Here is a 122,254-nt window from a genome sequence, read left to right as displayed (position 1 = left end):
GTGGTTACCCCTTCCATGACGAGGGAAACCAGCGTTTCCTCACCAGTGCCTGGCTCTTCCGACACCACTTGGTCTGGGACAGAGCCAGGGCTCCTCCATGAGCCCCTCTCAGCCCAAGAGCTCAGCTGCGGAGACAATGAGCCCATCTCTTCCCAAGGACCCACTGACGCTGGTACCGAGGTCTCCAGGACACAAGGCGTGTCCTCCAGCGGGACATTCTACTCTGGATCGCCTCCCTCCACCGGGATACCAGACACTTCCACAGGAATGCCCGGGCTCTCCAAATCCCCTGGCGTGACAGAGGCTGCAGAAGGCATTCTCAGCCCGCCAACAGCTCAGCCCGGGGGCTATGTCGCAGGGCACAGTTCCTTTGGACACATGACCACACCTCCTCGAGCTCAGGGACTCACCTGGCTGCAACTCCTGGATTCACACCATCACAGGTGATGACTCTCAGCAGCAGAGGACCCGAGGACGAGTCAAGATCAAGTGCTCCCTTTGTGGAGACAAGCGGCTCTTTGTCCCAGGACTTGGCATCTAGGAAGTCCTCCCCTTCCACAGTTTCTCCTCCAACGATACCTGAGAGCAGTTCCTCCCCGGCACCTTTGGCCACCTCCTCTTGGACCACTGGCCAGCTCTCGTCCACTGAGGCCTTGGGCATAAGCAGAAGCGTGGATCCCGGAGCCCATTCGACTCCACGTTTGAGCCAGGGCACAGCACAGAGCCTGGACTCCGGGGCCCCCTCCGCAGGTACAGAGGCAGCTCACCTGTCCTCGGGACACACAAGTGAGACCAGCGTGCGGTCCAGCAGTTCTGGGCAGGATCCACATTCCTCTGCTCCAGCTGAGTCAGGGCCACCGGAAGTGACTTCTCCAGTGTTTAGCCCTTCCATGACGAGGGGAACCAGAGTTTCCTCACCAGTGCCTGTCTCTTCCGACACCACTTGGTCTGGGACAGAGCCAGCATCTTCCAAGAGCCCCGGCCTGAGGGAGACCAGCCCCTCCCAGCCCATGAGCTCAGCCTCGGAGACAATGGCCATCTCTTCCCAAGTGCCCACTGACGCTGGTACCGAGGTCTCCAGGACACAAGGCATGTCCTCCAGCGGGACATTCTTCTCTGGCCCGCCTTTTTCCACCAGGACACCAGACATCTCCACAGGAATGCCCGGGCTCCCCATGTCCCCAGGCGTGACAGAGGCTGCAGAAGGGACCCTCAGCACGCCAACAGCTCATTCTGGGGCTATTTCGCAGCGCACAGCTCACTTGCACACGGGGACCACCTCCTCCAGCCCAGGGACTCACAGGGCCGCGACTGAAGGTTTCACACACTCACAGGTGACGACTGTCAGGAGCAGGGGACCCATGGATGAGTCTAAGACAAGTCCTCTCTTTGTGGAGTCAAGCAGCTCTCAGTCCCTTGATTCCGCCCCTAGTACAGCCTCCCCTTCCACAGTTACTCCTCCAAGGATATCTGAGAGGGGTTACCCCCCAGCTCCTGTGTCCACCTCTGGTTCGACCTCTGGCCAGCTGCGGTCCACTGAGGCCTTGGGCATAAACACAAGCGTGGATCCCGGAGCCCATTCCACTCCACATATGAGCCAGAGCACAACACAGAGCCTGGACTCCTGGACCCCCTCCACAGGTACAGAGGCAACTCACCTGTCGTCGGAACACACAACTGAGACCAGTGTGGGGGCCAGCAGTTCTGGACAGGAGCCATATTCCTCTGCGCCAGCTGAGTCAGGGCCACCGGAAGTGACTTCTCCAGTGGTTACCCCTTCCATGACGAGGGAACCAGCGTTTCCTCACCAGTGCCTGGCTCTTCCGACACCACTTGGTCTCGGACAGAGCCAGGCTCCTCCATGAGCCACTCTCAGCCCAAGAGCTCAGCTGCGGAGACAATAGCCATCTCTTCCCAAGGACCCACTGACGCTGGTACCGAGGTCTCCAGGACACAAGGCGTGTCCTCCAGCGGGACATTCTACTCTGGATCGCCTCCCTCCACCGGGATACCAGACACTTCCACAGGAATGCCCGGGCTCTCCAAATCCCCTGGCGTGACAGAGGCTGCAGAAGGGATTCTCAGCCCGCCAACAGCTCAGCCCGGGGCTATGTCGCAGGGCACAGTTCCTTTGGACACATGGACCACCTCCTCCAGCTCAGGGACTCACCGGGCTGCAACTCCTGGATTCACACCATCACAGGTGATGACTCTCAGCAGCAGAGGACCCGAGGACGAGTCAAGATCAAGTGCTCCCTTTGTGGAGACAAGCGGCTCTTTGTCCCAGGACTTGGCATCTAGGAAGTCCTCCCCTTCCACAGTTTCTCCTCCAACGATACCTGAGAGCAGTTCCTCCCCGGCACCTTTGGCCACCTCCTCTTGGACCACTGGCCAGCTCTCGTCCACTGAGGCCTTGGGCATAAGCAGAAGCGTGGATCCCGGAGCCCATTCGACTCCACGTTTGAGCCAGGGCACAGCACAGAGCCTGGACTCCGGGGCCCCCTCCACAGGTACAGAGGCAGCTCACCTGTCCTCGGGACACACAACTGAGACCAGCGTGCGGTCCAGCAGTTCTGGGCAGGATCCACATTCCTCTGCTCCAGCTGAGTCAGGGCCACCGGAAGTGACTTCTCCAGTGTTTAGCCCTTCCATGACGAGGGGAACCAGAGTTTCCTCACCAGTGCCTGTCTCTTCCGACACCACTTGGTCTGGGACAGAGCCAGCATCTTCCAAGAGCCCCGGCCTGAGGGAGACCAGCCCCTCCCAGCCCATGAGCTCAGCCTCGGAGACAATGGCCATCTCTTCCCAAGTGCCCACTGACGCTGGTACCGAGGTCTCCAGGACACAAGGCATGTCCTCCAGCGGGACATTCTTCTCTGGCCCGCCTTTTTCCACCAGGACACCAGACATCTCCACAGGAATGCCCGGGCTCCCCATGTCCCCAGGCGTGACAGAGGCTGCAGAAGGGACCCTCAGCACGCCAACAGCTCATTCTGGGGCTATTTCGCAGCGCACAGCTCACTTGCACACGGGGACCACCTCCTCCAGCCCAGGGACTCACAGGGCCGCGACTGAAGGTTTCACACACTCACAGGTGACGACTGTCAGGAGCAGGGGACCCATGGATGAGTCTAAGACAAGTCCTCTCTTTGTGGAGTCAAGCAGCTCTCAGCCCCTTGATTCCGCCCCTAGTATAGCCTCCCCTTCCACAGTTACTCCTCCAAGGATATCTGAGAGGGGTTACCCCCCAGCTCCTGTGTCCACCTCTGGTTCGACCTCTGGCCAGCTGCGGTCCACTGAGGCCTTGGGCATAAACACAAGCGTGGATCCCGGAGCCCATTCCACTCCACATATGAGCCAGAGCACAACACAGAGCCTGGACTCCTGGACCCCCTCCACAGGTACAGAGGCAACTCACCTGTCGTCGGGACACACAACTGAGACCAGTGTGGGGGCCAGCAGTTCTGGACAGGAGCCATATTCCTCTGCGCCAGCTGAGTCAGGGCCACCGGAAGTGACTTCTCCAGTGGTTACCCCTTCCATGACGAGGGAAACCAGCGTTTCCTCACCAGTGCCTGGCTCTTCCGACACCACTTGGTCTGGGACAGAGCCAGGCTCCTCCATGAGCCACTCTCAGCCCAAGAGCTCAGCTGCGGAGACAATAGCCATCTCTTCCCAAGGACCCACTGACGCTGGTACCGAGGTCTCCAGGACACAAGGCGTGTCCTCCAGCGGGACATTCTACTCTGGATCGCCTCCCTCCACCGGGATACCAGACACTTCCACAGGAATGCCCGGGCTCTCCAAATCCCCTGGCGTGACAGAGGCTGCAGAAGGCATTCTCAGCCCGCCAACAGCTCAGCCCGGGGCTATGTCGCAGGGCACAGTTCCTTTGGACACATGGACCACCTCCTCCAGCTCAGGGACTCACCTGGCTGCAACTCCTGGATTCACACCATCACAGGTGATGACTCTCAGCAGCAGAGGACCCGAGGACGAGTCAAGATCAAGTGCTCCCTTTGTGGAGACAAGCGGCTCTTTGTCCCAGGACTTGGCATCTAGGAAGTCCTCCCCTTCCACAGTTTCTCCTCCAACGATACCTGAGAGCAGTTCCTCCCCGGCACCTTTGGCCACCTCCTCTTGGACCACTGGCCAGCTCTCGTCCACTGAGGCCTTGGGCATAAGCAGAAGCGTGGATCCCGGAGCCCATTCGACTCCACGTTTGAGCCAGGGCACAGCACAGAGCCTGGACTCCGGGGCCCCCTCCGCAGGTACAGAGGCAGCTCACCTGTCCTCGGGACACACAAGTGAGACCAGCGTGCGGTCCAGCAGTTCTGGGCAGGATCCACATTCCTCTGCTCCAGCTGAGTCAGGGCCACCGGAAGTGACTTCTCCAGTGTTTAGCCCTTCCATGACGAGGGGAACCAGAGTTTCCTCACCAGTGCCTGTCTCTTCCGACACCACTTGGTCTGGGACAGAGCCAGCATCTTCCAAGAGCCCCGGCCTGAGGGAGACCAGCCCCTCCCAGCCCATGAGCTCAGCCTCGGAGACAATGGCCATCTCTTCCCAAGTGCCCACTGACGCTGGTACCGAGGTCTCCAGGACACAAGGCATGTCCTCCAGCGGGACATTCTTCTCTGGCCCGCCTTTTTCCACCAGGACACCAGACATCTCCACAGGAATGCCCGGGCTCCCCATGTCCCCAGGCGTGACAGAGGCTGCAGAAGGGACCCTCAGCACGCCAACAGCTCATTCTGGGGCTATTTCGCAGCGCACAGCTCACTTGCACACGGGGACCACCTCCTCCAGCCCAGGGACTCACAGGGCCGCGACTGAAGGTTTCACACACTCACAGGTGACGACTGTCAGGAGCAGGGGACCCATGGATGAGTCTAAGACAAGTCCTCTCTTTGTGGAGTCAAGCAGCTCTCAGTCCCTTGATTCCGCCCCTAGTACAGCCTCCCCTTCCACAGTTACTCCTCCAAGGATATCTGAGAGGGGTTACCCCCCAGCTCCTGTGTCCACCTCTGGTTCGACCTCTGGCCAGCTGCGGTCCACTGAGGCCTTGGGCATAAACACAAGCGTGGATCCCGGAGCCCATTCCACTCCACATATGAGCCAGAGCACAACACAGAGCCTGGACTCCTGGACCCCCTCCACAGGTACAGAGGCAACTCACCTGTCGTCGGGACACACAACTGAGACCAGTGTGGGGGCCAGCAGTTCTGGACAGGAGCCATATTCCTCTGCGCCAGCTGAGTCAGGGCCACCGGAAGTGACTTCTCCAGTGGTTACCCCTTCCATGACGAGGGAAACCAGCGTTTCCTCACCAGTGCCTGGCTCTTCCGACACCACTTGGTCTGGGACAGAGCCAGGCTCCTCCATGAGCCCCTCTCAGCCCAAGAGCTCAGCTGCGGAGACAATGGCCATCTCTTCCCAAGGACCCACTGACGCTGGTACCGAGGTCTCCAGGACACACGGCGTGTCCTCCAGCGGGACATTCTACTCTGGATCGCCTCCCTCCACCGGGATACCAGACACTTCCACAGGAATGCCCGGGCTCTCCAAATCCCCTGGCGTGACAGAGGCTGCAGAAGGGATTCTCAGCCCGCCAACAGCTCAGCCCGGGGCTATGTCGCAGGGCACAGTTCCTTTGGACACATGGACCACCTCCTCCAGCTCAGGGACTCACCCGGCTGCAACTCCTGGATTCACACCATCACAGGTGATGACTCTCAGCAGCAGAGGACCCGAGGACGAGTCAAGATCAAGTGCTCCCTTTGTGGAGACAAGCGGCTCTTTGTCCCAGGACTTGGCATCTAGGAAGTCCTCCCCTTCCACAGTTTCTCCTCCAACGATACCTGAGAGCAGTTCCTCCCCGGCACCTTTGGCCACCTCCTCTTGGACCACTGGCCAGCTCTCGTCCACTGAGGCCTTGGGCATAAGCAGAAGCGTGGATCCCGGAGCCCATTCGACTCCACGTTTGAGCCAGGGCACAGCACAGAGCCTGGACTCCGGGGCCCCCTCCGCAGGTACAGAGGCAGCTCACCTGTCCTCGGGACACACAAGTGAGACCAGCGTGCGGTCCAGCAGTTCTGGGCAGGATCCACATTCCTCTGCTCCAGCTGAGTCAGGGCCACCGGAAGTGACTTCTCCAGTGTTTAGCCCTTCCATGACGAGGGGAACCAGAGTTTCCTCACCAGTGCCTGTCTCTTCCGACACCACTTGGTCTGGGACAGAGCCAGCATCTTCCAAGAGCCCCGGCCTGAGGGAGACCAGCCCCTCCCAGCCCATGAGCTCAGCCTCGGAGACAATGGCCATCTCTTCCCAAGTGCCCACTGACGCTGGTACCGAGGTCTCCAGGACACAAGGCATGTCCTCCAGCGGGACATTCTTCTCTGGCCCGCCTTTTTCCACCAGGACACCAGACATCTCCACAGGAATGCCCTGGCTCCCCATGTCGCCAGGCGTGACAGAGGCTGCAGAAGGGACCCTCAGCACGCCAACAGCTCATTCTGGGGCTATTTCGCAGCGCACAGCTCACTTGCACACGGGGACCACCTCCTCCAGCCCAGGGACTCACAGGGCCGCGACTGAAGGTTTCACACACTCACAGGTGACGACTGTCAGGAGCAGGGGACCCGTGGATGAGTCTAAGACAAGTCCTCTCTTTGTGGAGTCAAGCAGCTCTCAGTCCCTTGATTCCGCCCCTAGTACAGCCTCCCCTTCCACAGTTACTCCTCCAAGGATATCTGAGAGGGGTTACCCCCCAGCTCCTGTGTCCACCTCTGGTTCGACCTCTGGCCAGCTGCGGTCCACTGAGGCCTTGGGCATAAACACAAGCGTGGATCCCGGAGCCCATTCCACTCCACATATGAGCCAGAGCACAACACAGAGCCTGGACTCCTGGACCCCCTCCACAGGTACAGAGGCAACTCACCTGTCGTCGGGACACACAACTGAGACCAGTGTGGGGGCCAGCAGTTCTGGACAGGAGCCATATTCCTCTGCGCCAGCTGAGTCAGGGCCACCGGAAGTGACTTCTCCAGTGGTTACCCCTTCCATGACGAGGGAAACCAGCGTTTCCTCACCAGTGCCTGTCTCTTCCGACACCACTTGGTCTGGGACAGAGCCAGGGTCCTCCATGAGCCCCTCTCAGCCCAAGAGCTCAGCTGCGGAGACAATGGCCATCTCTTCCCAAGGTCCCACTGACGCTGGTACCGAGGTCTCCAGGACACAAGGCGTGTCCTCCAGCGGGACATTCTACTCTGGATCGCCTCCCTCCACCGGGATACCAGACACTTCCACAGGAATGCCCGGGCTCTCCAAATCCCCTGGCGTGACAGAGGCTGCAGAAGGGATTCTCAGCCCGCCAACAGCTCAGCCCGGGGCTATGTCGAAGGGCACAGTTTCTTTCGACACATGGACCACCTCCTCCAGCTCAGGGACTCACCCGGCTGCAACTCCTGGATTCACACCATCACAGGTGATGACTCTCAGCAGCAGAGGACCCGAGGACGAGTCAAGATCAAGTGCTCCCTTTGTGGAGACAAGCGGCTCTTTGTCCCAGGACTTGGCATCTAGGAAGTCCTCCCCTTCCACAGTTTCTCCTCCAACGATACCTGAGAGCAGTTCCTCCCCGGCACCTTTGGCCACCTCCTCTTGGACCACTGGCCAGCTCTCGTCCACTGAGGCCTTGGGCATAAGCAGAAGCGTGGATCCCGGAGCCCATTCGACTCCACGTTTGACCCAGGGCACAGCACAGAGCCTGGACTCCGGGGCCCCCTCCACAGGTACAGAGGCAGCTCACCTGTCCTCGGGACACACAAGTGAGACCAGCGTGCGGTCCAGCAGTTCTGGGCAGGATCCACATTCCTCTGCTCCAGCTGAGTCAGGGCCACCGGAAGTGACTTCTCCAGTGTTTAGCCCTTCCATGACGAGGGGAACCAGAGTTTCCTCACCAGTGCCTGTCTCTTCCGACACCACTTGGTCTGGGACAGAGCCAGCATCTTCCAAGAGCCCCGGCCTGAGGGAGACCAGCCCCTCCCAGCCCATGAGCTCAGCCTCGGAGACAATGGCCATCTCTTCCCAAGTGCCCACTGACGCTGGTACCGAGGTCTCCAGGACACAAGGCATGTCCTCCAGCGGGACATTCTTCTCTGGCCCGCCTTTTTCCACCAGGACACCAGACATCTCCACAGGAATGCCCTGGCTCCCCATGTCCCCAGGCGTGACAGAGGCTGCAGAAGGGACCCTCAGCACGCCAACAGCTCATTCTGGGGCTATTTCGCAGCGCACAGCTCACTTGCACACGGGGACCACCTCCTCCAGCCCAGGGACTCACAGGGCCGCGACTGAAGGTTTCACACACTCACAGGTGACGACTGTCAGGAGCAGGGGACCCGTGGATGAGTCTAAGACAAGTCCTCTCTTTGTGGAGTCAAGCAGCTCTCAGTCCCTTGATTCCGCCCCTAGTACAGCCTCCCCTTCCACAGTTACTCCTCCAAGGATATCTGAGAGGGGTTACCCCCCAGCTCCTGTGTCCACCTCTGGTTCGACCTCTGGCCAGCTGCGGTCCACTGAGGCCTTGGGCATAAACACAAGCGTGGATCCCGGAGCCCATTCCACTCCACATATGAGCCAGAGCACAACACAGAGCCTGGACTCCTGGACCCCCTCCACAGGTACAGAGGCAACTCACCTGTCGTCGGGACACACAACTGAGACCAGTGTGGGGGCCAGCAGTTCTGGACAGGAGCCATATTCCTCTGCGCCAGCTGAGTCAGGGCCACCGGAAGTGACTTCTCCAGTGGTTACCCCTTCCATGACGAGGGAAACCAGCGTTTCCTCACCAGTGCCTGGCTCTGTCCGAGACCAAGTGGTGTCGGAAGAGCCAGGCTCCTCCATGAGCCACTCTCAGCCCAAGAGCTCAGCTGCGGAGACAATAGCCATCTCTTCCCAAGGACCCACTGACGCTGGTACCGAGGTCTCCAGGACACAAGGCGTGTCCTCCAGCGGGACATTCTACTCTGGATCGCCTCCCTCCACCGGGATACCAGACACTTCCACAGGAATGCCCGGGCTCTCCAAATCCCCTGGCGTGACAGAGGCTGCAGAAGGCATTCTCAGCCCGCCAACAGCTCAGCCCGGGGCTATGTCGCAGGGCACAGTTCCTTTGGACACATGGACCACCTCCTCCAGCTCAGGGACTCACCTGGCTGCAACTCCTGGATTCACACCATCACAGGTGATGACTCTCAGCAGCAGAGGACCCGAGGACGAGTCAAGATCAAGTGCTCCCTTTGTGGAGACAAGCGGCTCTTTGTCCCAGGACTTGGCATCTAGGAAGTCCTCCCCTTCCACAGTTTCTCCTCCAACGATACCTGAGAGCAGTTCCTCCCCGGCACCTTTGGCCACCTCCTCTTGGACCACTGGCCAGCTCTCGTCCACTGAGGCCTTGGGCATAAGCAGAAGCGTGGATCCCGGAGCCCATTCGACTCCACGTTTGAGCCAGGGCACAGCACAGAGCCTGGACTCCGGGGCCCCCTCCGCAGGTACAGAGGCAGCTCACCTGTCCTCGGGACACACAACTGAGACCAGCGTGCGGTCCAGCAGTTCTGGGCAGGATCCACATTCCTCTGCTCCAGCTGAGTCAGGGCCACCGGAAGTGACTTCTCCAGTGTTTAGCCCTTCCATGACGAGGGAAACCAGAGTTTCCTCACCAGTGCCTGTCTCTTCCGACACCACTTGGTCTGGGACAGAGCCAGCATCTTCCAAGAGCCCCGGCCTGAGGGAGACCAGCCCCTCCCAGCCCATGAGCTCAGCCTCGGAGACAATGGCCATCTCTTCCCAAGTGCCCACTGACGCTGGTACCGAGGTCTCCAGGACACAAGGCATGTCCTCCAGCGGGACATTCTTCTCTGGCCCGCCTTTTTCCACCAGGACACCAGACATCTCCACAGGAATGCCCGGGCTCCCCATGTCCCCAGGCGTGACAGAGGCTGCAGAAGGGACCCTCAGCACGCCAACAGCTCATTCTGGGGCTATTTCGCAGCGCACAGCTCACTTGCACACGGGGACCACCTCCTCCAGCCCAGGGACTCACAGGGCCGCGACTGAAGGTTTCACACACTCACAGGTGACGACTGTCAGGAGCAGGGGACCCATGGATGAGTCTAAGACAAGTCCTCTCTTTGTGGAGTCAAGCAGCTCTCAGTCCCTTGATTCCGCCCCTAGTACAGCCTCCCCTTCCACAGTTACTCCTCCAAGGATATCTGAGAGGGGTTACCCCCCAGCTCCTGTGTCCACCTCTGGTTCGACCTCTGGCCAGCTGCGGTCCACTGAGGCCTTGGGCATAAACACAAGCGTGGATCCCGGAGCCCATTCCACTCCACATATGAGCCAGAGCACAACACGGAGCCTGGACTCCTGGACCCCCTCCACAGGTACAGAGGCAACTCACCTGTCGTCGGGACACACAACTGAGACCAGTGTGGGGGCCAGCAGTTCTGGACAGGAGCCATATTCCTCTGCGCCAGCTGAGTCAGGGCCACCGGAAGTGACTTCTCCAGTGGTTACCCCTTCCATGACGAGGGAAACCAGCGTTTCCTCACCAGTGCCTGGCTCTTCCGACACCACTTGGTCTGGGACAGAGCCAGGCTCCTCCATGAGCCCCTCTCAGCCCAAGAGCTCAGCTGCGGAGACAATGGCCATCTCTTCCCAAGGACCCACTGACGCTGGTACCGAGGTCTCCAGGACACAAGGCGTATCCTCCAGCGGGACATTCTACTCTGGATTGCCTCCCTCCACCGGGACACCAGACACCTCCCCAGGAATGCCCGGGCTCTCCAAATCCCCTGGTGTGACAGAGGCTGCAGAAGGGATTCTCAGCCCGCCAACAGCTCAGCCTGGGGCTATGTCGCAGGGCACAGTTCCTTTGGACACATGGACCACCTCCTCCAGCTCAGGGACTCACCTGGCTGCAACTCCTGGATTCACACCATCACAGGTGGTGACTCTCAGCAGCAGATTACCCGAGGACGAGTCAAGGACAAGTGCCCCCTTTGTGGAGACAAGCGGCTCTTCGTCTCAGTATTTGGCCTCTAGCACAGCCTTCCCTTCTACAGTTTCTTCTCCAATAATACCTGAGAGTGGTTCTTCCCCTGCTTCTTTGGTCACCTCTGCTTGGACTTCTGGCGTGCTGCTGGGCACTGATGTCTTGGGCACAATTGTGGATCCTGGAGCCCAATCCACTCCACATTGCAGCCAGAATCCGTCGCAGAGCCTGGATTCCAGTGCCTCCTCTAAAGGTATGAGCCAGCTCTCCTATGGGGACCGACAGCTAAGACCAGTGTTAGGATCACCAGTTCTGGACTCAAAACACATTCGTCTCTCCCCATCAACTCTCCATCTTCCAAGATCAAATATTTTCTTCAAAATGAATCTTTCTTGTTTATCCTACTATTTTCACTTTCGTACCTTTGTTGTTTTTGTTCTCAGTAATTTATCCCTTTGATTTTTGATATTAGTTCGTCCACTATCGCTCTGGGCTTGAACTCAGTTACTTACACTCATATGCATATCTCGCCATTGAACTCATTTTTTCTTCAGTCCCATTTCTGATTTCACGATAGTTTGTCCTCAGCTGAGATCTCTCTGGCTCTTACTTCACCTCCTGTTTGCAGAAGGCATTTTTTCCCCCCATATCAGTTTTTTTTTTTTTCAACCAGTTCATTTGTATCCCCTTGGTATTCTTTTGAGTCCACCATTTCAAGTAGCCTAACTCCGTTAGTTTTAACATCATTTCCCTCTTCAGACTTCATTGCCACCTGTCTCTTCAACCAGCCCTTCCACAAATGCTCTTACTTTCTCACATACTACCCCTCATACAGTAGACACCAACTTTTGGACAGAGATTTGCAGTGCTTCTGAAATCTTGTTTATGTTTAATATTGTCAAACCTTGGACTCAGCCAGTGAGGACATCTTTATTGCCCATTTTGAATACCATAGTAGTAGAGCATTTGGATTTAGGAATGTTTCTCCACTCTCAGCATAATTGACAAGTAAGAACCCAGATAATTATTTGTTGTGGTGAGTTGTTCAAGTGTTGTGGGTTGTTTAAAAGTATCCATGACTTGTACTCATAAATGCCTGTAGCACTCTCCATATACACACAGTTGTGACTTCCTCTTTGGTAATATTTTCCCAGTCTGAGATCTACTGAATTATAAAATTCTTTCTATGACTCTCATGTCCTTTTCATTTTAGACCTCACGGGATCCTGAAATTCAGTTATAAAATTAATATAAATTGTGGTTATAAACAAGGGTTTAGGATACAGAGAAAACTCTCAGTTCACATTTCCATGCTATCTTATCAGTAGCTGTGTGACCTTGACATATTATGATTTCTGAGATTTTATTTTTCTCTTCTATAAAATATAATAATAGGGTGTAATTGCAGTGTTCTTGTGATAAAGAGAAAAAGGATGTCAGGTGCTTTATAATTGCTCATCATTTCCAATATCACCACCACCATCATCAAACATATAGGGATCACTTTAGGATGTCTATTCTCAGAAATAAGTTTTTCAGCTATTCTCGGCAACATAGGGTATGGCTTAATCATTAGAGTCAAAATCCTCTTAATTTTGTCTCTTCCTGCACTAAGCTTCAATAGGCTTTGTGATCTCTATTGAGAAGCCTCCAGGTAGATCCTCCTCTTTCCTGGGAACCGTTTTCTGAAGCCCTGGTCAATAGCCATTGTCTCAACCAATGACACTCTACTCTTTCTCAGAAGCTGACTTCTAGTCACATTGGCCAGCTAGTGTGGTTCCTAGCAAATTTAAAACAGTGAACATTTATTTTGTAATAAAAGTACAAGAAGTAAAAATAGTAGTAACAGTGGCAATAATCGTAGTAATAATGGTAGTTATAATTCTAGTAATAATAACAGTAGTAATAACTAATAGTCATAGTAACAGTAGTAATAACAGTAGTAATAGGTGGTAATAATGGTAGTGACAGCAGTAATGATAGTAGCAGTGTTAGTATTAATAGTAGTAGTCACAGTAGTAATGGTAAGTAGTAATAGTTGTAGTAGTAACTATTAACAAGAGTAGTAGTAGCAGCAGTAATGGAAGGTAGTGTCTGGTGTTATTAACAGTAATGGTAGGAAGAAGTAGGGAGAGTAATAATAGTAGCAGTGACACTACTAGTAGTAGATAGTAGCAGTGAGAGTAATAACAGTAGTAATAGTAGATAGCAGTAGTATAGTAGTAGTAACATCTTATTGTGAGCCAGGAGGCACTGTTCTTGTTACACTTTTATTAGCACTGTGACATGGCCACTATAAATTATAGATGAGAAAATGAATATCTAGCAAGATTTAGTGGAGAAGCCAAAATCTTAGTGTGGGACTATCTTATTCTAGAACCCAAGGACTTAAGCACAATGATATATGATTTCTGTCAAGTAAGAAGACACCCGCCTGTTTATATATCCATCCATGTGTTCATTCATTAAGTCACTAATTCAACAAATATTTATTGAGCACCTATTTTATGTCAAGAAGGCAGACATGAATAGCTATTACCAAGGAGACTGTAGAATGTGGTGCAGTGCAGGTTCAGATAATATGATGAGATAATGAGAAGGGCGAGATAAACTCTGATGTGAATTTGTAAAGGTAGATTTGAGCTGAGGTTTAAAATAGAACAGAAAGTAAGGAATCTGATGAGGGATGGTTATGTCAAGCAGAGAAAACTGCTTGAACAAAAATACAGAGGATGGAGAGTACAGAAAACACTTGGGAGCAGGGAGTGGTCAACTGGGAATTACAACCCAAGATAATACAGGGAAGGTAGGGGAATGCCAATCATAGTTCCTTTTCCCATTCCAGAAACATTGTAGGTACATTTTGGGCAGAGACATTGCTCTCCCTTTCCTCATATGAAGAAATAAATAACCTCTTGCCAGTCTAGTAAGTGGTAATCATTCTGTGCAAACTCTCTGTCCATCCCACAACTTACAGAGCTGCCAACAGGAGGGACAGAGAAGGCACAGACCACCACCACAGCGTCCTTGACCACCAGACTATCGACTTCTTCTTTGGGAATGCTGACTTTCCTTAGGACATCAAGTAAAATGGTCAGCACAAGCACAACAGGAGTGATCATCACAACCCCAGGTGTTTCCCAGGATATGTTAGAGATGACATCCTTCTTGGCCACAAGACCTGGAGTAGAGACCAGCACCGCAGTTTCCAGGACAACGCCACCCATGTTCAGTAGAAGACCAGCAACCATAACTGCACCAGTCTTTAGTTCTTGGACAAAGACCAGCACCACTGTTCCAACTCTGATAATTTCCCCTGATGAACCAGATACAAGAATCCCTTTGATCACACATCCTGCAAATACCAGCCCAATTTTGCCCCAAACAACTCCCAGTGTTTTCCATACTGAATCAGATAGCACACCACCCTTGATGGCCACCAGTCCTGGAACAGAAACGAGTTCAACTGTTCTAGCTACAACTGTCTACCCTATTATATCAGAGGTGGTGACTTCACAGGCTTCCAGTTCTGAGGCAGAGACCAGTACAACTTTTCCAGATCAACTGGAGACCACAGCCTCATGGAACACCTATTATGGGACAGAAGTCAGGTCAGCTCTTCCAACTCATACTGTTTTCTCTGGTGAACCACGTACAACAGTCTTACTTATCACCCATACTGCAGAGACCAACTCAACAGTGTCCAAGACAACCCCCAGTGTTTCCCCTAGTGAATCAGAACCAACACTCTCAATGGCCACCGACTTTGGGACAGAAACCAGTTCAGTTCTTCCAACTCTGACTGTCCCTCCTAGTGTACCAGATATGATGACCTCACAGGTCACTAGCTCTGAAAAAGATGCCAGAACAGCTGTTCCAAGTCTGACTTTTTCTCCAAGTGGACCATCAACCACAGCCTCATTGGCCACTTATCCTGGAGTACAGACCAGTTCAGCCATTCCATCTCCAACTGTCTCTTTTACTGTGTCAGGGCTGGTGACTTCACTCATCACCATTTCTGGGGCAGAGATCAATACAACTTTTCCAACTCTGACTAATTCTTCACATGAACTAGAGATCACAGACTCATGGGTTACCTCTTCTAGGACAGAAGCCAGTTCCATTGTTCCAACTTCAACTACCTCCTCTGGTGAGACAGATACAACAGCCTTATGGATCCATTCTGCAGGGACCAACACACCTGTTTCCAGAACAATTCCAAATTTTTCCCCTAGTAAATCAAATAGCACACCTTTAACTGCTATTAGTCCTAGAGCAGAAGATAGTTCAGCCATTTCAACTACAACTATCTTCCCTGGTTTATCAGGGAATGATACCTCATTGGTTACTGGTTATGGAGCAGAAACAAGTACAACTTTTCCAACTATGACTGATTTGTCACATGAACCAGAGACCACAGCCTCATGGTTCAACCATTTTGAGACAGAAGCCAAGTCAGCTATTCCAACTCTGACTATTTCCCCTGATGAACCAGATACAAGAATCCCTTTGATTACACATCCTGCAAATACCAGCCCAATTTTTCCTATAACAACTCCCATTGTTTCCCATAATGAATCAGACAGCACATCCTTGATGGCCACCAGTCCTGGGACAGAAACCAGTTCAACTATTCCAGCTACCACTGTTCAAACTGTTGTACCAGAGGTGGTGACCTCACAGGCTACTAGTTCTGGAACAGAGACCAGCAAAATTTTTTCAATTTTGACTAATTCCCAAGTTGATTTGGATACTACAGCCTCATGGGTCACCCAATTTGAAACAGAAGTCAGATCATCAGTTCCAACTCTGATTGTGTCTCCTGGTGAGCCAGATGCAACAGTTTCCATGGTCACCCATCCTTTAGAGATCAGCCCAATTGTTTCCCAAACGACTTTCAATTTTCCCCATAGTGAATTACACAGCACAATCTCAATGGTCACCATTCCTGGGCCAAAATCCAGTTCATCTGTTCCAGCTACAACTGTCCAACCTGTTGTGCCAGAGGTGGTAACCTCACAGGCTACTAGTTCTGGGGCAGAGACCAGTACAACTTTTCCAACTTTGACAATTTCCCCAGGTCAACTGAAGGCCACACCCTCATGGACCACCCATTATGAGGCAGAAGTCAGGTCAGCTGTTCCAACTCAGACTGAGTCCTCTGGTGAGCCACATACAACAGATTTATTGGTAACCCATCCTGCAGAGACCAGCCCAACAGTGTCCAAGACAACCCCCAGTGTTTCCCCTAGTGACTCAGAATCCATACCCTCAGTGGCCACCGACTTTGGGACAGAAACCAGTTCAGCTCTCCCAACTCTGACTGTCTCTCCTGGTGTACCAGGTAAAGTGACCTCACGGGACACTATTTCTGAAACAGATTACAGCACTGTTATTCCAACTCTGACTCTTACTGTTGGTGAACCAGAGACTACAGCCTTATTGGTCACCCACCCCAGTACAGAGACAAGCACAAATTTTCTTGCTTCAACTATTTTTCCTCGTTTACCAGATACCACAGACTCACTATCCATCCAACCTGGGATGGACCTCAGCACAACTATTTCAACTTCAGCTCTTTTCCATGGTTCATCAGACACCACAAGCTTACTGGCCACCAGCCCTGTATCAGAGGCCAGTACTGGTCTTCCATCTCTGCCTGTTTCCCCTGCTGTTTTTGAGCCTGCCAGTACCCCTGCAACCACGGGTGAGCCTTATACTGTGGCTTCCTGGAGCACATTAACCTCACCATCTACAACCTCATTTGGTCTCCCAGAATTTTCCAACACTGTGACTGGGGGCACTGTGACCTTGACTGCAGCCAAAAGTAGCCGGGAAGGACTAAGTTCAACCACTATCTTAAAAACTACAACTCTTGCAGACACTAAATTAAGTGCCACAGGTTCAGACCACACTGTGGCCAAGACTACAGCCACTTTCAGTACACTGTCTGAAAGTTCCTTTGTCCCTGTGACCACACCGAAGATGTCCACCATGGGCTATGTGAGTGTGACTTCAAGAACAAGTAAGAATCACATTTTTATTCTATCTATCTATGATAGTTTTTAACTGTTTTAATGTACAATTCAATGGTATTAATTACTTCCACATCACCACTGTTTCTAAACTATTTTTATCACCTCAAACAGGATCTGCGTACCCATTAGACAGTAACTCCCCTTTTCCTACTCACCAACCCCCCCGCACTCCCCCCCCACTCCCCCCTCCCCCGGCCCTGGTAACCTCTAATTTTCCTGTTATAGATATCTCATATAAGATAAATTGTACAATATAACTATCCTTTTGTGTCTTGCTTATTTTAGTTAACATAATGCTTTCAAGGGGCCTCCATGCCATAGTATATATCAGAACTTTATTCCTGTTTATGAATGAATATCCTGTTGTGTGGATAGATAGATCACATTTTATTTGTTCATTTATCTGTTGATGGAAAATTGGGCTTTTTCCACCTTTGACTATTGTGAATCATGCTGCTATGAACATGGATGTACAAACATCCATTGGAGTCCTAGTTTCCAATTATTCTGGGGATATACCATGGGTCCTCAAATAACATTGATTTGTTCAACATCATTTCATTATAATATTTATGAGATATTTTATGAACTCAACTCTTTTTTTATATCACTTAGCTTATGTAAGATTGGTTTCTTACATAAGTATTTCACTTGAAGTCACAGAACCTATTGACAATGTTACACGAGGACTTGTACTAAAAAAGGAATTGTTGGGTCATTTGGTTTATTGGTTTCCCAGAGCTGCCATGACCAAGTACCACAAACTGGGAGGCTTCAACCACAGAAACTTGTTCTGAAGGCTGGAAGGGAGAATGCATACAACATACACTTAGTCATCCCACATGGGGTGCTTATCATCCAACTCCCACCTGTCATTGCTAGAGGGATGCTCTCTGGGCCTGATGATCTTCCCAAGACAAAGAGGTGTAGGTTCTGGCCTGTGTTGAGATAGTAAAAGTCAAGGGGAAGGAGGAACAGGGTGCCCAGCTCCTCTCCATTTGCTCTGTTTGCACTCTGCAGTCTGCATCCTAGAAACCCACGTGGTCCTGGGGAAAAAATGGTTGGTCACCCTGTGTGAGGGGGCCTTGGACAGTGACTGCTATATGAGGTATCTCAAGGAAGACAACCTAGGCCAGGCCCCAACTCAGCACTGAAATTAAGACCTGTTCTTAGAGCCCTCCCTCCCCTCAGCCCCAGGCCTGACCCAGGATCGGCCTCACTTTACTGTACCCCTCCCTGCAGCTGCAGTTCCTTTCTTGGTGCCTTTTATTGTCAACTTCACCATCACTAACCTGCGCTACACAGAGGACATGGGAAACCTAGGCTCTGCGATATTTAATGCCACTGAGAGGCAACTGGTGAGAGCTCCCCAACAATTCTCACTTCCTGCCAACCCTGCCACAAACTGCTGTCTTGGCCACTCTGCTCATCTGCCTCTCCTGCCTTCACAGCTGGGGCTCTTGTTCAAGAACAGTATCGGTTTCCTCTCTGCTGGCTGCAGATTGACCTTGCTCAGGTAAGACCTTCTCTTCAGTACCTACAGAAAATCTACTTCTTTCCTTTCTTGGTCCTCTACACTGGTCAACCATAGTCCCTTGGGCCTTTGTGAAGAGACGGGGTAACACGGTGTATCCAGATGCCTGAGTTGGAACTCTGGTTCTTCCATTTGCTAGCTATGTGACTTTGGGCAAGTCACATAACTTCTCTGTTCTTCAATAACACTATCTATAAAATGGTGATAATAACAGTGCCTTACTCTTGGAGTTGTTAATCCTTCATCCCAATGCCTGCGTCATTTTGAGCACTCAATTAATGGGATCCTGTAGTACCAGCCAGTGTAGCATTTTTACCAACTGCCTTCCCAGAGTCTGACACTCTCTCTGTCCCAGTTCATATCTACCCTGTTGGAGAAAAATTCTGGACACTGAAGCTCTGCAGTTTATTCCATGAAAAGAGATAGAAATTTCCCAAAAGAAGTCTTACTGAACAAAGGGAAAAACAAATCAAATGTTCAGTACCAGCAGGATATATTGTGATCTAAAAATCTCAAATGGACCTGAACTCTGCAGAAATGGACTGTCTTCTTTTCTTTGTCTATATCCATACCTGTGTCATCTGAGGTCAATGGACTCAGGAGCCTATCCTTATACTTAATGACCTTATGGCCTCTTTGAGCTACTCCATCCAGCCAACTCAAGTCATCCTTCCAGAGAGGTGGGGTTCTCTACCCACATCACTCAATGAAGAGAGATTGCTGATAAGTTATAGACCAGTGTCCAATAGCTGAGCCTGCCATACCTGCCCCCATATCTCCTTAATATGGGGAAACCAATAACAATAATAATATTGCTCATGGTATATGCCATCCAATAAATGTGATTTACACTTTTTCTATTCATTCATCTTCACTACAATATGATTATTGTCTGGCCTTGTAGAGTAGCTGAGTTGTGTGCTTAGGGGAAGCTAGAATTAGACCTGGAGTTCTGGTTCTAGAGTTCCTGCTTTTAACCACAATACCAGCAGGCCTCGACCTCCCTGGCTCAACCATTTTCATTTTTAAAAAGAGCCTTTGGCCGAAACTGGTTTGGCTCAGTGGATAGAGCGTCGGTCTGCAGACTGAAAGGTCCCGAGTTCAATTCTGGTCAAGGGCATGTACCTTGTTGCGGGCACATCCCCGGTGGGGGGTGTGCAAGTGGCAGCTGATCGATGATTCTCTCTCATCGATGTTTCTAACTCTCTATCCCTCTCTCTTTCTCTCTGTAAAAAAATCAATAAAATATATTTAAAAAAAATAAAAAATAAAAAGAGCCTTTGGACTTGGGTTATATCTGCCCATATTAATTGTGCTAGAAATTAAAACAAAATTTATTAATTAAAATAATAAACCTATTATATGTTAATATAAATGACATATTTTTATAAACAATAACCATATCATCCCATGCCCCCCTCCCAAAGAAGCACAATGAGAAGAGGGCCATCATTTACATTTTTGTAAATCCTTTTAATGTGTGACTTAGTAGAAGATACCAGGATATCTGCTTCTGCATTATATTTTTTATAATATTTCACCTCATAGCCACTGGAAAAAATGTAACTGAAGACTCCTGAGAAAATGAATGTAAAAATAATGTCTTAGGATTATTATGAAAATATTATTTATTTGATGGACTCCCTGTAATAGTTTTGAGAACAACAGAGGTCCCTGGGCTGCACTTTGAGAACTGCTAGGTGCCACTATGTAGGTATAAAATGGGAAGGTTTTGAATAGCGTGGATCATAGCAAGCAGAATTGACAGGCAAGTGAGGAAGGCATTCTTTCTTCCTACCTATACATCCTCCTCTTTGAGTGAAACATTTTAGGGTCAGCTTAAATTCAGGACAAAGTTATTTTTTTTACTAATTGTCCCTGGTTTCTTCTTAACTTGTTTTCCTTCAAATTGGTTGCTTGCCTAAAATGTTTTCCTCGGCCTTGGGATTTGCCAACTTGAAATAAAATACCCCCTTAGGCTCAGTGTCACAACCAACCACAGGGATGATCACTTACCTGCCCAAATGTCTTCAGTGCTCTTGTTTTTCCCTTCCACGTGTTGGCTGGCCCCAGGATCATCAGAATTTTTTTCCCCCTGGAGTCCCACATCCCTAACCCCATGGCCCAAGCAGGACTAACATATTACAGGAGTGACACCATCTACAATATATTTACCTTCATGAATGGACAGGGAGTGTCCTGGGGCTTGTAGTTGAGACAGTGAGCTTTAACCAATTAATAAAAAGATAATAGGGACAAGGAGAAGAATATTGTCTAGGGAGAAGCTGTAGGAACCTGCAGAACACTGCATTTAAGAAGGTGGCGGGTCTGGATTCCCCCATGAAACAGAGATGTGTTTTAGAAAGCAGGGAAGGGTGATGTTATAAAAACTAAGGGAGGAGTGATCAAGAGTATTTACCTTTCATGTCTCAGTTCCCATGTCCCTCCTTCCCCAGGGCTGAAAAAGAGGGAGCAAGCACCACAGTGAGTGTGATCTGCACCCACCACGCAGATCCCACAGGCTTCCAGCTGGACAGAGAACAGCTGTACTGGGAGCTAAGCTTGCAGACCCATGGTGTCACTCGGCTGGGCCCCTACACCCTGGACAGGAATAGTCTCTTCGTCAATGGTGAGTAGCTCTGCTGCAATGGGATCTTCTTATGCTCCCCAGATGGGGTCTCCTTGGAGTGCATTTCTCTGTACCTGTGTTTCTCTCTACCCTTAGAATTTCCATGGGGCTCAGCTCTCTCCCTTCATAACACCTAAAAAGCACCTTTTAAGGTTAAAAAAAAAGTTTCCTTTAATCTTCTTCATCCCAATGACCATTCATAGAAGCTCAAATGGAGCATGCAGATTTCAAGGAAGGAAGAGGGTAAAGTAAGCCCATGGCAGTCAATACAAGAACCAGTGAGTTCCCAGTGCAGTGTCTAATCTGCTTCTTTCACTTCCTTGTGGAAGCTGTGGCTTTTACCCATTCTCCAAGGGCCAGCTGGAATTATACCCACCTGAGAAACAAGCAACAAAGCTGTTAGTAATGACTTAGCAATAAATTCCTTTGCATCCATGCTCTTAGCAACAACACCCACAATAATACCTACAATAAAGGGTGATATTTTTTTAGGGATTCCTGTGATGCAGAATGTTATATGTATTATGTATTACTAACCCTGACAACTTCTCTAAGATATCAGGTTTATCTTGCAGAAGAGAAAACAGGCCTGGTGGGGAAATTAACTTTCCCAAGATCAGATAATTAATGAAGGTGGTGGTGTCAGAAATCAAACCCTAAATTAACTCTAAAATCTAGGCCCTTAACTACTAGACTACACTGCAGACTAACCCAGCAAAAACAAGCCTCAAACCTCAGGACAGGAAGGCATACCAAGGGGCCTCACTATAACTGTTTAAACTAAAGCTTGATAATTGTAGCCCCATTACATCACTGTGGATGCTTTCTTATTGGCTGTATTAAAACCCAATATTGGATTTCATTAGTTCTTGGAGATTACTTAAAAGGAGTAGTTACCAGTGCAGGCTTTGGTGAATTACAGATCTTGCTTTTATCAAGCCCTGGCCCTTCCTTTGACTTACTATGTGACCCTGGGCAAGCCATGACCTCTCTAAGCTTCAGTGTCCATTTTCAGAATAGAAAAGTCACCTAAGTTGATTGCAATAAAACCTGAATAACCTAACTAAATCACAAGGCTCCACTTGGCCTCATCTCAAAGATAAGTTTCATTAAAAAAAACCCAAGCAGTTCATCAAATATAAAAGAAATCAGTTTTACTTGCATTACTTTCAGAGCATAAAAGAGGATCTGTTCCATGATCCAGAACCTTACTTATTCAAATCCTCTTTTTCCCATTTCCTCTTTTTAAACTTTGTAGTTTCTGATTGACACCCAGTCTTTGCTCTCTCTACAAGCCCATCTCTCTCCATCTCCATCTCTCTCCTGTATTATCTCAATTCAATATTACAGAAGTCAGAACTATATCGTCACAGATTGAGCTGTCTTTGGAGAGTAGGATAGTGGGAGAAACTGAAAAAGTAAGGACAAAATTATAATTAATATGGAGACACTCATAAAAAACTGTTGTCCCTATTATTCATTTGATAAGGTTGCTAATATTCTAGGCACTTAGTAAACCCCCATTAGATTGGGGATGCTTTGATCATTGCTGTCTTTCTGGTTAATGACTATGAGAATGAAATTATCATTAATATCAGGATATTATGTAGTTAACTCATAAAGAATACTGTTATTATTTATTGATGTGTTTCAGAGAAAGCACTCAGGGAGGTTTGTGTATTTATATTTATATTTCTATCCCTTACCCTATTCTTAACTCCTCCCACCATCATATTCTCTCTCTCTTTGCTTCTCTGTAGGTTATAACCATCGATACTGGATCTCCACCACCAGCAGTGAGTAATGAGAGCCTGGATGTCCTATGTCTCTGGGACCCTTCCTCCCTAAACCTAGGTCCCAGGAAGAAAGTATCGCCCATCCCTCAGGTTGTCAACCCAGAGTAACTGCAGCCCAGCAGAAGCCTCAGATTAAGCCAGGTTCCCATGAACAGCCCTACCCTTTCATTGCTTCATGATGGAGCTCAACAATTTTTATTCATAGTGTATTTTCTTTCAGCTCTGGTGACCTCCACATTCTCTCCAGGACCCGCAGCATCTCTGAGCCCTACCCCCAGCTCTACAGGTAGCAATGTAACTTCTGAGTCCCATTAAACCTCAGCTCTCATTCGTGGCTGATGAATTCCGGCATGCTCTGGACCATGATGCCCACCCAGTGCAACCTGTTCCCCTTTCTCTCTCAGGCTCTAATCTCTGGCCACAGCAGCCTCATTTTTTCCTTCAATAACTCAGCTGTGCTTGATTCCTCCTTGTCCTCTAAATCTCAGCCCAGCATGCTCTTGCTCAGACCACCATTTCCTTTGTGGCAATTCCTGTGATTTGGATATCTAACTGCTCAAGTATTTTGGGCTGAGTGAAAAACGTCTCAGCACAGATATCCCACCGAAATATCCACAGCCTTTTAGCCTTTGAACACACTGGGACGAAAAGATTGAGGTTCCCTTTTGAACTGATGTCATACATCTAGCATGGAGGTCCCTTCTCTCTCTTTGGCTGGCTGAGGAGGGAGGGCATCCCAGATAGGATATCTCAGGCCTCAACAACTGGACACGATGATCCAAGGGATAATACTTGTCCCTTCCTCCCATATACAGCTCAGCCTAAGCCTGTGATGGGTTTCCTCTCTTTCCCTCCCTCCATTGCAGATGTGGGTCCAGCCCCAGTGCCTTTTACCCTCAATTTCACCATCACCAACGTGCTCTACACCCCAGACATGAGGCACCCAGGCTCTGCGAAGTTCAACTCCACTGAGAGGGCTTTGAATCACCTGGTAAGAGCTCATCAATGCCTACCTTAGCCTTCCATGTTCTTGTCCCATCAGTCTCTTCAACTTACCTCCATTTGCCTCCTTCCCAGCTTGGTCTTTTGTTCAAGAACACCAGCATTGGCCCACTGTACTCTGGCTGCCGACTGGCCCTGCTCAGGTATGACTTCCCTTCCTAACACATATGCAGGGCATTGTCACAGGCAAACTCACCTGAAGGTGAATACCTGAATGTGACAACTACAAAGCAAGAGTCATATGTGATTGGAAGGTATCCCTTCTGGCTGAGTGCAACTGAGTGAGCTTCCTGAAAGATCTGTCTGTCAAAAGTCTTCAATTATTTGGATAAGCAGATCTACAGGGCATTCATGCTCATTGGTCAGAAAAATGCAGCATTGACTCATTAAGCAAACATCAAATGAGACCCCTCAGGTAACATCCTCTAACAGAAGCTAATGGCACTGAGACTCAGTCATGGGCCTTTTCCTCAAATCTCAAGTGCAATATAGACTTAAAGTCATCATATGAATGGGATTAATACAATGATAAAGCACTACACAGGGGCCATAGGAGCCTGGAGAATGAATTTTTAGCTCAGCCTGGGGGAGTTGGGTGGAGGCTGGCTGAAGAAGGTGATTCCTGGGGTATGTTTTGACAGTCAAGTGTGCATTAACTAGAAGAAATAGTGGCAAAGGTATTCTAAGGGGTGGTGTAACAAGTCATGGGGCAGATGTGAAAAATATCCTAGTGCATGAGAGAAGTTTTGTGAAATTGGAGGGTAGAGTATGAGGAAATAGCAATTGAATATAAGAAAAAAAGGGGAAGGAAGGAAGAAAGGAAGGAGAGAGAAAGGAAGGGAAAGGAAGAGAAGAGGGCGAAGAGAGGGAGGAGAGAAGAAAAAAGAAGGAAGGAAGTTGGTTGACTGGGTGGCTGGCTGAGCAGATGGATGGGTGCACAGGAGTGTAGTTGTGTGAGTGGTGGGTAAAATGTGGCATGAGTTTCGGGAAGTGGATAACATCAAGAGTTCAGGTTGGAGATGGGGTTTTAAAGGCATACTAAGGAGTTTTTATAGTATTTGGCAGTGGAAAAGGCTAAGCATTAATGGTTTTGTATTTAAATGCATGAAGTCACATCCTGTTTCTGTCACTACCCCTGTGAGGTTTTAGAAGTTTTTTAACATGGAAACATGGTAGGAGGAGCAGGTTGAGATATCTGGAATCTAAAAGGTCTGAAGGATTACATGGCATAGAGCTCAGGAGAGAAGTCTTAGACAGTTAGAAGTAGATTAAATGACAATAAAACTGGTAGCTGAAACAATGACCCCAAATGAGGGGGAAAATAGTACAAGTTGACTGAGGATGAAGCCCTGAAAATCAGTCATTTTATGGAGTGGGAAGTTACCTACATGAATAGCACCCATAAAAGAACATGTTTGGGAAACCAGTCAAGGCCCAGTAAAGAGGAATACCATAAAACATGGGGGAGCAGGTCAATTTGAAGGAAAGAGTTGAACAAGATATGTAACTCTACCATGTCTCTGAATGTCCTATTTCCCTAACCCTACCACCCTAGGACTGAGAAAGATGGGGCATCAACTGGAGTGGACACCATCTGCACTTACAATCCTAACCCCATAGGCCCTGGTCTGAACATAGAAGAGTTGTACCAGGAGCTGAGTCAGCTGACCCATGGTGTTACCCTGCTGGGCACCTACACCCTGGACAGAGACAGTCTCTATGTCAATGGTGAGTGTCTGTGTTGCAGCGGGAGTCGCCTGCAGTCCCCTGTCTGTCTCCCTATATCAGTAATTCTCAACTGAAGGCAGTTCTTGGGGGACACCTGGCAATGTCCAGAAACATTTTCATGTCATGACTGGAGTGTGCTAATGACATCTAGTAGGTAGAGGCCAGGGGTGCTGCTAAAGATCCCACTATACACAAGGCAGCCTCCCACCATGAAACATTATCTAGACCAAAATGTCAACAATGTTGAGGTTTAGAAATTGCTGTACACAAATTCACAGTTCTGGTACAAGCCCAGCTTAACATACACCACAGGAAGTCAATTTTCTTTCCGTTTTCAACGCCTGGAAGGATATGTTTCCTTCTCCTATTGGAGCCCAGAAAGAACATGCAGATTCTCAAGAGAGAAGTGGGTGATGTGGGGCCCTGCAGTTAAGCCTTCCTCAGCTCTCACTCTACCTTATTCTCTCCATCATGACAACTTATGGCAATTTTCTAAGTTTCCATGGGCCAGACAGAACGACACTCATGAAACTATTTATGCAAAAACACCAGTACACCATGAATCATAACTGTTTATACAACACTGTTGACAACAAGGCCCTTAACAATAGTGCTAACACCGAGAACAACTCTAATAGTGGCTAAATCTCACCAAAAGGTTCTTATGTACCAAGAATTGTCTTTATTTCTATACTAGAGGCCTGGTACACAAAATTTGTGCTTTCGGTAGGGTGTGTCCCTCAACCTGGCCTTGCCCTCTCACAGTCCAGGAGCCCTGCGATTGATTGCCCCAAAGAGGTAGGCCCTGCCCACCTGGCTGGACTCCATGATGGATCACTACCACACAAGGAGGCCCAGGCTACCCACTGCAGCACCACCATGGGGTAGCCTGGGACTCCCTCTTTGGGATGATTATGGAGGCCCCCCCCCCCCAATTGATCTATCACCCCACCCGCCAGTGGCATGGGCCTCCCTCTGCAGAGTGATCATGTATGGGTATGGGAATTGGTGACAGATCTCTGTTTTGTGTGATGCTGAACAAGTCATGTAACCTCTCTAAACACTAATGTTCCCTTAATAGAATAATCATACATACCAGGCAGGATTGTTCTGAAAATTAAATTAAAGCACAGCAATAACCCAAGAAAATCCCAGGGCTCCTCCGGGTCCAGTCTTTACTCAGTCTCTCACAGAGTATCAAAGGAGATGCAATTCATGACCCAGAGAAATAATTATGAAAAATTCTTTTCCCCCAATTTCTTTCATGCTCCCAAGTTTTACACCATCCACCTGACCTCTAAGTCTCCTCATTTTTACTATCCTACTTCATCTCCAAATTTTCTCTAATATTTCCTTCCCTCTATCTTGCTACACTTTTACCTTCACATACCACTCTCTTAAGCTGCTGCAGTTTTCTCTATTATACATAACAAAAAGCAGAAATTAAGCGAGAAGAATAAAATGATACTATCATAAAATATTGTGTCGAGAGAGAATGTGACAGAAGAAGGATAAAATTATCTTAATGGATTGAGAGAACCACAGATAAAGCTTGGAGCACAAACTTGGTCATTAATTTGCCCCCTTACCCTTGTAATGTGTTCAGCATTATTTCTGGTGCATAGTACATTCCCAATAAGTAGGAAGAGCTATTATATCAATAATATTTTTATTTTGGTGATAATAATGGTACTGATGTTCATCATTATTTTTAAAGGACATAAAGGCACCAAAGGAAATGTAATCATTATTATTCATTTACGAGTTTCAAAAAGTTGTTAATGAATTTCATTTCTAGGTCCACCATCTACCTTTTCTTAAATTTTTACTCTTTTCTCCCTATCTGCAGGTTATAATCGTCGCAACTGGACCCCTGCCACAAGCAGTGAGTATTTGAAACTGAAACTTGAGTGCCCAGCAGACCCTTCTGCCCCAGAGAGCATTTCTCAGGAGAAAGTTACTACTGTCTCCTACAAAGTTTCCAGGTTCAGCCTCATAGCAGCCCTTAGCCCACCCAAAGTCTTGCTCTGAGTCAAGATAGAAGCCCAAATTCCAGTGAACAGCTTCTGCATCACATGCCTTCAGGATGGGACTCAATTATTTTCCCCATGTTTTATTTTCATTTTTCTCAACTTCAGTGACTTCTGCATTCTGTCAAGAATCTTTAATGTCTATCTTGCCCATTCTCAGCTCTACAGGTTGGAATTTTCTCTCTGAGTTCTACAAAATGTTACCTCTGATGGTCTGGTCCCTATTTACCACCCCACTTGTCTCCTCGCTCTCTCCATCACTCTGTAGGCTTTGGCCACATCAGACATTTGTCTACTCTTCTAATGTCCTAACCTTTGTCTGGCTTTTATACTAGCCTTTCCTGATGATCAGCTATTCCTGCCTTCTTATTGCTTTGCAGTTCCACCATCACCTTCTCTGAAAGACTTTCTCGGACCACTTTACATGGAGTAGCACTTCTTCTGAATACATGCCTCTGTCATCTCACCATGAGGATTTCTTTCATGAATTTACTACCATTTGGTTTACTTTGTCTTTATTTGTTACCCTGGAGCTAAATAACTAATAGGCGCTCACTTTATATTTATAGATTGAATGGATGAAAGTAGCAAACTCTATACATCCACATCTGTGGATTTTCTTTGAACATACAGAAAATCATTCAGGATTTTAGTCATGAATTGAATCCTGCCCTATCTCCTTGTCTTGCCCATATGTGGATCTGAGAGCATCTGAGTTTCTAGGAACCTAATAGGGAGGTATGATTTTTGCCATGAAACCTGTCTTACCTTAAGATTTATTTTAAAAATTAAGTCCCGGTGTCTGTTAATACTTATGGCATGACCGAGGCTGGGTATCCCTAATCCTTAATCCTGCTGTGTGAGTCTGAAGGTATGGGATAAAAACTGGTGTCCTATAATTTGAATTTTGCCTTCAGACCTATATTTTGTAAGTCATGAGACTGCAAATGTTGTACATATTTTAAACAGATGCTCACTGTTCCACCCTTATCAACTCAACCATTTATGTAACATGCCTCGCTCCTACAGGCTTTAAAATATGTGACATCTTTAAAATATATAGATCAAGTCATTCTATGACGGATGATATCATTTTTTTCTTAATCATTCAAGATATATTCTTAATTATTGTTTTTCAAAAGTTTGGTTCTGATTTGTCTGGCACAGTTTTCTTTAATTTATACTGTTTGGAATTTTCTAATTTTCCAAAGAAAGTTGGGGAAATTTCAGCCACTATTTCTTCAATTACTTTCTACACTAATCTCTTTCATTCTCGTCCTCCAGTGAAATGATAGTGTCCCACAAGTCCCTGAGGCTCTGTTCATTTTTCAATCAGTTGTTTTATTTTTTCTTCAGACTTGATAATTTATAATAATATATTGTAATTTTGATTACCAACCCTTTTCTCTGTCATCTCCATCCTGCCCACCAAGTGATTTTCCTAAAATCTCAGGTACTGCCCTGACTGGTTTGGCTCAGTGGATAGAGTGTCGGTCTGCGGACTGAAGGGTCCCAGGTTCGATTCCGGTTAAGGTCATGTACCTTGGTTGCCGGCATATCCCCAGTGGGGGGTGTGCAGGAAGGCAGCTGATCGATGTTTCTCTCTCATTAATGTTTCCGGCTCTTTGTCCCTCTCTTTTAAAAATAAATAAATGAATAAAATCTTAGGCACTGTATATTTCAGTTCTACAACATCCATTTGACTTTTATTTTTTATTTTTATAGTTTCCCTTTCTCTACTGAGAACTTCTATCTTTGTATTTATTTCAAGTGTTTACCTTTATCTCATGGATCATAATTCTAATAAGTGCATTAAAGTCTGTACCTGCTATTTCCAACATCTGGGTCCTTGGAGTTTGCATCTGTTAATTGTCTTTTCCTCAAGGATTAGGTAGATATTTTTCTGTGTGTGTTTTTTTAAGTCAAATAATTTTGAGTAATATCTTAGATATTGTGAATTATGCTCGTGTATACTCTGGGTCCTGTGATCCTCTTGGGATTGTTATTATTATTATTGTTTGTTTTAGCAAGTAACAAGCTGTCTCCTCTCTGGCCCACAGGAGCCCTATTTCCTAGTTCTATTTGGTTAGAAATATGGGATCTCTATCTTAAATTTACCTACCTATGCCCTCACTCCTTCACCCACAGCTCCATGATTGGGACCTGCCTTTAAAAATTTATTAGAAAAAGGAGTTTTAAAAAGAATAAAACTCTCCACTTTGGGAGTATATTATTGGTTTAAATTTTTTTATTGTGATAAAATAGTCATAACATAAAATTTACCATTAAAGTATACAGTTCAATAGTGTTAAGTATATTCACATTGTTGTGTAATTAATCTCCAAAATTTTTTAACCTTGCAAAACAAACTCTGTAGCCATTAAAAAAATAATCTCCATTTCCCTTTCCTCTCCTCTCCTAGCAACTACCATTTACTTTCCATCTCTATGAATTTGACTCTTCTAGGGACCTCATATGATACCAAATGTTGAATTATACAGTAGTTGTACTTTTGCTTATCCATGTTTTTGCATGTGTCAAATTTTCTTCTTTCTAAGGGCTAAATAATATACCATCATATGAATATATCACATTTTATTTATTCACTCATTTGTCAATGGATACTTGCTTTGCTTCTACCTATTGGCTATTATAAACAATGCTGCTATGAACATATGAATATAAATGGAAAGGTCTCTATTTTTAGGCCAAAAGGCATCATAGCTGTGCCTTTCTTTGTCTATGGGACTTGGATAAAATTTATTTTCTCTGAGCCTCCATGTCCTCCATATGTAAAATGGGACCTGTAACACCAATCTATCAGATCTGTGATGTGGGTGAGCTGAGATGTTGCAGATAAAGTGCTCAATACAAAGGCTGGAACACAATTATTGCTCCATAGATTCTATTTGTAGAGGGTACAGTCACCCAGATCAGACCTCTGGCCTTTTGATTCTTCATACTCGAGCCCCTATGTGACTATATAGGGTTTTTTGTTAGTTTGTTTTGTACTAGGGCACTTTTGAGAAAGAAATAGGGGTTGAATTAATGTTTACACAAGAACAATATGATTACCCATGGAAAACTAGATGTGGACTCTCCATCTAAAATCCACTCTGCAAAGATGGTCAGTGAAGTTCAGGCAGGGTCATTCTCATGGGAGAAACAGCCTTGACCACTCAGTAGTTGCACATCCCATCATGAAGTCAGAAGACTATGGGAGATTTTGCCCCAGGGGGCAGCAGACTGACTGCTTCTCTTCTTTCACCATAATATGTATCAATTGCTTCTCTTTTGGCACATTAGTCTGAAAAGAGTTGAGGTTCTTTTTCCAACTAAAATTATCCATCAAGTATAGAGGTGCCTCCCTATTTCTAAGTTTGGCAGGATGCAAGAGTGACACAGTTGCCGAAACCAGTTTGGCTCAGCGGTAGAGCATTGGCCTGTGGACTGAAAGGTCCCAGGTTCGATTCTGGTCAAGGGCATGTACATTGGTTGCGGGCACATCCCCGGTGGGGGGGTGTGCAAGAGGCAGCTGGTCGATGTTTCTCTCTCATCGACGTTTCTAGCTCTCTATCTCTCTCCTTTCCTCTCTGTAAAAAATCAATAAAATATATTAAAAAAGAAAAAAGAAAAAAAAAAAGAGTGACACAGTTGGAGCATCTTAGGCCTGATTGGCTGGACACTGAGGCCAAAGTGACAACCCTGCCAGAGATCATAATGAATCTCCCTTCTTACTTTCCCACTGCAGGTGTGAGCCCTTCTCTGATGTCCTTCACCCTCAACTTCACCATCACCAGCCTGCGCTACACAGAGAGCATGGGGAAACAGGGATCTGAGATATTCAACAACATGGAGAGAATCTTGAATCACCTGGTGAGAGCCCCTCCAAGACCCTCTCTCCAATGCTTATTTTTATCCTTCCCATCTCCTCAGCCCATCTGCTCATCTCTCTCTCTTTCATCCCCAGCTCAAACCATTGTTCCAGAACAGCAGTATTGGGCCCTTCTATTTTGGCTGCAGATTGACCTTGCTCAGGTGAGAAGTTCAGAGTAGGCAATGTGGGGGGCTGACCCTGAGCTGGACCCTGACGGTCTGTACCCACTATCCTAAGGAGAGCTGACCACCAGTTTCTACTCTGGCTCACATTGTTTCCCTGATCATAAAATGGAAAATCCCCATAGTCTTTCCTTCCCAGAAAGTAAGGTTGAACTTTTCAGAAAGATCTTTCTTCTGAAACTCATGAGAAATCAACTTATCAATCATGTCAGCTTCGTCATGATAAAGCAGTGATTTCCAACCAGGAGTGATTTCACTCCCAGAGGATATTTGACAATGTTGGGAGAAAAATTTTGTTACCAGAACTCAAGGGTGGGTTTGCTACTGGTCTATAGTGAGGGAGGCCAGAGAAACTGCTAAATATCCCATAAGACACAGGACAGTCTCCCCGGGCCAAGATTTATCTGACCCAAATGGTACCAACGTTGAGAAACCTTGTTCGAGCGTATGCATTTGTCACATTTAGTCTAATAACTGACCTATCTGAAATACCTACCGAACACTCCCTTTTCCTACCATCCCCCAGCAGTGACCAAATCCTGACCAATCAAAGGTGCAGTTGGGATGTTTGCTACCCCCAGAGGGATTATTTAGCAATAAAGCATAGTTGTTATACAGTTTTATTTAACGTCTGCAATATCTATGTCAAATCCTAGCTTCCCTGTTTCAAGGTTGTGTGACTCCGACAAGTTACCTGATATCTCTGTCTTAACTGTCTCATCTATCAATTGTAGTGTCTCAATCTGCTTTTCTGCATAAAACATTTAGCTCATAATTCTGCTGAATGGCCTTTTCTGAGGATGGAATCCACAGCTCCAAAGATACTCACCATTGTCCCTCAACTATGATGCTATCTATTATTTTACTTTCCTACTGGTCTGATATTTTCTGGCTCTGGGATACCACACAGCCTCATCCTCATCCCCAGCCTAGGCTGGTTGCTTGGTCTCAGTGTTGCCTTTAAAATGCTCAATCATTACAAAATGCATTCATACCAAGAACTCTGGCCCTTTTAATACTTAATAAAATTTTCTGCTTTTTATTACCTCATTTGATAGATGAAATATGAGCCACAGAGAGATTGAGATATTTATCCAGTGTCACCCAGAAATTAAGTAGCAGAGCTGGGATTTAAGCTTTCCGACATTGCCTTTTTCCACTTTATCCAATACCCTCTCTGTCATGCTTGTCTTATTAAGATGTATGTTGCCTTGTTATGATTGTGATTTTAAAGTTTGGCACAAACATCAACATTTTGAGATGCTATATCCTCTCTGTTCAGAGATCTTTGCTGTCCAGTTTATTTCTAGCCCTCCCCCAGGACAACACATTTCAGGGTGCCCACCCTCCTGCTTCTCTGGGCCCTGACTTATAGTCCCCACCTCCCCGTCACTGTGTATCCTCCCTGACCAGGCCTGAAAAAAATGAAACAACCACTGGAATTGATGCTGTCTGCACATACTATTCTGACGATGTGGATCCTAAGCTGGACAGAGAGCAGCTGTACTGGGAGATGAGCGATGGGACCCATGGAGTGACCCAGCTGGGCTCCTTCACACTGGACAAGGACAGCCTCTACATCAATGGTGAGCATCCTTTTTGTAACCATTAGTTGAAGCTGAGAATCTGCACCCACTCATTCTATGTATGGTCTTCTGCCTGGGCAATCTCCTTTGATGTATGAAGGACCCCCACAGACCCTCCAGTTTGCAAATCTTTCTCTTTCCATGGCATCCATGCATTCCACAGAAATGATTTGTATATTTGTCTGAGACACAAAAACCTTTCTCCAGACAGATGAATGACAATATCCCTGTGGTTGAAGCAAATGAAGATAAGAGGCTGGCTATCTGTTTCCCTGCCAATATCTCAGAAATACCTCTAGACCCTGAGAAGCACAGTTGGCAAACAAATGCTCTAGAAATGTTGGTATAGGTATCATCCCAAATAAATTGCAAGCCCATGAAGGCAGGGACTGGGTCTTTGCCCCTGAATCATTACTGTTGAACTGTGTAGACTTGAATTCTGAGTCTGGGATAGTGGCAAGTGGTCCTCAGCCTGTATCCCTCCCTTGCTTGTATCCTAGTACTGTCTCCTTTTCTCATTTCAGGTTATACCCATCAGACCTCAGCTTCCACCCCCAGTGGTGAGTACTCAGGGCCCTGATTGCTAGGTGCTCCAGGCCACCTATAGACAGCAACTGATTCCCCATCCCAGGGCTTTGGCAGGAGAGGAAGCCAGAGGACCCAGTTATCTCACATACTCTACATCAATGGCTTGGGCTGGACAGGAAAGCTGCACAGAGTCATCCATGCTACACTCAGGGTCCCCATTCTTTCTCCAGACCATTTCTCTTCAGCTTCCGTGGCCTCCACTCTCTTCCCAAGGACCTCGCTGGTACCAACCCACTTCTCCAGCTCCACAGGTAGGTGGCTTCTCTTCTAGCTCCTTCTAGGAAGCCTCAAAACTGGGACCCAGGAAGTGCAGGAAAAGGCTGCTGTTTGGGGAACCTAGAACTGCCATGGGCACCCTTTGCTCTGAACTCCTCAAGAGCAGAGAACGTGAACTCATCTCTCCAGCTGTTGACCTTTGACAATTTACTTACCCTCTTGGTGCCATAGTGTCCTTACCTAACAAGTGGGAATAATAATACTTCATAAGCTCATTATGAAGTTAAATGAAAATGTATGTAACAACACCTAGCACTGGAATTATCAGAATATTTAGTTCAACAAATACTATTGGGCATGTGGTCTGTGCTGGGCAGGGGCTATAAGATGTTAAGTCAGGTGTGATCCCTCCCCTCTCCCAGTTTACAGTATATTGAGAGAGATTGAAATTAAATATACAGTAACAATTGATAATAACTATGGAAGATAACCATGTTGTTCAGCACTCACTACATGCCAGGCCCTATCCTATTCTTTTTATTTATAACTTTTCATTTTGATATAAATGTAGTTTCACAGGAAATTGCAAAAAAAAAAAGTGCAGAGATTTCTGTACTCTACACAGTTTCTCCTCCATGATTAACATCATATATAAACTAGAGTCCACTGTCAAAACCAGTAAGTAAATTGACATTATTAGATCTGCAGAACTCCAGATTTAGGTTTTACTATTTACATGTACTTGTATGTATATGTGTAGTTCTCTGCCATTTTATCACATATGGAAACCACCACCACAATCAAGATACAGAATAAGTCACACGACCCAGCCCAAGCCCTGGACACTACTAATCTATAAACCATGTCTACAGTTTTGTTATTCTGAGAATGTTATATCAATGGAATCATACAACATGCAACTTTTGGCAAATTCCTTTTTTTTAACTCAGCCATAATGCACTTGAAATGTGCTAACTCCCTTATTAATCATGTAACCTCCAAAATTTTCTTACAGTAAGGAGTATGATTCTCCTCATTTTACAGTTAAAGAAATGGAGATACAGACAGGTTGAGTAACAAAACCCTGGTCTCATGCTGATGAGGGTCTATGTTGAAACCAACATAGAATTTACCATATCAGTTATGTCTAAGTGCACATTCACCATGTTGTGCAACCATTACCACTATCCCACTTCCAGGACTTTTCAACATTTGGAATGGAGACTTGGTCCCCATTAAACACTAACTTCCCATTCCCCACCCCCAGCTCATGGTAACCTCTGTTCTATTCTCTGTCTCTATGAATTTGACTGTTCTAAATACTGTATATAAGGGGAATTATGAGTCCTTTATATCTGGCTTATTTCACTTAGCATAACATTTTCAAGGTTTATCTATAGTGTATCATATATCAGAAGTTCATTCCTTTTTATAGCTGAATACTATTCCATTCATCTTTTGATAGACACAGGTTGTTTCAACCTTTTGACTGTTGTTTTCAATAGCTATGAACATTTGTATTCAAATGACTGAGTCCTTGTTTTCAATTCTTTTGTGTATATACCTAAAGTGAAATTTCTGGGTAATATGGTAATCCTGGGTTTAACTTTCTGAGGAACTGATTTTCACACAGCTCTCCCAGCATTCCCACCAACAATGCATGAGGGTTCTAACATTGTCAGCAATACTTGTTATTTTCCTTAAAAAAAAAAAAAGCCATTCTAATGGATATGCATGTTACTGTGTCTAATAGCATCTTGCTTTGCTCTTTATATACCATTCTGTCTTTGTGTCCTAAGGTAGTTTACCTGCCTACTTTAGACCCCTGCTTCCTCAAATCTGGCCCTTTCATCTCAGTCCCCAGAAATTGCCTGAGAGCCCAGCCCATGTCTGATTCAGACATGGCCTCCTTTTTCCTTCCCTCTGCCATAGCAGCTGTTTCTTTCCTGGTGCCATTCACCCTCAACTTCACCATCACCAACCTGCACTACGAGGAGGACATGCAGCATCTGGGCTCCAGGAAATTCAACGCCACAGAGAGGATCCTGCAGGGTCTGGTGAGACCCTGCCCTCTGATGCCAACTCCCACCCATTTTACCTCTGTCCTACCCAGTAATGTCAGCCCAATCCACCCCACTTATGCCCCCACCTCACCATCTCTACCCTGTTTACCTCACCAATGTCTCAGCTCCTCCTGGCCTCCCTCAGTGGTTCCTTCTCACCTCCCCTCTCTTCTTTTATAGCTCAAATCTGTGTTCAAGAATAGCAGTCTGAGATTACTCTATGCAGGCTGCAGACTAGCCTCGCTCAGGTGAGATGACACCTTCCAATAACACAGCCCACTTGGGGTATAAGACCCTAATTTATGAACTCCAAGGCTTTGTCCAAATTTAGTACAACTACTGCCCATGGATACTAAGCATCAAAAATACCTACCCGTGTTTCCCCGAAAATAAGACATCCTCTGAAAATAAGATCTAGTGCATGGAAAGATAAGACATCCCCTGAAAATAAGACAACTTTGGGAGAAAAAATCAATATAAGACACTGTCTTATTTTTGGGGAAACAGGGTACAACAGCAATAACAGCATCTAAAAATTACTAAAACCCAGGCACTGTGGTGTTACTTTATATTTAATCTCATCAGTCCTTGCAACAACCTCATGAAGCAGGAGCAGAAGGTGTAACTGAGGCTTAGAGGGATTAAGGAACTTGTGCAGGTTTCACAGAGAAATCCCAGCATTTTGGGTTGTAGTTCCAAATACCTAGCTCTTAAGCAGCCCTGTCTCCTCTGCCCACATTATGACCTTGTAGGTTGTGAAAAATACCAATCTGACAACTTTTCCAAAGGAACTGGACCAGAGGATCTAAGAGGGGAAGAAAAGCTAGTATTATAGAGAGAATGTATGCTCCTAAATAGGTCAGACTCAGCTGAAGGGAGCCTTCCCAGCACAGTACAGCTGGGGGTTGAGGTGGGCACAGTCCCCTAAAAAAGCCTAAAAAGGGAATCTGGACATTCCAGACTGTGATGGAAATGGGTCAACACTGGTATAATATCCAATATACATTATCAAAATTATAATCTGTATTACCAAGTGTGTGTGTGTGTGTGTGTGTGTGTGTGTGTATATATATATATTACTAGGTATATGTATAACAGGCATAATATATAATTTACAATAATAAAATATAAGTAAACATATATCATATATATTAGACATATGTTTATGTATATTTATTTATGTTACATGTAATATATACTATGTATATATACTATAATAGGTGTAATAGGTGGGGCTCTGTCACACATCTGTTGCTTTCCGAGGCTTCTCTCCCAGGCCTGTAAGAGGCTTGGAGCCCCATGGTTTTCTAGTTATTCCTTTATGGAGGTTATATTCCTGAATGCAGCAGATTCCTTGTTAACTAGAGTTTCCCAAGTTCCTGTCTTAGAGGCTGGCAAAAAGAGGGAGGGAAGGATGAATGGTGGAGAGAAAGTTGGAACAACAATGTGGAGGTTCTCACCCAGCTCTGAGAAGGACGGGACAGCCACCAGAGTGGATGTCATCTGCACTCATCGCCCTGAACCTGGAGGTCCTGGACCAGACAGAGAGCAGCTATACTGGGAGGTGGGACGGCTGACCCATGGAATCACCAGGCTGGGGCCTTACACGCTGGATAGGGACAGCCTCTATGTCAATGGTGAGCAGCTGCAGTGTGATCTCTTCCTCTATTGGTAGCCTCTGCCCTCTGACTTGAGATCACACTTCCTGAATGGCCTTTAGGCCCTTAGCCAAGTGCACTGAATGATTTGGACTCATGCTTTCTTCTTCATCTTAGACTGACTTCACTCTTAGGGTCTTATTTCCTGATGTGAGGGTGCTGTTGGAGAACCCCCAACAGCCTCTAGCCCATGAAACCCCCTCTATTGTACTGATCCCTACTTGGTTCCCCACCTCTCCCTGAACTCTTACCCACTAACATCCCTTGCTCTTGCTATAGGTTTCACCCATCAGAGCTCCACACTCATCACCAGCAGTGAGTATACAGCTGGTGTCCCTGGGCCCCCAACACCAGGCAGGGACAGAGCTGAGCCCTCTTCATGCACACATATGTCCTTTCCAGGAGGGAGGAGTTCCTGGGAGGACACACATTATCTACTGTCCCCTCTTCCCCAGCTCTAGAGGGGGTCCCAGCTCAAGCCCCATATGCAGTAAGCCAAATAAATAGTATCTCCTGCTGATGTTTCTGCCATGTGAGTGCCTTTCTGCTTTCACTGATGATGGCTTTTCTGCAGCTCCTGGGACATCCACAGTTGACCATGAGAACTTTGGGACTCCAGCTTCATTCTCCAGCCCCACAGGTAAGGACCAGTTATTGACACATCTGTTAGAGAGTGTTTGATGAGTATAAACATCTCTGACATTATTCACTCAAATAAAGATGGAAAGTCATAGTAAATCTAGTAATAATTAGTCAACAAACTTGGTGGATCCTTCTGGTGCAGAAATCAGAGCCCATGTGTGTGAGGGCTCAAAGGCTGCAGGCTGGACTGAACAGAGAGTCCTACCAGGCTCAGAGTAGGTTTCTCATCTGCCTTGTCGTTGCAGCAACAAGCCCTACCTTTGTGTTGTTTACCCTCAACTTTACCATCACAAACCTGCCGTATGTGCCAGACATGGGGCACCCAGGATCTGCAAAGCTAAACATGACAGAAGTGGTCCTGCAGTCCATTGTAAGAGCCCCAAGATGCCTGCTGCCCACTCCTCCTCACCTCTGCCATGCCTCCTTCACTTCTCCTGCTAACCTCCCTCTTATTTCTCCCCAGCTTGGTTCTTTGTTCAAGAACACCAGCATCGGCCCACTGTATTCCAACTGCAGACTGACCTCACTCAGGTGAGATGCTCGGGGGTGGATGTTCACATCCCATGCCTCACAGGCTTAGTTTCTGTTCTCCTCCTGTGCATGTTCCCCACCTGCCCAGTGTAGCAGCTCTAGGTATCTGTGACACTGCATCTATTGAGCTTCCTCCCAGTTCCTCTTCCTCTGGCTTCTATTTTGTCTTCTGAGAGGTCCTAACCAAGGTGTAGAACATTCCAAAATTATACTGTGCTGAGGAATATTAAAAAGCAAAAATGAACAGCCCTTGTGGCATGCACATTTCTTTTTTTTAAAATATTTTTTATTGATTTTTTACAGAGAGGAAGGGAGAGAGATAGAGAGCCAGAAACGTCGATGAGAGAGAAACATCGACCAGCTGCCTCTTGCACACCCCCTACCGGGGATGTGCCCGCAACCAATGTACATGCCCTTGACCGGAATCAAACCCGGGACCTTTTAGTCCGCAGACTGAGCCAAACCGGCTTCGGTGGCATGCACATTTCTTAACCCACATTTTAGGTGCCCAAAGGTGATACAAGATCTTGGCACTGCCCACACCTGAATATTTTTCCTCTAATCTGAGAGTGGGGTGGTAGGGAACTGGAACATGAAAGGTGAACATTGCGATAACTTAGTTTTAATCCACCTTCTTCATCCATTGATTATTAATGCTAGATATTTTGTCGCATTTTATTTTATTGTTTGCCTTCTAAGGAAGATAATCAGCTATGTGGCTTTTCTAGATGTTTCATTCTTGCAGTCTCCCTTATCATCAGTCCTGCATATGTCCTTTTACCTATGTTCTCCCCACCCTCAGGCCCGAGAAGGATGGATCAGCCACCAGAATAGATGCCATCTGCACCTACCACTCTGAGTCCCCAAGCACTAGGCTGGACAGAGAGCAGCTGTACAGAGAGCTGAGCCATGAAACCCACGGTATCACCTGGCTGGGCTCCTTCACGCTGGACAGAAACAGTCTTTATGTCAATGGTGAGTGGAAGCGCTGCCATCAGTTTCATTGCACACATTCTGAGTCTTCCGTCCTGTGGTGTGGGGAGGATTTGACCTTGTTTCAAGCTGGCATACTCCTTTGGTTGTTTTCCTTAAGAAGAGGCATCCATTCACAGCTTTTCCAGAGATAGATTGAGAAGTCAGACATTCAGAAGAGGGATGAAGGTAACCTGATATAGAATTTCTTCCTCTGCTCTAGTGGTATTCTTTGGGGTTTGTCTTTAGAGTTTTCATTTTGAGGGTACTTCAGAAATACTGTTTAAATAGATTCATGGATACTCGGCGGGCCCAGATTCTTGACACTTCCTCCCAACCCCCACTTTTATAACTCTTCACCTTATCCCTCTTTTCTGCAGGTTATACCCATCAGGCCCTGACCTCTACCTCCAGCAGTGAGTACTAATTTGGGTCCCACTATTGCTCTGCCTTGGGGCCCTCTCTTCTCTGTGCTATCCTCACCATACTTCTCCAGAAAGTGGAAAAGTCAGAAAACTTCCATTTTTCCACCCCTTCACTCTCCCACTCAGGAAAGAGAAGGCTGGCATAGGTTTGAGGACAAACTATCGATAGAAAAAAGTCCGAAGTTCCCATGGCGGGCCTTCTTTGACTAGGGAGGCCCTCATCAACCATATCTGACTCATTGTGTTTTCTTTTCAGTTGCTATGGCCTCCACCACGTCTCCAGCAACTTCAGCGACCCCAGTACCAGTCTCTATAGGTAGGAGCTTGCTCTATGTAATTTCCCAATAGAGAGCCATGACCATTTCTTTATTCATTTAGTTAGTATTCCTTTATCACTTTCTGTATAAAAGGCCCTGATAATGCAGAAGCAATCAGAATAGAAAGGGGCCTATTCTTTGATGGGCTTCCAGCAAGAAAGGTAGACAATAAAGACTTGAGGGTACAAAAGGTATTGAATTAGATCAGAATGGCCTTGGGTGAATTCTGTAGGTGTGTGGGGGAGGGTGGTTCTTTCTCTAGGCCACGTGTGTCAAACACAAGGCCCTCGGGCCAAATCCGTCCCGCCAAGCCTTGCAATGTGGCCCGCAAGGCGCTGTCATCACTGCACTCCGCTGCGTTTCCATCACAATGACAGTTTATGACTGTTCAGTAAACCATTCGGCCCGTGATTTAGGCTGGATTTTAGATTTTGGCCCCTTCTCTGATTGAGTTTGACACCCCTACTCTAGGCTTTTAGTTTTCATTTCCAGGAAACAAGGGAACCACATGAGCTCTGTGCATACCTAGAAATGCTCCCGATAGGTCGTGGTCAGGGATTTGGGCATTTTCTGGTTGAAATAGGGCCAGCTTTTTCACTCCTGGGCTCCCACTGGCTCATGATAGATTTCGATAACACCTAAGGTCCCAGATGAGGTCCTAGATGAGCTGTCATTGCCTCTATATTACTTAAGTCTATTGGCACTCATCAGTGAGGGCCTCCTGAAGGCATTAGGACCCTTGTCCCCTCACAGCTTTTCCAGAACTAGTTGTCACTGTAAGTGGGATCTGCCTATGGTCCTAGGTAGAGGGATTAGTAGCACAAACTCGGTCACCTGGATTCAAACCATGCTCTATCATTTAGAGATTGAGTGACTTGGGGTAAATTATTTAACCTCCCTTAGGCTTAGTTTTTACTTCTGTAAAATGGAGATAAGAATACTATATTTCTTCAAAGGGTTTTCCTCAAGGCTTAAATGAGTTAAAATGTAAGTAAAGCACTTAAAACAGGTCCTTATCCATAAAAACAAAGTATAAGCATTTCTTCAAACAATTTAAAAAGTCAATAAATAAGTGGATCTCATAGAAATAATGTAGATGAAATTAAAAAAAAAAACTCAGGAAAAGAGGGTATCTGTCTAGAATTTTAGCAAACTGCAGGGTCACACATGTTTGCTTTCTGCTTTATGATGAACTTACCTCCATAGTGCAGTTTATTATACTTGTCCTCAGTGCCCCTCAGTTCATGATGATATATGGGAACTCATCCCTTTGAAGCTGCCTGTTTTGAAAGAGGATACCTCTCAATGCTTGATGACTTGATGACACATGTGAGCTGCCTCCTGCTCAGGCACACTGAGCAGAGGGTGGGCTCAGAAGGCATCTCTCTCCTACCTCCACTGCAGGCACTGTTCCTACCCTGGTGCCATTCACTCTCAACTTCACTATCACTAACTTGCACTATGAGGAGGACATGGGTCGTCTTGGTTCCTGGAAGTTCAACACCACTGAAAGAGTTCTGCAAGGCCTGGTGAGAACCTTGCCCACCTCACTTCTGCCCCAGCTACTGAAGCTGGCCCACCTAATCCCTACCACACCCATAGAACTGACCCTCACTCTAGCCCCAACTCACTCTTGCCCCAACCACCATGCAAGACCCACCTACCTAAGTGTCACACCTGTGGAAGTAGACTCCACCCATCTTATCTTTATCTCCATGGATACAAGCCCAGCCCATTGATACCAGCCCCATCCATATCACTTCTGCCCTGCCCACCCACTTACTTCCCTTTCCTTCTTCTACAGCTGAGAATCTTGTTCAAGAATAGCAGTGTGGGTCCCCTCTACTTGGGTTGCAGACTGACCATGCTAAGGTAAGACCTTGGAATAACCAGCTAGGACAGCCTCAGATGTTCCTAGATCTAAAGAGTTTGGTTTGACTCCTTGTTGCCCTTCCTGTTGGAAGTGGGGTTGAGGAGGCGCTTGTTCTAGGACCAATGCTTCTTTTGATTTTATGTCCCCCATCAACTGTCTCCAGATTCTGCAGATGCCATCAGCAGGATTGAACTCATAGCCTATCGTCCTTCTTAATTGAACTCATAGCCTGTCATCCCTCCTCCCTTCATTTTGATCAGTGAGGGCAGTTCCTTTAGGTTTTAAATTTCATGCCCAGGATTTTCTGAAGCCAAATATGTCTCTTTCACTGGCTTTAATCTCAAATTTCAGCTGCACACGTGTCTCAAGTATGAGCTTTCCTGTCCTCAAGACTTTAGGATGCTGGTTTCTACTTTGCAATTTAATGGTGACTCTCTTACCCACTGACTCTGCTCAAAGACTTAGACTGGCCAGAAGTTGGTGAGCTTAGAGAATCTGAGTCTGACTTCTTACCTCTCTACCAGCCTCCTCATTTCCTATGGATCATTCCTTCCTGCCCCCATAAATGTCAGGACCCTTCCTAAAAAACTGTATTTATTGTTTTCCCCGTCATCAACTCTTGCCAGGCCCAAGATGGACAAGACAGCCACTGGAGTGGATGCCATCTGCACACATCACCCTGACACTGTGGGCCCTGGGCTGGACAGGGAGCGGCTGTACTGGGAGTTGAGCCAACTGACCTATGGTGTCACTAGGTTGGGTCCCTACACCCTGGACAAGGAAAGTCTCTACATCAATGGTGAGAGGCTGCCATTTTTTTTACATTTCAGCAGGTTGCACATTCTCCTTCATTTTTCTTTTTCCTTCATCCCTCCCTCTACTCATCTTATCTTTCTCTACTTGTGCAGGTTACACACACCAGACTCAGGCAACCACCCCTAGCAGTGAGTATTCTGTGGTTTATAAATCTCTATAACCCTACAAGTCTCAGTCTTTAAGAATGGAAGAGACCAGGCGTCTATTGCCTCCATGCCCCACCCCTACTCCACCCCAACCTCCAATGAAGAAGGACCATTACCATGACCACCTCCCTCTCTGGTATCTCCAAGGTAATTTGATGGTCCTAAGCCATTCTCTGTAACCTTTTTATGAAAACTATAGGTAGATCCTGAATTCCAAATTATCTCTCAGACCTTGGAAGAATGAAAAGCAGGACCTCTCACTAAGAAAAATTTTCCAAGTGGCCAACTTGCCAAATCAGTAAAGGATCTATTCTCCAGCTTACCTACTTAAACAATGGCTTGTTTTAAGAAATGTTCTTTTTGAATATATTAAATAGATATGACTTTATTCTTATAATAACTTGATAACCAGTTGAAAGGTTATTACTTTGGCCTTTCAGATAACAAACAGTCCATGTGCAAAGAGGCTAAGATACAGCAACCATCTCTGGATCATTAATATTGCACCCTCATACCATCATCTTCACTTTCTGCAGGTGGCCAAAGTTGGGAACCACGTAAAATAAAATATTCCATTGCCTCCACTCTCTACCCCCACTCCATCTCCAGCCTCATATAAACAAGAAATGATCCCCATAAATAGCCCCAGTCATGGGCACCCCATCCCTTTTATGTCCAAGCTGATGGGGTCCCCAAATTAGGCAGGGGTTGTGTTCCAGTAACCCTTTTCCCCACATCTGATCCAACACTGACTCAGAACATGGCTTTTCCATCCCCTCTCCAAAGCAGATGCTGGCCCTGCCCTCATGTCCTTCACCCTCAACTTTACCATCACCAACCTGCACTACACGGAGGACATGCAGCCAGGCTCCGCAAAGTTCAACTCCACAGAGTCAATTCTACAGTATCTGGTGAGAGCTCCTGCTGTCCACTTTGCTTTCTAATTTCCACTCCACTCCTCCTTGCTACAAGTTTGGAGGATTTAGAGGGCTAGAGAGGCAGGCAGTTCCAGCTTCAAAACTTGGAACGGCCACAGACAAGTGATGTGACTTTGGAATAGTGATTAGTCTTTGTGGTATTGTTTCCTCATCTGTGAAACTGAGACAGTAAGTCTTTTATCCCAAAGGGTTCTTTTGAGAATTAAATGTGGTATGAGAATATTAGGGAGCTGTTGTGTGTTGTTTTTTTTTTTAAAAAGCATTGTGTTTTAAATGATGATTAGTTTTATTCTTATTTTTTATTCATCCACTCCTTCCTTCTCAGCTTGAACCTCTGTTCACCAGCAGCAGCATTGGTTCATTCTACACTGGCTGCAGACTGACCACACTAAGGTGAGACCTCATCTCTATCTTGCCTTCATAGGTGTGGTAAGATGTGGGCTGGTTGGGCTGGCCATGGTCTAGACCACATGTGTCAAACACAAGGCCCGCGGGCCAAATCCGTCCCGCCAGGCCTTGCAATGTGGCCCGCACTGCGCTGTCATCACTGCACTCCGCTGCATTTCCATCACAATGACAGTTTATGACTGTTCAGTAAACCATTCGGCCCTCGATTTAGGCTGGATTTTAGATTTTGGCCCCTTCTCTGATTGAGTTCGACACCCCTAGTCTAGACTGAGCTATGGGAAGTGAAGTGCCTCGAGCACAATATATAAGTAGATGCTCACCGTTAGGTGCAGCCAGACTTGCAAGACATGAATGGGACAGACCCAACTACAGTGTTAGTTAGAAGGATGTGAACAGGAAACAGCAGGGCAGCACTGGACATTTGTGTTTTGCAAGAAAGCTCTCGGCAGTTGAAGGGTTATTACTTTGGCCTTCCAGGTAACAGTCCATGTGCAAAGAAATGAAACCTCAATGGATAGGTGCTGGAGCCACCCTGGCTCAGATGTCCCATGCCCCAAAGGGAAATTAATCTATTGTAACAGTTCTGCCCAGTTAACAGGGCCACCCCACTGTCTCAACCCAAACCTATAGTTTCCTGCTGGTTAAAAATGTCCATTTATTGTACTCCCAGAAAAGATGCAGGCCAAAAGCAGCACCAATAGGCAATGAAACTGACACTGCACCTTGTCAAGTAGGAGACCAGAGCTAGAAGCAGTTTAACTCCAGGTAGCTTCCATCCTGCTGATGTACAAGGGACACTCGCACTCCCTCCCCACACACATCAACTTCCCCACTTCCCCACCCCCATTATGCTCTCTGCCAGTGCAACCTGAAGGGTCTCCCAGGTTATTGTTTTGGGCCAAGTTTTCCCTATTGTCCCAGAGAGATGGTAATGCAAGAGGCAGGTGGGCAGTGGTGGGAGTCTGCTATGCAGTGTCTCATGCTCAGGTACATCTAAAACTTGGTCTGGATTATCTTTTTAAGAGCTGATGAGTCTTTTATTCAGAGCTACTCTCCATTTTCCTTAAGAAACGATGGGTGTTTTGTAACTATTTGTTTAATTAAACAATTAATTATTAGCACTTCTAATGTACTTGGCAGGAGGGCTGGGTATTTTATATAACACATTTCTGAATCCCATGATGTTGCACCAACGTGCTGCAAAGATGGGAGAACTGAGAGAAGCCATGTGGATTATTCAACAAGTGACAGCACTAAGGTTGAACTGATGGGCGTCTGATTCTAAAACATCCACTAGCCCTAGATGGGTTTCTCAATGGTTAGAGCATTGGCCCTCAAACTGAAGGGTCCCAGCTTCGATTCAAGTCAAGAGCATATACTGATGTTGAATGTTCAATTGCCAGCCCCAGTTGAGGCATGTGTGAGAGACAACCAATCGATGTGTGTCTCTCACATCAGTGGTTTTCCCTCTCTGTCTCTTCCCCTACCTTCCACTCTCTCTAAAAACCAATGGGGGAACATGTCCTTGGGTGAAGATTAAAATAAAATAAACACCCATTCTGGTACTTTGTGGCTCAAAGATGCCCCTTATCCTGTGATTGCTTATGCCTGGACCACGAAAGCAGATAAGCAGGCTTCCACATACAAGAAGGCTGAGGAAAGATGTCCTACCAGGATGTCATAGTCCTGTTTCCATATCTATGTCCTTCTCTCCCCAGGCCTGAAAAGGGTGAAACAGCCACTGGAGTTGATGCCATTTGTACCTACCATCCTGACCCTGCAGGCCCTATGCTGGATAGGGAGCAGCTCTACTGGGAGCTGAGCCATCAGACCCATGGTGTCACCTGGCTTGGTTCCTACACCCTAGACAAGGATCATCTCTATGTCAATGGTAAGCCTCTGGTGGTGACAGATGTCCTCTGCAGCACCAGTTGGATTCTTTCATCACTGTTCTGAGCTCTGACCAGAGGATACACCCATGTCTGCTTCCAGATTTCTCTCTCCTCACTCTTCCACTCCTTGTGAGGTCCCTGTTTTTCACCATATGTGTATATGTCACACCCAGAGAGTGTTGGGAAGTCACAGAAAGGTTATAGGAGCATGTCACCATCTGTAGGGACACAACCTCTTAATGGCATCTACTCTTCTCTTACACCAGTAGTCCAACCCCCTCATCCCTTTCTTAATAACCTTTGAAACATCCAATCTCACTCTTACCTACTCTGCAGGTTACACCAGACCAGTCTTGACATCCATCCCTAGTGGTAAGTGTCCAAATCTTAGAGGGCTCTGTGGCCCCATAGTGATTGGTGGGTGTAGCTGGTTCTTCCTCCCTATGGCTAAGGCCTCGCTCGGTGTGGGGGAAGGAACTCTTAGGGTCTTTATTATGGCCACCCCCCTCCCAACTTCAACTCAGTTTGGGCATCAATGCCAAATTGTCTCTGGCATCTCCAAGGTGAAGCTGCATTATTCTTATTTCTGATGCTTCCTCCTCAGTGTCTATGACTTCTACACCCTCCTTGAGAAACTCATTGGCTCCAGTCTCCTTCTCCAGTTCTACAGGTAAGAGCATTCTCTCTATGTCTACTGCTTTCCAAGCTGCATGCAATGAGAAGTCAAGACAGCGTGCATGGGCAGATCAAGGCAAGGGGACAGTGTAAGAAGGATAAAATCTAGAGCCTGAGCTTCTGCCCTAAAATAGCTGTGTGGCCTTGGGAAAGTGCTTCATCTTTCTGACACTAATTTTCATCTCTGTTAGATGGAAATCTAACAGAGATGAAAATTAGTGTCAGAAAGATGAAGCAATTTCATCTAGTGTCAGAAAGATGAAGCACATACAAATCTTGGAGGCACATCCTAACATCTCTGTTAGGATGTGCCTCCAAGATTTGTATGAGGATTACATGAAATACCAGATGGAAAGTGCTAACAAACGTTATAATGTAGCATAGAGTAAGTCCTTACCAAACATCAGCTGTTATTGCTGCTGTTTTTGTTGTCATTATTATTGTTGTTGTTATTATTATTATTATTAGAGGCCCAATGCATGAAATTTGTGCATGTGGGCGGGGTCCTCTCAGCCCAGTCTACACCCTCTCTAGTCTGGGACTGTTGGCTCCTAACCACTCGCCTGCCTGCCTGCCTGATTGCCCCTAACCATTCTGCCTGCCAGCCTGATTGCCCCCTAACCGCTCCCCTACTGGCCTGATCAACTCCTAACTGCTCCCCTGCCAGCCTGATCGCCTCCAACTGCCCTCCCCTGCCAGCCTGTTCACCCCCAACTGCCCTCCCCTGCCAGCCATCTTGTGGCGGCCATCTTGTGATGACATGGGGATGACATGAGGGCCACCTAGGCTTTTATTAGTATAGATTACTATTATTAATGTTCAAAATAAAGCTTTCCTGTTCTGGGGAGAGATATTCTGAGCTTCTGCAGCAGATGTGAATACCAGACTTACACTACCCCTCTGCCCCTGACCTCTAAATTTAGCAAAGGCAGTGATTCAGGGTGTGATATCTTCTTTCTCAACTTCACTACAGTCTCTGTCCTTGCCCTGGTGCCATTCACCCTTAACTTCACCATAACAAACCTGCACTTCACGAAGGACATGCAACATCCAAGCTCAGTGAAGTTCAACAAAATAGAAAAAATCCTGCAGCACATGGTAAGTCTGCTCATGCCCACCTCATTCCTACACTGCCCACTGATGGCCACCATGCCCACGGCTATCAGTCCCCTACCTCTCCTATGCTCCATTCATCTCTCCCTGCCTTCCAACTGATGCAAACACTGCTCTTCTCATTCCAGCCCTGCTCCTGCCCTTCCCTATCAGTCCTTCTACTCACCTCTTTCTCCTCCCTCAACAGCTCAGATCCTTGTTTAAGAACACTAGTATCAGCCTCCTCTACTCCAGCTGTCAACTCACCTTGCTCAGGTAAGACCACCAGAGATGCCCCAGTAAGGCACAGTGGAGATTTTATCCACAGTCCTCTAGGGCTGGGTCCTCCCTTTGATCTCAGCCTTTTCCAGCCCCTTATCTGAAACAGCCACTATCCCTCCAGTTCTGGCCCTTGGTTCCTGCACTGGACCTTTACATCCTCAAGAGTCTCTAATCTCACATGCAATATTTGATAGGAGCAAAACAAAACATAATAACCTGAAAGCATGAACCGAATTCTTTCATAAGGATGCATTCTTTCATATTCTCCTTCACAAAGAATAAACCCACAGCCTACCATGCCCCCAACCCACACTGTATATGTTTATTTTTTTTATTTGAATTCATTGGGGTGACATGGGTTAATAACTAAACTTATATAAATTTTAAGTGTGTAATTCTATAATACTCATGAATATTGCATTGTTTGCTCACCAACCAGTGTTTAGACTTCTTCCATCGCTATACCAGGTTAATAATGTGGATTTTTTTTTCAATAGGTGGAGTTACACATATGTTGATATATATGCAATTTGATATGTATGCTATTTTTTTGAATTGACAACATGCTTCAAAACTTCCTATGTCAAATTTGCTGAAGGTGTTAACATAGATATTTTTACCCTTAAATATGTCTAATTTCATCCCCCCAAAAAAGAGCATTTGTAGGAAGTTTTAATTCATTACTTTATTTTGAAGAAAAGTGCTGCTGAAAGTTAGTGTTTACTTTGGGAAGCTTATGGTGAACATGCTCCATCTCAAGATACTTGTGAACGCTGGTTTAAATCTTGAAAAATGTGATTTCTATGTGAAAGACAAAGAACATCCAGGTCAATCGAAAAAGTTTGAAGACCAACAATTAAATTACAAGTAGTATTGGATGAAGAATCATGTCAAACTCAAAAACAACTTGCAGAGCCGAAACCGGTTTGCTCAGTGGATAGAGCATCGGCCTTCGGACTGAAGGGTCCTGGGTTCGATTCCAGTCAAGGGCATGCACCTTGGTTGCAGGCACATCCCCAGTGGGGTGTGTGCAAGAGGCAGCTGATCGATGTTTCTCTCTCATTGATGTTTCTAACTTTCTAACCCTCTCTTTTCCTCTCTGTAAAAAATCAATAAAATATATATATTTTTAAAAAGTTATTTAAAAAGAAAAACACAAAACAACTTGCAGAAAAATTAAACGTTGCTCAGCAAACAATTTCTGGTCATTTACAAGCAATGGGAAAGATTTTAAAGGAAGGAAAATAGGTGCAAAGTCAAATGGAAAACTGAAAAGTCATCAGTAAAATGTTGCTTCAAAGGCACAAAAGAAAGTCTTTTTTGCATCAAAAAATAGGTGCAAAGTCAAATGGAAAACGAAAGACAAATGGAAAACTGAAAAGTCATCAGTAAAATGTTGCTTCAAAGGCACAAAAGAAAGTCTTTTTTGCATCAAATTATGACTCGTGATGAAAAGTGGGTTTATTTTGAGAATCTCAAATGCACAAAATCATGGATTGAGCCAAGACCACCATCAATATCGACTGCAAGGCCAAAACACTTTGGAAAGAAGACAATGATCTGCATTTGGATCAGGAAGGTGTGGTGTATTATTAGCTTCTAAAACCAGGTGAAACTGTTAATACTGATCGCTACCAACAAATAATCAATTTGGACCACGCTTTGATAGTGAAACAACCAGAATGTGCCAGAAGACATGGCAGAATAATTTTGCTTCATGATAACAGACCATCACACACTTCAAAACCAGTTAGACACGTTAAAAGATCTTGCCTGGAAAATACTAACCCACCCGCTGTATTCACCAGACCTTACTCCTTCCGATTACCACATGCACTTTCTGAGCAGCACTTCAAAATGTACGAAGAAATAGAAAATTGGGCCTCTGAATGGTTTGCCTCAAAACGAGAAAAGTTCTATTGGGACGGTATCCACAAATTACCTGAAAGAGAGGGGAAATGTGTAGCTAGCGATGGACATTACTTTGAATATGCACTTTTGATGTTTCTCTTGAAATTATTATGTTTTCTTTGATTACAAAATCTACATTATTAACTGGTACGCCTGGTATATTTGACCCCTTTACCCTCTTCAACCTCCCCCCAACCTCTTCTGTTGTCTGTATCTATGACTTTGTTTGTTTTGTTTGTTCATTTGTTGCTTTCTGTTTTCTATCCCACATATGAGTGAAATCATAAGCTTATTTTTTTCCATTTGATTTATTTCACTTAGCAGGATACTTTCAAGGTTCATCCATACTGTCATCAAATCTTTATATTTCATCGCTTCTAATGGCTGAGTAGTATTATATTGCATATATTTACCACATCTTTTTTATATAATCATCCATCGCAGGACATTATTTTCATGTCTTGGCTTCATGAATAATGCTGCAATGAACATACAGTGCATATATATTTTTAAATAAATGTTTTCAAAAAATTTCAAGTAGATATCCAAAAGAAAGGTTTCTGAATCATGTGGTAGTTCTATGCTTAATTTTTGGAGGAAACTCCGTACTATTTTCCATAGTAGCTGTACCAGTTAACATTCCTACCTGCAGTGAATGAGGGTTCCTTTTTCTCTACATCCTGTCCAACACTTGTTATTTCTTGTCTTGTTGATAATAGCCATTCTAACAAGGGTAAAGTGGTATCTTATTGTAGTTTAATTTGCATTTTCTTTATAGTTAGTGAAGTTGATCATCTTTTCATATGTGTATAAATGGCCATTTGTATGTCTTCTTAGGAAAAGTATCTGTTTGGTCCTCTGCACATTTTTTTAATTGCATTGTTTGTTCTTTGTTGTTGAGTTGTAGGAAGAATTTATATGTTTTGGATATTAGCCCTTTATCAGAGGTATTGTTTGCAAATATCTTCTCTCATTTTTGCCTGTTTGTTTTGTTGATGGTTTCTTTTTCAGTGCAGAAGCTTTTTAGTTTGATGCAGTCCCATTCATCTGTTTTTACTTTCACTTCCCTTGCATTTGGTATCAAAGTCACAAAAGCTTCTATGAGACCAAAGTCCATAAGTTTAGTACCTATGCTTTTTATTTATTTTATTGTTACCAGTCTTATGTTTAGGTCTGTGATCCATTTTGAGTTAATTTTTGTGTATGGTGTCCAATAACAGCCTAGTTTCATCCTTTGGCATGTGGCTTTCCAATTTTCCCAACATCATTTACTAAAAAGGCTTTCTCTTCTCCATTATATGTTTTTGATCCTTTGTAGAAAATTAGTTGTGGGTTTATTTCTGGGCTGTCAATTCTGTTCCATTTTTATGTGTGTCTGTTTTTCTGCCAATACCATACTGCTTTGATTATTGTAGCTCTGTAGTATAATTTGAAGGAAGAGAGTATGCTACTTCTGTCCTTGTTCTTCTTTTCTCAGGATTGCTTTGGCTCTCTGGGTTTTTTTTTTTTTTTTTTTTTTTTTTTTTTTTTTTTTTGTGGTTCCATACAAATTTGATGAAATGTTTGTTATACTTCTCTGAAAAGTGCCATTGGGATTTTGATGGAGATTGCATTAGATATGTATATTTCTTTAAGTAATGTGGCTATTTTAATGATGTTGAGTCTTCTGATCCATCATGATTGTCAGCTATTGGCTCTGGGCAAATTCCTGATCTTCTCTGTGCCTTGATGTTTCTTCTGTAAAATGATGAGATTAATAATGATATTTAAAGAGTATGGAAATCATTTAAATGATTGTCTTTCTCATTTTTTAACAATGTCTTGTAGTTTTCATTGTATAGGTCTTTCACATTCTTTGTTCAGTTTATTCCTAGGTATTTTACTTTTTGTTGTAATTGCAAATGGAATTGGTAGTGTGGGTTTTTTTCCATTTATTTTTTCTGAAATTTTATTGTTAGTCTATAGGAATGCAGTAGATTTTTTTACATCAATGTTATATTCTGCAACTTTATTGTATTTGTTGTCCTAATCACTTTTTTGGTGGATTCTTGCCATCTGAAAAAAGTGACAATTTTACTTCTTTCCAATTTGAACGCCTTTTATTTCTTTCTGTTGCCTGATTGCTCTGGCTAGAACTTCCAGTACTATGTTGAATAATATTGATGAGAGTGGACATAATTTTTGTACCTGATTTTAGGGTTAAAACTTTCAGTTTTTCACCTTTAGCTGTGATATTAGCTAGGGGTTTGTCTTATATGGCCTTCATTATGTTGAGATGCCTTCCTTCGAAACCCATTATATTAAGTGTTTTAATCATAAATGAATGTTTTATCTTGTCAAAGGCTTTTTTGCATTAATTTATATGATCTTATGATTTTTGTTTTTTATTTTATTGATATGTGCATGACAGGGATCAATTTGCTTATATTGAACATCTTTATGTCCATGGAGTGAACTCCACTTGGTCATGATATATTATCTTTTTAATGTGTTGTTGTATTTGATTTTTCTAGTCCTTTTTAAAAGTTTTTTACATCTATATTTATCAGAGATATTGGTCTGCTCTTCCATGTGGGTTTGATGTAATAAGTATAAACTACTTTGGCTGGAAAGTTTATTTCAGCCCTTTTGCGATCTGCTGAGTAAGGATTTTACTGCTCTTTAGGCCACAGGGTGAGTGCTTCCCGAGTCTGAGGAATCGGTTGTTTCATACCGGTGGGCTGTGGAGCATTGCAAATTTTGCACCAATTCTATGCCCCTGGCCCTGGGCCCAGCCTTAGTGTGCTAGCCACGTAGACCCAATTGCTATCTTTGCCCCTCTGCTTTGCCCAGTGTTAGTTGCACCCCAACCCTTACCTGCTATTGTGTCTGCTGAAGTCTTGGGGAGCACTGGACTGGATGCAGCTTCTGTCTCTGTTCTTTATCCTCTCATCCTGTCTCCACTGTTCACTCAGATATGCCACCTTTAGTTGTCTCAGTGCGATATATCTCAGACACCTCTGTGTGTTGAGCATGGAATCCTTTGTTGAATTATAAATGTTTGACTTGTTGTAACTTAAAAGGGAGAGACCTGAAGGTCCAGTCATACTGCCATGCAGCTGATGTCACTCCTGGATATAAGTATTCTGAAGACTAACATACAGCAAGCACTTAGTATGCATCAAACATTGGGGTTCTTCACAGATGGTCACTACTGACATTTTGGGTTAGGTAATTCTTGTGGGTGGCTGTTCTGTGCATTGTAGGATATTTAGCAACATTTTGGCCTCTACCCACTAGATGCCTGAAGTACCCCAATCCCCCAAGATTATGACAATCAAAAATGTCTTCAGACATTTTCAAATGTTCCCTGGGAGTGCAAATCCAGAGGGTCATTTAAATGATTTCCATAAATCATCTCCCAAACTCGTTAAACATCATTATTAATCTCATCATTTTATAGATGAAATATCAAGGCACAGAGAAGTTCAGGACCTTGCCCAAAGCCAATAACTGCTAAATGGTGGAACTGGGATTCAAGCCCAGTCTCCTCAGAGCCCAGGCCTTTTCTCACTAAGCTTACTTTATCTCTTTTCTTTGTGAAGAACCTTAGGTCCATTCTCATTCCACATCATTCCTGCCTTTAATTGTCTTCTTCCTTCCAATGCAGAGGTGTGGAGCTCAGCCCTAGGTCATCTAGTGATGGGGATTTCTGAGGAGGGATTCAGAGAGGCAAAGTGAGCAAAGCCGGTTTTTGATATCCTAATGTGTGGCCTGCTCTATTCTGACATTTTTTGGAGGGTTGAGCCTTAGTGGCCATCTCCCAGAAATAAGTCTCCAGGCCTCCAAAAATAGAATTTGAGAAAGGATTATCTTCCTGAACAGAAAGAGATGGAATGAAGTCACCTTTCTTAGAGCCCAGCCTGGGCTGCCGATGCCCCATAGTGAACATGACCTCTCCACTCCCTGGCCTGGAGTTCCACGCATTTTCTTTACATTCACAAACATTGCTGGCACCTGTAGTGTGTACCAAGCTCGATGCTCTGCTACAAAAACTTGATGGGAGCCAAAGCACAAATTCTGTCATCAAGAATTGTGTATTATATTAATTATATGCAAATATGTGTGTATATATTAATTATACTATTCTAAGCAAATTACTAATATCAATAGATTTAATCCCCACATGATATACCTGGAATTGTGATTACACCCATTTTGTAGATGAGAAATGATGGCCAGTGACAACATTGAAGTGCTGAGAAATGAGGGAAGTATAGGACCTAGAGGAACTGGGATGAGACCTTGGAGAGCAGAAATGATGGCAGAAGACACAGTTCTGGGGCAAGAGGAGTGTTGCAGTCAGAGGGGATAACGTGGGGAAAGCAGAGTCTAAGGCAGAGAGGACATGCAAATTAGAAGTACTCACCTTAGAGGAGGGAGGCAGAGAGGCGAGGTGAGCAAAGGAGGTCTTTGATTTCCTAATGTGCCTGTTTGCAACAATGGAGCTTTGTTCACAGACAGTAGAGAGTGAAAAGTTTTCGGCAAATCTGCCTAACAAGGACAGATTTCCATTTAGAGTTGCACATAGAATGGACTACTGCACATAGAATGGATTGTAAAGGGTAGGGAGGCCAGTGAAGGGAGTCCTGTACAGAAGCTGGCCTCTTATGGAACTGTTTTTACAATGTGGAGCAAATTCACTCAATGATGGAAGATACAGCATTCCTGTTGGAAAGAACCATACCACTTCGAACTTTCACTGTGGTGCCCCACAATGTTCTCAAGGACCTTCTGCAGATGGATCCTCATTGTCTCTGCCTCTGTGTCCCTACCTCCACAGGCCTGAGAGAGATGGAGCAGCCACCAGTGTGGACATAGCCTGCAACTACCGTCCTGACCCTGCAGGCCCTGGGCTGGACAGAAAGCAGCTGTACAGGGAGCTGAGCCAGCTGACCCAAGATGTCACCAAGTTGGGTCCCTACACCCTGGACCAGGACAGTCTCTATGTCAATGGTGAGCAGTGACCACCTTTCCCTGTGTATTGCTGAGCCCTCATGCTCCCTGGCATTCCTCTTATTCCTTCCCTACATCCAGCATCTTCTCTCTCTCTCTCTGCAGGTTATACACACCAGACATCAGAAACCACAACCCATGGTGAGTACTGATGAGTAGCCTTTAGAAGCCCCCTCTATCCTACCAGGAAAGAAAGTGACAGACCCTTGCCCACATCTCCAGCTCTCAGGGAGGGAAAGGGTCAGGGACACAGGCTAGGGAGTCATTGCAATACCACACAGCTGTGAATCATTTTTTAAAAATATATTTTATTGATTTTCCACAGAGAGTAAAGAAGAGGGATAGAGAGCTAGAAACATCGATGAGAGAGAAACATCAACCAGCTGCCTCCTGCACACCCCCTGCCAGGGATGTGCCCGCAACCAATGTATTTACATGCCCTTGACCGGAATCAAACCTTGACCTGAATCTTCAGTCCACAGACCGACACTCTATCCACTATGCCAAACTGGTTTCGACACTGTGAATCATTTTTGTTTTGTTAGCTGAACACAGAGAAATAGCCATTAAATGTTGGTGGGTGGATGGATGGAAGAAAATAAGTTAGCAACTGATTTGAGATAAATAATAATTTTAGGTGTAAATCGTCTCCTTCAAAGCTGGATAAGCTTCCAAATTGTTCCCTTCCTCACCTGCTGCATGTGATGGTCTAACCTCAACACTGGTGATTCTAGAATTAGGCCACAAGGACCATCAGCCCTCACAGTGTCTCCAGTGAGATGGCCAGTGGTCTCAGGATCATGGCCTCAGGCCCTGCCCCCTACATTCATCCCAGGCCAGACTCAGTGTGGGCTCTTCTCTCCCTCCCCTGTTGCAGCCACAGGACCACCCCTGGTGCCTTTTACCCTCAACTTCACCATCACTAACCTGCAGTACATAGATGACACTTGGCCTCCAGGCTCCTTGAAATTCAACACCACCGAGAAGTTCCTGCAGCGCCTGGTGAGAGACCTGCCCATGGTGCTAAATGTGCCTACCTATCTTCTGCAAAGTACACTGATGCCAGCTCCACCCACTGCACCCTCTCCTGCTCATTGAAGCCATCTATCTAAACTCCCTCCTGCCCACTGGTGACAACCCCTCCCATTCCTGCCCTGTTCATCAGTGCTAGCCCTGCCCATGTCTCTCTTACCCAACCTTAGATGACCATCTTGCCCCTGCCTCTCCATCCATCTGTTTTTTTTTTCCCCTTGTCCTCACCCACAGCTCAAGGCCTTGTTCAAGAATACTAGTGTTGGCACCCTCTACTCAGGCTGCAGACTGACCCGCCTCAGGTGAGACCTTGTATAGCCAGTCAGAGCAGCCTCAGGTGCTTCTAGATCTGAGGAGTTAGTTTTGCTTCTTCCTGCCTTCCTGGTCTAAGTTCTGAAAGTGGAATTCAGGAGGTGTTTGCTCCAGGACCAGTGCTTCTTCTGATTGAACCTCCTCCTACCAACTGTCTCAGATTCTGCAAAATCATCAGTAGGCTTGGATCCCTACTCCGGTCATCTTTCTGAATTTCCTCTTTCCTCCCTTTGACCAGAGAGGGCATTTCATTTAGGTTTTCAGTTCTGTTTCCAGCATTTTTCTCAAGAAAAAGTGTCTCCCACTTGCTTTAATCCCAAATTCAATCTTTATTCATGTCTCTTGGATGAGCTTTCCTGTCCCCAGGCCTTAAGGATACAGATTTCTGCATTTTAATTTAATCATAATTTTCTCAGTCACTGACAGTTTCTGCCTTGCAATTTAATAATTTTCCCACTCACTGACTGCTCACAGTGTGAGGATGGCCAGAGTCACTGAGCTCAGAGAATCTAAGTTTGACTTCTCACCTCTCTACCGCCTCCTCATTTCCTATGGCTCATTCCTGTCCTGCCCCAGAACTGCTAAGACCCTCTCCCTAGGAATTCACTTCATTTTTATCACCCCTGACATTCACCCTTGCCAGGCCCAAGAAGGAAGGGACAGCCACTGGAGTGGACATTGTCTGCACACATCGCCCTGACCCTGTAGTCCCTGGGCTGGACAGGGAGCGGCTGTACTGGGAGCTGAGCCTGCTGACTGGTGGTTTTACCCAGTTGGGCCCCTACACCCTAGACCAGGACAGTTTCTACATCAACGGTGAGGAGGGCCATCTTTTTAGCATCATAGCTTGTTTTAAATCCTCCATCTCCATTGCCCTTTTCCCTAATCCTTCCCCTTCTCACTCTGTTTCTCCACATTTGCAGGTTACACCTTCCGAACCCAGACCACCACCCCTAGAAGTAAGTATTCTGAGGTTCAGAAGTCTCTACAGCCCCGTAATTCTCAGACCTTAGTAACGAAAGAGGCCAGGAGTCCACTACCTCCATGCCCCACCCCCACCTCACCTCCTGCCTGGGGAAAATGGGGACCAGTACCCATAGAGTCCAGAAGTGGCCACCTTCTCCCTGGAATCTCCAGAATGATTCCCAGTTGAGTACTGGGGATGCTTTCTCCCAGTTTCTGTGATGCAGGTGTTTACATCAATGCTGAGGGGCTGTGTTGGGGCTGGGTCTCCTTCCCAACGAGGAGGCTCTATGGCCACAAGCTTCCAAGTTCAGACTCTCATTGGGGCCTCACATTTCAGAGATATTTGAGCAGGGCTTTGCCTCTCTGGGGTGGGAAGGGTGAATTTTGTGTCTTTCAGGTGAGCACTTTGTCTTCCTTTTAATATATCCAAGCTGTGAGTCTAGCTGCCATCTCTTCAATGGACAATTTAACTTTTTATTTTTATTTTTTATTGATTTCAGAAAGGAATGGGGAGGGAAAGAGACATAGAAACATCCATGAGAGAGAGAATCATTGATTGGCTGCCTCCGACATGCCACACACTGGGGATTGAGCATGCAACCCGGGCATGTGCTTAACCAGGAATCTAACCGTGACCTCCTGGTTCATAGGTTGACACTCAACCACTGAGCCACGCTAGTCAGGCCAATTTGCTTTCCCATGGAAGATGTCTTCCTTCCCTCTTCCTCACTATCTCTCCCTCTCTTTACAGGTCACACCCATTTGTCATCAGCCACCACCCCCAATAGTGAGTATTTCAGATTTCTGTGTACCTGTGACCACTGCCCTGTCCCTAAAAATAAACTGAGGAGGGCCATCTTTTAGCATCACAGCTTGTTTTAAATCCTCCATTGCCCAGCCAACTCTTTCCTCCTGTTAATGCCCCTGCCCATTAAGATGGGAAGGTGTCCAGAGGTAATGCATAGGAATGTGGTTAAACCTGGAGTGTAAGGAGTCACCTCCCTCCCTACTCGCCAACAATCAACCCCAGGATAAATGGTGCATAGAGAGAGGTGCACATTTTATATAAATAACCCACCACTAATGCTACCATTCCCTTAAGATTACAGTACACTTTAGATTTTATTCCTGGTTGTTTTCCTCAGTTCCTGTGACATCCATACCCTTCATTTCTTTGGCTTCCTCCCCCTCCAGCAGGCCCACAGGTAGACACCAAAACCTCTCTGCAAAATCACTCATACTAGATCACTGCTCTCATTGCTCACTCATCCTCTAGCAATACTAGATCACTTTTTTTTTTCACTTATTCATTTGCATGGATTGCATGGACCGCCTAGCTATCAGGATCCAGCTGCTCAGAATCCAGATTCTGAGTCCAGCCCACATCACACAGCTGCTGCTGACCCTTGGTCCACCCACCTCCTAGACATCATCCAGCCCCTTGGTCTCTGACCCTAAAGTCATCATCTTTTCCCAAACTTACTCTTTCTCATTATCATCAAGGCAGGCGCCAAACTTGACTCACCCTGTTGCTCACCTCCCACCTCCATCCATCACCAGTTCATCTCCTCTCCTTACGGAATAGCTCATGATTCCTTCTTTTCTCTGCATCTGCATCACTCGGCCTTTATGCATGCCACCTGCATTTTTTGCTAGGGCAGATGCAGATGCCTCCACTCTAGCCTACTATAGTCCACACAGCACCTGCAGCCTCCCTCCTGATGTTCACATAATTCCTGTCTGTCAGAGTCTTTGGATGACCACTGCTCTACGAATCACACCCAAACCCCTGAGCTGCATAGACACTGGTTTCCCTTCTTGGGCTCAGAGGCTCCCTCCAATTTCATGTCTAGACTCCCCCAAGGCCACAGTGAAAGGACTTCAAGTTCCTTAAGTACAACAGCTTTGCCCTCCTGTCGGGCCTTGTTCCTTCTGCCTGAGCACTTTTTCCACTTGCTCAGCCCCTGTCACCTAACTCTCACTTGAGCTTTTGGTGAGACCAAAAATGATGTTTTCTCTGGGAAGCTTTCCCCAGTCTTTGATGGAGTGTCTGTCTTTGAATGATACATCTTCTGGCTTCCCTGCATCATAATGCTCTGATCCCTCTCCTGGTCATAACATTAGGAGACTATGCCCTATTCTTCTTTGATCCACAGAGTCCAGCACAGAGCCTCTCACACAGTAGAGCTCAATAGATGCTCAATGAATAAATGAGTGGAGGTTCCCGATGTCTTAGCAATTGCATAACATTCTCTCTTTCAGCTCCTGCAGCCTGTGGCTGTACTTAGTCCACTGCTGGTGCCCCCTGGTTAGAGTCCCAGGCACCCTCGGTGTTTACTGTCATCCCAGCTGAACATATTTCTCTTCCTCCTCCACAGTGGCCACTGCCCCCACCCTGGTGTTCTTCACCCTGAACTTCACCATCACCAACCTGCATTACACAGAGGACATGGGGCACCCAGCTTCCTTGAAGTTCAATTCCACTGAGAGGATCCTACAGCACCAGGTAAAGGCTCTTCAATGACCAGCGTCAACCCCACCTCATGACTGCCCACAATCCTCTCAGCCCTTCTGCTCACTACCTTTTTTCCCTTTCCAGTTGCGGCTCTTGCTTGGTAAGACCAGTGCTGGCCCCCTCTTCTCAGACTGCAGACTGGCCTCTCTCAGGTGAGACCACCTCCCACCCCCCCAGATAGAGTGACTTATCAGGCCAGGTGGACCCTCATACACCAGCTAACAGGGCTCAATTCTTGGACATGTCCCTGGCACTGCTGGCCTTTAGCACCCTCCATGATACCTCCATGCTTCTTCATGCCCAAAGGTAGTGAGAATGCTCAAGGCTTAGAAATGAAGCACCATGTTTATAGTTCATGTAATTTAGAGAACATTTTGTTTTCATTGAAGGTTTTTCTATTAGAGAACTACTGTATCCTGTCTGCACATTCTAATTAAAATGTTTTCTGTGCCTAATTGTGAGAGGTTGGCTCAGATGAGAGACATTTAAGAGAGGCCCAACAAGGCTTCAGAGCTACCCCTTCAGCATTTCCTCAGCCTATTCCCTTTCACTTTCCACACCCAAAAGGACCTCCTTCCATATCCCACATCCCCATGTCCTTCCTTCTCCAGGGCTGAGAAACATGGAGCAGCCACTGGTGTGGACATTGTCTGCACCCACCACTCTGACCATGTGGGTCCCAGGCTGGATAGAGAGCAGCTGTACTGGGAGCTGAGCCATGAGACCCATGGTGTCACCCAGCTGGGTTCCTTCACCCTGGACAGGAACAGCCTTCTCGTCAATGGTGAGGAGTTAGCTACAACCATAATCTCTTTTCCAGTTGGGGTTTGTGTTGCCTTCATTTCTAAAGCAATAAATCATCCATCCTTTTTTCCTTTTGGTCCAGGTTCAGTCTTCCTTGTGATGAAATAATCACTGGGTCTAGCCACCTTCAATCTCATTGCCTGGTTGCCTCCTCCTTGAATATTTCTCCACTGACTTTTACCTCTACTTTCATCACACACAAAACTGTCTTTCCCTTAATTTCTGTGTTCATCCCAAAACTCACTCAGTTCCTCTCACCTTCTCTTTGCAGGTTACACCTTGCAAGTCACAACCATGACTCCCACCAGTGAGTATTCCTGGCCCCTATTTTCTGGGTTTCATTCCCACTGCAGTTGTTGAAAGCGTTTGTTCTCCTGCACCTTCTGTCCTTGGTGAGAGAAACACCTGGAAGGGCCCCTAACACATTCCTTCTTTTTCTCCCACGGTTCTGGTAGAGAATTCCAGCCCAGGGTGATAAAATCTTAGAGACTCACATGGTTTCCCATATCTGACCCTCACATGGTTTTCATTTTAATTTTTCTAAAACCCAACCCTGGGTTCTCTTTTCTTATCATTTCATTCATGTCTCTATTGTTATTAGTTTCTCAACATCAGTGTTATACCCATTGTTTTATTGACTTCTGGTGATTTCAACTCACTACCTTCCAGGCACCATCTAAGTTTCATACTGTATTAGTCAGTTCTGGCTGTCATAACAAAATATTGGGTGGCTCAAGAAACAAAAGTTATTTTCTCACACTCCTGGAGGTTGGAAGTCCAAGATCAAATTGCAGGCAGGGGTGATTTCCTCTGAGGCCTTTCTCCTTGCCTTACAGGTGGCTTCCTTCTTGCTGCCTTTTCACATGGTTGTTCCTCTGCACACACATTCCTAGTCTCTGTGTGTTCTAATCCCCTCTCTTTATAAGATTGGATAAGCCTCCTTCCACCAATGGCTTCATTTTAACTTAATTACATCTTTAATAGACCCTATTCCAAATACAGTCACCTACCGAGGCAGTGATTAGTAGGGTTACAATTTGTGAATTTTGGGAGAGGACACAATTTATCCCAAAACATATATACTCTGTCCTTTAATTCTCACTACAACCATATACCTTAGCTCCATTTTACAGATGACAAAGCTCAGGCTAAAAGAGGCTGCCAGCTCACACAGCAAATAATAGAATCCAGAGTCCCTGTAGTTCCAAAACTTATGCTCTAACTTTCCATTATGGGTTAATTTATTTCAAAAGGCTTATTTTTGGTGCACACCTACTGTGTTTTAGTTTATGGGCCAAACTCCCTTTGCATCTGAAGCACTGCAATGAAAACATTGTAGGTGTTCAATAATCAATCACCTTTGCATTAGGGTGTATTTTCTCAAACTGTCCTTGGGTCCAACTACCCTTTTGACTTTTTCCAAACCATGACAGGCTTCTGGGCTCCTGAGGTCCAATAACAACCATATTTTCCTAAATTATATTATGAAAAGTAAGTTAAAGTCAGCTTCATTGACTGTGTTTTGTTTATCACTATACAGTCCTGGGAATAGTTTCTGGAGCATTGTAGGAACAAATCAATGCACATGGAGGCAACACAAAATTGATGGATGGAAAGAAGGAATAGGTGATGAATGGAAGAAGGGAAGGAGAGAAAATGGAAGAGCAGATGGAAGGGAGAAAAGATGAATAGAAGAGAAAAGAGTAAGGAGGGAGGAGAGATGTATAAAACAGATAGAAGTAAAGAGGGATGGGAGGAATTAAAGAGGGATGGAAGAAAGGGGGATAAGAGTATGGACAGAAGGATGCATAAAAGGAGGTGTAAACGGGAATAAGTAAGGAAGAGAAGCACTGAGGTAGGAAAGAATGATGGTTGGAAGGATGGATGGATGGAAGAATGGATGGGTGGGTAGATAGATGGTAGAAGAAAAAAGGAATGGAAGAAGGAAGAAGAAAAGATGAATGGATGAAAGTGAAGATGGAAGAAGGAAGGAAGAAAGCAAAGATCCATAGATGGATGGAATGGAAGACAGACAGAAAGGTAGAAAGAAGCTTAAAGGGAGTGACTACAGAGTAGAGAGAAGGAGGAAGAAGGGGAGGTAAGCATGTTCCTCCTTCCTCCTGAGTTTTGTCCTTAAATAAACACTGTGCTCCTGTATCACTTACCTATTCTAGAGTCAAGCCATGGGACCACTAGTCTTACTTGTATCCCATGTTCATTAATTCTACTTCTATTAGGGTCTATACAGATCATCCCAACTATTTAACATTATAGTAGCTACATGTTGTCCTCTGAGCCATGGGTGGTCACAAGCAAGGTCTGGGGTTTGAACCAGATTTTTCCTCCCTTCAGTCATGTGACCTTGGGCAGATGACCACTTATGTGCTTTGGTTTCCTTCTTTATTTAACGTGAATAATCCTAGAACCGTATTATATTTATCCATGTAAAAAGCTTTGACATAGTAAGGAGGTGCTTGCTTATTAATTTTATGTAATGAATCCTCATATAGTATTTACTCTGTGCCCAGCACTGTGCTTAAGCATGTTACAAAAACTAACTTGTTTAAACCTTATACTTTGAAATAGGAGCCTTTATTATCTCTTCTTACAGATGAGTAAATTGAGGTGCAGAGCCCTGGCTGGTTTGGCTCAGTGGATAGAGTGTCGACCTACAGACTGAAGGGTCCTGAATTTGATTACAGTCAAACTCCTTTCCTCTTTTAAATAAAAATATTTATTTTAAAAAATTGAGGTGTGGAGAGGTTGGTTATAGCTGCTAAGATTTTTAAACTTTTTAATTAAATGCATAGAAGGTTGACATACCTGGTTGTATTGGCAGGACAGATGAAAAATAGATGATAGATAGATAGATAGATAGATAGATAGATAGATAGATAGATAATAGGTAGATAGATAACAGAAAGATCAATGATAAATAGATGAGAGATTAGATCTATCTTCTGCACTTACAAGCAGGTATGTCAATCTTCTGTGTAGTAGTTTAAGGAGCCAACAATTCTCATAGATATAAAAATAGACTTAGATATATATCTATCTATCTAAAAGGAAGAGAGCGAGTGACTGAGGCACAGAGAGACAAAGATAGAGATGGGAAGCAGAAAGAATATGGATAAAAATACCAGGGGTCATCAGTTCCCCATCAGCATGGCAAGTTGGAGACTTTTCTCCTGGGAAAGTACAAAGCCACATTGTCTTCTCAGAGCCCTCCACTCCTGCATCTGGATAGAAATTGCCCATCTTGATGCCCCCAGATCATTAAGCCTGCTCTATTCGCTGTTGGAGTTGACTCCATTAACAAGTGACCCTCAGGCTAATCAGAAGGACATGGGTCCCATGAATCCCCAATCTTAGGTAGACATTGGGCCCCCCAAACTTCCTGCAAGCCTTGGCTCTCCACCCATCATAGCTGCAGAGATCAGTGAGGAGTCTTTCACACTGAACTTCACCATCAACAACCTGCGCTACTCAGCAGACATGAGCCATCGGGGCTCCCTCAAGTTCAACATCACAGACACCCTCATGCAGCATCTGGTGAGAGACTTGTTTACCCCTCCCACCTCCATGACCCATCACAGGGATTGTTGCCCACCTTTAACCAATACTGGCTCTCTCCTTCCTCTCCAGCTCAGCCTGTTGTTCAGGAGGAGCAGCCTTGGTCTCCAATATGCAGGTTGCAAGGTCATCTCGCTAAGGTGAGAACACCCCCCTCCATAGCCCACCACCAAAGGAAATGGGTTTCTGTGGAGCTGCCCCTGGTTGTGGCAGACTATTCTGGCGGGGCAGGGTCTTTTCTGCATCCATTTAAAAAGTATTATATTATTAATTTTTTATATTGTGACAAAATACATATAGACACAAAATTATCCATTTAAACCATTTTAAGTGTACAGTTCAGTGGCATAAATTACATGCACAATGGTGTGCACCCATCATCACTACCTAGTTTCAAAACTTTTCATCACCTCAAGCAGAAACTCTATACCCATTGGACAGTTAGTTATTCTTATGTCTCTGGATCAATTTTTTGTTCCGTTGGTGTTTATGAAGTACTTCTCAATTAATTAGTGTTTTAATTAAACTGACATGATGGTACAGCACCTCTGAGGCAAGTAGTAGGTATCACTGTGGCCCTTCCTCTTCCCTCATCTAGTGGAGAAATCAGACAGGAATGAGGAAAGTAAGTATTGAAGTAAAATGCTTTTAAATGCGATAAGGTGATGCAAAGCATAAATAAGTAGAGAGTATGGGAAAGGAGTTTTACCTCGGGGACAGGGTAGCCTCTCTGTGGAGGTGACTTCTGAGATGTGTCCCAGAAGGATTTGGCCATGAAAACTGTTCTAGGCATAGGGGACAGACTGTGCAAAGACCCTGTGGTAGACATGAACTTGGCAAATTCAGTGAAGAGCAAGGAGGCCAGTGTGGCTGGAGCAGAGAGAGAACAAGGTTAGAGAGAGTGAGGAGATGAAATTTGAGATATATCAGGGTCTAAACCGTGTCAGTGAGGAGTCTTTCACACTGAACTTCAGCCTTGAAGGAAGTTTAACTTTTGTAATTTTGGTAAAATACATAACAAACTTACCATCTGAACCATTTTAAAACATACAGTTTAGTAGTATGAAGTATATTTACATTGCTGTGAAACCAATCTCCAAAAATTAAATTGCAAAAATTAAATTCTGTATCCACAAAACAACAACTTCCCATTTCTCTCTACCCCAATCTTGGCACTCATCATTCTGTATTCTGTCTATATGAGTCTGACTACTCCAGATATGAATAGAATTATGCAGCCTTTGTCTTTTTGTGATGCTCATTCAATTACCATAGGTCTTTAAGGTTTATCCATGTTGTAGCATGGCAGAATTGTCTTCTTTTTTAAGGCTGAATAATACTCCACTGCATGTATAGATCACATTTGTTTATTAATGCATTTGGACTTCGGATTTTACATGGAACAGACAATGTGTTGGGTGCTGTCACATTCCCTGACCTAGTTGAGGTTAACAACTGAAGGGAATAGGGACAAATAATACATGCTCGCATAGTGGATGAGCAGGTTTGCAATCACAGAAGAGGTTCCTGACCTCCAGGGAACTTTGAAGAAGTGGAGGTGTCTGTTGACACCTGAAAGATGAACAGGAAATTGCCCAGGTAAAGAAAGGAAGAGGCTTCCAGACAGAAGTCACTGGAAGTGTGAAGATCCCAAGGTGAGAGAGTGTGGCCAGGTAGAGAAACTATAAACGGTTCAAGAAGGCTGAATCACAGGTGGAGAGATGCCAAGAGAACTGCATCCCCCAAAGGTCAACCTCTTCTTCCCCAGGTCTATGAAGAATGGCGCCAAGACAGGGGTGGACTTTCTCTGCATCTACCGTCAACCCCCCAACGGTCCAGGTTTGCCTGCCAAGCAGCTGTTTCATGAGCTGAGCTGGCAAACCCATGGCATCACTCGTCTGGGCCCCTACTCTCTGGATAAGGACAGCCTCTACCTCAATGGTTAGCAGTTCTCAGCCCATTCCACTGGAGCCACCCCCTAACTCCAGAGGATTCCCAGTTACCAGTTCTCTAGGGGGAAAGTTGAGAAAAACTCAGGTGTGATTCTCTACTCCACACTGATTCTTCTCCCTCACCCCATCAGGCTGATCCTTGATTAAACTTGTTTTACAGAAGAATAAACTGAGTCCTAGAAAGGTTAAATAATTTGCCCAAATGGGTGTAGCTTGAGAGTTGTGGACCCAAGTCATAATCAGCATCCAATGCCAGTCTTTCAAGGGGATATTTGGAGAAAGAAAATCGCACATCTATCTCCCCTCCCTGCTCTCTTCTCACCCTTGACTACGGATAGACTTCTATTCTGGGTGGGGCCCTATACCAGGAAGAAGGTAAGGCACTCTGAGCATCTAGGAGGTCCAGGGTTCCGACACACTGGCCATCAGCCTACAATCCAAGAAGTGACAACATTTAAGAGGGTGACATTCATCTGGGGTTCTGAGAGGCAGAGTTTGCCCATAGTAGGTTAATTGCAATAACTCAGCTTCCCTCCTCCATCTACAACCTGGAAATTGTACTTGGCAGCTAACTCTTATCACCATGGCCCCATCAGGTGGTCAGGGAGACATTCTGGTACTTTGTGACTCCCACTTTAGCAAGGAGGGAAATGGAGCTCAGAGGAAGGAGGGGGCCTGTACACATGTACAGTAGGTTTATGGCCAGTCTGCCCCTTGATGTTCTGAGTTCCATCTGTTGCCTTCACCTTGGCCATTGCAGGGCCCCCTTTAGGATTTGCCTCCCTTGGAAATGGCACAACCTACATGCTTCATTTTGTTCACTCAGTATTTATCAAGTATCTGCTGTAAGAGCCAGGCATCAGGGACAAAGACAGGCTACATATACAACCTGACATGTAACCTCCAATGGGACAGAAACTGTTTTGTTCAGTGTATGTTCCTTAAATGTAATGAAACTTGGCATATAGTAAGCCTGAATGACTATTCATCGGACGGAGGGATAGTTAGAGGGAGAGTGGAAGGGAAGATGGTGGAGTATATGGATAATGGGGGTGGGGGGGATGTATGAACATAAATGTGTGTCTTTTGTTGGGGGCATGGTGGATGGGGAAGAGAGGTTTTTAATGGAAAGATCAAGAAAGCCCTCATAGTGGATATGACATTTGGGTCTCATCTTAGAAGATGCCTCAATGCTCACCTGGTACACATAGGGAAAGGAATCCAGACAGGAGTCCCACATGACTCAAATGCATGGAATACCTGGGATTGTTCTGCCACTTATATATGACTTGTTCATTTCCAGGTTACAATGAATGTGGTCCAGACGAGCCTCCTACAAGTACGTATCTTTGCCTCTAGTGCCCATTTTAGACTCCTTAGTTCCTGAGCCAAACTTTTCTCCTCACTGACAAAGGGAGCTTGCCCTAAATTTAGTCCGGTCTTTTGAGTGGGGCCAACGTGTCAGTGGGAGGAAGAATGCTGAGTCCTTGGCCTGTTTTTGGACCTGCTTTCATGATATTGACTTTCTAATTTCTCCACATCCCTTTGGGTTAGAAAAGAAATTTTAACAAAGAATTCCCTACAGGAATGGGGTTGAGATCAGATAGTAATGTTTAGTTCATGCCTCCTGAAAACAAAAGCTCTTACAGGGACCCCATGAGGGGCCTCAGCATCAAACTGCAGACTCTAGGGGCTACTCGGTGGTTAAGCCCAATTTGCCCATGAACTCATCCATTGGTTCCTTTGTTTATCTTTTAACCCATCTATTCTTCCATTATTCTAGTTACCCCTTTTCTCAAATATCTTCTTTTCTCCCTCTTCCCAAAACCTCCCTCCCTGATCCATTCCTTCCTTTTTCCCTTCCTTCCTTCTTTTCTTCCATTCATCCATCCAGACAATCTTCTGCTTATTTACCTGTATGTATTCTTTCTGTCCTTCAATTCATCTCTCCAACTTTTCTTTGTGCTATTTTTCTCTCCCTTTTTTACCATCTCTTCCTTCTGACCATTCACCTGTTTGTTCTTTCTTACATCTGTCCTTCCATCCTATTTTCCTTCTATCTCTCCAACTTCTATTCCTTGTCTTTAGTCTTCCTGCTTTCTCTTTGACCCTTTTTGTTCATTCTTTCTCTGTCCATCCAGGTATCCTATTGTCTGTCCATTTTCTGCCCGTCTATCTACCTGTCTTCTTTGTTCAGTTTATCATTCACTTGCTCTCACTCTCTTGAATTCATTTATTTCACTTACAGGTTTACTCACCCTTAAACTCACACAATTACACCTTTTGTCACTCTCGTTTATGATACACCTGTGAGTGGTTTTCCTAGAACAACCTCTGCTGAAGTTCATGAGACCCTAATGGGACTTTCCCCCTTTTTTGGGGGGGGAGGGGGCAGGTATGTCCCTCACTGATGACTGCCTTTTTCATAGCTCCTGAACCACCTACCACGGTCCTGCCCACTTTGTCATCACCTGTGCAACCAGAAGCAACAACAGGTATTTGAGGGGCATTTTCCTTCCTAAGAGAAGTTCTCAAGCCCCTCAGACAATTGTCACACAGGAACTGGTGAGCTAGGCTGTGAAATTCTGGCTTTAGGGCAACCAGTTATACCAACAATTCAATGTAATGCCTACCCTCATGGAGCCTCCAGGCCTGTGAGATTAACAGACTATTATAACAAAATGTTGGATGTTTTGGGAAGAGCCATCTGGTATAATTTGAATGGGAATAGCTTTCTGGTGAAAGTTACCTACATGGAGCCTTTAAGAAGGAGTAGGTGCCGAAATCGGTTTGGCTCAGTGGCAGAGCGTCTGTCTGCGGACTGAAAGGTCCCGGGTTCGATTCCAGTCAAGGGCATGTACATTGGTTGCGGGCATATCCCTGGTGAGGGGTGTGCAGGAGGCGGCTGGTCCATGTTTCTCTCTCATCGACGTTTCTGGCTCTCTATCTCTCTCCCTTCCTCTCTATAAAAAATCAATAAAATATATATTTTTTTAAAATAAGAAGGAGTAGGAATGCTCTAGTCCAGTGGTCAGCAAACTCATTAGTCAACAGAGCCAAATATCAACAGTATCAACTATTGAAATTTCTTTTGAGAGCCAAATTTTTTAAACTTAAACTTCTTTTAACACCAAGACTCTTTCCTGAGCATTTGCCATAATGGCCACTTATGGCGACCACCTCTTTTTCAGTCTTCCCATTGACCTCACCATTTCTTCAAAATAGACTCGCCCAGGCTGTGGTATTTTGTGGACGAGCCACACTCAAGGGACCACATGTGGCTCTCAAGCCACAGTTTGCCAACCATGGCTCTAGTCAAATAGATCACGGACAAGGCAATCACCTGGTAGAGGGGTTTGATCAAAGGGTCAGTAGGCACTAACAGCATAGTGTAGTGAAATTGAGAGGGATTTCATTTGCCTGAAGTATAAAGCTTAATATGGAGTAGATGGATAAATGAAACTTAAATACTGGTAAGAACAAGATTAGGAAGGAACTTGAGTGTCAGGTCATTATAAGCTTGAACCTAATGCTGAAGGCCATAGGGTGTCGTGGATAACATAGAGCAGCGGTGACCATAGTGAAACTCTCATTTAAGTAAATTTCTACTACTATTCAGTGTGGAGAACAACTTTTAGACTGGGTGTCTACTAGTAGTGTGCCTGCTGGGGCACTTGTCCAGGTGAGAAAAGGTAAGAATTGGGCTAGGAAAAGATGGAGAGAGGTAATGTATGTGAGAATCATTCACACGTGGAGTTGGTAGTACTTGGAGGTGAGATGAGTAATACTCTTATTTCTGAGTGTTTATCATGGTTTTGACTTGACCACACCAGTGGGTGATGCTGCCACTGGAAAAGAAGACAACAGATTATCATGATTTATCATGATTACAGGATTTTGATGAGGACTCAGGCCAGCTCCCAGTGACTGCCATCTCACCCCTTCTCTTCTTACAGTTCTGTTGTACAACTTGGAGACCCTCTCACTCAACTTTACCATCTCCAACCTCCAGTATTCAGTAGACATGGGCAGTGGCTCAGCCATATTCAACTCTACTCAGAGTATCCTGCAGAACCTGGTGAGACCCTGGTCCCAGCAGCTCCTGGTCGGGTAAATCCCACCCAGTCCTCTTGCTCATATTCTTCCTCCTTCCTCTCCAGCTCAGATCCTTGTTTATGAAGAGCAGTCTGGGCCCCTACTACTCAGGTTGCAGACTGATCTCCCTCAGGTAAGACTCTTTCCTGAGCATTTGCCATAATGGCCACTTATGGCGACCACCCCTTTTTCAGTCTTCCCATTGACCTCACATTAGCTTCTCCATCTTTATGGCCCCCACACCCAGCAGTTTCAGGATCTCTCTCTTCTAGAGTTCTCACATGCCTCTCTCCCCAGGCCTGAGAAAGATGGGGCAGCCACCAGGGTGGATGTCATCTGCACGTATCACCCTGAGCCCTTGAACCCCGGGCTAGACAGAAATCGACTTTACTGGGAGCTGAGCCAGCTGACCCACAGTGTCACCCAGATGGGTCCCTATACCCTGGTCAGGGGCAGCCTCTTTGTCAATGGTAAGTCTTTATGCTGAACTTGGATTTACAGTGTTCATTACATGTCTTATTTTATTTCCTCTTTAAGAAATCAATCTAAGCTCAGGATGGGAGATACCCTCCACAAGCTCCATTGGGAGGGTATTTCCTATTATTTCTGGTAAAAACATGAAATTCTTTAACCAAATTAATATATTTTAATGCAAAATCAAAATTACAGACACATAGTATCTAAGCAAGGTTTCTCAAAGCCAGTTGTTCTCACCCAGGGGCAATTCTGCTCCCCCAGTAGACACTGGCAATGTCTGGAGACATTTTTAATTATCACAACTGGGGGAAGGTGCTACTGACATCTAGTGGACAGAGGCTGAGATGTTGCTAATAACCTTCAATATACAGGAGGACCCCACCACCAAGAATCATATACCCAAAATGGCAGTAGTTCTGAAGATGAGAGACCCTGCTGTACACCAATACTTACCAAACTTTACTGCAATTACTTGTTTTATTGTCTAACTCTACAAAATCAGGATTTGCCTATTGGGATGCTGGATCCTTAGTTCTTAATAAGTTGGCACATTGTGGTACTCAATGAATGAATGAACAAATAAAAGATGAGAAAATCAGCCCCTCATCTGTAGGTATCTGTTGCAGTTCCCATTCATTCATTCAACAAACACACATGTATGACAATTCTGTCCCAAAGCATGTGTTGGGTGGGTATGGAGATAAAAGACATAGCTCTTGTCCCTGGAAAACTCATAGTCAAGTGATTACTTAGGGACACAAAAATAGCATCAACATTATATAACTGGTTGCTATGGAATGAGAGATGGGAAGGGAATATTATGTGCCCAGACTCAGAAAATTTGACCTGTGTTAGATACCGGGGCATGACAGGAACAAGATAGATGGGTGGGTTCCTACTCTCCTAGAGATCCATACCTTTGGGTTTCTGAAGCATGCATAGGAGTTTTCCAAGAAGAGGGTGAAAAAGCATTCTACAAAGTGGTAACTGCATAAGCACAAACATTAAAACTCGGTTCTTGAGAATCCCTATAAAACTCTGAGTTTTCCCCTCTTTGCATGACTTTCCATTTGGGAACCCCTACATTTTCCAGGGCATGAACCTCTGTGCTGCCATACCTCCATGATAAAAGCTGAGCATCTTGCCTGGCCTGTGTAGTTTAGTGGTGAACCATCAATCTATGAACCAGGAGATCATTGTTGGGAGTCCCTGTCAGGGCACACTTTCCAGTTGCAGGCTTGATCCCCGGTAGGGGGCATGCAAGAGACAGCCAATCAATTATTCTTTCTCATCATTCATGTTTCTATCTCTCCCTCTTACTCTCTGAAATCAATAAAAATATATATATTAAAAATAGTAAAAAGAAAAATAAATGCTGAGCATCTTGACATTTCTTTTTTTTCATGGCCCTAGGCTATGCTCCACAGGATTTATCTATTCAGAGTGAGTACCAGCTAAATTTCCGCATCATCAACTGGAACCTCAGCAACTCAGACCCCGTGTCCTCTGAGTACACCTCCCTGCTGAGGGACATCCAGGACAAGGTGTAGTCTCTCTCACCCATCTTATATCTCCTTGCCCTGGGTACCCCTCTCATTCCTCTAACTTACATCTATTCACTGGTTATTTCAACACTGCATTTTACCCAAATTTTCTGAGTTCTCTCAGTTTCTGGAGGCAGAACCTTGTCTGCCTTCCCCATTCCCAGATGAGCAAAGTAAGGCTCAGAAATGGGAGTTCTGTGCCTAAAGTCACATAGTGAATTGGGGGCAGAGCAAGGATTTGAACTCAGTTCCCCCTTGCTCCAAGGTAGGGGTGTCGAACTCAATCAGAGAAGGGGCCAAAATCTAAAATCCAGCCTAAATCGCGGGCCAAATGGTTTACTGAACAGTCATAAACTGTCATAGTGATGGAAACGCAGCGGAGTGCAGTGATGACAGCGCGTTGCGGGACACATTGCAAGGGCTGGCGTGACGGATTTGGCCCGCGGGCCTTGTGTTTGACACATGTGCTCCAAGGCCTGTGTTCTTTCACTGCTTCCAGTGGCTGCCTCCAGCCCCTAGAGACTTCTCTTTCACCCACTTTTTCTCCTTTTCATTCTAGGTCACCAAACTCTACAGAGGCAGCCAGCTAGGAGATGCATTCTACTCCTGCCTGGTTACTGACTTGAAGTAAGTTGAGGAGATTGGAAGTATTGGCTGAGTTGCTGGTTTTTGCTTTGAGCTCCTGTGGCATATCTTATTCTGAAAGTCCTAACATTGTGCCCATTATCTCCACATCCCTGTCAGCTAATCCTACCATCTCCTTCTATACGTTTTCAGGGGTGGGAAAATGACTAACCTCATGGGGCCACCAACTGTCTGTACCTACCACCTTCTCCTCTTCTGGACACTTTCAACCAATATCAGCTCAATAATAAGATTTACCATGGCCAGCCTCTCTGCTGAGCACTTTCATGCTGATCATCTCACTTAATTTTCATCACAGCCCCATGAGGTGGATACAATGATTGTCCCCATTGTTCCAATGGAAAACTGAGGTTCAGCAAAGTAAACAACCCAAGAACTGTCGAAGTTGGGAATGCACTCAGTCTCTGAAGGATCGGGGGAGGAACTAGGAAATCTACACTGTAAAGGAGGATCATGAGGCTTATTGTTTTGAATATTGAAGTTGAATATTGAATGTTGAGTATTTCCTAACTTCAGTTTCTTTGTGGGGATACTTGCAATAATACCTTCCACTGCAGTGATGATGAGGGAATATGTAAGTCATTTCCTAGGAGTGCCTAGTAGATGTTCATTATTATTACTGTTATTGCTTTTATTCTCAACTCCTAAACACTTTACATAAAGTAGGAACTCAGGGGACACCGCTGGTGTTGGGTGCTGGCTGAGTCCCCGTGGTCTCTGATTCTAGGCTGGGCTCCGTGAGAGTCACTATCCAGGAACTGTTCTCCTCCAGTATAGACCCCAGAATGGTGAAACAAGTTTTTCTAGACAAGACCCTCAATGCTTCATCCTACTGGCTGGGTGCCACCTACCATCTGGCAGATATTCAAGTGACAGGTACAAGATGGGGGACTGGTTTCATGGCTTGTGGAGATGGGCTTTGAGGAAGGATGGGTCGGGTCATCTCAGTAGCAATGGAACAGATGTAGGCTCGGGAGGGAAAAGTGGTACTCTTTTGGAGGCCCATGTTGACGACCCATGTTCATGGCCATGGATCATCCAACTTGAGGCAGAAAGAGAATATGTAGCAATTACCCTCAAAGGAATGCTTATGTTTACACAAAATTTTCCATCCCCAAATGAGTTGCCTTTTTAAGCCCTCTATTTGTGAGTCATTCATTGTTCATTCATCCAACTATTATTTAATGCAAGTTAATAGGTACTGATGATACATTGTGAAAATTTCTATAAATGGATTTCAAGGAGGGACACACATTCCTGTCTTAGAATGTTTTCTAAGGAAATGATGAAGACACTAAGATATGATGGAGAACATGACTTAGCCTGTGGGGGACAGGAGATAAATAATTGTGATACATGTGTCTTTTATCTAGAAGATAGAAAGAGCATATTTGGGGAAGCTATAAGAGGTATGCTGTGGCTGGTACATGCACTTTGACATTGGAAAGGTGACAGTTCAGGCTAAAGAGGTGTTCAGGGACTTTCTTGGGTACTGGAATGGTTTGTGGAGGAACACAAAACACTTTAAGTTCTACTTTTGAAAGCTTGTTTTCTGTGTGCTTTGTGGAGAATGGATTGAGAGGGGGAAAGAGACTGAAAGCAGCAAAAAACATTAGGAACCTAGGCCAACAAAGGTATGTGACAGATGCCTGCTGGGTTGGCCAGCACTTACACTTGCCAACTATACCTCAGAGAGGTTTATTCTACTCTCCCAGACATCCTAGGGAACTCTCAGAATTCTTGATGGATAGGGGGTTACACAGGTAAATAAATGAATAGATTCAAGGTGGACAGGTGGATGCAGGGTCTCCTGGAGCCCATCTGAAAAAAAACAGTTCAGGTCACATTACCAGAACTAAGTAGACTGGTTTAAATGACCTCTTGTTAAGTCCTTTCCCAGGTATTAGAATTTTATACTCTCTTTTTATTCTAGAACTGGAGGCATCAGTTCATCTGTCAACAGATAAACCAACAAGCAGTCCCAGCCCTCAGCACTTCCATCTGAATTTCACTGTCACCAATCTACTCTATGTTCAGGACATAGGCCTGCCAGGCACCACCGCACACCAGCGGAACAAAAGAAGCATGGAGAATGCGGTGAGAATGCAGTTGGTTCCACTCTGTTTCCATGTGGAGACTGACTTATAGATCCATGTAGTCAAATGGTGACTTTCATAACAATTCATGAATACCAGTTCTTATTGCCATTCTGCAAATGAAGAAATAGGTACAAAAGGTTCACCAGCTGTCCCATGGTCATGTAGCTAAGTCCTTCCTGGAACAAAGCCTTTTTTGGACACACATACCTTCACTAGTCTTTGTTGAGCCAAGAAAAAAATAGATGGAGAAGTTTATTCAGTGGCTGAACATTCTCTGAGAAAGCCTGGGGTTCTGATGAAACTTTACTTTCTGTTTCAGCTCAACCAGCTCTTCCAAAACAGCAGCATCAGGAGTTATTTTTCTGGTTGCCAAGTTGTAGCATTCAGGTGAGTTCCAAATCAGGCCTAATGCCTCTGTTTATTTCTTAGACTTTTTCATATACAATAGCACATCATCTGCAAAACACAGTTCAGATCACATTTTTATGTCTTCTTTTCCTAGATGCCTTTCATTTCCTTTTCTTGCCTAATTGCTCTCGTTAGAACCTCTAGTACAGTTAATATAAGAGATGAGAGAAGACATGCTTGTTTTGTCCTTGGTCTTAGAGGAAATCATTCTGTCTTTTACCATTGACTATAGTATTAGCTGTAGATTTTTTGTGGGGATTTGTGGGTTTTTTTTTGTTTATTGGGGGGTTTTCTGGTTTTGTTTTTTTTGTTTTGTTTTTTTGTGTGTGTGGTGTTTTGTGTGTTGTTGTTGTTGTTGTTTTCAGGTTCTGTTTATCACATTGAGAAGGTTTCTTTTTAAAATCTCCAAGTTGTTGAGGGTTTCTTTTAAATCATAAAAGGCCTATTTTGTGAAATTCTTTTTTGTGTGTGTATTAAGATAATGAATATCTGTGCTTTATCCTATAACTGTGGTGTATTTCACCAGCCAGTTTTTAATATATTAAGATAACTTTTTTTCAGGAAGGGATTAGTGATTAAGATCTTTCAAGTCTTTCCTGGGCATGCACCCAGACCTGTACTCTTGAGGCCTTCTACATCCCCTCAAATTCACTGGAGACTTTCAAAGACCACTGGAGACAACTCATTCTTTCAATTTTTAACTTAAGTTTCTGGCTCGGCTCTTGGCTGCTTCAAATAATATTGCTCCCTCGTGCAGTTACAATGCAAAAACAGTTACCAATGATTGTTTTTAGGAAGTTCCCTGGGGATAGACCTTCCTTGCTGAGCAAGCTGAGTCAGAGAAAAACAAGCCCTGAAAATGGGGATATTTCAAGGGGATGCCACAAATGGAAACAAACTGGGATGCATCTTTTGGGGAGCTCCAAACCCATGATGGCTATGTGACTACTGTTTTTCACAGTTACATAGTTCTGAGACTGATGCTTTTCACAGTTCCTGAGGACATTGTAAGCACAGAATGGGAACATGCAGGTTATAATGCCAGAGTGCTTACTGTCATGATTCAGCCATTTCTTCTAACTAAACACACCTCAGATTGTTGCTGAAAGATGAAACAGAGAGGACCGGAGACCGTGGCCATGATAAGGACGGGAGTGTGGTGTTTGGCAATGGATGGGTTGGAGGTGTCCTAGACTATAGGGTTGACTTTATCTGGAGGTAATGGAGGAATGACCGAGGCCGAGTCTGAGTCAGCAGCAGAGGCAAGAAAGATAGAGACTGAGGATGTGTGGGCAGAGGGAGTCAGTGAGACGTGGCATGGAATTTAGATAGGATGTCTCTCACCAGTAAAGGGGTGGGGCATTGGGGAATAACTAAGAAACAGTGTGTGAACTGTATTATCTCAAAGGTACAGAGGAGGGGTTGAGTTACTGGAGGGGTAGTCTTTGTTTCCGAAACTCCCACAATAGTAGTGATGGATGGCATTAGGGGGCCCGAAAATTGGGGCAAGGTGGAGTATGTGGTCCCCGTATCAACAAGGAAAGAGACCGGCTTACCTGCTACATGAAGATTTACCCTGGGTTCCTGATGCGTGATCACCACCGGGGCCAGAGACACAGGGCCCCATCAGTCCTCTGTTGCCAGTCCCAGCAGATCTGTTGTGGATCCTGATGTGGGGGTTTTTATTAGAGAGGAAGATCCACCCCCCCCCCCTTCAGCGACTGGGGCAATCAACTCCCCAATGCCCCTCCAATTGGCAGTGTGGACATGGGCCAAGAGGGGGCCTCGGGTTTGGGCAATGTCTTGCCCAATATCTCTGCTATTTACATTTGAAGCAGGCTCCCAGTGGGCCTGATGTAGGCCTTCCTTTTAGCATGGAGCCTTGGGTGTGGAGCCCTTTAGGGCCTTTGCCAACATAAGATAATTTTCCTGGTCTCTTTTTTTAAGGTCCTCCTTTTCCTGTTCTCTATTATGGAAGACCTTAAAGGCCACGCAAAGAAGTTCTTTCTGGGGAGTCTCGGGGCCCCTCCTCAAGCCTCTTAGTTTTTTTTCTTATGTCTAGGGATGACTGGGAGTGTAGTAAGGCTGTACCCGCTGGGGAAGTAGGATCAATACAGGTATATTTTTCAAGCTCCTGTGAAAGGCGTTCAAGGAATTCTCCAGGGTTTTCCTGTGGACACTTGGTAATCTCCTTTATTTTATCATAATTTACCACCTTATTAGCCAGCCTGTGAAGAGCCTGGATAATATTGTCAAGCATATTATTCTGTGCCTCTCTATTCTGATGTCCAATTTGGTAGTTCCAGTCGGAATCTCTCCGGGGAACTGCAAGGGTGCCAATAGGATTGGAGTTGTTACGAGTGTGGGCCTCGTCTGCAATCTGCTGAGTTGTGTCCCAGACCCGGTCTTTGTCTGATGGAGTTAGGGAGGAAGTGAGAATGATAAAAATATCGTGCCAGGTAAGATCATAAGATTGAGTAATGTATTTGAATTCTTTGAGGTAGATATCAGGGTCAATTTAAGAAAGATGAGAAAGTGAGAAGGGAATGGCTACCCAAAGGATGCCCTCTGTCCCTACAACCTCCCGCAGGGGGAACTGGCCAGCTGCCTGGGAATACGGCTGCTGGTGGTCAAGGGAGTGGAGATTCAGGGGAGAGCCCACAGGCGCAGGGAAAGGAGGGAGAGGAGCAAGGGGAGGTGGAGGAGAGCATGCAAGTGCAGAGGAGAGTGGGAGATTAGAATTCTCAGGCAGTAGGTCTTGGGATGCAGTTTTCGCAGTAGGGTTGTAAGGAGGTGGCGGGAGTGAGACACATGGAGAGGAATGATCCACTGGTTCTAAAGAGTCAGAAGTCAGAGAAAGGGGTTTGAGAGGGCAGAGAGGACTTCCAGAGGAGGATCTGATGGGAGGAACGTGAGGAGTAAAGCGTGGGTAAGAGTGGGGGGTGGAGGGGAGAGGGGAAGCCTGTTCGTAGGAATCTCTGAGGCTTCCTTGTCCGGTGGCAAAAATTATCTAGATTTCAGAGGATATTGGAATGCCATTTTACAAGGCAGTTTGGCGGAGGATATTGGAATCAGAAGTGCCGTTTTAAATGAGCTTTTCTGGTTTGATGTAGCCAGATTGGAACCAAAAGTGCCATTTTTTTTCGGGGGGGTTTGGATTGAGAGGCTCCCAAGATCGGAGGGAAAGGGCCACTGAGAAGTTGGGGAGGGAATAAGAAGTGTCCTTTTCCCTTAACAAACCTGTAGAGAAAGAGATGAGAAAAGTTCCCAAGGTCATCATCACCCTGAAACCTTTCCCGTGGAGAACAGAGTTTTCCTGGCCAGGCGCCTGGGCTTTTGTAGAACGTAGAACATAGAACGTGAACATAGAGCGTAGAACGTAGAATGCGTAGCCGAGTAGATGAGAAAACTCTGAGGCCCTTCCAGGTCAAGGGAACCAGGATGGGGTGGGGGGAGGGGTCAGGAAGGTCCCTGAGGCCTACCGGTAAGAAAGCGATGAGATTCCGACATGTCCTGGTACTGCAGGGAGGTGTTCTGAACAGGCCAATCAACTCAGAACCAAGCCAACGAGCAGAGCCAGAGAAGGAGTTAGAAGCTCAGGGCTAGGCCTAAGGATTTTCCGGCTCACCCAAGTTCGGCAACATTAAAGGTCCTTGGTTTGATCCCGGATTTCGGCTCCAGTATGAAAGATGAAACAGAAAGGGCCAGAGACCAGGACCAGGACACAGGCTTTATTGAAGAGAAGAGTACCACTGCCGGCTGCTTTCCAGAGAAGAAAGAGAGAGGGGGCCGGGGTTCAGGCACCATTTAAGGGGAGGAAAGAGAGGGGACGGGGCTTAGGGCACTCAGCACACACTGATTGTAGTTTCATGTAAGGCATATGATTAGGGACCTAGGGACTTAGGAATTGGGGGCTTAGGGTATTTGGCAGGTGCTGGTTGGTGGTTCAGTGCTCAGGAATGTCAAGCTGCAGGTGGAGTTTATGTCATTCTCCGTCCATCAGTTGGAGGAAGAGAGGATCTATCAGTTGCAATCCTTTTGTTCATTTCTGTATTTTTGTAAAGTTTATGTCAACCATTTTTATTGTGTTCTCCTTATTTATATGGGTTTTCAGAAGTCCTTACTCCAGCATTTCACAGATGTTCTCCTTGTGGCTATTTGTTTTGAATTAATTATATTACATTACATGAGAAACTCACACACACCAGCCACATTTTAAGTGCTCAGCAACAACTTGTGGCTAATAATGATTATATTGGACAGTGTAGACACAAGGTTTACTTCATTGCAGAGAGTTCTATTGGCAAGAACTAGAACAGGAAAGCTAGGCTCAGGGTAGAAATTCAAATATCCCTGCATCCTTTGTGTGCTTCCAGGTCTGTCCCCCACAACAACCACACTAGGGTGGACTCCCTGTGCCACTTCTCACCATTGGCACAGAAAATGGACAGAGTTACCATCTATGAGGAATTCCTGCAGCTGACTCAGAATGGCACCCAGCTACAGGACTTTACCTTGGACAGAAACAGTGTGCTAGTGGATGGTAAGACTTCCAGGTCATTGGGGCAGGAGTGGGGATCTACGGTAAGTGCCACACCTGTGGACTTTCCTAGGAATCTGGAGGCCTGGGGATGAGTCAGCATTGAACTTTCTGAGGCTGATATGAGTTAACATAGTCCCTGGCTTTACCCACTATTGAAGGAGAGGAAAGGCTGCCCAGTGGAATATAGGAGGCCTTTGTCTTCACCTAGATAGCTCTGTGCCCTAAGGCTAGTCATTTTCCCACTCTGGACTTCAGAGTCCTTTGTCTACTGAAAGTCAGTTACCAAATGGTCAGTGAGGGCTGTCAGCAGCAAACTATGTATGAACCAGCCTTGATAAGTGTGATGGGATGGACCTGCTTTCTGACCCACAGGCTGTATAAAAAGAGGCAGTGGGCCTGACTTGGTTTGAAGGCTGTATGTAGTTTTCCTAGTACTGCTGTAGATCATTACCATCCAATAGAACTTTTGCAGAGATGGAAATTACTCTATCTCTGTTGCCCAGCATATCAATCACATAGAAGTTTTGAGTATAAGACATGGCTGAGACAGATTTTTATTGTACTGATTTTAATGTTATGAGGGACCAGATTTTTAAATTACATTTAATTAAAATTAATTTTAATTTAAGAAGCCCCTTGTGGCAGCTCTGAATTGGGCAGAACTTCTTAAAAAGTTGGATAGGAAGCCCTAGCTAGCGTTGCTCATTGGTTAATATCAGCCTGAGCTCAGAAGGGTTGCCGATTCAATTCCAATCAAGGGCATGTACCTGAGTTGGCAGGTCCTATCCCCAGCCTGGTTAGGGCACATGCAGGAGGCAACCATTGATGTCTCTCTATCTCCACCTCCCTCCCTTCCACCCTGCCTTTCACTCTCTTTAAAAAAAAAAAAAAAAAAAGTTTGCTAGGGAAAAGTGGGGGACCAGAAACCCTCCTACCCTGCCCAAAGGGTACAATGTGTTCCTACCCTCATGGAGTTTATATTGTAGTAGAAAATTACAAGAATAGGCAGTTGTCATTAGTAAATTATTTTATGTAAATCAACCCATACTTGAGAGTGGTAATCAGAGAAGGCTTCCTGTAGAAATTATATTATAGTTGAATCCTGGGAAATGAGTATAAAACAATGTGGTAAAGGAACGGAGGTAAATGAGAATCTAGGCTGACAAAAGAGATTATGAGTTGTAATTTACATAGAGAGATCTCGTGTGCTTTTAAACTTGGATGAACTATTCTCCCTTGAAAATCATTAAGATGGTCCAGCCCACTTTCAATATACTGTGCCCAAAAGTAGAAATTTGATTTAATACACTATTGTAGTGTGACATTGTAGGCCATTGCATCTCATTTTTTAGGGATGCAAACTGAAATTGAGTGAGATTAGTGACGTCTACTTTAATATTCAGTGAAAATATGGGATGAGGCAAGAGTGGCAACTGTTAATAATTTGTGCATTGGGTGAAATACTATTTTCATTGGATTGAACTATACATTGCTAAAACTAGATGAGGGATGTTTATGGTATTGTTCTATTTTTCCTTGTGTTTGAGGAGTTTTATTAAACAGAGTAAAACACACTTCTCCATTTTATTCACTTCCAGGGTACTCTTCAAACAGAACCGATGCCCTGACTGAGAATTTTGGTGAGCCTCCAGGCAGCCCCAGGGTTGGGGGGGAATGTCTTGATGCTGTGCCTCATCCCAGAGACACATGCACACAGGAGCTTGTATGATAACTACAGTTGGCCAACCCATGTCACCGACTATTGAGACGCAGTGGGAAGGAAGCAAGATCCCTGGGGAATGAGAGAAGGTGGCTCAGCCCAGCAATTGTCTCCCCAGGTTTCCCCTATTGGGCCATCCTTCTCTTCTCCTTGGTGGGACTTGTGGGAGCTACGATGTGCCTGCTCTGCTGTTTCCTGGTAAGCAAGGAGTGATGCTTTGTCTTCTTGCTATTGGGTTGTAAGAGTGTTTTATATACAGTCATGCATCGCATAGCGACATGTTGATCAAGGGTATGCCACATATGTGATGGTTATAATGGAGCTGAGAAATTCCTACCAGCTAGTGACAGCATAGCCTTAATAAGGTTCTGGCAAAGCACATTACTTTATGTTTGAGGCAAGCACACCTACTGCGTTTCCAGTTGCGTCGAAGTATAAGTTGTGTACAGGCCATAATACTTGATAATGATAATAAAGGATTATGTTACTGGTTAGGTATTTACTATGCCATACTTATTATTATTATTTTAGAGTGAACTTTTCTACTTATAAAAACGTTGGCTGTAAAACAGTATGGTGTGTTACACCAGCAGCAGTCTCATACATCTAATGTTTACTACATCTTGGGATTGCATTATTTTTGCTTGTGCTTGATTTAACTGTGTGTTGTTTTATAAAGTAAAATGCTATGCAGACAACCCCTAAGGGTACCTTTCTAGGTCATACCCTTGTTATGTGGTATATGACTATATTAGAAATACAAGTCTTCTGATAGGCACATGTTTTGCAAATATTTTTCCCAGTCTGTGTGTGGTTTGCCTATTTCTTTTCTTAACAACAGTAATTCTTAGAGAAATATATCTGAAAGTCTTGAGTCTATCATAGTAGTAAAGTGACCCCTACATGTGAGAATGGCTAAAATATTACTTAGACTGACTATAACAAGTGTTGGTGAATATGTGCAGCAGCTGGAATTCTCATGTCATGCTTATAAAAAGTAGCTTAGCAGTGTTGCTTCTGTAAGTTACATACACTTACACAGCCATTCCTCTCCTAACAATTTATCCCAGGAAAATAAAACATACAAAGAGATTTGTACACAGATGCCCATTAGAGATTTGTATGTACTATCCCCCAAATGGAAAACAATCAAGATGTCCAACAACAGATGAAGGATAAACAAACCATGACACATCCCACAATGTGATCTTCCTCAGCAAATAAAAAGGAAATAATTAATAATACCTGCAATGACATGTATAAATCTCAAATAGTTATGTTGAGTGAAAGAAGATAGGTAAAGAAGAGACTGTATGATCCCATTAGAAACAATCTTTATAAAATACTAGCTAATGTATAGGGACAGAAATCAGGTCACCAGCTGCCTTGGAATAAGAATGTGTCTACATGAGGAATTACAGAGGAGCCTGAGTACACTTTTGGGGTGATGGGTATTCCTTATCTTGATTATGGTGACAATTTAATAAACTATCATCAAAATTTCTCAAATCATTCACATGAAATGTATACAGTTTACTTTATATGAGTTACACATCAATTAAGCTATAGCGTGGGGAAAAGGAGGGAGAGAAGGATGAGGAAAATAAATGGTTACTAGAGGGAAAATGGTAGAACAAATGAGAGTGAAAACAGGGAGAGAAAAACAGAAAGAGATAAAAGGGTGAAAAGGAAAGGGGGAAAAAGACTGATGGAGAAAATTAAATTTAAAAAGGAGAGGAAGCCTGGCTGGTGTGGCTCAGTGGTTGAGCTTAGATCCATGAACATGAGGTCATGGTATATGCTCAGGGTGCTGAATCGGTCCCCAGTAAAGGGCGAGGCTGCCAATCCATGATTCTCTCTTATTGATGTTTCTATCACTTTATCTCTCTCCCTTCTTTTAGAAATCAATTTTTTAAAAATGTTTTAAAGCAGAGGGACACGTCTGCTCTATGTGACTTTGGCCAGCTTCTTCCCTAGTATTCTCTCATACTTGGACAGCCAGACAGTCCATGCTGAGTTCCTGTCCTCACCTTTACAGATCACCATGCGCCTGCTGAAGAAAGAGGGAGATTTTGAAATTCAGCAATGATGACTGGTACCTGCCACACCTAGACCTGAGGAAGCTGCAATGACTAGATCTGCCTGAGGCCCCTATTCCCATCCAAGGCCCAAAAGAGCTTGGCTGGACCAGAGATCAACCACACTGATCCGTCACATTCTCTGGGCCCTTCTTATTGTGGCCCCTGTCTGGTTCTCAGGAAACTAAGATAAAATTCTTCCCCTTCATTAAGTCCTGAAGGAAACAGCTAGTTTCTGCTTATCTTGTGATTTCATATCCTTTTATCCCTCGGGAACTCCAGAGTTGGCTAAACTGGAGCAGAAATTGCCGCCGTATAAAATTATACTCTTCAGCGCAAGGTTTCCCCTCTTAGGAAACTTTGCAGCACACTTCCCCTAACCTGAGTCAGCAACCACACTTACCTCTGAGCCTCCATTTTCCCACCCCCAAAGCCCAGGCATCTCAAGTGCCCTTTGCACTATTTCATTCCCTGAAGTTCAGACTCACCAGGACTTCCAGATCAACCTCTCTCTCCGGTCCCTTTCCTCATGGTTCTCCAAGATGGAAAGTAGACCAGGATGGAAGGAATGGCTTAGATATGACTACATTCAGCCCTGGGACCTGGAGCCTGAGATGACTAGAAATGTAGGAAGACTGAATCCAGAGTAACACTGAGACCTTAGAAATATAGTGTCTGCTTTGAAAGTACAGGTGAATAAAACTCAAGTGGAAAATATGAGAGGATGAGTCTTTTTTCATATTTCTCTGCACAGAATCCAACAAGACAGATATAGCAGGAGCTCCTCAAAAGAAGCTCAAAGTATCACTGGCATGGGGCTGCCTGTACTGTCCTGCCCTGATTTGTAAAAACAGATTGTGTGACCTCTGCACCTTTTGCAGATGACCGCAGCTGAAGATACCCAAGGGCTAAAAATTAAAGTCCAACTAATGCCAACCATTCAATTTTTTTGGTGTGAACTTTCTGTTCCCTCAGTCTTAAGCAGACATTCTCTGAGAATGTACTTCCTGGATACTATAATAATGATATAAGAACTACCATTATTGACATCTTCATATCTGCTAAGCAACATGATTGACAAGTGCAGAATGCATTGTCTCCATTATACAACCATCCTTGGGGCTTTATTCCCATGTTGTTCCCATAAAGTTATGGAGGCTAAAAAACATTAAGTAGGAAGGAAGGAAAAACAATTGCTAAGAAACTAAACACCTAGCCAAGCTCCCATCAAAGAAAGAGGTAAAGACATTTTCTGACATAAGGTCTCAAAGTTGACTTCCCCTAGGCTTTTATTGAAACCGCAGGTAAAGAATATGCATCACAAAGAAGAAAGGTGAACCCAGAAAACCATAGCAATGGTCATGAGAAAAATAAAAACAAAGTATATGAAAATTAACATGGTTAAAAAAAAAAGACATTAAAAATACATTCTACCAAAATTTAAGGTGGTTATATGAAAGATCAAAGGAGAAAAGATTCTATTAAAAGTAACTAATGTTTAGGGAATATATAAATACCATAGATACTCTTTTATTGTGCTATACATCACTCTAAGAACCTGATAAACTTGATAGAGAAATGTAGGTGAAGACAGGACTTCTGGTCAAGATGGCAGAGTAACACCCAGGTAAATACTGTGCTTGCCTCCTTCCACAACAACATCAAAATTACAACTAAATGATGGAAAAACCACCCTTGAGGACCTCCTGAAGACTTTCTGAACAGAAATTTTGTAACTAAGGCTATTTAGAAGAAGCCACGTGGAGACTGGTAGGAGGGGCAGGGACAGGAAACAGGCTGGTCTCACAACCACATGTGATGATGAGAAATCTGCTTTGGAGGTCTCTCCTATTGAGTGAGGAGTCCCAGGCCCACAATAGGCTCCCTATCCTGGAGCACCAGTGCCAGAAAGAGGAAGCCTCATAACATCTGCTGTGAAAATCAATGGAGATTCTGTATGGATGAGGTAGAGGTTGCTAGAGATGTAACAAGTAAGGAGGTCCCTAACTTTAGGATTCCCAAAGCATTGAGGTGTAAAGCCACACTGAGCCCCAGTGTATATACCCCAGTCCATGCAATTCGAGACTAGAGGGACATTCCCCTGGCTATCTTCAGGGTCCTTGCCAGTTTGTGGAAGCTAAGTCTTTTTTTTTAAATTCTTTATTATTTAAAGTATATAAGTCTCCTTTTCCCCCCATTGACCTCTCCCCAGCCTCCATCAACCCCCAGCACGTGCTCTCCCCGTCCCCATCTGTTTCCATTGGTTTCTCACCCCACACCATCCCTCATAGGTTGGACAATCTGTTTGATGCTTCTATGACTGATTCTATTTTGGTTCCTCAGTTTATGTTGTTCATTATATCCCACAAATGAATGATACCATGTAATATTTATCTTTCTCTGACTGGCTTATTTCACTTAGCATAATGCTCTCCAGATCCATCCATGCTGTTTCAAATAAGAATTGCTTATTTTTTACAGCAGGGTAGTATTCCATTGTGTAGAAGTACCACTGTTTTCTAATCAACTCATCTGCTGATGAGCACTTAAGTTGTTTCCAAATCTTAGCTGTTGTAAATTGTGCTGCTATGAATATAGAGGCGCATATATCCTTTCTGATTGGTGTTTCTGTTTTCTTGGGATATAGTCCTAGAAATAGGATTACTGGGTCCAATGGCAGTTCTATTTTTAATTTTTTGAGGAAATTTCATACTGTTTTCCATAGTGGCTGCACCAGTCTGCATTCCCACCAACAGTGCATGAGGGTTCCGTTTTTTCCACATCCTCTCCAGCACTTGTCATTTCTTGATTTGTTGATGATAGCCATTTTTGACAGGTGTGAGATAGTACCTCATTGTTGTTTGATTTGCATTTCTGGTTTGATTAGTGACTTGGAGCATGTTTTTCTTTGTCTTTTGGTCCTCTGTATGTCTTCCTTCGAAAAGTGTCTATTTAGGTCCTTTGCCCATTTTTTGATTGGATTGTTTATCTTTCTTTTGTTAAGTTGTAGGAGTTCCCTACAAATTTTGGAGATTAAACCCTTATCGGAGATAATATTGTCAAATATGTTCTCCAATGCAATGGGCTTTCTTGTTGTTTTGTTGATGGTTTCTTTCGCTGTGTATAAGCTTTTTATTTTGATTTAGTCCCATTTGTTTATTTTCTCCTTAGTTTCCATTGCCCTAGGAGCTGTATCGGTAAAGACATTGCTACAACAAATGTCTGCTAATTTGCTGTCTATGGCTTCCTCTAGGATTTTTATGGTTTCCCATCTTACGTTTAAGTCCTTCATCCATTCTGAGTTTATTTTTGTGTATGGTGTAAATTGGTGGTCTAGTTTCATTTCTTTACATATATATGTCCAATTTTTCCAACACCATTTATTGAAGAGACTGTCTTGACTCCATTGTATGTTCATGCCTCCTTTGTCAAATGTTAATTGAGTATAATGGCTTGGGTTGAACTATGGGTTCTCTAATCTGTTCCATTGGCCTATATGTCTGCTCTTGTGTCAATACCAGGCAGTTTTGAGAACAGTGGCTTTGCAGTATAGCTTGATCCCTCTAACTTTGTTCTTTTTTCTTAAGATTGCTGTGGCTATTCAGGGTCATTTTAAAATATATATATATATATTTTATTGGTTTTTTACAGAGAGGAAGAGAGATGGATAGAGAGTTAGAAACATCGATGAGAGAGAATCATTGATCAGCTGTCTCGTGCACACCCCGCACTGGGGATATGCCCACAACCAAGATACATGCCCTTGACTGGAATCGAACCTGGGTCCTTTCAGTCCACAGGCCGATGCTCTATCCACTGAGCCAAACCGGTTTCGGCCAGGGTCATTTTTTATTCCAGATGAATTTTTGGAGAGTTTATTCTAGGTTTTTGAAGTATGCTGTATTGTATATTTTTATGGGGATTGCATTGAATCTATGGATTGTTTTGGGTAGTATGGACATTTTAATTATGTTGATTCTATGAATTCATGAACATGGTATATTCTTCCATTTTTTTTTTTTATGTCTTTCTCTATCTCTTTTTTTTCAGTGTCCTGTAATTTTCTGAGTATAGGTCCTTTATCTCCTTGGTTAAATTTATTCCTAGGTATCTTAATTTTTTGTTGCAATGGTAAATGGGATTTTTTTTTTTAATTTCTTTTTCTGTGAGTTCATTATTGGGGCATAAAAAAACCATAGATTTCTGGGTGTTAATTTTGTATCCTGCTACACTGCTGAATTCATTTATTAGTTCTAGTAGTTTTTTGATGGAGTCTTTAGGGTATTCTATGTTGAATATCATGTCATCTGTGAATAATTACAGTTATACTTCTTCTATTCTCATTTGGATGCCTTTTATTTCTTCTCCTTGTCTGATCACTATGGCTGGCACTTCCAGTAGTCTTGTTCCTATTCTTAGGGGGAATTGTTTTAGTTTTTGCCCATTGAGTATGATGTTGACTGTGGGTTTGTTATATAAGTCTTATATTATATTGAGGTATGATCCCTCTTTCCCACTTTGCTGAGAGTTTTTATCAGGAAAAGGTGTTAGATTTTGTCAAATGCCTTTTCTGCATCAATTGATATGATTATGTGATTTTTGACTAAATTTTTATGTAATGTATCACATTTATTGATTTTCAGATATTGTACCAAACTTGCATCCCTGGAATAAATCCTACTTGGTTATGGTGTCTGATTTGTCTAATGTGATATTGCATTCAATTTTCTAGAATTTTTGAGGGTTTTATCATCTATGTTCATCAGGGATATTGGCTTATAATTTTCTTTCTTTATAGTGTCTTTATCTGGTTTTGGGATTAGGGTAATGCTGGCTTCATAGAAAGAACTTGGAAGTGTGCCTTCCTCCTGAATTTTTTGGAATAGACTTGAGAAGGATAGGTTTTTAGTTCTTCTTTGAATGTTTGGTAAAACTCTTCTGTGAAGCTGTCTGGCCCTGGGTTTTTGTTTGCTGGAAGCTATTGATGACTGCTTCAGTTTCTTCCTTAGTTATTGACCTGTTGAGATTTTTTTATTCTTCTTGTTTGAGTTTTGGAAGGTGTATTTTTCTTGGACTGTATACATTTATATATTTCTTCTAGGTTGTTTATTTGTTGGAGTAGAGTTGTTCATAGTATTTTTTTTTAATCTTTTGTGTTTCTGAGGAGTCTCTTGTTATTTCACCTCTTTCATTTCTGATTTTGTTTAATCAGGTCCTCTCTCTTTGCCTCTTGATGAGCCTGGTTAGAGGTTCATCAATCTTGTGTACCCTTTCAAAAAAACCAGCTCTTGGTTTCATTGATCTCTTGTGGGTTTTATTTGTTTGTTTGTTTGTTTTGGGGGGTTAGGTCTCTATTTCATTTACTTCTGCTCTGATCTTTATAATCTCTTTCTTTATGCTCAGTCTGGGATTTTTTTTTGTTTCTCTCTTTCTCATTCTTTAAGTTGTAGAGTTAGATCATTTATTATCAGTTTTTCTTGTTTTTTGAGGTAACTCTGTAATGCTATGAGCTTCTCTCTTAGGATTGCTTTCATAGTGCCCCATAGGTTTGGGATTTTTGTGTTTTCAATGTCATTCGTTTCCAGCATGTTCTTAATTTCTTCTTTGATCTCTTTGGTAATCCAAATACAAGTCAAAATCATAAAACACAAGGAATAATACCAAGTGTGGTCTGACAGTCAGATAGAGAAAGGACAAGTGCAGTCTCCCTGCCCTAGTCCCTCCCCCCTGTAACTTGGCCTGAACTCCTCCTAACCACTACTCCCCATGCATACACAGGAACTCAAGGACAGATAGCACATTAGCTAGTTTTTCTGTGTGTGTTTCTGTAGAGAAAACATAGAAAGGGCTGGACTAAACCTTCCTGTGTCCACAGAGGAAACTCTAATGAACCAAGGTGATATGGGGGCAAAAATCCTTGTGAAATAGCTGGCAAGGGCTGAGGACACAGAAAAACAATCTGCCTCAGATACAACCCAGACTGACTCAGCCCCATGACCCCCATTAGCCTCTGCAGTCTCCTTGACCAATGACAATCTCGGCTCTACTTGTTTCCCATGAGTCACAGGGAGCTTACTCCAGCCAACCCTGCAACATTGGGTGAGTTTTCAAGGTCAATAAAGTTCTCTTGGAAGGTAGCTAATAACCAACTGCATAGGACAATTCCTGTGGAACTGGTTCTCTCTTTGGGTCTGTGAAAAACATGCCCTCCCTACAGCCTCAGTGAGGGCACAAGTGTTTCATACATACAGTGTCTGGCACATAGGAGAGACTTACTGTTGAATGAAAAAAATATATATTTAAAAATCCACAACAACAACAAAAATTATTCTTCTTTAACAATTTTCTGACATAATGTCACTACCGTGCCATGTTTTACTTCTGCCATTCTTTTCTGATAAGCATGAGGAAGTGCCTGCGGGGATCCATGGAATGTGGGATTAAATCCTGGCCTTGACTTTGAATAATTATGTGAACTTGAAAGCGTGGCTTTATATTGGTGTCTCGATTTTTTTGTAAAATATGTTAACTGAGGATTGTTTTTGGATATTCAAATACCTACCTTCCTTGAAATGGGGTTGGGCAAATGTTAATTATCATTACCATCATCTTAAACAAACTAGAATTGTGGTACCCCTCTTTGTGGGTCTCAATTGTGTATGTGACGGTTGTATTTTAAGCATTGTTATTTTGGGAGAGGAGGAGGAAAATCAGGAAATTACTGCCATGAGAGGGAAAACCTTACTAGGTAGGAAAGCAAACTGGTGAACCCCTGTGTTTCTGAGCTGGGATTGGATGAATTGGTTTTTATTTTACTTATGAAGAAGGAGAGGGGTAATGTTTCCTGAGTCCCCATTTTAGACACACAGTCATAGCTCTTTATTAAGAGTAGGACCAGGTCAAGGTGCAGGCAAAAGCTAACATGTAGATAGACAAGGAAATTTTACTTTAAAAAATAGTCAGAAATGAAGGTGTAACTAAGTCCAGAGAGCAAATACTTCAATGAGTCAGCTGTCAGATCTGGTGAAACTCAGCAGCTAATGACACTGGCCAGCTTGCACTAGCAAATGCCCCCTGCACTTCCCTCAGGAATGGAGAGCTCCAGGAGGCATATAATGAATGGAAACTCAAGTCTAGGGAAAGGGATTGTAAATCCCTGACTTCTTTGTGGGTGCCAACATGGTGGAATGCTGGGTGTGATTGGTCCTTTATAACTGTGAAGTGTGTTCTGATTGGCTGGCAGCAGCCAGGAGAACAGACTTCAGTTGAGAAGCAACTGTGGGAGGAGAGGATCTTGGCTGTGCTCTCTTCCCACTGTGGTTGTAGCTCTCAGTGCTTGTCTGAGCACTATCTATTTCCAACAAGTCCTGTTAGTTGTTGTCCTCACAAAAGAATCAACCAAAGAGGTGCAGCTTCTGGGGAGGGGCGAGGGGGATGCAGGGGCGATGGGCCCTGAGCGCCACCTAGGGCTGGCAGCCCAGAGGCCAAGCAAACAGTGGGTGAGCTCTACCTGCTTGTGGGGTGAAGCTTTGGGGTTGCTCTTGTATGCCTAGCCTTCCTTGGGGGAAGGGACCTGCTGAGGGCAGAGGTCTGTTGGGTGCGGGAAGGGGAGTGGGGTGTGAGTAAACCAACAGTACCAGAGAGGAGTGGAGGTGAGCCATGGGGAACTGGCTGCCTCGCTGTCTAAAGGCCAGTCCCAGTCCCAGTGCCAGCCCTAAGCTGGGTTGGAGTTCCAGGCAGGTTAAGTGTGAGTCTGAGGTTCATGAGGAGGCTGCTAGGGACACTAGGGCAATGGAAGCGGTGCCTGTTACTCCGAAGTCTGAAAAGTTGAATTTGGGAGCCATCAAGCACTGCCACCTAAAGAACATCAGAGCTCCAATGACACCCCAAGGTAAGAAGCAACAAATGCCATCTGCTCTTTGGCGTACCTCTGGTTTCCTCTGGCCCCAGAGTCCCCTGGGAGGGACTCCCTGCTTTGGGCTCCATCCAGCTGGAGCCAGCTTTCCTAGGGATGGGCACCTGGTCTCCCCACCTCTGTTTCTTCCCCCCTTGCACCCAGATGTCTTTCCCTCTTTACTACCTGAGCAGCAAGGTAGGATTTTGACACTCCCGCTTGCCTGCTGACTTTCCTCAATGCTTTGTTCCATTGAGTTGACTTGCTGGAAAAGCCACACGTGGCCAGGTGTTTCAGTTGGTTATGACAGCAGAAGTACAAGGAAAGAGGGTTCCGTTATATTTGAAGTCGTGCAGCACAATAAAGCATGGGCTGTCCTATCCACGTGTTCATGGGGTGTGTGTGTATTTTTCTTGTTTTAAGCTGGTCGCTTGTGGTTAGGATCGCTGTGTTTCTCAGTTTCTTCCAGAGCCGTGGGTGACTCACAGTAGAGTGGAGTCAGTAAAGGAAAAGCTAGGACATGGCCCTCTCTTCCCTCATAAGGGACTGTTTCTGTGGTGCCCATCCCACACCATAGGGGGCAGTACGGGAAACGGTACAGCCCAAGACCCTATTCAGAGCTTTTATTCTTCTTCTGGCCTTTGTGAGAGCAAAATGGCATTGTGTGCTGTAGACATGTCCAATTAAGGCTAGCATGTTCATTTTCCTCTTTATTTTTGAAAATACTTTTTAAAAATAGTTTATTGATTTTTGGAGAGAGAGAGAGAGAGAAAGAGAGAGAGAGAGAGAGAGAGAGAGAGAGAGAGAGAGAGAGAGAACACATTAATATGAAAGTAACATCAATCTGCTGCATTCTGCACACCACCCCTTAGCAGGGATTGAACACAAAACACAGGCGTGTGTCCTAGACGCAGAATGAAACTGGCAACCTTTTGGTGCAGGGGACAATGCCCAACAAACTGCAACTCCAACCAGAGCTACTAAGCTAGCACTCATTTAAAAATGTACATTTAAAATTGTTACTTTCCAATTGAGTAGAGACCCATTGATTTTTAGTAAGGTATTTTAGTTGATTATCAATGGGTAGTTCAGGTCATTTCCAGGGAATCTCATTAGCTTGGGGACTAGTGTCTGCCCAGAAACTGGTTCTCAGAGTGTCTATTCTTATATCCTGTTGGTTCAATTGAAGTGGGTATAAATGAACAATCAAGCACCACTACTGGATAGAGGTTCAGATATGCAACAGCTTACACTTTTTCATTAGCTACGTTTCTCACTTGGTCTAATTTGCTTTGCCTTTTCTTCTACATGGAGAGTCTTTCATTTGTACTTAATATAGGTGATATGTTAGGGCAAAAAGTAAAACTAAGTTTTTAGATTTTACTTTTTAGCTCATCTTTCCAGGTAATCCGAACTAAAGTTTGTTATAAAGTATTTAAAATTGAATAAAATTTTGTCTCATTTTTATATGGTAGTTTCTCAGATAATCAGCCACTGTTATTTTTCTATGGTATTTGTATCATAACTGATCAGTTAATTTATTTTATTCTTAGAACAAGACAAGAGGAAGAAGAACGAAGTAAGTAAACAGTTGAAGAGTTAAGTAAAGTAATAGTTTGATATAAAAGTTGTCTGCCGTGATTCCTAATAAAAGTAATGGGCCCAATAATATTAGCACGGTCCTCTTCTGTCAGTTTTCTGAAACTCTTCTATTTTCCTAATTATTCTATTGAAAGAGAATTTTGTGATACTTTTAAAAACTATACTGCCTGAAATTTCCGATTAATATGGAAAAGGTGGCATTGCAGTGAAACAATTGAAAGAAGCAAAACGATGTTTTATATAATATGTGGATGTTTCTGATTATAGGCTACTGGCAATGTTAAAATGCTCTGTGTTTTAAAAGGCATCAAGTAGATTATTCCCCTGCCCAATCTTTGGTGCATTTTTGAGGGATGCTGATGGGAAAGTATGACAGCATGAACAAAACTATTTTCTATGAAATGAGGAAGGATGGCTCATCTGAATTAGTTTAAAAAAAAAAAACCAAAAACACCAAGCATATTAAAATGATTGGATTGTCTAGTATTAAAAATTGCCACTATTGCCGAGAGCGGTTTGGCTCAGTGGATTAGAGCGTTGGTCTGCGGACTGAAAGGTTCCAGGTTCGATTCTGGTCAAGGACATGTACCTTGGTTGCGGGCACATCCCCAGGAGGAGGTGTGCAAGAGGCAGCTGATCGATGATTCTCTCTCATCGATGTTTCCAACTCTTAATCCCTCTCTCTTCCTCTCTGTGAAAAATCAATAAAAATATATTTAAACAAAATGCTACTATTTAAATTAATTATAGAATTAGTTGTAGGTATCACTTTAAAGAAGAGAATTGTCAAAACATAGTTCAGGCTATGTCAGTATTTGATTATTGCTGAATTGTTGGGCTCTTCACAAATCAATGGGTATTTCTCAAATAAATGGATACTTCTAAAGTGTGTTAAGGATAGTTCTCTGAAGGTTCTCAAACCTTTTCTTACCACCTCTCCAGTACCACTGCAGATGAATTCTAAGTTGTATTTGCAGTGAGATGTACGCCCAGATGTAAATGATGTAAAGAACTTGCCAAGCACTCACACTGTCACTTTGTCCCAGGTTCTGTGCTCAGCGGCTAGAGGCAGGAGAGGAGTCAGAGTCCTCCCTTCCCTGGAGAAGCTTAGTTTCTATGGGAGGGGCACCCTGTCAGCAGTTGATGCCATGTGACAAGGGGCCATTCAGCGGTGGGAGTGTGCAGGAGAGAAGTTGGGTGGTGTGGCTGCTGGTGAGGGAATCCTGGAGGTAGACGGGAGGAGGGAAGCTTGCTGGACAAGGAGGAAGAGGCCTTGTCAGCAGAGAGCACAGCCGGAGTGAGGCAGATGGAGCTGAGGTCAGATGGCCAAGAGAACAGAACTAGCATTTAGAAATGAATGGAATCTATTTTCTGAGGTTCTCACTTGAGTAGTGTAATGACAGTGTTCCTTAAACATGAAGTGAGAGTTGACTTCTGAAAGTTGTTTTATCTGGTTTGGGGGAAAGTGAGGCTCAAAGAGACCTGTGGCCCCAGCTTGTTAGCAAATGGGCAGCTCTGGCTCACACACACCTCTGACCAAACATGCTTGTTTTTTTCTCTGTCTCCTGAACTAATACTTATGACTGGCTTTCATTTACTGCAACAAAATGGTTGTGATTTTTTATTCTTTAATGCATTGCATTTAAATGTAATAAATGAACAAGAGAAGTAGGAAATCTTAGTTATGTTTGCTCTCTTGAAAAAAACAAAAAAACAAAACTCAGAAGTCTTATTCTAACCTTTTTACACTATTATAATGGGGGTTTATAACGGGTTTGCTGGGTTTGCTTATAGGTACTTATCAAAGGCAGCATTTTATAAGCCATTCCTCAAATCTCTTCTGTGGAAGTGAGACTCTCTACTGGGTTCACTATAGCACTGCACATCATATCACACTCAAGCAGTTCATGGACTATAAGAAAAATCTTAATGCTTAATTGTTTGACATTTTAGCCAAGAGAAAAACACACACACTTTTATAGGTTTAACATATGTACTGTGACATTTTCTTCTCTTTCCTCTTCTGTAGGAATTTCCACGGTGCCTTATTAAACACTACAAGTCTTACCCCACGGTGTTTCTCTATGATGATACAGTGAGACAGCCGAATTTAAGCACCATCATCCAAGCGTGAGTACAACTAGGATGCCATGGGCTGAGTGATAGACCACTTTGGTGCAAGCATCCTATTTATACATAATTACAGTCACTTGATTGTCCTTCTCAGTGATCAAGTTAAGAAACCAGTGTCAATTATCTATTGATTTCAAGGACCTAAATATGAATTTTCAATTTCCACTATACCCTTAGAGTGAATGGAAGAAGGGAAAGCCAGAAATCCCCCCAAAAGTAGTGATGTTTCCTGACCCATAATGAAAAGAAGAGCTGCTTTATATTTAATGTTTCTATTAAAATTATTTCTTGCTGTAGGAAGAGAAACTAGAGGCACCATTTTCCTCTTGGCTTAGAAGGATCTACAAATATATAAATCAATGTGGGAAAACAATAAAAATAAAAAGTATTTCTTTATGGGACATGGGCCTAAATAGTGCATAGCATTTTCAAAGCTACTCTTGAAAGAAGGAATAGTTTGTCACCTACTGGCACCAAAGTGTATCTGCATTAAAATGTCATTGGGTTTTATCAGATTTTCCCCACTGTACATTTTTCCATCCCTATTTCTGTAAGAAATTTTACTTTTCCTACCCACCAAAGTGGGATGTATCACACCAGTCTTAAGGAACAACTTTTCAAGTTAACTTTTTTTGTGGGTAAAATGTGCTCAACTGAAGTTTTAAGAGGTGTATTAAGTTAATTATATTTGTAAAGATATGTGTAGATACATAAATATGTCTACAAGACATATATACATACGTCAATGCATGTATATATAAATCACAATAGAAAAAAATGAAAGAGGTAATGTTTTGGAAACAGCCATAGGCAGGTTTATACTTAAGCAGCCATGAACAGTGTTATGCTGCTGAAAAGTATTTATTAATTTCCCCATAGTCTACCATTGGAGATGAACTTTAAAAATACCCAAGATGAAACTTCTAAATTTATTTAAGAGACAAAATACATATACTGTCCAGCTTCCTGGCTCCCATGGGGGTTGTCCAAGGCACATTATCAGTGTCTCTGGAATATGACTGCTGATTTTCCAGAGCACGGTTTGGGAAATGCTCCCTGACAGTATTAAAATATATTCACCAGTTCGGGGGCCTCTGCCTGGTTAGAGCGGAGGAGAGAGAGGGGCTCCTAGCTGTGGGCAGGACCTGGAGCAAGTCAGTTTCAGCCTTGCTTTTCTTACCAGTAAAATAGGTTGTTGGATTAAATGTCACCTAAGGTTCAGTGGTCCTTCTCCGCTTCTGTGCTTCGAATTCTGTGACTTGAAAATCACTTTGAAGATGAAGCTGTTCGAAGCCCAATAGAAGTATCCCTCTCGGATGCTTGCGGTGTTACAGGCCTTTTTACAGCGACTCTTATTCCACAGACCCAATTATGACATCAGGTTTACCTTCTCTCAGTGAACTTGAGCTCCTTCTAGACACGAGGGCAAAGGGAAGAAGCTTATCCCTTAACTACAAGGACCCCTTTGTTGCCTATGACACCACTCCTGTGAATGACTTAAAAATCCAGTCACTTACACAGGATCTTGCATCTGATCATGAAAATTTCATGTAATCTAATTAGGAAATAATGTTTCATTAAAAGCATTCCTTGTGTCAGAGTTACTTAAACCTACTGTTATAAGCTCTTACATTTGCTATTCAGTTTTCTAATAATTATGTAAAAGTGAACTTAAAGCTTTTTTTGGTATAGAGCATTTTATTTACTTTTAGGGAAATGATGGAAAATGGGTGGGTAGGTGAATAGTGAACTAAACTAAGTCTACTGAAATGCAGGGCCTAACAACTTTTTGAAAAAGCACAACTATGTATGGCTTAAATTTAACCACGTGCACAAATACATATAACATGTACAGGATAAAAGATCCTATGAGTATAAGGGCAAATGATGAGGGAGTATGTACTAGCATGTAAAGTAGTTGTACAGCTGTGAGTATGTAAAATGGTTTATTCTTGTATTATTATTTATTAGAGGCCCAGTGCACAAAATTTGTTGGAGGGGGGGAGGGAGGAGGGTTGTCCCTCAGCCCAGCCTGCACCCTCTCCAATCTGGGACCCCTCGAGGATTGGGTCTAAACAGGCAGATGGACATCCCTCTCACAATCCAGGACTGCTGGCTCCCAACTGCTCGCCTGCCTGCCTTCCTGATTGCCCCTAACCTCTTTGGCCTACCAGCCTGATCACCCCCTAACCACTCCCTTGCCAGCCTGATTGATGCCTAACTACTCACCTGCCAGCCTATTTGCCCCTAACTTCCCTCCCCTGTAGACCTGGTCACCCATAACTGACCTCCCCTGCAGGCCTGATCCCTCCCAACTGCCCTCTCCGGGTGGTCATCTTGTGGTGGCCATCTTGTGTCCACATGGAGTCAGCCATGTTATGTGTTGGAGTGATGGTCAATTTGCATATTATTTTTTTATTAGATAGGAGGATAGAGGCCTGGTGCATGTGTGGGGACCAGCTAGTTTGCCTTGAAGGTGTCCTGGATCAGGGTGGGAGTTCCCTTAGGGTATGGGGCAGCCGAGGCGAGGGACCTGTGGTGGTTTTCAGGCTGGCCATACCCCTCAGCAATGCAAGTGGAGGTTCTAGTATCTGGGATTTATTTATCTTCTGTAATTGAAACTTGGTAGCCTTGAGCGGACCCAAGCCGCCTGTTTGCTCCGTGGCCTCAGCCATTTTTGTTGGGACTTATTTGTCTTCTATAATTGAAACTTTGTAGCCTTGAGTGAAGACCAAGGCAGACTAGGGCTGTGGAGGCTTGGCTTCTCCATCACCAGGGGCAACTCAAGCCTCCTGCTATCTCCAGCTCCTTGACTGCCGCTGTTTTTGTTGGGATTTATTTATCTTCTATAATTGAAACTTTTTAGACTTGAGTGGAGGCCTGGGCTGACCAGGATGTGCGGAAAGCTTGGCTTCCTCCATTGCCAGGGAAACCCAAGCCTCCTGCTCACTCCGTGGTGACAGCCATCATGGTTGGGTTAATTTGCATAGTCACTCCTGATTGGCTGGTGGGCATGGCTTGTGGGCTTAGCGGGTGATTGTTCATTTACATATTACTCTTTTATTAGATAGGGTTAGTTACTGTATCATTTTCCATACAAACAACTGTACACCTTCTTTGACCTCACCTTATATTATAATAATCAACAGACACATATCTTCTAAGAGCATGTTACCTAGCATTTTGGTTCACCTATTTTTGCTGAAAGCAAAATAACTAAAATAAGCGGCAAAGTGCCCATGCTGGGAATGAGAATTTCAAGGCTACTGGGCAGCTGGGATGGTCTTTCCCCTTCCCACAACCCCTTTAAAAATTGTCCTCAAATCTAATATAATAAAAACAGTTCTTACAATTCTTTTTTCTTCCACAGCATGACTATAACCATATATAGCAACATCAAGTACAGGTGAGTTTTAAAACCTGTATTGTTATTCTAGCTGACAAATGTATAACGTATCAAGTTGGGTGTTAGATGATAACAGTAGATATTTTTGGAACAAGCTGCAGAGTGATTTTTATTATATTACTAGAGGCCCAATGCATGAAATTCCTGCACCCGTAGGGTCCCTAGCCTTGGCCGGCAATCAGAGCCAATCTGTAGGGCTTTGGGTGGGGCCAGTCACCTCTCGCCCGCAGCTGCCAGTTGCCTCCCTCTGTGGGGCAATCGTTGGGGCGGTCAGGTTACCCCACTAGCACCCGCCTTGACTGGCCTGGAGCCTGCCGGTGAGGGCAGCTCCTGCATTGAGTATCTGCCCCCTGGTGGTTAGTGTTCATTACAGTATCTGGTCATTCCACTGTTTGATCGATTTGTATATTAGGTTTTTATTATATCAGATTAAAGTGGATTATTTGTTTATGTCTTAAGACCCATAACACTTGAGTTATTGAGGATCCCAAAAAAGATTTGTTTATGTGGGTTATATTTACTGTATTAGAAATTAAAATAGAGATTTAAAATATGTATTTTTTTAAAAAAAATTTCTTTATTGATTAAGGTATTACATATGTGTCCTTACCCCTACTTACCCCCCACCTTACCCCTCAACTCTTGCTCTCATTCCCCTAGTGTCTGTGTCCAATGGTTATGCTTATTTGCATGCATACAAGTTCTTTGGTTGATCTCTCTTATGTGTTTAAATTGTTTTTATAGCATTACTGAAATTCTGAACTAGATAATCCTTTGTGGTGGATTGGAATATGCTAATTGACCAACACACCCTCACAAAGATGGCAGCACCCACAGCCAATGAGGAGGAAATATGTTAATTGACTGTCACACCCTCAAAGATGGCAGTGCCCAGGCCCCTCAGCCCCACCGGGGTGCCTACCTCCGAAGTCCCCAGTCCCCTCAGCCCCCCACCCCAGACACCTAGGGCCAGCTCAAGGTGCAGGCAAGCCTCAGATGATGACTGCCCACCCACCCAGGGCTGGCCTGAGACACAGGTAACCAGGGCCAGGCGGAGGATTGCGCTGCTGGCAGTGGCAGCAGCAGAGTTGTGATGGGGGCATCACCGTCCCCTGATCACTGGGTCACCTCCCACCTCTGAGGGCTCCCAGACTGAGAGAGGGGGCAGGCTGTGCTGAGGGACACCCCTCCAGTGCATGAATTTTCATGTACTGGGCCTCTAATAGGATATAATGCACAAGACATTATGAAAAATAATTATTTTCCACACCAAAATGTGAGTGGACAATGTGTCATTAATTTACATTTTTGCAAATTTCTTTAATGTCTAGCTTAATAGGAGATAACTGGTTTTTATGTATATTTTGTCTTCAATCATTTGCGATTACTTGAATCATTTTAATCCTTTTCTTCGAAGAAGTATTAGGAAGAACATCTAGTCTCATGTAGCTAGGTGGCTAGAAAAGGTACATTTCCAAAGCCTCAGATAATTAAAGATATTCATTTATATTGGACCAAAGTCCACAAGTGCTGGTTTCTTTAATTAGTTACAATTGAAATATGAATCATATCCATGAACTTGTAATCAGTTCTCTATTAAGTTAATACCAATTTATCTTGTACACTGAATGGATCTTTCACTTGTACGTTATTGATCATTTGGAGAGTACTGGTCCACTTTCTTAACACATTGTCCAAAACTCCCTTTTGTCTTGACAGAAAAATATTTTAAGTAAAGCTGCCAAGCAGACAAAGCAAGGCACACATTTTGGCCCTGGTAGAATAGCTCAGTTGGTTAGAGCTTTGTCCAAATATGTCAAAATTATGGTTTTGATCCACGGTCAGGGCACATACAAGAAATAGCCAATAAATGTGTAAAAATGACTAGAACAATAAATCAATGTTTCACTCACTCTCTCTCCCATCCATACATTCTTGCTCTCTTTATTTAAAACAAAGAGAGAGAGAAAGAACATAAAGGACTATGTGAATCTTACCAAATTCTGATTCTTCAGGTTATATAGTTTGAATTGTGTCATTGAAAATTAATACACAATTTATTTTTTTTCAAGTCACAGGCTCACAGTTTATTTTTGAGAGTTCTAATATCAAATAAAGATATAATTGTAAGGAAAAGCGTGGCTTTTTCTGTTCACAGCTAAGGCACAAGCGCTTTTCCTTAACCCAACCACATTTCAGTATGCAGATGTGCTTCAAACACACTCTCCCCCTATTGAGAATGTGAAAGCAGGATCAACGTTTCATAATACTATTCCTTTTTGTCAAGGATGTCCTTAGGTAAAGCAAAATTAGTTTTTCGACTGCAAGCGGCAGTGAAGGATACACTGTCTGCCAGCACAGTGTGGTACCACTGCTTTCCTTCATGCTCACAAGCCAGTGTTGCTCACCTTTGCTTTTCTACAACATTGCAAAGTCAGTGTGGAATCCGGCAGTGCCTTAATGTTCCCATAACATTCGTGCTGGCCGCAGGGGCCTCCTGAAAGAGGAGAACCTAGCCCCAGTGGCCTGCAGAGCTCACTGGTTCCAATGAGCAGAGTGTTATAGTGCGGAGAACATTTCAGTCAAAAGACTGGTCACTTTTAAAGTAGAAAAGCACCTTTTTAATTCAACTTTTAACAGATTCAAGAAAAAATACATAATAATAATAATAATGTGATACAAGAGAATGATAAGTGGAAAAACATGAATGTCACCTCCACATGAATTAAAATTCTAAAGACATTCTTGCCCAACACTGCTGCTTTATCAAGTGTCTCTGTGTATTCCAATGTGAGCTGGAGGAATGGAAATATATTTGGTTTACCGGCATTGCCTGTCAGGGAGCATCAGTGTTTTTGAAGGCAACACTAGCTGCTCATTGCAGAAAACATGGCACAGAATCTGATGCACTGAGTAAAAAGAAGCCAGGAAACCCTCTGACAGAGTCCAAGACAACAGTTTGTCAAACTGCTTTGTTGAAAGTTAAGCTTCCCCCTGAACCTCCTTTCCCTCCTAGATGATGTGTTACTAAGATCCTAACATTTCCCGAATTAATTGTTAAATGCATGTTCTTATTTTATAGAGTTGGAAATAGATCCTTCGATATTTTCGATGAGAGAAAGCACCCCTTCAGAGTAAGTGTCAGTTTCATTGAGGTTCTATTTGTCTCTCATACTGTGGTGCTTATTTCATACTGATCTGCTTTGAAATGAATTATTAGAAGAAAATTACTTCCTCCAGCTTGTAGTCAAAATCATCTTCTTTTCAGTCTTCTTCCTCACTGCATGTGGTAGCTAATGATTTTACAAAAGGAGTCTTGTGTGAGGGACACATCAGTAAGAACTGAGCCACAGCTTTGTATAGTCAGAGAGCTAAAGTGAGTAAATGTGCCCCCAACATTATCTTTCTTAATGATATTTTGAGGAGCATCAAACAGTACAAATGTCTGTAAATAAACCTAAAAGGTATGTTAAGGCTTTTTGAAAAAACTTAGACAATTTTAAATTTTAAACCAATTAAAATGACAAGAAGTTCCAAATTCCCTCTGTGGCTCTGTAGGGACATATAGCTGGTGCCCCCTGTGGAGCGTGGCACAACCAGAGTCTGGGGTTCACAGGAGCATGACCATGTGTTTTCAGAGCTGGTTGCATAGAAGAGTGACATGGGGACCAACATGCCTTGTGGGCCAAAATGTAGTTTACATTTAGGTAGACTTCTGTGGGGAAGGGTTGTAGGGAGGAGGACATACATAACTGTATTCAGTTGTCCCTGTATTTTTTTAAAAATATATTTTATTGATTTTTTACAGAGAGGAAGAGAGAGGGATAGAGAGTTAAAAACATCGATGAGAGAGAATCATCCATCAGCTGCCTCTTGCACTCCCCCCACTGGGGATGTGCCCGCAACCAAGGTACATGCCCTTGACCAGAATTGAACCTGGGACCTTTCAGTCCGCAGGCCGATGCTGTATCCACTGAGCCAAATCAGTTTCGGCTGTCCCTGTATTTGTATTCAATAGCTGGTGAGTAGAGAATCAGTGTTGTTTAAAATCATTGTTTATACTTCAAAGACTAAAAGAGCCCTAGCAGGTTTTCACAGTGGATAGAGCTTCGGCCTATTGACTGAAGGGTCCCGGGTTTGATTCCAGTCAAGGGCACATGCCTGGGTTGAGGGCCCCATCCTTAGTAGGGGGTGTGCAGGAGACAGCTGATCAATGATTCTCATCAGTGATGTTTCTGTCTCCCTCTCCTTCTCCCTTCCTCCCTGATATAAGAAAAAAAGTGTAATTATTTTTTATAAAGACTAAAAAATATGTCACCCAATCAAAGTGATGTAGGGCCCGGTGGGCACAGTGGAAGCTGCTCGCATGCGAGTTCTTACGTATGTCCTTCAGTGGGCACTTATACGGCCTTTTTTCTTTCAGCACGAACTGATCACTCAGGCTGACATGTTGAAGGACCCTGAACAGCACGTTGTCTACAGATTTGTCTGCAGCCTTTTCAGTGCTGAGCACCTCACCGCTGAGTGTGCGATTGTGGCCTTGGTAAGACAGCTCTTCCACATGCTGCTTGTCTGTCCTGTCACAGGCTGTGGTCCTGCTTTGCAAACCAAAGTAGGTTCCTGAAATGACCCTCAGAACTTGATTAAGAGAAGCTATTAAAGGTAGTAAACCCCACACACAGTGGGGCGAAATAATCGTCGGGATTGAAAATGTTACCATTGCTGTTTCCATCACACAAAAAATTGCTATTGAAGATATGAGGGGAGATCTCCGTTTCTTCTTCAACTTTCCCCCAACCCCACCCCCGACCCACAGGAGACACAGGTGCATGCACACACACACACACACACACACACACACACAGAGAGACACAGAGTGTGCTGGTCGGGTAGGATGGAGGCAGTAACAAACCATCCCGCCTTGGGACAAACTGAATCGGGGGGAGAGCTAAGTAACACAGGAAAGGAAACATCTGGGTTGGAATGGGGGAGTATTTTGTGAACACATTAAGCTTAGCTCCTGGGAGCCAGCGGAGAAGCAGTGTCTCTCAATGTGACTGTGTTTGCCCAGGCCCCTCCGGCCACACCAACTACCTAGAATGCTTCCTCTCACCTTGCTCAGGGTCAACTCCTAATGCTGCTTCTCATTCCAATCCCCTCCTTCACCCACTTTAGTCTGCCCCTGGCGCTATCCCTCCCCTGACACTGCCATTGCTAAGGGCATCTGGGCCTTCACAATACACACCACAGCTCTTCATCCTGGCGGCCCTCTCCCCGAGCCGCCCTCGTAGCACAGAGGGCACTGCCTCTTGCCTAGTTGCTGGGACCAAAAGCCTCCACTTGAGCTAGCCGGCTCCAATCTGTTAGCACTTCCTGCCTCGGCTTCTCCGTGGGAATCCGACCGCCTCCCAGTGCCCTGGCCACTTCTCACCTGGTCACTCTGACTGACACACTTCACTGCCTCCACTCGGACCTCCAACAGCAGCCTCTTCTCCCCAAGGAGCCAGAACAGCCTCTTTCCTTAAGAGCACATCACCCCCAACTCAGGGTCTGCCAAAGGTTCCCATCAATCGAATATAACGTGACTTCTTCCCACGGCCTGCAGGCCTCCAGGCTCGGCAAGATGGGATCCTGCCCGTCTGTGACCTCAGCGTCTTTCCTCAGCCCACTCTGACCACACGGGCCACTCCTGAACACAAACCTTGTGCCCATGTCAGAAGCGTGCCTTGGCCCTCTGCCTACAACGCCAGAGCCCCTTGCCTTCCTCAGCTCAGCCAGGGCTCGGCTCCCACGTTTCCTCTTTAAAGAGGCTCTTCTGACCTTTCTTCCTAAAGATAAACCCCTGTGACCACCTTACCACGTCATCCTGCTTTGTCTTCTTGCTGCTTACACACCTGACGTGCTCATCTCTTTAAAAACACTCATTAAAATCTACATGTGTCTTCCTCACTAGAATATAAGCTCTGTATATATTACTCTTCACTGGAGGAAATGTTTTCCATTGGTTTTTTGAGAAAGTGGAAGGAAGGTGGTGGGTGGCAGAGAGAGATAGGCAGAGGGAGAAAAACATCGATATGAGACAGACACATCGAATGGTTGCCACGTCCTTTGCCTGTCTGGGACAGGGAATGGACCTACCACCCAGGTTAAGTGCCCTTGACCAGGAATGGAACATGTGACCTGTGAGTGAGAGGGCTGACACTCTAACCCCTGAGCCACATGGGCCAGTGTTACAAACCTGGGCATCTGGGCCTTCAGGGGCATCTGGGCAGACGGGGAAAATTCTTCCAAAGGAGACGAGTGTGGGAACAGTGCTCTGCATAAGTGATGGGAGGTCCGCTTCGGCAAGAAGAGACATCTCAGTTCCACTGCCACGGCAGGGCACGTGGGGTGAACGGTGAGTACTGGCGCATCCTGTGTCTGCCAGGAAAACTGGGGGGAGTTAGGAGGCTGTCGGTGTGGAACAAGGGCCTCTCATCATTCCCATCAAGTAGAGTTGATCTGTAAGTAGCTCCTTAGGACGCTGTGAATGCTGAGTTTTGAGGAATGGGCACAGCGTTTCCCTGAGAACACATCATGTTCAATAAGCGTTTGATTTTGAAAACACGGTTGAGTTTGGCAGATCATCTGAGTTGTCAATCTGATAACCTTCAGACAGTAAACATATGTTTAAATGGAACTTTTGTCTTTTTGTCAAATGGCACATGCACTCTTCTGAAGCCGTGCTCTGAGGTAACAAGAAATCACAGCTGAGCCTATGGCCTCCTGGCTGCTGCCTTGCCCAGTGCTTGGGAGAGGAGACCCTGAGCGCGTGGCAAAGGCATCAGGAGCCTCCCCGGCTGCCTGGCAGGGTGAGCGGAGCCCCAGGGACAGAGCCTGGCAGCTCTGTCTCCCCCTTGAGACCAACAGCACCGAGGGCGCCTCAGCTCATGTGAGACAGAGCCGCTGGGCCCACAGTGACCATGGGGATGTGAGCATGAGGGGCAGGAGGAGGGCTGGCCTTTGTTTGCCGTGCTCCTCCCAGAGGCATTAAGACAGGAACGCGGGCAGGTGCACAGACCAGCCTGCAGCTCACCTGTGTGTACTGCCTGTCCTGCTGCCCCACAGCAGCCTCTGGGAGGCGACCTGGGCACCAGATTTTATCTCCAGCTCGTCCCACAAAAGGGCTAGTTACTGTGAAAAGATAGCAATGTGTCCGGCTTCGCCAGGGATTTAGATATTCCAGAGTTATGAAAGTAAGATCACCGCAGAAATACGAGCCAGGTAGGACGCACGGCACCTGTAGGCACTCAAGTGTTTGTCGAACAACTTGAATTGATCCTGGGCCTCTATATGCCCCTTCACAAGAGGGAAGGTAATAACAGCCCCATGCATTGCTTAGGACGTCCTGTGCTAACATGTCTATTTGTTCCTGAATGTTCCCATGGACAAAGTAAGCAATAGAAGTGTCGGGTTTACAGCTATGACTTGGTCTCTGGCTTTGGCTGGCCAAGCAGAGTCTGTGAAGTATAAAAGGTTTGTAACACTGGCCCATGTGGCTCAGGGGTTAGAGTGTCAGCCCTCTCACTCACAGGTCACATGTTCCATTCCTGGTCAAGGGCACTTAACCTGGGTGGTAGGTCCATTCCCTGTCCCAGACAGGCAAAGGACGTGGCAACCATTCGATGTGTCTGTCTCATATCGATGTTTTTCTCCCTCTGCCTATCTCTCTCTGCCACCCACCACCCTCCTTCCACTTTCTCAAAAAACCAATGGAAAACGTTTCCTCCAGTGAAGAGTAATAAAAAAAAAAAAGTGGGGAGGGGGTGGTTAAAAATGGATGAAATCTGTCATTTCTAACAGTTATCACAGCACTTACACAATTCACTTTTGCAGATTTACGTGGAAAGGATTATGCGTTACGCAGTTATTGACTTGTGTCCCACTAATTGGAAAAGACTGCTTTTGGGAGCTGCTATTGTGGCCTATGAGCTGTGGGACAAACAGGCTCTGTGGGATGTGCCCTACTGCCGGCTCATCAATAACATCATTACAGCCGAGGACATGTGAGTTTGTAAGGTTTGGGTAAACCTCCTAACGCTTTCCCATACCCCATGTGCCCCCACAAAGTTTACATGTTAAGAAATATTTTTAAAGGTTACATTTCACAGAGAATTGAAATAGGCATAAATTATATACTTCTCTCTATCTACCTTTCATATACCAACTCATACTCCTTGTAATTAATTATTAATAGTAGATCTTGATGTATTGTAAAATGTGCATGATATTTTGAAATGTGTTTCTCTGTGTTTTGTTTTGTTTTTTACAATATTTTATAAGCTAACTACCAGAACAGTATATTAATAGTAACTATTGTATCTTTGTGGCTTTAAAGCCATCTCTCAGTTTCAGTGTATTTTTAAGGAACAGACACTGGCTTTGAAATAAATGCTTGGCCACTGTTTGTGTGTTAGGGCCTTTGGACTATTGAGGGTTACAGCTTAAAGCTGACCCACACATTGTATCCTGTGTCTGACCCACACATTTCACTGGTCTTTCCCTCCTTTTCACCTGAAGTTCTGTTGTTCAGAAAACCATGGAAGAAAACAGGGCCATTATGAAGGTTTCAAACCTCTGTGCGCTCTCCTGCCCTTTTAAGAGAATTGCACGTGTTTACAAATAGGTCCGATGACTTTGGCAGCTCCTCCCTCCTCTCAGACAGCAGAGAATCCTCACTGGGCATCACCCAGGGCCACCCCCTGGGAGAGTTTCCCGGGCTCTGAGCAGCCACAGCAGTGCCTTGTGGGGGCCGTAGGCTAACCATGCGGGGGCCCCTCCGAGATGGCATGTGCATGAAAGGGAAATACCAGCGTCACGGAGGGCTTTCGTTCTGGCCACACTGATTGCTAAATGATTTTATATTTATTTATGCAGCAAGTGACCAGGAGTCGGTCACATCGCAAAGCACTGCTCCCAGATTTCATTTTGCACTTTATTGAGCTCACTTCTGTGGGCAGGCTCCCCTTCTGCTTGGGCAGGGGCGGGGTGCTGAGCAGGGCAGGAGGCAGCCCCATGTGGGAGAACAGGGTCAGAGTCTGACTTCGTAATCATTAGAGGTCAGGTCCTAAAGGAGGCTTAGTCCAGCCAGGTCATCTGTCTTTCATGTTTCTGCTTTTCATGGTTTAAAAAGCGCAGCCTGTCCTGTCAATAGGAGTGAGGTGAACAGAAACTTCCCTTTTGTCCTCTGCTGTTAGTCCCATGCAGTGGGGAGGTGGCTTACTTATTTATTTACCAGAGGCCTGGTGCATGACACTTGTGCACTCAGGATGGGAGTTCCGTCGCCCCGGCTTGCGCCCTCTCCCAGTCCAGGAGCCCTGTGATCCCTCTGCAGAGGGAGGCCTGGTCTCCCTCTTTGGGATGATCATGGAGCCTCTGGATTGATCATCCCGCCTTGTGGTGGCCTGGGCCTCCCTCTGCGGGGCAGTCATGTGGCAATAGTGGGGCCCCCTGACCAATCACATCAGTTTATTTACATATTACACTTTTATTATTATAGATTTATTTACTTACGTATTTATTTTCAATGACTCCTTGTTGGCTCCAGAGTGTTGCCCCCTCAGATAGCAGTGGTGGCTTCCCATGGATCCATTGTTGCCTGGTGATGTGCCCGCTTCATTGGTTGGTACTTCTATGCTTCCACAAGCCCTTCCTGTGATGGGCCTGGGGAAATGCCTGCAGGTTTGTTAGGGCCGAGAAGCAGCACACACCAGTCCTTTCCTCTGAACATGACAGCGGGCCCTCGTCCATGAGCCAGGAGCATGAATCCACAGCTGCACTCCAGGGACTCTGAGCCCCCCAGTCAGCAGCGGGAGAGCAAAAAAAAGGGGGGGGAGGGTCACCTCTTCACACTTCTCCCAACTCCAAGTGCTGGGATGCAGGAAGGACCTCAAAGAGCTGCACCTTGCTTGATGGTTAGAGTCTTAGGACAGCTGGGTAACCTGGACTTGTTTCAAAACAAAATTCAGAGTTGTCCTCGTACCTCAGAATGATATCTTTGAAGATAGCTCAGTTGACTAAAGTTATTCTGTATTGGTTTTGTCTCCTCCGCCTCCCATAGGAATGAGATAGAAATGCATTTTTTAAATTACATTGAGTTTGATACTGATGTTCCTGCCAGTCTCTTTGCTAAATATTACTTTGACCTTCGACACGTGAGCCATAGAAACAACCTGCTTGTTCAATTTTAACGTATTGGCAAAAAAAAGATCACAGAACACAGAGGTAAGGCTGTGGGATCACTAATTGGGGTTTTCTATCAGGCACCTAAGCTAACATCTGTTGAAAAATTCTATGAAGCAATGATTAGGAAATTGGAAAGCTTTTTAAAATTAATACATTAAAGATCTTATTAACCCTTTTGCATCATATTGCTGGTGCTTGATGGTTTATACAGGATCCTTCATTATTAAAAAATTCTAGATCTCTTTTGCGACTGTAATTCAGAATATTTTAAATCACATTTAATCTATTAGTGGTTTTCCATGTAGTCTTCTACCCTTTCTTATAACCATTAATTTCTTATAATTGTATAATTAATCTTATCTACAAACGTAATCCACTTCCCACTCATAAATTAGTTTGAAAATTCATGTCATTCGTATACACTGAGTGGCCAGATTATTATGATCTCTGAACATATAATTGGCCACTCAGTGTGTGCGCGCGCGCGTGTGTGTGTGTGTGTGTGTGTGTATCACAGTTCAGTCCCATGAATTTATTAGACAGAATATTAGTGACTAACCTGAGGGACCTATATTTAGAATGTATAGTATGTGTTTCAAATCCAGGCTGTAGAAAGTACATGGTGTTTTAATGGAAATGGTAAAGTACATGTGATCAAGTAATATTTGAGGCTTATGAATTCTTGTGAAATTACAACAAAATTATTCACAACTGAAATAGACACTTTTAACATGGACACTGTCTGTGGTACCTTGGTGGAACTTTAGAATAAGATGTATTTCTACCATCCTATATAATAAAGAGGTAATATGCAAATTGACCCTCACGCCCTCACAAGATGTCTGCCTACAACTAGGCCAGCAGGGAAGTTAGTGAAGGACAACCAAACAACTGAACAAGCAGGCTACATGGGGCAACCAGGCAGTTAGGGATGATCAGGCCAGCACACAGAGGCATTGAGGAGTCACCAGACTGGTAGGGAAGGTAGGTGGGGGCCACCAGGCCAGCAAGAGGGGCAGGTCGAGATGACAGATCAGTGAGGGGGAGCAGTAAGGGGGATTAGGCAAGCAGGGGGCTACATTTGGGGGGACCATCCTGGTAGAAGGGGCAGTTGGAGGCAATTAGGGGGGCAGTGAGTGGCAACTAGGCCAGCAGGGGGGCAGTTGGAGGTGACCAGGCTGGCAAGGGGGGCAGTTATAGAGGAGATCAGGCCAGCACGCAGAGGCAGTGAAGGGCAATCAGGCTGGCAGGGGAGGCATTTAGGGGTGACCAGGCAGGTAGGCAGGTGAATTATTAAGAGCCAGGATTGTGAGAGGGATGACCTGGAGATTAGGCCTAAACCTGCATTCAGACATCCCCAGAGGAGTCCTGGATTGGAGATGGTGCAGGCTTGGCTGAGGGGACCACCCCCCCCTATGCACGAATTTTGTGCACTGGGCCTTTAGTACTTAATGTGCAAGTGAACTAGGTCCTTATGATGTTACAGTCATTAGACCTTCCCTACCTTTCAGTAAAGTTCAGCACTTTCCCACTTCATTACAGTTTGCTTGCAATAGATAGTAACTAATGAAGATTGGATAGAATTTGCTCACAAATATAGCTCACAAAACACTGAATTTGCCCAAGTGTATGTTTAGTATGTTTAAGGAACAAATGTACAGGCAACAGATGATATTGTTCCTTGACATCATTGAGAACCCAGAATTAAAATAATTCTAAATTCCCTTACTCTGACAAGGGAAGAGACTGGACAAAAATCATATACCTATGGATGAGGACAGCGGGGGATAAAGGCAAGGGTAGAATGGGGACCAGGTAGAAGGGAGCTATGGGAGGAGGTGGGTGGAAAAGGAGAAACAATTGTAATAATCTGAACAATAAAAATTTATTTAAAAAAAATAAAAATATATTTTTTTTAAGTTCTGGAAATGGATAGTGGTAATGGTTGCACAGCATTATAAATAAATTTAGTGCCACTGAATTTTACACTTAAAATTTAAAATTCAATCTGAATATTTCTTATGAAATTCTAGCAAAACAGATTTTTAAAAGCCTATATAATGAATTAATCTTCCTATTGTGTTTATGCAAATAATAAGGCTAAATTGAAATAGGACTTAATACACTAAATGAATTGGTTTTAATTTGACTGTTTAATGAAAAAAAGAATCATTGTTTAAAAAATAAGTTTCAATAAATCTATAACACACAATCTATATATATAAAAGCCTAAGTGACCATCACAACCAAAACAACCAGATGACCAGGCTGCATGGGATGACCAGGCCAGCAGGGGGGTTAGTGAGGGACGACCAAGCAACTAAACAGTGGGCTGTGTGGAGTGACCAGGTTGGCAGGGGGAGTAGTTAAGGGTGACCAGATGAACGAATAGCAGGCTGTGTGGGGTGACCTGGCTGGCTAGGGGAGCAGTTAGGTGTGACCAGGCTGGCAGGGGGTTAGCAGTGAGGCTTGACCAGGCCAGCAGGGGAGAAAACTAGGGGTGATCAGGCAGGCAGGCAGGTGAGCCAGGGGTCATGGATTGTGAGAGGTACAGGCTGAGCCGAGGGGGACCCTGCACAAATTTTGTGCACTGATTTATAGATATTAGACTCTAATTCAGTTAATTGTCAGTAAAATATTTTTTTGCTTATAATCTAGACTAAATACTACATTCTTCTAGTTTTCTGAAATATTTTGGATACAATGCTCTAACTTCTATGGAAATGAAAGAAAATTTATCAGTGGTGAATTGTAACTCATCTCACCATTTTTTTGACATTGTTTCTATAAAAGCTGACTCTGACTAATACGTGGTTTTTAGATAAGCAACATGTTTGTATGAGAATCCTAGGAGCTAACTTCAGAAGATGCAGACTCTGACCTTCAGTCATCCCAGTTCCAGGAAATTTGCTGACCTTCAACCACAGAACAGGATGATGTAGAACCAAGATGACCAAGACCAGGATGACATGTACCGGACCATCACTCAACCAGTTTCAAGATCCTTATCGGAATGGACTGTGCTGGCCTGCACATAGAGAACTTCCAACCCCCTCACCTTGACATCTTCGTCCTGTTAGCCTTCTCCCTCCTTATAAAATCCATGCCTGCACTGAGATGTTAAGATGGGCTTTGCAACAAGAGTCCCCCATCTTCTCAAGTGTCTGGCACTTGAATAAACCACTTTCCTTTTTCATCAATATCTGTCTCATGAGTTTGGCTTTTATGGTGACAGGCAGCTGAAGGTGACTTTCAGTTACATTATTACCATAAATATTCTTCCTGTTATTTACAACATGAGTCTAGATGTGTTTCATATGAGCCAACTGCACATTTATTACTTTGGCTTGTGTTGACTATTGGCAACAATCTTTTAAATCATAACATATGAACTAGTGTGATCCATGCAGGACTGACAAATCTTTAGAAAGTCAGACATGACTTGGTATATCACTTGTGATGGGAAAGGCATCTGAATGTACATATAAAAGGCATCTGAATTTATTACATTGGAATAGCTATAACGTAACTACTGACACGTGGGGCTTTTCTCACAGTCTAAAACAGCTTTACTGCATGTTAGCCCCTGTCACTTATTGCTTCCTATGTCTGAACCACTGAAAAGGGCATGCTCTGCATTGACTGGCGAATTTGGAGTTATGGTTTATTTGATCACAAACGTACCCTTAGAGCCATGGCACTTTGATGGATCATCATAGTTGTTTGAGAGTACATTTAAAAATAATTAGAACACAGTTTGGACATTGGGCTGCTTCCTTAAATTAGATATTCTAATTTTGTTGTTATTTTAGATCAAAACTTTGCTTGAGTTTTTATTTTACTCCGTAACTCTATAAAAGTTACACAGGTGCCGAAACCGGTTTGGCTCAATGGATAGAGCGTCGGCTTGGGGACTGAAGGGTCCCGGGTTCGATTCTGGTCAAGGGCATGTACCTTGGTTGTGGGCATATCCCCAGTAGGGCGTGTGCAGGAGGCAGCTGATCCATGACTCTCTCTCATCGATGTTTCTAGCTCTCTATCTCTCTCCCTTCCTCTCTGTATAAAATCAATAAAATATATATATAAAAAAAGAATCAGAATACAAAAAAAACCCCAAAAAACCCACTAAATTACATATTTTTTTAAAAAAAAAGTTACACAGGTAAGTAAAACGGGCTAGCTAGGTAATTGACAGCAAGCAAGCGTCTACCTATTTCTCCAGCCCCAAGAGAAGGCTCTGTCCGGGATCACATTTCTGTATGTGAAGAGCAGGGAACAGCAAGGAGATGAAAGCTAAGGGGGCATGCGGGAGCAAAAGGCTATGATGTAAAGAGGAAAATACTTGTGGCAGCATCAAGGTGGCCAGAGGGGAGAGGCTTGGACCTCAGCTCTGTCCCACACAAACGGTGCAGCAGCAGTCCAAAGAGAACATGAAACTAGATCTCCAGGGTCATGCCACCAAGGAGAGGCTGGCATGGAAAACTGGTAGATATGATCTGGGATAGAGACAAGGGGAGAACAATTGCACTTGGCAGAAAAATTAACAGTGAGTGGGATTGATTGATTGCAGTACTTAACCATTGTAACTGTTTTAAATCCCCCACCTTAACGCTTTTAAAATAAAAGCATTGATTAAGGTAGTACAATGAATGTTGTGATAAAAGGTAGGAAATTTAGAGTTTGGGGCTAATTGTTTCTTATTCAGAAATCTCATAACAGTTTTGAGTAGACACAGTGTACAGAGAGGAGAAGCATTTAAAAAAAAAGTTGAAAATGACAATGAGCTCAAGATGCTCAAATGGAGTTGAGCTCAAGATGCTCAAATGGAGTTGAGCTCAAGATGCTCAAATGCTCATTGATCTCAAGATGCTCAGTGAGCTCAAGATGCTCAGTGAGCTCAAGATGCTCAAAAGTTGAACCTTTTAATGGAGTTTAAATGGAGTGTCTTCAAATGGAGTTTCTCCTGGCAGTTGAGCCTTTTAAAATCTCACTATACTGGGTACAATCCTCAAGAAAATAAGTATTTTACTTTTAATGGCTGGCAGATGGCTATGAATTCCTCAAATGCACACATGTGATGGTTAGTTTTATACGTCAACTTGCCTGTGTAAAGGGATAACCAGGTAGCTGGTAAAACATTATTTCTAGATGTGTCCGTGAAGTGTCTCAGAAAAACATTAGCTTTAATTTAGTAAACTAAATATACAATAGAAGACCCGCTCCCAGAAATGTGGGTGGGCATCCTCCAATCCATTGAGAATCTGAATAGAATGAAAAGGAGGGGAGGAGCGGGTGGGGGGGGGGTGGGGGGGGAGGCAAGTACTTGGCTCTCTCTTCTTGAGCTGGGACTTTCATTTCTCTTGCTTTCAGACTTCAGAGTTTCTGGTTCTTGGGCCTTGTAAACACAGGACTTAAACCAGCCCCATTCAACCCCAATCCCTTCCAGGGTATTTTCCAAGTAGACCTGATGCCCTGACTGGGAATTCTGGTGAGCCTCCGGGGTGGGGAGGGAATGTCTTGATGCTGTGCCTCATCCCAGAGACACATGCACACAGGAGCTTGTCTGATAACGACAGTTGGCCAACCCAAGTCACGGACTTTGAGGCACAGCAGTGAGAAAGCAAGATCCCCAGGAAATGAGAGAAGGTGGCTCAGCCCAGCACTTGTCTCCCCAGATTTCCCCTATTGGGCCATCATTCTCTTCTGCTTGGCGGGACTCTTGGTAGTCACCACGTGCCTAATCTGCTGTTTCCTGGTAAGCAAGGAGTGATGCTTGTCTTCTTGCTATTGGGTTGAAAGAGTGTCATGTATCGCATAGCGACATGTTTGTCAAGGGTATGCCACATATGTGATGGTTATAATGGAGCTGAAAAATTCCTACCAACTAGTGACAGCATAGCCTTAATAAAGTTCTGGCAAAGCACATTACTCTAGTGTTTGAGGCAAGCACACCTTCTGTGTTTCCAATTGCATTGAAGTATAAGTTGTGTATAGGCCATAATACTTGACAATGATAATAAAGGACTATGTTACTGGTTAGGTATTTACTATGCCATACTTTTTATTATTTTAGAGTGAACTTTTCTACTTATAAAAATTTTGGCTGTAAAACAGTATGGTGTGTTACACCAGCAGCAGTCTCATACATGTCAAGTTTATCACATCTCTTGAGTTCATTATTTCATTTGTGCTTGATTTAACTGTGTGTTTTATAAAGTAAAATGTTATGCAGACAATCCCTTGAGGACATCTTTCTAGGTCATACCCTTGTTGTTATGTGGTATATGACTATATTAGAAATACAAGTCCTCTGATAGGCACATGTTTTGCAAATATTTTTCCCAATCTGTGTGAGGCTTGCCTGTTTTTTCTTAACAACAGTAGTCCTTGGGAAAATGTAACTGAAAATCGCAAGTCTATCATGGTGGTAGAGTGACCACCACATGTGAGAATGGCTAAAATAGTATATAGACTGACTATAACAAGTGTTGGTGAGTATGTGCAGCAGCTGGAACTCTCATGCCATGCTTATAAAAAGTAGCTCAGCAGTGTTGCTTCTGTAAGTTTCATACACTTATACAGCCATTCCACTCCAAGCAATTTATTCAAGGGAAATAAAACATACATCTATGCAAAGAGACTTGTACACAGATGCTCATTAGAGATGTGTATGTACTAGCCCCCAAATAGAAAACAACCAAGATGTCCAAGAACAGGAGAAGGGTAAGCAAGCAGCGATACATCCCACAATGTGATCTTCCTCAGCAACAAAAAGGAAATAATAATACATGCAATGACATGTATAAATCTCAAATAGTTATGCTGGGTGAAAGAAGTTAGGTTAAGAAGATACTGTATGATCCCATTTATAAACAACCTTTACAAAATGCTAACTAATGTAAAGGAATGTGTCAGCAAATGGCAGGTAAAGAGGAATTACAGAGGAGCCTGAGAACACTTTTGGGGTGATGGGCGTTCCTTATCTTGATTGTGGTGACAGTTCAATAAGTTATAATTTAAAATTATCAAATCATTCCCATTAAATGTATGCAATTTATTGAATCAGTTATACCTCAATTAAGCTAGGTTGGAGAGAAGGAGAAAGGGAAGGAGGAGGTTTATAAATGGATAGTAGAGGGAAAATGATAGAACAAATGATAGTGAAAGGGAGAGAGGAAAACAAAAAAATAAAGGAGGAGAAAAGGGAAAGGGGAAAAATACTGGAGAAAATTAAATTTAAAATGGATTGGAAGCCTGCTAGTTTGGCTCAGTGGTTGAGCTTCGACCTATGAACCAGGAGGTCATGGTTTGAATCCTGTCAGGGTCACATGCCTCAGTTGCAGGCTCAGTTCCCAGTAGGGGGCATGCATGAAGCAGTAGATTAATGATTCTCTTTCATCATCGATGTTTCTATCACTCTCTCTCTCTTCCTTCCTCTCCCTGAAATCAATTGTTTTAAATGTTTAAAGCAGAGTGACTTTGGCCAGCCTCTTCCCTAGTATTCTCTCATATTTAGACATCCAGACAGTTTATTCTGAGTCCCCATCATCACCTTCACAGGTCACCGTGTGCCTGCAGAAGAAGGAGGGAGATTTTGAGATTCAGCAATGATGACTGGTACCTGCTGCAACTAGACCTGAGGAAGCTGCAATGACTAGATCTGCCTGAGGCCCCTGTTCCCATGCAGGGCCCAAAGGACCTTCGCTGGACCAGAGATCAACCACACTGATCCGTCACATGCTCTGGGCTCTTCTTAACATTGCCTACCTTCCTTGAAGTGGGGTTGTGCAAATGTTAACTATCATTACCATCATCTTCATCAAACTAGGATTGTGGTACCCCTCTTCATGGTTCTCAACTTTGTATGTGACAGTTGTGCTTTAAGCATTGTTATTGGAGGGGGAAGGAAAAATCAGGAAACTCCTGCCATGAGAAGAAAAACCATGAGAGAGAGAAAAAGCACACTGGTGAACCTGCGTGTTTCTGAGCTGGGATGGATGATTTGGTTGCTATTTTACTTAAGATGAAGGAGAGGGGTGATGTTTCCTTGAGCCCCATTTCAGAGACACAGTCATAGCTCTTTATTGAGAGTAGGACCAGGGCAAGGTGCAGGCAAAAGCTAACATGTAGACAGAGAAGGAGAATTTAGTTACAAAAATGGTCAACAGTGAAGGTGTAACTAAGTCCAGAGTGCAATAAATACATCAATGAGTCCGCTTCAGACCTGGTGAAACCTCGCAGCCAATGACACTGGCTTGCTTGCACTAGCAAATGCCCACTGCACTTCCCTGGAGAATGGAGAGCTCCAGGATGCCTGCAATGAATGGAAACCCAAGTCTAGGGAAAGGGACTGTAAATCCCTGACCTCTTTGTGGGTTCCAGCATGGAGGAACTCTCAATGTGATTGGTCCCTTGTAACCAGGTAACTGCGGAATGTGTTCTGATTGGCTGGCAGCAGCCAGGAGCCCAGACTTCAGTTGAGAAGCAACTGTGGAAGGAGAAGGAGCTTTGGCTGTGCTCTCTTCCCACTGTGGTTGTAGTTCTCAGCGCTTGTCTGATCCCTGTCCGTTTTCAACAAGTCGTGTTGGTTGCTGTCCTCACAAAAGAGTCAACCAAAGAGGTGCAGCTTCGGGGGTGGGGGTGGGTGTGGGGGCCTGGGCCCTGAGCCCCACTTGGGGCCCGGCAGCCCAGAGGCGAAGCAAACAGTGAGTGAGCCCTACCTGCTTGTGCGGTGAAGCCTTGGGGCTGCCTGTAGGCCTAGCCTTCCTTGAGGGGAGGGACTGCTGAGGGCTGGGGGGGGTGGGGAGGGGAGTGAGGTGTGAGTGATCCAGCAGTAGCAGAGAGGAGTGGAGGTGAGCCATGGGCAACACGCTAACTTGCTGCCTGAGGGCCAGTCCCAGTCCCAGGGCCAGCCCCAAGCTGGGTCGGAGGACCAGGCAGGTTAAGTCAAAGTGTAAGTATGAGGTTCGTGAGGAAGCTGCTAGAGACACAGGGGCAGTGGAAACAGTGCCTGCTACCCTGAAGTCTGAGAAGTTGAGGTCTGAGAAGTTGAATTTCGGAGCCCTCAGGGGCTACAACCGGAGGAACATCAGCGCCCCAGTGTCACCACAAGGTAAGAAGCAGCAAATGCCATCTGCTCTTTGGCATACCTCTGGTCTCCGCTGCCCCCAGAGTCCCCTGGGAGGGACTCCCTGCTTTGGGCTCCTTCCAGCTGGAGCCAGCTTTCCTGGGGGTGGGCACCTGGTCTCCCCACCCCTGCTTCTTTCCCCCTTGCACCCAGATGTTTTTCCCTCTTTACTACCTGAGCAGCAAGGTAGGATTTTGACACTCCCGCTTGCCTGCTGACTTTCCTCAATGCTTTGTTCCACTGAGTTTACTTGCTGGAAAAGCCATGGGTGGCCAGGTTTTTCAGTTAGTTATGACAGCAGAAGTACAAGGAATGAGGGTTCTGTTATATCTGAGGTAGTGCAGCACAATAAAGCAAGGGCTGTCCTATCCACGTGTTCATGGGGTGTGTGTGTATTTTTCTTGTTTTAAGCTGGTCGCTTGTGGTTAGGATCGCTGTGTTTCTCAGTTTCCTCCAGAGCCGTAGGGTGACTCGCAGTAGAGTGGAGACAGTAAAGGAAAAGCTAGGACATGGCCCTCTCTTCCCTCATAAGGGACTGTTTCTGTGGTGCCCATCCCACACCATAGGGGGCAGTACGGGAAACGGTACAGCCCAAGACCCTATTCAGAGTTTTTATTCTTCCTCTGGCCTTTGTGAGAGCAAAATGGCATTGTGTGCTGTAGACATGTGCAATTTAGGCTAGCATATTCGTTTTATTTTATAAATTTTTTTTAAAATAGTTTAGTGATTGTTGAAAAGAGAGCGTGAGAGAGAGAAACATCGATGTGAGAGTAAATATTGATCTGCTGCATCCTACACACTTCCTCCTACCAGGGATCAAGCCCAAAACACAGGCCCGTGTCCTTAACTGGGAATGACACTGGCAACCTTTTGGTGCAGGGGACAATGCCCAACAAACTGCAACTCCAACCAGGGCTACTAAGCTAGCACTCATTTTAAAATGTACATTTAAATAGGCTACTTTCCAACTGAGTAGAGACCCATTTGTTTTTAGTAAGGTATTTTAGTTGATTACCAATGAGTAGTTCAAGTCATTTCCAGGGAATCTCATGAGCCTGGGACTAGTGCCTGGCCAGAAACTGGTTCTCAGAGCGTCAACTGTTAAATCCTGGTGGTTCAAGTGAGGTGGGTATAACTGTACAATCAGATGCCACTACTGGGTAGAGGTTCAGATATGCACCAGCTACACTTTTTCACGAGCTACGTTTCTCACTTGGTCTAATTTGCTTTGCTTTTTCTTCTACATGGAGAGTCTTTCATTTGTACTTAATATAGGAGATATGTTAGGTCAAAAGTAAAAACAAAACAAAACAAAAACACTAAGTTTTTTTATTTTACTAGGGTCTCATCTTTCCAGGTAATCCAAACTCTAAAATTTGTTGTATTTAAAATGGAATAAATTTTTTTCTCATTTTTGTATGGTAGTTTCTCAGATAGTAGGCCTCTGTTATTTTTCTATGGTATTTGTATCAGAACTGATCAGTTAATTTGTTTTATTCTTAGAACAAGAGAAGAGGAAGAACAATGATGTAAGTAAACAGTTAAAGAGTTAAGTAAGAAAGTAATAGCTTGATGTAAAAGTTGTCTGCTGTCATTCTAATGACTATAATGGACGGATACCAATTGCATGGACTTTATTTATAGGTTTCTCATTGTAGGTTTCATCAATTTCTTCTATTTTCCTAGTTATTCTAGATTGAAGGAGGATGTATTCCTTCAAATAGTGATACTTTAAAATATATATATATTTTTAAAGTATCACTATATATATATATATTTTTTTTAAATATCACTATATATATATATATAGACTGGAACTTCTGATTAATGAGGAAAAAGTGGCTTTGCAGTGAAACAATTGAAACAAGCAAAATGATGTTTTATATACTATATGGATGTTTCTGATTATAGGCTACTGGCAATGTTAAAATGCTCTGTATTTTAAAAGGCATCAAGTAGATTATTCCCCGGCCTAATGTCTTGTGCGTTTGTGGGGGGTGCTGGTGGGAAAGTATGACAGCATGAACAAAACTATTTCCTATGACATGAGGAAGGATGGCTCATCTGAATTATTTTTAAAAAACAACAAAACCAAGCATATGAAAGTTATTGGTATTTTCTGATATTCAAAAATGCTATTGTTATTCTCAGCTATTTACAATGATTAGTTATTGGCCTTACTTTAAGGAAGAGAATTGTCAAAACATAGTTCAGGTGATATCAATATTTGATTATTGCTGAATTGTTGGGCTCTTTACAAATCAATGGGTATTTCTCAAATAAATGGGTACTTCTAAAGTGTCTTAAGGATAGTTGGTTCTCTGAAGGTTCTCAAACCTTTTCTTGTCACCTCTCCAGTACCACTGCAGATGAATTCTAAGTTGTATCTGCAGTGAGATGCACGCCCAGATGTAAATGATGTAAAGAACTTGCCACTCACACTGCCACTTTGTCCCAGGTTCTGTGCTCAGCGGCTAGAAGCAGGAGAGGAGTCAGAGTCATCCCTTCCCTGGAGAAGCTTAGTTTCTATGGGAGGGGCACCCTGTCAGCAGTTGATGCCATGTGACAAGGGGCCACTCAGCTGTGGGGGTGTGCAGGAGAGAAGTTGGGTGGTGTGGCTGCTGGTGAGGGAATCCTGGAGGTAGACGGGAGGAGGGAAGCTTGCTGGACAAGGAGGAAGAGGCCTTGTCAGCAGAGAGCACAGCCGGAGTGAGGCAGATGGAGCTGAGGTCAGATGGCCAAGAGAACAGAACTAGCATTTAGAAATGAATGGAATCTATTCTCTGGGGTTCTCACTTGAGTAGTGTAATGACAGTGTTCCTTAAACATGAAGTGAGAGTTGACTTATGGAAGTTGTTTATCTGGTTTTGCGGAAAGTGAGGCTCAGAGAGACCTGTGGTCCCAGCTTGTCAGCAAATGGGCAGCCCTGGCTCACACACACCTCTGACCAAACATGCTTGTTTGTCTCTCTGTCTCTGAACTAATATTTATGACTGGCTTTCATTTACTGCAACAAAATGCTTGTGATTTTTTATTCTTTAATGCATTGCACTTAAGTGTAATAAATGAATAAGAGAAGTAGGAAATCTTAGTATGTTTGCTCTCTTAAGAAAAACACACACACACAGAAGTCTTATTCTAAACATTTTACACTATTATAAAGGGGGTTTATAACAGGGGTTTGCCAAGTTTGCTTATAGGTACTTA

At 44.5% G+C, this 122,254-nt stretch overlaps 1 protein-coding gene across 1 annotated transcript; it reads left to right on the top strand.

The window, feature by feature from the left end:
• Nucleotides 1-13,136: 13,136 nt before the first annotated feature.
• Nucleotides 13,137-117,632, top strand: MUC16 (mucin 16, cell surface associated). The gene is made up of 63 exons (XM_045589315.1): nt 13,137-13,143; nt 14,034-17,090; nt 18,115-18,202; nt 21,085-21,257; nt 23,018-23,053; nt 23,274-23,339; nt 23,920-24,044; nt 24,131-24,198; nt 25,611-25,783; nt 27,633-27,668; nt 31,565-31,689; nt 31,784-31,851; nt 33,286-33,458; nt 33,983-34,018; nt 34,232-34,297; nt 36,198-36,319; nt 36,506-36,573; nt 37,790-37,962; nt 38,263-38,298; nt 38,558-38,623; nt 38,871-38,995; nt 39,089-39,156; nt 39,959-40,131; nt 40,509-40,544; nt 40,810-40,869; nt 42,275-42,399; nt 42,675-42,742; nt 43,370-43,542; nt 43,652-43,687; nt 44,495-44,616; nt 44,969-45,036; nt 46,770-46,942; nt 48,592-48,716; nt 48,919-48,986; nt 55,726-55,898; nt 56,004-56,039; nt 56,776-56,900; nt 57,165-57,232; nt 57,886-58,058; nt 58,166-58,201; nt 58,960-58,995; nt 59,354-59,413; nt 60,587-60,714; nt 60,808-60,875; nt 61,335-61,507; nt 61,799-61,834; nt 64,955-65,079; nt 65,173-65,240; nt 66,869-67,041; nt 68,356-68,391; nt 69,482-69,547; nt 71,009-71,130; nt 71,213-71,280; nt 71,445-71,617; nt 73,038-73,168; nt 73,728-73,795; nt 74,541-74,689; nt 75,747-75,910; nt 76,232-76,299; nt 80,697-80,863; nt 115,367-115,408; nt 115,596-115,675; nt 117,481-117,632. Exons 1-63 carry the CDS (start codon nt 13,137-13,139, stop codon nt 117,529-117,531), a joined length of 9,045 nt encoding a protein of 3,014 aa, XP_045445271.1. The 3' UTR covers nt 117,532-117,632.
• Nucleotides 117,633-122,254: the final 4,622 nt, after the last annotated feature.

The sequence above is a fragment of the Pipistrellus kuhlii genome, unplaced genomic scaffold (assembly GCF_014108245.1).
Source record: "Pipistrellus kuhlii isolate mPipKuh1 unplaced genomic scaffold, mPipKuh1.p scaffold_m20_p_30, whole genome shotgun sequence".
Taxonomy (NCBI): Eukaryota; Metazoa; Chordata; class Mammalia; order Chiroptera; family Vespertilionidae; genus Pipistrellus; species Pipistrellus kuhlii.
The sequence above is the reverse complement of the archived record's forward strand: the minus strand, read 5'-3'. Positions and strand labels throughout refer to the sequence as shown.

What these genes read in the sequence shown, in the direction of transcription:
- MUC16 (XM_045589315.1), top strand. An exon ending in TTCATTCTCCAGCCCCACAG is followed by an intron (nt 38,624 to 38,870) that starts GTAAGGACCAGT and finishes TTGTCGTTGCAG; the next exon opens with CAACAAGCCCTACCTTTGTG. An exon ending in AGAGGATCCTACAGCACCAG is followed by an intron (nt 60,715 to 60,807) that starts GTAAAGGCTCTT and finishes TTCCCTTTCCAG; the next exon opens with TTGCGGCTCTTGCTTGGTAA.